General features: G+C 44.3%; 1 protein-coding gene across 1 annotated transcript; it reads left to right on the plus strand.

Moving 5' to 3' along the window:
- The first annotated feature begins 32,815 nt into the window (after positions 1-32,815).
- Positions 32,816-121,637, plus strand: LOC115321884 (parathyroid hormone/parathyroid hormone-related peptide receptor-like). Its single transcript, XM_040209880.1, has 11 exons — positions 32,816-32,858; positions 33,202-33,315; positions 48,046-48,170; positions 71,592-71,686; positions 73,458-73,596; positions 100,092-100,248; positions 100,740-100,800; positions 100,884-100,953; positions 105,216-105,307; positions 116,207-116,348; positions 121,566-121,637. Exons 1-11 carry the CDS (start codon positions 32,816-32,818, stop codon positions 121,635-121,637), a joined length of 1,110 nt encoding a protein of 369 aa, XP_040065814.1.
- The last annotated feature ends 259 nt before the right edge of the window (positions 121,638-121,896 follow it).

Raw genomic sequence — 121,896 nt, forward strand, 5'->3', positions numbered from 1 at the left:
ATTTCGCGCCCATTTTGAGCCATATCAAAATGAAAGCGCATGATGAAATAAAAATGACACTCGTTTTCCGCTCGATGGAAATTTCACGGCAGCTCGCTGTCTTTGCTGGTACCTTGAGCGTTTCCCAGCGATGCGGAGAGTTAAAAAAAAAACACGTACGATGGCATTTTTTGCACACTCATTACTTCTATAACACTGAGCCACCTCGTATCCTTTTGTTTTTCTTTCATGGTACTAATTTCTTTCTGCGCATTACGGCTGTTACGACGCTAAGTCTGTCTGCCCTTCGAATTTGAACTTAGGCTCAGATCAGGGACGAACCAGTTTAAATCAGGAAAATATAATTAACACTGTAGCAAAGTAAATCTATCATATCGATCGGAAATACGTTTTGGCACATTCCATCTGGACACATATTGTGCACAGCGAATGCAATAGCGAGTCAGCGTGCAAAACGCCGCCACACTGAGCTACCATAGCATCTCAGCGATTTTTGCATAGCACCGAGCACGGAAAAGAGAAAACAGTTATTCATTCACATAAACGAAGCAAATTTATTTAAAGCCCGGACACTCCGTACGTCCAATCTAGCTAAGGTTATCAATAGACTCGACCATGTCATTTGTCGAAACAGATAAAAGACGTTGGCGAAAATGATTAGACTGAATAAGTGAATCTAACGCACATATTTTACCAACCGACGGTCGCGCGCCTTCAATACCCTTTCCAATTGTCATTGCGCACCTTGGACACACTTTGGGGAGCAATGCATATTTGCATCGCCGCCAGAGGTCTCCATTGAACGTGTAGTGCTGACCCAAATAAAATGCTAACCTGGCTCTCAATCGCTCACCGCAAAGAACGATTTCGAACAGGCGGTACTGTAGGTCACTTGAGATAAAAAAAAAAAAAAAAAAGAAAGAAAAACAAGCTATAGAAACGAGCGTCGTAAAAAAGGGGACCGGCATTTTTATTCCTACCTCCGAACAGAAACGAGCGCCACCCACTGCATCACACAGCGCAGAGGCCGGACTCGGCCACCGCGCGTACATACCAAGCGCGCGCGAGGGAGAGAGGAACTTCCTCCGCCGGGAGAACACGGCACATTTCGGGATCTATTTCACGCAGCGGATAACGCGGGCCTTTTCACACCTCGATACTGGCGCCATCTAGAAGTTGCGCGTTCAACCACGTTTCGAGCCGCGCGCCATCTGGTGGCTGAAACGGACGAATAAATAGAGGTACCGCGCCCTCTTAAGAAGTCTCTCTAGCTGTGTGAAAATTCCCGTTTTCTTTCTTTGTGTACTTTTGTCGGGGCCCTCCCCTTGTTATCGTGCTAAGGGGATAGCAGAGTCGATTCCCCCTTCTGTTTCACCCTTTCCACCTTTTTTTTTCCTTTGCCGAGATCTCGTCACAAGCTTTTGGCTTCAGTCTAGGTGCCCCGCCCCCCTCTCCCCCTTCCCGAACTCGGTGACGCTACTTAAAAATCATATTTTTATAATTATGCTTGAAATATTGAATAAAAATTGAAATAACAAAAAAAAGTAACGAGTAACTTGTCGTAATCCGTTACTAAAAAAGTAATGAAATTACGTTAGAAATTACATTTCTAGAAAAGTAACGAATTAATTACAAAATTACTCAAAAAGTAATTAATTACAAGTAATCCCGTTACTTGTAACGGATTACTTCTAAGTCTGGTCTAACTTGACCACAATGTTGTCAAGGACACTTGCCAGTGCACGTGGGATGACCAGCGTTTCGCCGACGATGGTATTTTCTGGAGATAAATCATCTTCGCTCTCGGTATCGCAGCCATCTGGTACCGCTTGCGTGGAGGTATCTTCCGATTCAGCCCGGTTTCGCCGAGCGCAAGCACTGCATTTGTATGCGCTGGAAACTGAAGACATGAGCACGTTGTATTCCTCAAGGCCTATGTTGATGCAACCACAGTGATACTTGCGTTTGCAGCCACCGCAACAAGCTATAAATTGCTCCTTGCTGATTAGGGGGCAAAGCACTTTCCGCATGCAACCTTCTTCGGTGCCATTTTGAGATGGCACCGAAGAAGGTGACATTTATATGGTTCTTATATGGAACCATATAAGAACCATATAAGAACTATATAAGAACAATTTAAGAAACTTATGAGAAACTTCCCGAATGTTTCTTATATGGTGCTTGTATGTTCTTATATAGTATCTTATATAGTTCTTATGTAGTTCTTATATGGTTCGTGTATGTTCTTATATATCTTGTATGATTCACGTGTGTTTCTTGGACACAGAAATTTCTCATGGAAATGAGATTTGTCAATAGGGAAGGCTAGCTGCCTTTATCTGTACTGCAATCGTCGAACGGGTTAGAGCGCGGAATGCCGGCTCCCGATGTTTGGTTCCGGCATTCGAACAGGTTCGACGAGTGCAGTGGAGACAACGGCAGCTAAAGCTTCACGTTGACCCACTACCCACGTAGCACAAATTTTGGCCAAGAATCGGCCAATGGCTGGTGATGGTCTTTTGGCCAATGGTCAAATAGTGATCATTCATCGGCCAGTGTTTGTCCGATGGCTGATTGCCAGTGGCCATTGGTCAATGGCTAGAGAAAGGCCAGTCATCGGCCAATGGCTGGCCACCGTCTGGCCACTGGCTAAAAGACCATTGCCAGCCACCGGCCGATGACCGGCAAAATCTGTGCTGCTTGGTTTGGCGTTCTGACGACCCCACCGCGCTCTCGACTTCTCCCCTCCCTCGCTCTGTCGGCGCCTAGACTGGAGCGGGCAGCACTTCACTATACGGCGTAACGTGGACGCAGTCACTGCTGGACGCTGCCACTCATCTGGCAAGGGGGAGTGGGGCTCCCGTTATGGTGTCGCACGCTACCAATACCGCATCACAGGCGGTGAGAATTGAGGCTCTCAGGCAATGGGCCTCCAGTATCAACGAGGTGGATCCAGCATTCTCGGCAGGTTAACACCCCCTTCAACCTTCTGAACGCTCGGAGTAATAAAATTATTATGTCTTTGTGAGTCACCAGCATCATGAATGTAGGTATAAGCTACCCTTCGCTGTATTCCAGTCTTCTCAATACACGTCTTCTTTTTTTTTTTTAGAGCGCAGCTCTAGGGGCCCGTTTCCGGCTTGAGCGGCGTCGGCGTCACCGTCGCCGTCGGCGTCGGCGTCGCCGTCGGCCTAACTGCGCGGTGCGTTATGGGTAAATTTCCCCGCTAAATCTAGCGGAAAAATTTCCCCGCTAGATTTAGCGGAAAAATTTCTCCGCTAAATCTAGCGTAAAAATTTTCCCCGCTAGATTTAGCGGAAAAAATTTACCGCTAAATCTAGCGGAAACATTTCCCCGCTAGATCTAGCGGGAAAAATTCCCCGCTAAATTTAGTGGAAAAATTTCCCCAATAAATCTAGCGGAAAAATGTCTCCGCTAAATCTAGCGGAAAAATCTAGCGGGAAAAATTCCCCGCTAAATCTAGCGAAAAAATTTCCCCGCTATATCTAGCGGAAAACATTCCCCGCTAAATCTAGCGGAAAAATTTCCCCGCTAAATCTAGCGAAAAAATTTCCCCGCTAAATCTAACGAAAAAATTTCCCCGCTAGATTTAGCGGAAAAAGTTCCCCGCTAAATCTAGCGGAAAAATTTTCCCGCTAAATCTAGCGGAAAAAATTCCGCGCTAAATCTAGCGGAAAAATTTCCCCGCTAGATTTAGCGAAAAAAATTCCCCGCTAAGTCTAGCGGAAAATTTTTCCCTTTAAACCTAGCGGAAAAATTTCCCCGCTAAATCTAGCGGAAAAAACTCCCGGCTAAATATGGCGGAAAATTTTTTCTGGGGGGTCACGTGACCCCCCAGGGTCACGTGACCCCCCCCTCCACCTCGAGAACAGGTAACCCTCAGTACCCTTCCCTCCTCCTCCTCAAAAGCTGCGCTCCAATTCGGTGTTACAGGGAGTTGTAAACGGCTTTCACTTTTTTTGAGTGGAGCACTTAGGCGCCCGTTTCCTTCTTGAGCGGCAACGCCGTCGCCGTCGCCATTGGCGTGACCGCGAGTTGCATCACGGGACGTTTCCCATAATGACGTCACACGTGACGCCAAGAGGATCATGAGTGACGTCACGATGGAGGAGGAGGAGAGAGGAGGTGGAGGGAGAAGAGGACGATGGGAGGACAGAGGAAGGAGGGAGGGGGAGGAGGAGAGAAGAGGGAGGAGGGGGGGAGGAGGTACATACCCTCCTCTCCGTACCCCCGCCTCCTCTTCCTCAAGAGCTTCGCTCTAATTCGGCATTACAGGGAGGTAAATGACTTTCATTTTAGAGCGCAGCTCTTAGGGGCCCGTTTCCGGCTTGAGCGGCGTCGCCGTCGCCGTAACCGCGTGGTGCATTATGGGAAATGTCCCATAATGCACCGCGCGAGCCCCCCGGGGTCACGTGACCTCGGGGGGGGGTCACGTGACTCCCCTGCGGTCACGTGACCCCCCTCCCCTTGAGGTCACGTGAACCCACCCTTCCCCGAGGTCACATGACCCCCCAAGGTCACGTAACTCCCCTGAGGTCACGCGAACCCCCGAGGTCACGTGACCCCCCTTCGATGACGTCATCGTCACTGATGACGTCATCAGTGATGTCACTGATGACGTCACCGGCATCCGCATCGTCATCATCACTGATGACGTCATCAGTATCCGATCGTCGTCGTCACCGGCATCCGCATCGTCATCGTCATCATCACTGATGACGTCATCAGTGACGTCACTGATTACGTCATCGGTATCCGCATCGTCATCGTCACTGATGCCGTCATCAGTGACGTCACTGATGACATCATCGTCATCGTCACGTTACCCCCAGGTCACGTGCCCCCGATGTCACGTGACCCCCCAAGGTCACGTGACACCCACTCTCTCCAGGTCACTTGACCCCCCCCCCCCAGTACCCTTCCCTCATCCTCCTCAAGAGCTGCGCTCTGATTCGGCGTCACAGGGCTTTCACGGCTTCCACGTAAACGGCTTTCACTTTTTAGAGCGCAGCTCTTAGGGGCCCGTTCCCGGCTTGAGCGGCGTCGGCGTCGGCGTCGGCGTAACCAAGGTCATCCCAAGGTCACGTTACCCCAAAGGTCACGTGACCTTTGGGGTCACGTGACCTTTGGGTGTCACGTAACCTTGGGGTGACCCCCACGTGACCTTGGGGTGACCCCCACGTGATCTAGGGGTGACACCCACGTGACCTTGGGTGTCACGTGGGGGTCACCCCAAAGGTCACGTGACCCCTCCAGGTCACGTGACCTCTCCCAAGGTCATTTCAAGGTCACAAATACCCCACGTGACCCCCTGAAAGTCACGTGACCCTTAAGGTCACGTGACCTTGGGGGTCACGCGGTCATCTTGGGGTCACGTGACCCCTCCCAAGGTCATCCCAAGGTCACGTGACCCCAAGATGAGCCCACGTGACCATTTGAAGGTCACGTGACCCCTCGGAGGTCACGTGACCCCCGAGGTCACGTGGTCTCCTCCCCAAGGTCACGTGACCCCCGAGGTTACGCGACCCCCAAGGTCACGTGACCCCAAGGTGACCCCCACGTGACCCCCCAGGTCACGTGACCCCTCTGAGGTCACGTGACCCCCGAGGTCACGTGGTCTCTTCCCCAAGGTCACGTGACCCCTCCAGGTCACGTGACCCCCAAGGTCACGTGACCCCTGAGGTCACGTGGGGGTCACCTTGGGGGTCACGTGACCTTGTGGTGACCCCCACGTTACACCCAAGGTCACGTGACCCCCAGGTCACGCCTCCCCGAGGTCACGTGACCCCCCTCCCCGAAGTCACGTGACACCCCCCCCCCCCCCCGAGGTCACGTGATCCCCCCCGGAGCATATTAAAGAATGAGGGGAGGAGGAGGAGAAGGAGGAGGGGTCTACCCTCCCCTCAGTAGCCTTCCCTCCTCCTCCTCAAGAGCTGCGCTCCAATTCGGCGTTACAGGGATTTGTAAACGGCTTTCACTTTTTTGTCAATCTTTAGATGATTGCGGTATTTAGAAAAATGACGCATTCTGTATTCTTCGTGAACAAATCAGCCTAGAAATTATTTCGTTAGAAATTGCGCTTCTCCTTGCCATACCAACAATATACCGACTAATATTGCAACGTTCGTATGATAAACTTTGTAACCATTCATACCAACTATGGTATGAACGGCGCTGGGCTCGTTTTGGTTTATTCTGGTCTGTGAAAGTTATCATAATTTTGTTATTATCTCGCATGCCTTCTCGTAACCCGTCGGCCTGCAAACATAATTATTAATTCTAGATTTATTACTTCATGTTCTAAGGAGTTTCAATATACCTATATATCTAGAAGTTGAAACACCTAGGAGTTTTTTTTATCACCAATTGGCAAAGCGCGACGGCATTACTCAAGCCTCTAGGCGATACCTTCTAGGTAAGGCAAAGTATATACTTACATAAATTACTGCTACAGGGATGCGGTACTCATATGCTGATGGTGGGGGATAGTTCGTACCACAGCAGAGCTGCGTCTGCGCTTCCTCGATCAAGCCTAATTTATACAGATAGCATTTTTGTCTTCGAGTTCTCTTGTCTGTAAAATTTGCATATCACGATATTTTATATGACGCATGTAGGGGATGAAGGCGATGGAAAAAATAAATAGCGAATGGCCGTAAAACGTACGAACAAGAATGACGCCGGTGAAGAAATAGACGCGTTTGGAAGCAAAAAACGCCCCTATCATTTGTTTCAACATAACGCCGAGCGGAGCCAGAAGCTCTTGAAAACAAAAACGCAAACGCACAGGCTGAACAGCAATAGAAACGTTTAGTATAACGTAGCAATTTTAACGCACGTCAGAGCTGCATTTATCGCTTGCGCTTGCATACGAGATGCAAGGTAGTTTTAGAAACGAGTTTCCCCATCCACGTAGCAAAACAAAAGAATCTCACGCTTAAAACGCCACCAAGATGCCATCGTAATTTTAGTTCGGACAGAAAACACACTAGCTAGAGAGAAAACGAAAAAGGTCTTCGTCCCGACCAACATTTTGGACTCGTAATATAGAGTGTCTGAAATGACGAGGCACGATCTAAAATGGGAGTCCCGTTATTATAGACACCTTATATATGAGAATGCGACACGAGCTGTCGCCGGGTCGTGTCCGTTTGTGTCGCCTCGGCAAGAGAAGTCTCGTATACTAAATTCGCCAAAATGCATTCGCGCGTTGCAAGCAGAGCGAGTTGCCGTGATCGTTGCCCATCTTGGCGGGACTTCCAACCGCCTTGTGACGTGCATCTCCCGTAGCACCGCAACGTCGTCCTGAATTGACACTTGCAGTTGGAAGGGTGCCGCCCACGTCTGGCTCACGACGGGCGCCGAGGCAGCTCCTATGCTGGGAGCCGACATTTTCTAACTGCGCTTTTTTGGCATTACAGAACTCCTCGAGCATCTCGAATCCTCTTTGGAGCAACGCAAAGCATTTTGGCGTATGCAAGCAATAAAAAAATGAGAGGCGTGTAGAAAGCATTGCAATGACTAATTACAGCGCAGGTCCTGAGTTGGAGGACGGGGGGTTATGCCCCTTCTTCCAATCCATACCCTCCCCTCCTCTTCTTCCTCTCCCTTCCCATTTAGCGCGAAATTTTGGCTAAATTTCTGGCTAAATTTAGCGAAAATTTCCCAGTTTACCGGGGAAACTTAAACCGCTAAATTTAGCGGAAACTTTCCTCCGCAATGTTTAGCGGGGAAATGTCCCATAATGCAGCGCGCGGTTACGCCGACGCCGACGACGCTCAACGTGAACACGGGCGCCTAAGAGCTGCGTTTTAAAAGAAATAGCACATGCAAAAATAAAAAAAAAGAATAAAACACAAATGTATAGCGTACGTCAAGCGCAGACCTCGGTTAGTGTTCTGAGCATGCGCAGCGGGGATGACGCTACTCTCGGCGTACGCTATTCTAAATATAGACCCTATTGACTTGCAGCGTTGCTAGCGCCCGGACCTAAGGCAAAATGAAGTATTGCGGAGGATCTTAAATCGCTGGTCCACATATGGCAAACTTTGAAGCTACGCTCGTGGGGACAACAACATCAAAGCGTGCAGCGCTAGGATAGGCTGCCGTAGCCGAACACCGCGTCAACGTTTGGCTGGGCGTCGTTTCTCATTCGGCCCGTGTGAACAAAGCAGAATGCGCCGTGTCTTTTGACCAGCACCTGCTCGGCATAAAGGCCGAAGTGAGTCAAGCTCGTATCCCCTGACGACTATTTTTGGGAGGTATCCTGCCTGTCGTAGGGTGTAGACAGTGTCAACACATCCTACTTCACGTAAAGAATTAAGTCCACGGGACTTGCGTCGGGTAAGAGTACCCCATTTAATTTGAATCCCTCGGCCAATAATAAAATTGAGTTGTTCTTTCGATATTTCGTGCAAACCTTCCGTATGCAGAATGCATTAGAGATATATGCGCAATTCTGAGCAGCGTTACAACGTGATGGCATACGGCGTCAAGCTGTGATATGACGTGACGTAACGTAGCTCGGTGGCAACGTTCCTAGATTACCAGAGTTGTGAAACTCTTTCGGAAGGGGGTACCTCTCCCCCCCCCCCCCCCCCCCCTCACTTCAGTCCGCCTCCCGTCCTTCGAAGCGCCATCTGCATTTTCGTCTACGAAATGTGTGCGCCATACAGTACGGAGGGTCGCCATCGAGACGCTGCGCTTTGAAACGTACGTTTTCGATAGAATACGCCGCAGTTGCCATCAGTGTTGCGGAGTCGCCACTCCGGAGTTGGAATGATTCCGAAATCATTCCGCATTTTCGCGACCCCGGAATGGAATGGGAATGGAATGGCGGCAACGTTCAGGGGAATGGAATGGGAATGGAATTAGTTGCCTTTTGCCCGGAATGGAATGGGAATGGAATGGGCCAAGTTCTTTATATTTTATTTATTTATTTATTTATTTATTTATTTTTTACGTTTAGCTATACCGAGCCAGTCAGGTAGTTGGTTGTTCAGAAATAAAATGAGCGGGAAACTGCGAAGCCGAGTGAGGCCCTAGCAGACTTTTGCGCAAAAGAAAAAGATGCAATACAAAAAACAAGCGTCAAAGCAAAGAACAGAGGAGGGAGGGGAGGGGGGGGGGGGGCGGTGGCGGTGGCGCCTTTCACCACTGAAGTTAAACACATATCCGAATGCGTCTGCGCCTGTAATATTGCACGGATGGTACGTCATCAGCCGACGTGAGCGTGACCTGCTGCTCTGGTGATCCGATACCCAGGAAGGAGGCCAGACGTGGCCTCGCTGTGCGGACCCAGACTTCGTACACTTTCGACTCGTCTCGAGCGCGCTGTTTCTCGAAGGGCTCGCACCTGTGCCGGCCATCTCAGGTCGCAATCCACGAGGTCTCTGTTTGAATGATGCTAGGCGAAATTTGAAGACTGCCATTCATGCGTTGGAGGCGGAGAGTCGGCAGGAAGGACCGTCACAACAGGGATGCCACCGTATCGATTTTTCAACCGTAACAAAAGATAATACATTTGCTTCAGGATGCTTCAGGTGGTCCACTTTTCTCGAAAATTCCAAATGCAACTGCCTGCATGGTGTTCAACGAGGTCAGCTACCATGAAAGTATGTATTGTCCTTTCATACAGCAGCGTGGGAAAAGTTTCATGTACAAGGCAACACCTACGGATTCAAGAATACTAGTTCATCCCACCGTGACGTCATGTGATCAGTGCTGACAGGGGCGCCCTTATTGGACAGGGAAGTGGTGATGTTTTGATGGAATTTAATTTAGAGGTCGAAGTCTTTTCGCATCTTTGGTCAGTCAGACAAGATGTTAGGGAATGGACCGCGGTCAATCCTAGATGTAACATTTTTTAAACCCATTTAGGACTCTTCGTCCGGAACCACTACCTTCAATGCGAAGTGCCAAACCTGCGGAAAAGTAATTTCAGGACAAGAAACAAACAAACAAAAAATTTCCACTTCAAACTTAAAGCCTCATCTCAGTTGGCGTCTCAAATAAATTTGAAAAATGCATTGTATTATGAGTATTTATATTTCTGCCCTCCCTAAAATGTATTCTTGTATTTGTATTTCCAAAAACTTTTTGCCCCATTTTAAGATGTATTTCCGATACGTATCACGATACATTTTTATAGATATATTTGGGACTTGAGTATCAGTATCTTAGCAACTATTTTCATCTATCCCAGTATTTGTATTTCCAAATACATTTCTGAATATTTTTTCCCAACCCTGCAACGTAATGCAGCTGTCAAGTGACACTTTTAACGTTTAGGAATTGGAGGAATGGAATGGAGCGACTCAGCCATTCCAGGAGTGCGAATGGGCCCAGTGTCCCCATTCCTAGGAGTTGAAAGGAATGGAATTATTGAAAACTCTAATTCCCCGGAATGGAATTGGAATGGAAGGGGGGTGCTCATTCCGCAATACTGGTTGCCATAGCAGCCGTGTGGCGCGAAGAACGACGGGAGGCGAGCCGTGATCAGAGAGGGGGAGGCACTGCTCGTGCATGTAGCGTCTATGAGCTGCTCCATAACTGAGATAATCTAATAACGTTGTTCGGTGGGGACCCACCCTGACGTCACGCGACGTGGTCACTAAACTGGACATCACGTTGCACCAAAACTAAATACCGAACGTCACTCTAAGTTGTGGAGGTCTGAAAAGGGTACGAGGCGTCCAGATACAAGGCCGACCGCGTAACCATCACCCAGCAACGGAGCAGATTCACCGCTAGGACCGGTTTGATTCCTGGCGGCACACGCTAACCTGAATGCACAAAGAGAGCACATGAATTACGCGGAGTGGAGGGTCACCCGGGGTGTTTATTTGTTCCAGATGCGTGCGGTCAAACAACACAAGTGACGACAAAGGGAAGGAGATTCTCAAAGGGGCCACGAAATGAATTTTCAACATCTTTCTTTCATAGCTTGAATCCTCAACTCAAAAGCGAAATGAGAAATAGCGTGGTCCAGACGTGCTTGGGTACCGCAGGTGATGACTCTAGGCTTCCACTGTGCTTTATGAGCAAACCATGGAGCTTGTCATTCTCAAGTGGCGATAAGTGTCGTCACGGCACTCATTGGCCACGAGCGCGAATTCAAATATTCGTTGACGGATTGATTGTCGACGAGCGCATTCGTCCGAGTCACGCAGTGCTCGTGTCCAATGCGTGAGCTAGGTTCGGCTGGCACGTGCTTGGGCACCGCGGACGTATCACAGTGAAATGGCGGAGAGCTTTCGATGGAAAAGTGGTACGAAATGACTCGCTATATCTTCAAATTTGTACAAGAAAGCAGCCTTTAGGCTTTCTACGCTTTTGCGCTAGCTTTATATTGGCGCACTAGACGATATGCGATTAGTGCGCCAAAGCCGAAAATTCATTTCATGTTCGCACCTTTCCGAGAGTCTGGTCGGATCTTGCTCCGTTCAGCGCTCCGCCGCAGGTCCGAGCAGTTTCCGATTCTACAGAACAGTCCCCGAGAGCGGCCTGTAGATGCGCTCTTTTTCTCTCGCTCCCTCGCTGGCGGCTAAAACCTAGCACTCGGGGAGGCGAGCACAACAGGGTAAAGTTTTTTATGCCATAAGAGGGATGACACAAGGGCCGAAGAGTTGGGGGAGTACTGTCTACTGTCCCAACTCTTCTTTCATGGAGATCAATATATGGTCTCCCTGAAATCGCTCCCATCGGAAGAAAGCTCATGCTGCCCTAATGATGGATCTAGAAGAGGGAGCCGATGTGCGTCCACAATTTCTAATAATGTTATAGACACCGTGTAGTGACGTGTCTAAACTCCACGACTTCGGAACGTGAGTCACGTAACCTAATATGACTTGACACCGCGACGCGGCACCGTGATGTCATCAGACCTGGCGTGGCCTAATTCATGCCTCGTAACCAAGTGGTCAGTTCAACCTTAGTGACTCTGACGACGTGATCGATATAGTGGCGTGTCGCTACATTTAGTTCACTTGCTCGTCGCTTCCGTCGGCACAGCTGCGTCTATGACGACGGTCACACGGCAAAACCCCAACTTCGTCTCCGTTAAAATGATACTTACATTTTAAAACAAATACAACGAATGAACGTAATCCTGTCAGGCGAACTAAAATGTTAATATTGTCACGGGTGGTGACCAAAAGAAAACAGGAAATAAACAAGAAGAAATAAACGTTTAATGTGGCGAACTTGTGCCAAAAATAAAAGAGTACAAAAGATAATAATGGAGCGTCGCGGGCGTCGAAGTCGGCGTGGCAGCAGAGTCGAACGCTGGGGCGAGACTGACTCGACAAGGTCGCGGGCGGCCTCTTATCTAGAGTGCGCCGCTATCTCGAAGATTCGGCGAAAGCGGTTCGAGCGTCGCGTGATCGGGGCGAAAATGAACACGCACTTTCTAGAAAACAAAAGCAGGGATAAATGATAGAAGTTACGTGCGGTACATGAATAAACGGGAACTTTCTGGAGGACCGTGACCGAGCGTTGCTTTCTCAGCCTTGCGCGCGGCAATATAAAGCTAAATTGCTACGCACATGGTTGTTTTTTAATGCAAACTGAGTTGCCAAAACGTGGGTAGAAAATGAGGAAGAGGGAGAGATCAGAACGCGCGAGGGCGCCAGAGCGCTCAGCTCTGACTAAACCGATTAGCGGGTAGACGCAAAGCTCGCTATCGTTGTCTCGACTAACCCTTTGAACGCGTTCGAGGGCGAACACCAAATTGCGGACGTCGGTGTTAGGCGCTCGAACGCCTTTGAAGAGTGAATAGAGACAAAGGTAGCTAGCTTTGTGTCTAACCACAAACCATTCCAACCAGAGATTGGGGTTCTCACGTCAGCGGGTGCTCTCTTCTGCAATTCTCCCTCGGTTTCTACCTGCATAAGACATTTCTTTAATTTTCAATATCTCATGAATCCTTGACTGGAATTAAAAGAAAGCAGGCCTAACATTGTGCCCGCAGCACCTGTGTCAATCGACCCCATAAAACGACTCATTTGGTGAAAGCTATAAAACTTTGAAGCGTGTGGCGGCACTGCGAACTTTAAGGCGTGCTTAATTAACGATAGTCAACAACGGAACCACAGCCGTTTCAAAGAGTGCGTTACGCGGAACGCTCACGATAAGCAGCGCTGAGCTTACAAGACTCAATGCTGGGATAGAAGAATTCATTACTGAAATTATTTTTGCGGTTTAATACCTGACGCAGGCTGAGTAGCGTGGGGTCATCTATACGGTGTTAAGTTTAGATAGCAATTATTTAAGTGACTCTCCTTAACGTAAGCACAGAGCTTATGCACCAGGTATAGTTAACAATAGTTGTTAGAGATCAAAAATAACAAAATCAATGAACTTTTGATACCTTGAGTCTCTAACTTCGGATGAGAGAAGAGGAAGTGATTTCAGTTTCGGGAGCAGATCTGGGTTAAAGTTTATGGTAATTATGAGCTGACGCAAAAGCGAAAAATAATCCACAGTTACGGGACTTTCGGATATTGAGACTTGCTTGATATTGCGATATTCTTCATATTGTCAAAAACCGATTCAACCGCAGGCAAAGAATTAAAATGCAGAACATGGTGAAAGGCTGAAGGATTTGATTTGTGATAGATTACAGTGTCCCGCATTTCCTACGTGAAGTTCTGACATTGAATAGCCGTCCAGTAAGATCGACGACTTCTAAAAAATTATATCAGCTTCAGGAACACTTCTCAGGGCGTTTCTGTCAAACGTGAATGTGAAATGAGTTTTTTTTTTTATGTTCAACTAGATTTCAATGCTTTACGTCTGCGGTAAATGTGGACTACCAGCTTTTTTTTTCAAAATAAGAGGTTCCCTTCACATTTTTCTAGGGAAAAGTAGACACCTTTTTGTTCTATTTTAGCATATGTGCATCGAACAAGAACCACTCTATAAATCGTCTAAAAATATCTAAGCTTGCTTTACACAAAGCATCAGTTATTCAAAATGAAGAAACTCAATAATCTCCTCATGATTGAATAACAAACGGCCATATTTTTTTAAATAACTTTGCTGTTTTTTTTATTATTCCTCCACTTTCTTGGTCAATGGGAGTCATTTACGATTGCTTAACAAAATTTCTCGAATCCTCGGAAATACTGCAGTATTTCTAGAATCATGCCCAAGAAGTTTAGCGTCTCGTGTGACAGATGATGCGTAGAAATTGAACGAATAACAAAACAAAGCAAAAAACAAACGAAACTACATTGCAAAAAACGTTTGGAATATTTTTTTTCTTATGAATGTCACCAAAATGTAAAATGGGCATCGGATGAATGCATATTTTTTTGTTATGGCTGTTTAAAAATTGCGGAATGCGAAAATGAACAAACTCTGGCCCACCCGCAACGACCGAACAATGCATTTGAGTGTAGCGGGACAAACTACGGCCTTTAATTTATTAAGATGAGACAGGGGCGAGGAAAAAGAGCCTTCTTAGCTGTCCCTGAATGAGGAATAACGTTAAGGGCAGTCCACAAAGGGCGCCGACATAACTCTCAACGATGAAACGCTGCAGACCACGTAATACAGCAGCAGCACTCATCGCCCCCCCCCCTTCTCCACCCCCCCCCCCCCCCCCCCCCGATTCTTTCCTTTACATCAAGTGGAATGGCCATTGTGCAACGCAGCAAATTGCGCGTGACTCGACCCACGGCAGCTTCGTGCGGCATACAAATGCCGCAGTTTCCTCGTTGACTAACGACAAGAAAAAGTTTTCTTTTTCGCGAAAGTTTTAAGTTTTCCGAGCAAAACTGTTCTTACGAATGTCTCTGGGAGGCGGTGCCAACGCTGTTTTTGCAACCTTGTGTAACCGATTGTAATCCCAGTTAATAAACGTCTTGTTAATTTTAAATCAACCCCAGTCTACGCCTTAAACTTGCGATCATCTACGAACTCCCAAAAACCCAACGGATAACCTGACATGGCGCAGCCGGATGATATCCACAAAACGGTGTCAGGTTATCCGTTGGGTTTTTGGGAGTTCGTAGTTGATCGTAAGTTTAAGGCGTAGACTGGGGTTGATTTAAAATTAACAAGACGTTTATTAACTGGGATTACAATCGGTTACTCAAGGTTACATTATGTCGGAAGGAAGAGCGGTCGTCCCGTCCGTATCGTACGGCGTCCCGGAGTCGTCTCTGTTGCGAAGGGGCTTCTCCTCGGTGAGACGTAACCCGACGCCTTGCTCCTCTCGCCTCGGAATCCCGCCCGGGTCACGTAAACCGGGGGGCCCGATTCTGGGGCTCCACGGAGGTGCAATGGGAAAGCCCGGGCTGGACGAAATTTTTGGTCGACTGTCTGGGTCTCTGTCTGGCAGGCAAGGTGGCTCTCCGCGCGGAAGGCGCTTGACGCTGACACGCCCTCCTTTAAATATGATCTGTCCTCAGATCACCAGGTCCCTCGGCCGTGGTGAAGAGTTCTGCCGGATTCAGATCCCGTTCGTTGTAGAGACGAATTTGTTCCACGTTGACTGTCTTCACATTTAATTTCCGATGCGCTGGCGAAATTCGGCGAATCGTTACCAGGTTGTCTCCGAGGAGGTCGGTTACCTCATAGGGTCCGTCGAATCGCGCGTCCAGGGTGCCGCTTCTGGCGCCGATCTGGAGGACAACGGTGTCTCCTGTTCTAATAACTGGAGTTCCTCTTTCTCTGCCGTACCGGAGCCGCACTCTTAGAAAAAAGGGTCAGTATAGTCCTCCCTAAAGGGAGGAACGCTCTTGACACATATGTTCCTTCAGAAAGGGAGAAACTTTCGTCCCTTAAGCAGGGGAGGAAAAGTTCCTCCGTCGACTGCATCTCATTATGGCGGCCACGAATCGAGCAAATCGAGCTCGGTAAGGCTTAACGAGAACACTAAGTCTATTGCACGAAGCGAGAGGAGCAGGAAATAAAAACGTAACACGAGCTTTCCGCGAACTGTATTTATTTCCGAAGTTTCTTTACCCCTGCAGGTGAAGAAACTTACGTTTCGAAAGCACGCAGTCACTCAGTCTTCTCATCGTCAGCACTGCGATGTTCAGCGGAGACAACCGGCACTCCAGTTCGCGCACTTTATGTCCTACCTTTGCTATTCCTCGAGCCACAATTCCTTCGTCGACCGTAGCGTCAACCGCACATCACGGAGGAGTGAAAATCATTCGCCCGCAAAACCAAAAGCCGCTCTCAAAGAAAAGCAAATCCGAAGCAACCTCTTGGCTTATCTCAGCACGGTAACACGAAATTATGGCGTAGCCGCGTAGCGTAAAAGGATGTTAAATCGCTTGCCACCAGATGGCAGGGTCAAGCAGAGTAATCACACGTAGCTAGGCTAGGTGGCGCTAGGTACCGCCCAATTCATGTTTTACAAAAAAATATTTTTTTATTTTCTTACGCCACAATTGCGTTTCCTTTTCTTCGGAATCTCTAACACATGTAGACACGTTGCGCACACTACAAACATCAGGTCAGCATATATTGAACGCATACACAGGCATCGCACATACAAACATCAATACAACAGCACACTACCCCGATCACTACTACCGAGCCCTGCGTTTCCGTCTTTTATAGTGGTCGTTTTGAACGTACGGAATTTTTCGGTGACTCCCTCAGCAAAAAAAAATATTCCGAACATGTCCATTTTTTTTCAGCAATGTCATACATCTGAGGCTATTTTTAATGGCTCAGGGGATGAATCTCTTATTAAAAAGAAGACGCTCGATCATGCCATAATTATTTGAAAGCCAATAAATCGAGCCGCTCCAATGTGGTTCCAAGCCATGAGTTTGTTTTCCCGCATGGTCCTTCGTAGCCAGTATTTATATTGTAGTGTTCGTTTTTCTATTTGTGCTGTTCGCGCAAAGCTGCAATTGCCGTCTTGAATTAATCTCTGTAGAGCGGATATTCACTCAGCTGGAAGTGATGCTTCACGGGCACAGAAATCGCTTTTCGATCAACTTGAATGCAGTCAAAGAAGCGACTTCCGACAACTGTTAAGTGTACGGAGCTGCGCCGTTGCGAGCTCGAAAACTTCTAGCGCTCATCCCAGCGCGCCACTTAGAGGGCAGTTTCTACAGGAACCGTAATATATTTAAACAGTAAAATAAAGGATAGCGTTTTTTGTTTTTTTTTTCGATTTGGCCTGTCTTTTTTTTATGCTAAACTTCCATTATAAATATACGTACTTTCCGTCATACTTTCGTAGTGTTGTCTTTTCCCCAGAGCGCAATCGCTCTCGGGGACCGACAGTCACATTGGCCACTGTACGATAGGAGCTTACCGTTCAGACCAGCGTTCCAACATGACTATCCACACGTCGATCGACTGCACCTAATCCCTCAAGTGGTTTTAAACTCTTTAATGTAAAGCGGAATGTCATCCTCCGACACCCCGGCCCCTCCGATAACGGCCCGACCAGCGGCATCAATGCCCGACAGTTTACGTCATCTCATCTTGTTGTTACACCACTGATACGCGAACACACGGTCACATCGGCGATAATTCCAGTCTTCTGTTCACAACCCACAACACTGCCATCACGATGTCGCTGACACGAAAAAATACAGAACCACGTTGACGATGTTGCTGACACGCAGAAGAATCACGTTGAACGCCGGTTGGCACTCGGCACGGGACAACGGAACCGAACTCAGCACGGAAGGCACCCAGGCAGCCGGCAGGAAAACCTGCCTTCCTTGGTCGCAGTTCCCGCGATTTCCATAACGTCGAAAACGTCGACACAGTTCCTCGTGGTTTCGCTGCTGTAGTTCCGCGTGTGTCCCGCAAATTGGAGACGGCAGACGGCCGTCTTACCCAGTGTATGTAGCGCTGCTGGCACTGCTCCGGAACTTCGCTGTTTTTAGCGGCTTCGTTAGCTCGTTTGATAAAATTAGTGGTAAAAACGTCAATGCAACCGAAATGTTCTGCACGTTTGGACTAGAAGACGGAATTACAGGCGGCCTTCGCTGCCGCTGAAGCTCAATCAATTCAACATTAATTTATTAAACGGCGTGCGCGATGTGCTCGAAAAACGAAACCGAAAGAAGATGGGTCGGGAGGGCGAAAGCTTTCTCCGGTCTGCCTGGAGGAGGAAAACGTCTCGGAGAATAATAAGGACTTTAATTTTCCTTTCATCGGTTTGGGTTTGTTTATGTGTGTTTTGGTAAACAAAAATAAAAAAAAAAAACTTTACAAAAAAAAAAAAAAAACCACTTTCCTGGGGATCGAACCGTTGACCATTTGGTCAGTAGCGCGATGTTCTACCCCTGCGCCAACTGAACAAGGAGGAACTCGCCCTCCTCCTTTCATCTGAACTGCCGTTCCTCCCTTCTCTGGGCAACTTGTCCGCAACAAGGAGGAACAGTCGCTTTTGCTACCTTTCTCCTCCCTTTTTTCTTAGAGTGCGGGAGTACTCTTGGCTTGCCCGCAGGCTGGCCCTTGTCTCGTCTCGGCTTTTGGCGAGCTCGTGAAGCCTTTCGCTCTCGGATATATCTTCGTCTACTGAACCGATGTTCAGTTCTCCCGGAAGCTTCTGGTTGTATCCCTGCATAAGCCAGAAGGGGCTCCGGCCGCTGCGCTTGTGCTTGCTGACGTTTATGGCCAGCGTCGCGTCGTTCAGCACTCTGCTCCAATCATGTCGTTGTCCGACGATCTTCCGAAGCATCTGCTTCAGAGATCCAACCATTCTCTCGACGAGACCGTTCGACTGCGGCCAGTAGGGTGGAGTGTTGACATGTTCGATGCCAAGCCGACGATGGAGCGCTGTCGTGCGTTTGTTGACAGAACCTCGTGCTTGATCGGTAATGATGACTTCCGGCTCCCCAAATCGAGGAATCCATCGGTTCATCAGGAAGTCCACGTAGTGCGTTGATGCAGTGCTCGGTACTGCCACTGCGTCCATGTATCTTGTGGCGTGGTCAACACATACGAGAATGTAGCCTTGTCTTCGCACGTGTCGATTGGACCGAGGTGGTCCAGCGAGATCACCACGTTGGGCTCGTTCGGGATGGCTCGAGAACTCAAGCAGCCTTTGCTCCGTGTTGTGCGCGCGTTAATCGTCTGACACGTGTGGCAGGACTGTACGTAACGACGCACATCTTTGAGTAAAGTCGGCCACCAGTACTTTCGTAGCACTGCATCAACGCACTACGTAGACTTCCTGATGAACCGATGGATTCCACGATTTCGGGTGCCGGAAGTCATCATTACCGATCAAGCACGAGGTTTTGTCAACAAACGCACGACAGCGCTCCATCGTCGGCTTGGCATCGAACATGTCAACACTCCACTCTACTGGCCGCAGCCGAACGGTCTCGTCGAGAGAATGGTTGGATCTCTGAAGCAGATGCTTCGGAAGATCGTCGGACAACGACATGATTGGAGCAGAGTGCTGAACGACGCGACGCTGGCCATAAACGTCAGCAAGCACAAGCGCAGCGACCGGAGCCCCTTCTGGCTTATGCACGGATACAACGAGAAGCTTCCGGGAGAACTGAACATCGGTTCAGTAGACGAAGATATATCCGAGAGCGAAAGGCTTCACGAGCTCGCCAAAAGCCGAGACGAGACAAGGGCCAGCCTGCGGGCAAGCCAAGAGTACTCCCGGCTCCGGTACGGCAGAGAAAGAGGAACTCCAGATATTAGAACAGGAGACACCGTTCTCCTCCAGATCGGCGCCAGAAGCGGCACCCTGGACGCGCGATTCGACGGACCCTATGAGGTAACCGACCTCCTCGGAGACAACCTGGTAACGATTCGCCGAATTTCGCCAGCGCATCGGAAATTAAATGTGAAGACAGTCAACGTGGAACAAATTCGTCTCTACAACGAACGGGATCTGAATCCGGCAGAACTCTTCACCACGGCCGAGGGACCTGGTGATCTGAGGACAGATCATATTTAAAGGAGGGCGTGTCAGCGTCAAGCGCCTTCCGCGCGGAGAGCCACCTTGCCTGCCAGACAGAGACCCAGACAGTCGACCAAAAATTTCGTCCAGCCCGGGCTTTCCCATTGCACCTCCGTGGAGCCCCAGAATCGGGCCCCCCGGTTTACGTGACCCGGGCGGGATTCCGAGGCGAGAGGAGCAAGGCGTCGGGTTACGTCTCACCGAGGAGAAGCCCCTTCGCAACAGAGACGACTCCTGGACGCCGTACGATACGGACGGGACGACCGCTCTTCCTTCCGACATAATGTAACCTTGAGTAGGGTGATTTCAGATAAGATCGACCAAAGGGTGGCTGGTCGACATTTTTAAATCAACTGATGTTTTTATATGACATTGTCTGGTGTCTGGTATAAACGAATCCACACTTAGTTTTGACCAGAAAAAAAATTTGGAGACAAGAAAAATCGTAAGGAAGGGAGAGGTGGACAGTTGCAATAACGCGCACTGATGGAGGGGGCAAGTTTGAAAGTGAATAATTAAAACAATAAAATTAGGAGAATTTTAAAACGTTTTACAAACAAACTATGGGTACAACTTGCTTGTAATATAAAGTAATAATATTTATTAAAAATTTATTTAGTTTTCTAAAAATTGCCAAACATGCCTGCTCGAACGACAAATGGCAAACATTGGAAATCTGTATCTCATGAAATAATTTAATCATTATTACATAACTTGCAGACATTATTTTACTAATATATGGCTATTATTGAAAAAATAAATAAGGTATCTGAGTGACACAATAGTTACAATATATTTAGGCAAACATGGGAAAAAAATCAAACAAAGAAAAATTCCAATGCGAATAAAAAAAAAACACCACCCTCGATTTTTTTTTAAAATTTAGGTAACCTGTTATACTCTATTTCGGCATTCATTTCCATTAAAAACATGTTGCATCATTTTATTGAGAAAGAAGATACAACTCCCCAAAGTAGGGTCCTTTTTCAAAGCCTACACTTAGCAGTGTCCTATACAAGAAGTGACTCTGAGTTCCAGTTTCATGAAACTTGCACAAATCTTTTATATACATTTATTCAGATGAGGTCATTGATAAAAAGAGCGATCGGTCACACAGTAAAAGGGAGGAGAAACTATATACAGCATTTTACATAAGCGTACAAAGTGGTATCATATTAGAGACTAATGATTTGAGAAAAGATGATGCAGTGTGAAGTTGTACCTTCCGGTATATTTTACATCTAGAGTAAAATAAATAACTTTACTTCCACACACAAAAACAAAGATATAATAGTAAGATATTTAGGTTGGCTGTGTATTTACGATTACAAACAATTTCAGGTGCCATAGTGCCTAACTGGAGCAGCTTCGATGCTCTCGGTGTATGAATGAATCGTGGCAAGCCGATATATTTTATCCTGCTCGAGGATAACATTTTGGGATTCTTTTTATAGTGATCAGATAAAAATTATTAGTAACCACCAACAAAAACAGTAGGTTAAATACCCCGTGAAGAAAAATGTGATAAATAAGATGTTCCTGCATTCAAAATGAGCAGTCCTTGGGAAATCAAATTCGACACTTTACGCTAAGGGTTTCCTCGCTGTACCCATTTAATAAAGTTGCTTCCAAGCAGATCCGACTGTCCGTGCTACATATACGTCACAGGTCCCTTCTGTTGATGACTTGCTGAGCCGCCATGCGTGCCAAGACTGAATGCCAGGGAAGGCGCGCACCGTCAGCCACTCTTCTTTTTTTTTGTTCACGATACCGAACAACCTCATTTTCGTCCAGATATACAAGATGCACGCCTTTCAGTTTCTTTGATAGAACGCTCACCATTGTCCAGGCCGTCTGAATTGCGCTTACTGAACGTTCTCTCAGGTTGTTCAGCGTGGCCTGGTGCTTCACGAGTCCGCCAACTCCGTCACATGCATTTTTCCCATGTCCAGATGCAGAAAATAACCACTGGGCTTGTGGGCAATCGTCCTTTGCAAATTGGTGAAGCTGGTAGCGATTCTTGAAAGACTGGCGGCGCCGTCACTTACGTACGTCACGTACGAGTATACCGCAACGTTGTCTTCAACCCACTCCTTCACTTTTTCTAGAGCCAAGCAAGCGTGAGCGGCGTCGTGACACAGGTCCTCACTGATGATGGCAAAGCTGTTTGTAGATTTTCTTGTCGTCACTACACATGTAAATATCGAAACTTGTTTTTTTTTTCCAGTGATATGCTTGCACTTCGTCAGGAAGCACGATGGTCCAGTTTTCAGCAAAGTCAAAATGAAAGACAATGCTCCCGCGTTGCATGCACTGTTTTTCATCGTAGATCGCTTTACCTTGCGTTTGCCGGATATGGTTGTGAAGTACCCAACTTCCAACCGTCACTTGGATGACTTTTAGGAAAGTCTCAGGTTCCAAAGTTTTTTTCACAAGGTCGCCGGACTCCCATGTTGCAAGCACAATCTCTTCATCCTCCGGGATATCAAGTTCCTGGAGTGTAAGAAACTGGCCTTTTGGGCAGTGATCACAGTCTCCTTGAAGGCACAGTTCTGTTGCTGGGTCGCACAGAAATGCCGAGTTCATTTCACCAGTGTTGAATGTTGAGCCTGTAACGTTCTCTAGAGCGGCAATACATAGATAATAATCGGCGCAGCGCACACAAACGCACACTTCCTGGTGTGGAATACATTGGACCCATCTTGGGCGCAACGAATAAAATTTCGTTAGCCCAACGCCGGAATCGGGATGCTTGTCTTTGTATATACGGAAGGCCTCTCGTATTGAGCGTGTCATGAAGCGCTTTGGCACGAACGTTTTCTCTCCGTTGAGCATGACAGAGATGACGTCCTTCTGGTTGGGACTTTGGCGCGAACATTGTAGCTCGTCTTTCGTGAAGTACTCTAGGGCAGCAGACAGGTTCTCAGGGCTCACCTTGCACCTCGTGTAAGGATCCGGCTCATACCACACGCCATGCTTTTCCTTGAGTTTTCGGGATTTACTGATGAGGTACATTGAGGCCTGTGGAATCATCTTTTGAACCTCATTCTTCGTCAGTGTTGACGGCAGGAGTGTAAGCAGTTGACAACGTTCCCGGAGAGAGGTGGCGGTTTCAAAGGCCTGCCGAAAGTTGTCCACCCACTCAGTGCATGTGGAGCATGTTGGTTCGGACGACCCCGATGGTGCGTCCCTGTCGTACGCAATAGGTAGCCTTGAGCGTATGTTCTTGACAGCAACCTGCTCCAGTTCTGTCTGCTTTCTCTTGACATAGGCAGGCCTGTCCCGACCTCTTACGACGCTTGGTTGTCTCAGCGGCGACACATCTGTAGGTAGTATGCTGCGATTTAGATCTTCAATTGCTTCTTCAGCTGGCACAAATATGTCAGGGCACTGCTCTGAGCTTCGCATCGAGATCTCCTTAGTGATGTGCATGAAGCAATGGTAGCACAGGTAGTCCGTCGCACTCACTTTGGTGGAACAGTCAGGCGGAAGAATTTGCTTCAACGAGTTTAGGTCCAACTCGCCAACACTTCGAAAATTCCGCTGCTTTGGTATAGTCTTTTTGTGTTTGCAAAAGTAATCTGCACAAAACACTCGTTCGGAGCTCCAGGACGTCTTCATAATGTATACATAAATAATAGAAATTTAACCCCAACTGATGGCATATAATTGCCAAGTGAAAGAACTACTGGGTGCACAAGTGACAAGTCCGAGGCTGAGGAGCTCACTCACTGCAAACGTACATTTGAAAAGAGAGGTCACAACTGAGGCTGTCGGCAAAGCTTGATCCACGTCAAAGGAAGAAAGAGGGAAAGTCTCCAGACAAAAAATTGTGGTCAGCGGCCTTCGAAAAAGACTTTCCGGAATCGCACTGTCGTCCCTCCACGCGCTGATATGAAAGCACCCGAGCTTCTACCACGTGGTTCATGACACAGCCTGAGCCATGTCGGCGACCGGTTCGCGAGGGGTTGGCGGTGGGGTTACGTTGATGGTCACTCGGATTAGCCCTTGCTGTACTGAGCTACAGCCTGCAGTGCCTTATCGCCAGGCTGGTGTCAACAACGAGAACACACACACCCTGTCTACACCAAAACTACAAGCGTTCACCGCACACGCGTCGCCGCCGCTTTTAAGCTTTTGTGAAATTGCTTTCTTTTGCCGCGGAGAACCGCCTTATCTTAACTACGCGCCTGAAATCCTTCCAGGCGGGCGTACACAATATCAAGCGTTTCGAGAAATGCCCGTGGAGTAGAACTATGGGAAAATTCGGAGCCCGCGATGACGATATCGTCGCCGTTGTGTTAGTACGCCGTCGCGTACTGCAGTCCCCCGTTGGGGGAGGGGGGGGGGGGGCGGTCTTACTACGATAACACGGCGACAGCGTTTACACTCTATGTATTTAAGCGAGGCTCGAGTATTTGGGGATAATGCTGCCGGTTGGTGTGCCCCTTTGTGCCTGATATTATCGCCAGTGACGCCAGCGAGTGAGATGGCGACAGGCATGACTGCTCAGTAAACAGGCGTCGGCGGCCATGTTTTGCTGGTTGAAGCGAACCCCCTTGTCCTTGACAGCGAGCGGGGAAATGCGAAAAAAAGATTGTATCGGCCGTTTTGCCAGAACTAGCGACGAGTGTCGTCTGCGGTTGCCGGCAACTATTTTGCCATAATCGTGAGCTTAGCGAGGAAATGATTTTTGCTAGCCACAGAACACTACCACGCAGAAAGGGAATGCTTGAACATGTTTTTGTTCTGGATATATATCAGGGATATATATGAGAGAGAGAGAGAGAGAGAGAGAGAGGTTAAGGTAGAGCGGAAGAGGGAATAGCATAGAGTGTTGCAGGAGAATAAAGTAAACAAAGTTCCTAGTGGCCGATGGCTGCATGATCTTTTCTCGGATCACTAGACCGTAATATGATACCTCTTTGTACACAGTAGTTTCTCCTCAATTTAAGTGTGTGAACGATTTCTTTTGTTATCATTGACCTCATCTGAATAAAAATATATAAAAGTTGTGTGTTGGTTTCATGAAACTGGAACTCAGAGTCAGTTCTTGTATAAAACACTGCTAAGTGTAGGCTTTGAAAAAGGACCCTACTTTGGGGAGTTGTATCTTCTTTCTCAATAAAATGATGCAACATGTTTTTAATGGAAATGAATGCCGAAATAGAGTATAACAGGTTACCTAAATTTAAAAAAAATCGAGGGTGGTGTTTTTTTTTTATTCGCATCGGAATTTTTCTTTGTTTGATTTTTTTTTCCATGTTTCGCTAAATATATCCTAACTATTGTATCACACAGATACCTTAGTTATATATTAAATATTAGCTATATATTAGTAGAATAATATCTGCAAATTATATCATAATGATTAAATTATTTCATGAGATACAGACCTCCAAAGTTTGCCATTTGTCGTTCGAGCAGGCATGTTTGTCAATTTTTAGAAAAATAAATAAATTTTAAATAAATATGATTACTTTATATTACAAGCAAGCTATACCCATAGTTTGCGCCTAAAACGTATTAAAGTTCTCCTAACGTTATCGCTTTAGTTATTCACTCTCAAACCGGCCCCCTCCATCAGTGCGCGTTAATGCAACTGTCCACCACCTCATGCCTTACGATTTTTCCTGTCCCCAAGTATTTTTTCTAGTCAAAACTAAGTTTGGATTCGTTCATACCAGACACTAGACAATAACATATAAACACATCAGTTGATTTGAAAATGTCGACTACCCATCCTTTGGTCGATCTTATCTGAAATCACCCAGTAACCGATTGTAATCCCAGTTAATAAACGTCTTGTTAATTTTAAATCAACCCCAGTCTACGCCTTAAACTTACGATCAACTACGAACTCTCAAAAACCCAACGGATAACCTGACACGTGCATTAAAAGATGTATATTTTCGGCATAAAAGTTTCGGGGTCTCTTTTTTTTTTAAGACAAGGGTTGACAAGGACGTCGATTAGGCATATGGCAAAACTCGCCGATCGATTTGTCTGATAAATATAATAACAATTTCAAAGCGACTGTTTGTTGCAGAATATTGATTCCCAGAAAGGCGTTTCTTATTGGTTGAATTAAAGTGCCTATACGAAGTATGCTTACAAAGAACGGTATTTCTCGAAGTGCTGAATAAGGTATAGCTTTGTTGTTGCAGTAGACAGTTTCGATAACTTTAATAGCTATACTCGATACTTCGTTGCGACTTCGCTCAAGCATACCCTATTGTTATCAGACTGCCCAAAAAATAGAACATGTAATAAAACTTCCTAGTGGCGGGGATTTTAGAAATGATGTGAAGTTTTTCGTGCGCAGGTGAACGGAACGACACCATTCTCTTCCCGAAAGAAAATCGTTCATTTTGACTGTTGGCGCTGCTCGTAAAATATAGTACCATGTATAACGACATAAATATTTATATTCCAGGTCGCTGTAAGTCATTGCGCAGTCGACGCCGCAAGCCCATGACACCAACCAAGTAGCGCCAAAAACGCCACGTCACGGAGCTCGTCTTTTAATGCGTATGTCAGAACCGGCTACACCAATCAATCGGAATGCATGCGCGATAAACTTGTGCATTTGGAGTTCATGTTATCGCTTGCGTTCCTTGTATCTTTTGACCGCAACTTGATTTTTAAGAGAACATCCTATAGCAGCATTTATTTTCAAGAAACAGGTTAAAAATTAGACGTTTTTTACATTATCAGTTTCATGTAGATTGAAATGTGACTGGGTGCCACAGAACACAGCCATTTTTCAATGCGCTGCAGATAAGTTATTAGAGTTCCTAGATAAAAAGTCAGCTTACAATAAAATAAGACATTTCATAGACTGAGTTATGTAAGTGTGCGTAGAGTTTAGGAATAATACGACAACCTAGAGTATAGGATGATTCAGCAAACACTATTTTCTCCTAGCTTCAATGAATCATCCCCCTTTCTTGGACATCAGCGCCTTGCACCCATCCACTAAAATAAGAAATTCCACTAAACAACAAGCATTGCAATGTCCTCAAGAATATTTTGTTGACAGTCATAAAACATCAATAATCCGTAATTAAACTTTTGCACGCGCCTATTTTTTCTTTACTCGGTTCTACCAACGTTTTTTTATTCAATCACATAAAACATATTTCAATTATTTTATTAATTTCTAATTTTCTTGACAAAGTATCGAAATGTTCCTGAGGGCTGTAATTGTCAGGTATCGATGGGCACAAATAAAAATTTGGTGCTTTCTTCTAAACTTTTTTTTATCTTCGGAATGACACAAAATGTTGGCAAATGTCCTAAAGTCACTAGATCGTGGTAAAAAAGCACCAAGGTCTTCATATTGTCGTCATTTTGGTTTATTGAATATCCACTTTCTTCTTGAGGTCTCTATCTCTAGTTCTGGGGAGCCCACCCAAATACGTGGTGAGAGGTTGTTTTATAAAGGCATTTCTTGAACAACGAGGAGATTTTGTTACCATACTGGCAAAATAAGCGCAGAATCACACCGCCAGCATATGCGGTATCGTGGTGCTTGGCAGCTGTAAGAATAATTTTTCTGTAGTGAAATGAGCGCGAACACAAAATAATAGAAAAAGATCTGTGGGCATAAACCAGATTAATTCGTTAATTGCATATACAGTGCAGAGGACGCCTACATTGGCGTAAACGGTTTCGGCACTATGACAAGCCATCAGAATCTTGGCGCCTCTTGTTCAGAATGATCCTTTCGAGGCATCAATAGGACCGAAATTCCGATTTTCATGGCAACGTATACATTAAGCCAATCAGCTTGAGGCGTTTTGGTCGTCTGTATGTTACTGCCTGTTTGCGTCCTGCTGGTAGGTGGGGAAGGCGATTGCGCTTTTTTCACAGGATCCACTGACTAAGCTTCCCAAGCAAAACCTTTCCACCAGACGATTATAATAGGTAACATGTAAAGAATGCTGCATAATCTTGAGTGCTCACAAAAGCGTGGGCGTGAGCGTTCCAAGGTAAGCAACCTGAGTGCATTATGCAATATACTTCGCATACTTCGAACAGCCTACAAATAGGGTACATACGTACTTAGCATCATCCAAGATATGCAGGGTGTAACAAAAGAAAATTTACACGGTCTTTTTTTACCGCAAAAATGAACTAGGCATCGCCAAACGCTCATTCTCCAGCCCAAAGGTAGCGCTAGAGGTCACAACCAGACGCGAAAGTTTCAGCCCGATCCGATACCTTTATCAAAAGTTATACGTGATTTTCTGAAACTTTCAAAGGGAAAGAGGCGGCCGACGGAGTTTTCAAACAGATAGTGCTCTATGGCACCAGAAACCGAAAACGGGCCAAAAATGGGCGCCATTTTCCCAATGAAATTTTCAGAAAATCACTTATAACTTTTGATTAAGTAATCGGATCGGGCTGAAACTTAGGCAACTGGTTGTGACCTCTAGCTCTACCTTTGGGCGGAGAATGAACGTTCGGGGATGCCTAGTTTATTTTTGCGGTAAGAAAGACCGTGTAAATTTTCTTTTGTGACACCCTGTATTTATTTAGGAGCAGCAAGTTTACAAAGAACAATAACCGCATGCACTTGTTACACATGCAGAAAAAGTAATTGAGCAGTAATTAATCACGCATAAGGGCATCATAGCCCTGATCATTTCTCCACCGCCTCTGGTACTTGACAGTTCAAAATATTCATTTGCAGCTGAACCACTTTCATGATTACGAAGAATACACGCTAATTGCTTTGGTGTCCTCAATATTTTGTCTAATGCGTAGTATATCTACGTTCAACGAATGTCTACGTTCAAGGAATACTGTTGCTAAACTGAAAATGTTGCCCCACATCACCATATCATCCTTTTAGAACCTCCATAAATAAAGTGAATTCAGTACAACATCACCTTATTTTACATTGAAGTTTGTATTAGGTCCAAATAAGGGTGCTGAAAGGATAAGCACACGAGTGTACAACTCTATAAAGCAGCATTTTAGCTTCTACTGGGTGTAAAAGCGTTCTGGCGTGAGGCTTTGGAAAGTGTCATATGCACGAGCTCTCCTGCGAACAAAACGGTTCACTGTGCAAGGTTCATCTTCGCCTGCACACTGTCGAAAACTGAGTGGAATAGAACTTAAATGGTCGATTTAAGAAAATGAGAACAACAGGAAGCGCAGCATAATTGGTATGTTGGAAGCAGCGCCACTTTGCATTCCAAGAATAGAATAAATAAAATTAATGCTGAAATTTGCGGAATTGGCATTCTCTTCCGTCTGCAGAGGTATTGTTCAACCGTAAATGGGATCATGAGACGTTATTATTTTTTAAATGTTTTCTGCTCGATTTTTTTTAGAACCCAGTTTCGGAAGAATTACCTGGTGTTTGCCGTTGCGGCGGTGCTGCCAGCACAAAGATGGCACCATGGTAATAGTGACACATGAGGCATAAAGCCTGGGACCGTTCTCGGACACTGAGACACGCAAGCATTCTCCAGACCTCACATTCTTGACTACCATAATAAGCCTAAATTACGAAACCGGATTCGCCGAGTAAACTGAGTTGGTTTTAGGCAAATTTGACGTACACTGCTACTCTCAAGAAGAGATGCCGACGACGCGACACTAACCCTGAGTGCCTTTCGTGCTATCACCGTACACGCTGCTTTGGCAATCTGTTGGTGACGGTGATCGTGATGAAAGCAGGTTGACACCTTTATATTGTTTTAATAGACTCATATATTTTCGTGTGTCACTTTTCAGTGACTATGGTGGCTAATATCAATAAATAATAACACTAATACATTAAATTTATAAAGCAGATGCATTACCTGAGGCACTAGTTTATCAATAAACCCTGCAAGCACTTAGGCTTGTAGAGCTAAAAAACATCGCCAATTATGATGATAGGGGTGTCCGCGCTACGCCCCTATTGAAAATATTTCTAAAGGGCCCGTCAGCCTTGAAGGATTATGGGACCTCACAGGCCTTCAAAACCCTTCAAAAATACCCCACAGAAAAACCCTTCAAGGATACCCCATAGAAAAACCCTTTAGCCCCACAGCCCTTTAACCCGTCAGGCCCTTTAGCCCATCAACCCTTTAGACGCCCAAATGACTGTGAACCATAGACCAAAATGCAGGTCAAAACACTGAAAATTTATTGCCGACATTTAGTTTTACATGCAGATTATAACTCAAAAAGCAACGCTTGTTCAAACCCGGCGCAAGGAGCTGTAGACGAAAGGGATCACATCAAACAGGGACAACTAACATCCTTATCACAAAGAAAAATACCTTTCAAAGTACTCACAATGCCGCTGGGTATATTCCTGATGTACGGTAGTTCAGCTAATAAAACCGAGCAGGTGCACCTCACGGACACATACACAGTCTCAGTAAGCACGTTTAGCGAAAACCACAAACTCGTAAGCAGCACCCGCCGCCGTTGAGAAATCCCGAGCACAGTCACGGTTTCGTCCATGATGACATCGCGCCGGAGTCTTCGGCGTATATTTCGCTCGCTGGTCTGAAGTCGGACGGACGAAGAGGCGCAAGGAACAAGTCCGGACAGCGGCCGTCATCCACTGTCTCAACACCCACAGTGCCATAATCCCGGTGCGCAGGCACAACATGCGGTGGGACGCTGACCCCGACTGCCAGGCTTTGCTGCGAGTAAGCCGACACCGGCCACCATCTCCTTGAATGCGCTGAACACAAAGGCGCTCGAGCGGTGCTGAAGGCGGCCTGCGCCGAACTATGGTTCACCTGCGGTACCAAGAAAGAAACTGCACGGATCAAAACAGACCAAGGGGCGAGCCCTCAAAACCATGCATGCTCACCTTCCTGGAGGAAATTGGTCCGCTCCAAACATCCAGGCTCGTGGGATAACCGGAACCGCACACGAGCAGAGAGAAAATGGCTATGGCCTCCCCCGCTTGCACACACCACCCTCCTCCCCCCGACCGCTGGCCTGGCAACCCTGCACCCTCTCCCCATCGCCGGGCGGAGAGAGGCGATTGCTTTTTGGGGACAGTCCCCCGTGGGGGGACCGGTTCCCAGAACGAGTCGTGCCCGCGTGCGTCCCTGTTCCTGGAAAGCGCGCACTGCTCTCGGCTTGTTTTTTTTTTCCTTTTTTTTTTTCTTTTTTTTTTTTGTTTTTTTTTTATACATGGTTGCACGTATTTCGCCTCGAGCGGACAGGATTGCGTTCGCCTCTTTCTTTCAAACGTATTTTATTTTGAATCCACACGCCTGGCCTGGGGGGCGCCGCTCGGCCAACACCACTCGGCCCGCGGCTCGTCAATTCTCCACATGGGCGGTCGCCCTCAGTAGCCTCTTTCGCGACCGAACACCCGGGCAGTGACAGACGGGTCCAGGAGCCCACTCGTATTTGATAGAAGAGCAGTAATAAAAATCTGACCGTACTCACACACGATCGGCATTCTCCAAATACTTATTTTTCCCCCGTAGCGTACAATAAGCAGCTATGTTCATTAATTCTGCGAAATGTGTTTTTTCCACCTGGGCCGTTGCCCACACAGACATATCAAGAGGCCTGAAGGTTTTCCCGACCCCATTAGAAAAGTTCTTGACAGGCTTTCAGACATTTCAAGGCATCGTAAAGGGGACTTTAGACATTTCAGGAGAGCCTCTGACGGGGCCAGTGAACCCACCAGGAAATATCGGTGCCCCCATCAAACATCTCAGAAATTCCTGAAGTCCCCTTCACACCCTTTAAAAAAATCCTGAAGTCCCATCAGAGCGATTTTCAATAGGGGCTCGACGATTTCCTAAACTTTAGGGACCATCGACTCTTCGGCCTCCCTCCCCCACGTGTCTCTACAAAACTTTAAATGCGTTTTTTATTATTATTTTTAAATTTATAGCTAAATGAGGCAACAGAGAGCCAATCACGATGAAAGGTAGCTAGTAACGTATGTTTATTTATTAAGACCCGCTTCATCAGATGCCAATAATTCTATAATAAGTTCGTAATGCAGATGCGCCAAAAACAGTGAAGTCCGATAGGATGCTAAGTAGTATTTATTCGAAAATGAAGAAAAGCCCTCGTCCGCTTCTTAAAATACCTCCTTAGTTTCAAGCTTTGAACATAAATGTTATTGTAGTTCAATTATCCGCACAGCAAAATAGGAAACGCCATCACTTGAAGCATTAAAACACATGTAGTTTTGAAATTTTTGTGGATATAAAAAAGGGCCAACAACTATATCTGTAACAAATTTAAGAGTCTAGTTTATATTACCAAAAAGATACTCGGCTTAAAATATATCACTTTTTGGCAATATTGGAGGAGGGGAGGTGTGCAGCACGAAGTATATCAAACTTATGAAAAGCCCTCTCCACATCTTCTTTCATTTCTTCTTAACGAAAAATCACAATCAAATTTTGTTTCCTTTGATGATCCCATTCAAGAAATGGAAACTGGCGGAGCAAGGTTCTATTTCCTTTGACACAACGTAAATTATATTACAGGAAAGAGGATTACATTACTTTTAAAATGAAACAAGTCCATCAAAAAAGGCATTCAGAATGATAATGCGAAGTTGCAAAAATCAGTTTGGCCGGGCCCTTAAATCTATTTTGTCATGGTCTCATTATGGTGCAAATTTAACGTCAAGCATCAAACAAAACAAAACAAAAAACCGGAAACCAAAACAAACACCGCGGCACGCCCCCTTTTTCTCGAGAACTCATGTGATATATTGCCACCATGAAGAGTTGTGAATGGCATAATGATACAGAATATTTAACTACACAAATAATTGGATTTATTTGACAGTTTTGAAACATTGCATCCGTTCACTTAAAAAGTGATAATGTATATTTTGAGTTTTAAGAAAAATATTTTGATAAAAGATGTCCTTTATAAAATATGTTACAAATAAAATACCTAAGGAAAAATGAGAAACCCCGAGGTAAATTAAATAAAATATTTGTCTGAAAACCAAATTATGATCTTGTACCCTGACACCAACGTTATGACTCAATGGAGGCTAATATATCTGGGAAGTTTTAATAAAAAAAAATAATAAAGCAAATCCAAAAATTTACTAACCTATCTGAAGATTAGAGGATTCTAAACTGTGATGTTAATTTTTTTGTTTTTTAACGCCCTTTTTTCTGAAATATTTGACACTCGCGTTGTGTTTGAAAAGGTAGAGGCAGGGTGTGCAGTTGGTGCTGCCCCAATTTTTTATTAGCTCAATTTTTGTGACAGAGTCCACCGTGACAAGCACTGTATTGTACTTGGTTCCTCAGGCGGTGACTTCTGTCCTCGGGTCTGGGACGGCATCCTATGCTGGGAGAGTGCACCAGCCAACACGACCGCACGTGCGCCATGTCCGGAATACCTCGACGGCTTCGACACCACCCGTAAGTAGCTGGTACTGGAGGCATCCCTGTGCGTAGGCCCTCGGTTTTGAATTCGGGAGAAGCTGATTTGCTCATCCGATAAAATTCGCATATTATCCTTTCAAACTTCCCCAGCGCTTTCAAAATTTACACTGCCCGAGAATGTTAGCGCCATCAAGATATGAGCACTCTTCTGAATTTCTGGTTTCTGTATGGAACTTTCTGGGTGCAGAAAGTTGCTTCGTATGCCATTCAATCCACCGACCGCCCGCTCCCCTTGGCAAGGAGCAGTGAAAACCTCTGACCTGCTTTTCTCACTCTTCGGCGAAGGAACTAGGATTTTTAAGTTCAAATTTTTCCTCTCCACTAATCCCGCTGAAAACAATGAAACAGCGTGTGCAGCCGTCCCTGTCAATGGTGCGGTGCTGTCTCAACATGTCTGTAAACAGAACACAAAAACTTCTTGTTCTCTTTTCACAGATCCCCCTCCCTCTTTCACCACAGACGCTACCAACCCTCTGCCTTTGTGTTGGGATAGTTGGGAAATAAAATCGGCTCAGAAAAGCGGGATGAATCACGTTCGTCTTTTTAGACTTAGATTAGGTGGCCCAAGCTACCGCCCGCTACAAAGAGTGTAGCCATTAACATCCATCGTCCCTCCGCCCATCCACATGAACAATGTCATTACGATGCAGAGGAGAAAAATATCAGATGGGTTCCAGCGTTCGTTGAAAAACGCTTGTTGCTGGTGAAGTATGTGTGCCCTTGCAAAGAAGAGGAAAATCGACCAGGAGGGTTGGAAGTTCAATCACGAGTGGACATACAGACTTATTAATTGAGAATGCATCGAGAAGGCATCGAAATGCATCTACCTTATGTGTCGCGAGTCCCTCGCCGTTCCTGAAGAATACAACGGCCGTCGCCACTGCTACCGCAGTCCGCAGCCAAAATGTGAAACGCGTCACACTAATATTTTTAGTTATGCACACCAGATTTACAGGCAGAAAAAATAGAAAGCAACGAGATTCAACGATCGCTTCTTCGCGATAACAATGTCCATTGCCGTATTTGGGAATCGTAAGGGTTGGAACATAATTGCATACAATGTTATACTTTTTGCAGAAAAAAAAAGTATGTCGGCAATCCAGTCAAAGTGAACGATAAATTTGTTTTCCCTTCAAACTCCTGTGAACGAAATACAACTTCGCAAAACTCACATGGTGAATCTCGTTGTCATTATAAGGCAGGTCCCGTCGCTCTCACGTGCTTCCCGTACGTAAACGCTTTGTTTATGACGTTCTGCTCGTGACGTTCCAACCGCAATGTCAAAAAAATATATTCAAAAACACCCTCGAGCCAAAAAAAAAAAAAAATGAAAGGAAGACAGAAACTGACTTACCGTGAAAAAATAGTTCGAAGGTTTTTGCAGAACTTAAAATTCAGTCTGAAGTAGGACTCAGCGCTCTTAAGAATACGGCGGTCCGTGGATAGATCATTATTGTTTCTTCTAGTCCCTATCGAGGTGATTTTGGTAAGGTTCAGTTTCTTGGTTTAAGCCAAAAAAGGCCTAAAGATTATTTCTGCATGAATTAACATTTGGTTTTAACCGATAAAAGGTCTGCACTTTAAAGCAGCTTGTCGCAACTGGTAGTTATTCGAAGGTAAGCGGAAAACGTTGTTTTTTTTTTCTTCTGTTTTTCTGTTGTTGTTTTTTTTTGACCCGCGAAAAAAAATTGTTTTTATCTGTCATTTTGTTTTTCGAATCGTCAATTAATGTATTAAGGTTGGTTTCAATGATCATTACCATTTTTAGGAATTGTGATCTGGCTTGTCTTTTGAGAGGAATTTTGTTCTATGGGACTGGATGTTGTGTCTAAAGTTCGCAATTCTCTGAATATGGTGTAGGTGTTGTTTCAGTGCCGGATAATATCCACAAATATTTAAATTATGAGGAGAGTTTCACCTGATCAAATTACTTGTTTGAATACTAATATTGGCAGGTTATTTTCTAAACTTAGCCTAGCTACTATACAAAATAGAGCGCTGCACGTTAATTAATAAAGCTTGTGAAAATACAAGTCTGGTTATTGCAAATCAGAGATAAAAACTACTATTGAGATGACCTGAACAATTCATTAAAACTTGTTATGTGTAAGTTTGGGTGTTGCCCGTCCATATCTGCTTCGTTTGTACTTGTTCCTGTCTATTTTAATACTCGTTTTGTGCGTTGCATAGAAAACACTGACATGCGAATACGCTATTTCTTGTATTTTGCGTGTAATTTGGAAGCCCAATCAGTTTGCCGGATATTTTACGTATTCATGTTCCCTATTACTAATGCCATTTAGTTTTTGGTTTTCATAAATATACCCCGCTTATATCAACATGAAATCGCCAAAAGTGTGTGTGCGTAGGCATTAGAGCGCAGCGCTTAAACGCCCGCGTCCGGGTTCAGCGGCCTGGGTGTGGCCGTCATCGTCGACGTCGGCGTAACCGAGCGTTAGCAATATAGGACGTTTCCCCTCTAAAGCTAGCGGGGAAATTTTCCCGCTACATTTAGCGGAAAAAAATGTTCAGCTAAATTTAGCGGGTAATTTTTTCCGCTACGTTTAGCGGGAAAGTTTTTTTGGCTAAGAGTGGCGGCGAAGTTTTTCCACTAAATTTAGCGGCGAAACTTAACTTGCTAAATTTAGCGGGGAAACCGAACCCGCGAAATTTATCGGGAGAAATGTTCACTCTAATTTTAGCGGAGATATTGACATCGTGCACATGACTTAAACACGAATTCAGTTTCCCCGCTAAATTTCGCGGGATCATTTTCGCTAAATCTTCCGCTAGATTTAGCGGGAAGATTGAGGGGAAATTTCCCCGCTAAATTTAGCGGGAAAATTTTTGCTGCATCTAGCGGGAAATTTGGGTAAAATTTCCTGCTGAATGGGAAGTAGCAGGAGAGGGCGAGGGGAGGGGGAGGAGGGGCATACCCTCACCTCCATACCCTCCCCGCCTCCTCCTCAAGAACTTCGCCCTAATTCGGCATTACAGAGAATCGTAAACGTCTTTCCTGTTTTTCTACACAAAGAAAACAACGGAATTGCTCTCATTCCATTTAATGTTAAAACGAAAAAAGCGCACACCATATTTCAAAACAATAAAATTCGAAAATGCACAACCATAGGTATAGAGTATATGGGCTACGTAAAAAAAAAAATAAAACTTGTTCACCTGGGTGAGTAAAATAAATATTTCCTAAGCGAAACGCGAACGGGAAACATTTTCTCTTTAAACATGAACACCTTACAATGTCCTGTCTCATTCAAGAATTTGCCCCGTGCAGAATGGCCAATGTGGCTTCCAAAAGGAGAGTACTTCATAGACACTGATGGCCGAAGAAGCGCAGGGTGGAGTAATTTACGGGAATATAATTATCGTTCAAATGCCAATCAGAGTGACTCATTGCACAATAAGAACATCAACTAAGAAATTATATAATAACCGTTAACATAATAATCAAAGCTCTGTCTTTCTAAGATGTCGATGGGCATTGTCGGCCATGCTGACAGCGCTATTGAAGACAAGGAGGTTCATAAATGCTAATTTGTTAAAGTCAAAATAAGCATGAGCTAAAATTTCTTCATAATAGACTGAGAACTTTTTTTCATAAACGTAAACGTAACTTGGCGTTATGTGTTTATATACTGTGAAATGTATCGGGGTCATTCCATGTCAAACGTCCCAGACGTTGCGCCCGAGCCCTTCCGATTTCTAAAAAAAATTCATGACATTTAGCCGCAATGTCCGTAGCCCTGCCCTAAAATATTTTTTGCGAAAAATCTTTTTTTTTTATGACATGAGCGCGGTTTGAACTTTTAAAAACACCGTGAAATTTGGCATCACTCAATAATTGATGAAAAATCATCTTTTTAGTGAAAAACCTAAATATTTTTTTCTTAAAGGGGCCCTGCAATCATATTTAAGTGTCTACCTTTTTTGCGGCTTCACGTCTCTTGGGGTTCGGGCAAGCCAGCGGGCACGGAGAGAGTAACTAAATATCAGTGCGTCATATTTTAAACGTACGACGCTGAAACCTCCTCCTCCGATGTGGGCGAACCGCGGTACTGAAAGCGCGCGATATGTGACGTCATTGGTCATGGGCTTACTACTGGTGAGAGCCGTTAAAAGCTTCTTTTTAATCGAAATACAAAATATAAGTGGCGCGAACCGTTTCAATTATTGATTAAAGTCGTTTTTCTTCAGTATTTTAGATCAGAAAAGAAACAAATGCAGTTTATGAAGTACGGAAACAAGAAATGACCCGTCGACATAACCGCCACCAAGCGGTGGAAAAAGCGCCGCATACTAGAAAGGAGTAGTGGGATCAGGCGCCGACACGGAAAGGTCCCGGATGTACGCGGCGGCGCTGCGGTCGTATGGACAGGGGGATCCGACCGGCTCCGAGCGTTCCAAAGGCCTTCGGCGAGAAGCTTTGTCTTGCGGTTTGGCCGTTTCGCGGTATGGCAGCGCGAAGTGGCTCACATTCTGAACTGATCTTTACCCCGTGTTTGCTGTCGCTTGTGGCCAATAAAGTATCATTCTGAATTAGTGTTTAATCGCGCAGCAAATGCAATAAGAGCCGCTCTGGCTGCCCGCTGCATACAGCCTATCCAGAACATGCTTTAATGGCGCCCTCTGGCGCCTTCGACACGGAGTGCGGCAGTCGTGGGCGTTTGATGAGCTCACTACCCCTCCTCTAGTTCACGGCCACTAAAGCAACCATGGACGTCATGAGGGAGGTTATTTTTTGCTTGTTTTTGTAATTTTAATTTGCCTATAACTCTTCAAATAAAGCGAATTTCGAGAAAGAAAAGTTTCGCTAAGTTACTATGTTTAGTGCGCTCAGGTTCGGTGCAAATAAAAAAACAGTAAAAAAGCCCTTGCAGGGCCCCTTTAAATTTGCACGGTTTTTGACTTACAATTGGGTTGGGCTTGTGAAGTTTTGTTTATTTTAAATAATCATTAAAATACTAAAAACTTGGAAACTTTTAGCGTGTTTGTTATTTTATTAAAAAATATCTAACTGCTTCCGGGACTTAATATAACTTTTTACCGGCTGCCCTGCAGGTATATAATCTATAAAAATGTTTAATACGGCTCAATTAAATATCTCTCAGTAAACAAAAATCCTGAAGTTGCAAACATGTGCGTTTTGACGCATAAACAGCCGTTTATTTCACCCTGAGGTGGTCCCAGTAAAAATACAAAATATGGTGGGTTTGCAAGAGCGATCGATAATCTTTTGATTTTGAAAGTTTGATCACAGTAATTTTTGTTTAAAGCGAGAAAACAATTTTTGAAGTTGAACTCTCGTGCCACAACCCATGTCGCTTAAAGCGTACGACGGTGTCACGGTGTGCGCACGCAGGTATACAGCAGGACCTCGAGTTGTCGGGTACATCTTGGTGGGAAGAGGTTTTTTTCTACTCTTGTTGCTTTATAGCTTTTCGTATTATGACCGTTTTGCGCTGCTGTGTCCTCCTGTGGACGTCCACTATCTTGATATCAGCAAATGCTTATCGCTGCCAGGTAAGAGCATCCACTAGTAAGCGAGCTGTTTCTTACGTACACATCGCAATCACTCTCTCTTCTCGACGTCAGGACAGATGTAGACAGCAACACGAAAGCCCCGTGAACGGGCAATCCCATACGACGAGGCGATGTGGTGTTAACGAGTGCGCGCAGTTAGAGACTTACGCCTCGTTTGTGTTTAGATCGGCTTTGAAACGGCAAATTCTTGCGTCGCTGAACAGTTCCGTTTTTCACCGCAGTATGCGCAACAGCTAGATTTCGCGGCGGTATTGTCGCGTTTCTCTTTTAGGAGAAGTCCTCGTCAACTGATGCCGCCCGTATTAGGCATCGAGTTTCAAGCCGCCCCCGGGTACAAAGGAAACAACTGGCCTGCTATTGCTACGCGCTGGCGGCCCCTCCGATTATTACACGATACCCGCCGTTTCTTCCCTTGCAGCCGGAAAGACAGACAAGGGGAAGCGGCAGAAAAATCCGTTCTTTCTTTGGACCTAATCGTGTCAGCTATCGTCACAGGCAGTGTGCTGTACGGCGAAGAGGCGTTAAGAAGCGACGTGGGTTGTGGTGCGACTGTTCAAAGTTCAAAATTTGTGTTCTCGCTTTAAACAAAAATTACTTTGATTAAACTCTCAGAATCAAAAGATTATCGATTGTTCTTCAAAACCCACCATATTTTGTATTTTTACTTGGATCACCCCAGGGATAAATAAACGGCTGTTTATGCGTCAAACCGCTCTTTTTTGCAAATTCAGAATTCTTGTTTACTGCGCGATATTTAACTGAGCGGTATTAAACATTTTTTGCATAGATTGTATACCTGCAGGGCAGCCGATAAAAGGTCCCGGGAGCAGATAGATATTTTTTTGAGAAAATAACAAAAATATAAAAATTTTCGAATGTTTTTTTCTTTAAATATTGAAATTAAACAAAACTTCACAAGCCCAAGCATATTGTAAGTCGAAAGCCGTGCAAATTTAAGAAAGAAATTGTTAGGTGTGTCACTCAAAAGCTGATTTTTCATCAATTATTGAGTGATGCTTAGTTTCACACTGTATTTAAAAGTTCAAACCGCGCTCACGTCATCAAAAACTTTTTTTCTCCGAAAATATTTCGGGGCATGGCTACGGACATTGCGGCAAAAGGCCATGACTTTTTTTTTAGAAATCCAAAGGGGTCGAGCATTTGGGTTTGAAGAAAATACCGATCTTTTTACGTCTTCGTGGTTCTTGATCTGTGCAAAAGTTCGTTACAAGGGGAGACACTGTTTTGAATTTAGAGTTTGTTTTTCTTTTACGTCTCTCCACTCCAAAACCAAAGGGCTGTGAAATGTCAGACTATTTGTGCATATTAACAGTGCTTAAATAATTAAGATTATTATTAATTTGATACGACATTGACGTCGTGTAAAACATAGTTTTCCAGATGCAGTATTGTTATTTATTTACGTGTTATATTATCTGGCGTTTGCTTAGGATCTTTTTATAAAATCAAAAACAACACTTCGCTCATCCCGCGCATTACGTCGATAACAATACTAATCCCCTTCTCCAGGGATTACTCTATTATTCTTGTCCAGTTCATTTGTTTCATACTGCCCCTTTGTTCGATCAAACACAAACACAGTTCGATCATACACAGGAATTTCTATCGGGGTAACTTTGCTACTTAATTATTAAACGCGCTTCTGGACACTATATTTTACATTACCATGTTAAAGAAACTAAAAAAAAACTACAGTGGATTAATTATTATTGCACGTAGCGTGTTATCTCGGTACCGATGCATGCACTCTTAACTTCAAAACACTGGTTGAACATTTTCGTTATATCTTCCACTTTTGCTAGTACTTAAACGTCGTTTATCGGTACAGCTCAGTTTGTTTTTTGCCTCGTCGTCTTTTGTATTTCGCAATTTCTTTTCCTCGCATTTTTATTTACATTTTGTGTTGCTTCTTGTGGTTCTTTCAAAAACCTTTTGGTTGACTTTTACGTTTCCCTATTTACATTCAACTCTAAATCCTCCAATGTATGTAAATAAATAATAGCAGTGGATATATGAATTCGACCGTGCAATCTAAAACAAATGAGGTCGTAAAATCACTCTTTGGCGTGCTTTGGCTTCTCTATATTTTGGACACTGTAAAGTACTTTTAAGCAATGCCTGAAGGGCTCTCGTGAAAGGCATATGAGGGATTCTTTTAATCTTATTTTTTTGATGCAAAAGAGTTTTTCATCGCCCAGTTTCCTTTCTAGTGCGACAGGGGATGATAGTGCTTGAGTTAACCATCCTTCAGGAACTGAAAGAGTTCTTAGGCCGTCGAAGAACCATTAAGGAACAAAGCTTTGTAGAATTTAGCGCATTGGATCAGTACATGATGATTGGGATTGGGTAGGACCGTAAGAATGAGAGGGACTAGGCGCGTGTGATTGGTTCCTTCTCAATTTCGTGCGCTACTGTCGCATCCACTTAAACGTGGCCGATGATAACAGTAACATTCATCAACATTAAAAAACAACGTATACAACATTGTAAAACCCGAGAAGTCTCGGGTTTTACAATGCTAAAATTGCACCAGCTCGCTTTCATTTTCTCTGTAATTTCTAACCTATACAATTTTAACATAAACATGCAAATTATTGTTTTAAAAGTGCGCTCTCCGATAATGTTCATGTTAGTGTTAAAATAATTGCAGTGATAATCAATCTCCCTCCGGGACTCATTCCTAACATTTCTCACTCTCGGTTGGATCCCGTTACTCTATAAACCTTAAAAAAAAGAGCTCTAATTTACGATACCGCTGACTTTTATTTATTTATTTCTAAATACTATCAGTCTCTATTGAGACTATGATAGGGTGGGTATACAAGCGTACAAAGAAACACAAAAAACAACAGCATCAAGAGCAGCACACACTTGAAAAGGTACTATGAAAGATATCGCCAAATAATCACAAACAATGCTTTGACAATGAAAGATAACAATATAGATCCGTCATGGGCTATGATGCGTCGGCGAAAAACAATACAAACGACAAACGATGTTTATTTACATTTCGCAAGATGCTATATAAGAAGAAAAAGGTTCAAGTGATTGGCATACCACAGCTTGCTCCGAAAGAAGATTCCAGTCACTTATGGTTTGTGGAAAAAATGAGTATCTGAAACGGTCTTTGAAGAACCGGGGCTGATGAAGTGCGCGACTGTGTTTGTTCCGAGTTATTCTCGACTCGTCAGGAACTAGGTAAGCTGTTTTATCTATCTGCAATAAGCCATTAATAATCATATATAAAAATTTCAATATTTTTTCTTTACGCCTCACCTTAAGTAAGGAAATGTTGGCTTTTGAATACAGTGCCGTAGGTGAATCCAGTCGACGATATTTGGAAAAAATAAAACGTAAAGCAAGTCGTTGCACCTTTTCTAGCTTTAGCACATCTTTAACAATATGAGGGTCCCAAATTTCGCATGCGTATTCCATCAACGGACGAATGAGTGTTTTATAAGCCAAAAGTTTTGTGTTCATTGAACTCAGTTTCAAAGACCGCCTTAAATACCACAGTTTATAATTCGCTTTTTTTACAATACTATCAATATGAGCACTCCAACGGAGATCGTGAGAAATAATGACACCCAGATATTTGTAACTGCTTACCCTTGCTAGTGGATACCCTTCGATGGCGTACGCGAATTCAATGGGCTTTGTTTTATGAGTAATAGTCATACAAACGGTTTTATCTAAGTTTAGTGACATTTTCCAAGTATTGCACCACTCACCAACGCGTGCTAAACATGTGTTGAGATTAATTTGATCGGTGGGCTCCCTAACCTCTGTATACAAGATACAGTCGTCGGCAAAGAGCCTAGCCTTAACCGCTAAATTGGACAGTATATCATTAATAAATATTAAAAAGAACAAAGGACCGAGCACTGTTCCTTGAGGTACACCTGATTTTACATCAATAAAATCGGAATGTCTATCTTTAATTTCTACAAATTGTCTTCTTCCGTACAAAAACATCTCTATCCATCTGATGAGACCTGGGTTTTTCAGAATATATTTTAATTTGAGTAATAATTTCCTGTAGCTAACCTTATCAAATGCTTTTTTTAAATCTAAAAAAATAACATCAACTTGGCCTTTACGGTTCAGTACTTCAGAAAAATCATGCGTGACTTCAACCAGCTGAGTAATAGTAGATACCCCTTTAGGAAAGCCGTGCTGAGAGCTGTTTAATAATTTGTAATGACTTAAGAAGGAGTGAAAATGGCTCGAAAGTATATGCTCTAAAACTTTCCCACATGTTGATGTTAGTGAGATTGATCTGTAATTGTTAACGGAGGTAGCTTTACCAGACTTCAAAACAGGCACAACTTTACCAATCTTCCAGTCATTGGGTAATGAACCTGAAGACAGGGATCTCTCAAATATGATAATAATATAATGGGACAGAGACTCGGCATATCGTTGAAGAAACGCATTTGGAATTTTATCGTATCCGGTTGCTTTCTTACAGTCTAGGTGAAGTAACAGATCTACAATTCCTTCTCGAGACAGCTGTACATCAGGGATGGCGGGAACATCTTCCAATTGGTTAAACACAGGCGTCGTTCCGTCATCAGAAGAAAACACAGCAGAAAAAAATGTATTAAAGCAATTCGCTATCTCGTAGTTATCTTCGATCGTGTGTCCATCGACATCAAGTTTTTTCACGCCCTCTTTTGTTGGTGAAAGGTGCCGCCAAAATTTGCGGGGAGACGAGATTAAAAACGCCGGCATCGTTTGGTTAAAACACCTGTGTTTCGCGTCTTTAATTGACGATTTAAGATTCTGGCTTAACAACCTGATTTTTTCACGTGCACTGGGAGTGGCTGTTCTGCGAATTTGTGCCCGACATCGTGATATCTTTCTTTTTAAATGAATAATATTTCTATTGATCCAGGGATTGTGCGTTGCTTTCTTCTTTGTCCTATTTGGTACATACTTAGTCACACACTTAGTTATAACTTCTTTTAAGTAAAGCCACAAGTCATTGACCGAAAGTGCTGGAGTACCAGCCATTTCCTGGAAAGTTCCTTGTGCCAAAAGTAGTTCGTCCAGGATAGCCTCATCGTCGGCCTGGTTGAAATCCTGGTATACGCTATATGTAAACTTTCTACAAGGGGTTGTTAAGTTTGGAAGAGATAAAAGGACTATGCAATGATCTGAAATACCGGGCAACACGCTACACTCATAAGGGGATGATAGAAAGCCTTCAGAAACCAGAAACAAATCCAGAAGCGAACTGGACGAACCTTGAATTCTTGTGGGTTCTCTGACAACTTGAGTCAGATTGTGCGAAAAAAACATTTCGAGAAGAGCGGAAGAAACCACAGTTTCACGAGAGGTCGAAACCATGCCATCCCAATCGATATCAGCAAGATTAAAATCGCCGGCAATGATAACTTTACGAGAGTGCGCGCGGAGTTCATCTAGAAAGTCACTCAGTTTATTCACAAATTCTAATCCCATTCCGGGCGGGCGATAAACAGCGCCTAAAATATATTCAACATGGCCAAACTTAATCTTGCACCATTTATTTTCTATGTCAGGGGCGCGTTCTAATTCCGTACAATCTAAACAATCCTTGATAACTATAGCGACGCCGCCCCCTTTACGTTCCCGATCCTTTCTGTGAATTTTATATCCGGGTGGGATGATTTCACAATTTAAAACTGATGAATTCAACCAGGTTTCCGTGATAATGACAGCATGCGAATTATGTTCAATCAAGATATGTTCAAGTTCAACGACTTTATTTACCACACTTCTGGCATTCACATTGAGAACTACGAAGTCTTTATTGCCATTCGACATGACTGGTCATTTCCTAGCGTAATTATGCTGCTCGTTTGGAGCACGCGGGGGCAATTGTACTCTCTCATCCTTCTCTTCATCCCAGGCGTACATTACGTCCCCGATCTTTAATTTGTCGTACAATAATGTCGCCCTCTCCCCCTTATCTCTGTTATCCTTAGCACTGTCCCACAACTTTTTCCGTACGTTCCTGACGAGTAGGGAAAAGTCCTCGTTAATGAAAATGGCTGTTCCTTTTAACTTCCGGGCATTTCTAAGTACTTCTTTTTTTTCCATGAAGTCACCAAATTTGAGGATAACGGGACGCATTCGGTTAGAAGACCATTTACCAAGTCTATGAATTCTTTCAATACTTTTCACGTTAACTGCTAACCTATCGGAGAACACTTCATTGACTACACTGTTCATTAAATTGTCTTCAGTCTCGTTGTCCATCTCCCGGATTCCATAATATATAAGGTTATTACGTCTACTTCTATTTTCCAGGTCATCTATTTTTTTTTCCAGTTTTTGCACGCACAATTCTAGGTTGGATACTTTGTGCTGCGAGCTATTGAACTTTTCAACTAGCTCATTCAAACGGGAAGTCGACGCCTCAATCGCTCCCAAGCGTGCTTCCAGGGTGCCAAAATGGCTTTTCAGTTGAGCAATATCTTCCGCTATTTTGTTTTGACCTTCCAAAATGTTCTGCAGCGGTCCGGGATTTAGTTCAACATCACCACAGAGTTGAAGCAGCAGAAGAACGACATCCCAGCACTCAGTCATCATAACAAGAAAGTAGCCAGGGCTCGGCAGCACAATAAGTGACACAGTGTAATCTCTTAAGCATTTGCACCAACGATACTTATTACTGACCTGCATATACAGCAAGAAGGGATTAGTCATCCTGGCTGACGCGGTGCCACCGAGCCCACTGAAGTAGGTGTCGTGAAGCTTCCGGTTTTTGCAGGCGGCCGACGATGTTGCTCTCGTCACCAGCGGTCCGGAAGGAAACCTCGACAGCAGATGTTGTGCTGACGGTGCGCGTTCACTGTTGTAATCTTGTCTTCCATGATGAACTGGTGGATCGTGAGTCGCCGAGAAGATTACTTGCTCGAATCTTTGAACGCGTGTAGAGCCAGCCAAGTCCTGGTGCTTCTCTCCAAGTGGTGTTGCGAGGGTAGGCAGCCACAGTAGAATCTGCATATACAGCAAGAAGGGATTAGCCATCCTGCCTGACGCGGTGCCACCGAGCCCACTGAGCTACTTATTTTATATAGTAGCTCCGGCTTGAAATATAGAAAGATTTTATTAAATTTACGCCTTCTACGTGTCGCGTCCATTTTGTTTTTGGCTCAATCAGTTCGCCTTGCATAATAACCTCAGGAATCGGTGAAAGAGATAAAGCATCAGATGGTGGAAAGGGCGTCACATTTAGCTCGAAAACGTGGTCTGTGGTAGCTTCCATGTTTATAACAAAGCTCTGTGGTTATCAAAGAATATTTGGCATGGCGTGTGTGTTCACAATAGGCACCACTTAGGTAACATAATTTATATGTTAACATCGAACTTTAAGAGTATGAAAACATGTTCTCGCTGAATACATTGCAAGTTCACTCGTATTCGCTTAGCTGTTTTGTGAATCACGGGGGACGTAAGCTTGAACAATCAGATCACTGTTGGCCAGAATGGCCTTTGTTAAGACACCTTCTGTGGAAACGTAAGTCAGGGGAGTCTGTGCTGTTCAAGGACATTTTCGATAGAACTCAGTGAGTTTTGACGTGTCAACAGTGCTTGTCCCAATCAAATACGACCCTAAATAAGGGCATGAACATGGGCTAGTTGATGATTTATTCTATAGAATAAAAGCGCAAAACGACGAACACGCGCTTTTATTCTATAAAACGCTAACATTCGTATTCAGATGCAAAGAAAAATAGGCAAAATGCTGCCAAGGTTAACCTCATAGCGACTTTCTTTTCTCTACGGGAAATGCAGTTGCATTAACTGAAAGCGCGATTGCAAGCGGGTATGGAAACAAAACACTAAGACAAAAATAGTAATATTTTATTTTTCCAGGGTTTTGGGAAACACCCAATAAAGCACAACGCCTGAGATCTTGGAGCATTTTTTTTAGAAAGTTCCATGTACTTAACTAGCATTCTTTTTTCTTGTTTGTTTATCCAAAATGGTTAATTTACTCAAATTAAGAAAATACGTCTTGTAAAAAAGTAATTGATCTTCTTCGCGATTGCGTAGTCGGCTACTGTACACATCACCGCGCGAGTTTAAGGTCGTAATAAGAAGATTACTGCCCCATGTGGTGTAATTCATATTTTCATATCTTTTTGGCAGGTGCGACATAAAAAACATATAGTGCTTCATCAATATAATAATAGCAGTCTTTAAAGCGTGAAAATACTTTCATTGGTGCTATTTGGTCGCTTAACAACTTAGGCTAAAATAGCCTTTCCATAACTAGAAAAAGAAAATAACTTCTAAAAGCTTTGTATGTAACGAGACATCAGAGTTTGGAGTGTGTTCGCTTTATTACCTTCATTTGGAGATATTCCTGACATCTGAGATCGCCGCGATCAACACAAACCTGTGGCCTCTATCGCAACTTTTTGTATGTATTCTTTGAGCAATACCTGCTTCCGCGAAGCATTTCACAGCCTGAATCCGCACTTCAACAGAACGTAGAAGTCTCTGTTTAAAAAAAAAGGAAAGAAAAAGCATTATTTAACTAAAATATTATATCTTGATTAAAGGCAACTTACCACTTTTTGCAATATCTCAACTAAAAAAAATACTCAATACACAGAAAGACAGACAGACAAAGAACTTTATTGAGGTCTTGAGAAGCGCTGCCTTTAGGGCAGCACCGCGGGCCGCTCCCACGTGGGGACGGGGAGGCCTAGCCTCACCGCCGCATCGTGGGCTCTCTGGACAGCCCGGTCTCAATACACAACTCATTAGAATTAAAGGAAATACTTTCATCTATTTCTCGTAAGGCTGCTCTTTTAAACTTCGCTGTGAATAAAAAGGCTATGACACAAAAATTATTTATTTATTGGAGAAAAACATATTCTGCATGTTTCTGAAGTTAGTGCTTGGAATTATAAGGTAAAGCATCTCTTAACGGCCATTCCTACTTGCCACAGGAACGTGGTCGCTTCTATTTGTTGTATCCACCAAAAGGTCCCAGTTTGATTAAAATACCACAAAGCTATCCATCTTCGACCGCCACATTACTTGCGGTCTTCGACAGTGAACTCGCGATTATTTGCTTGCAAGGAATTACGGCGACGGCCTTCCTACAACGGGTGGTGGGTACAGGGACTGCGAGCAAGCTGTGCACGGAGAACGGCACCTGGTACCTGAACCCGCTGCATGGCCAGACATGGACCAACTACTCGCAGTGTTTCCTGGCAAAGACATCGGACAGCCTCTCCATGTTCGAGGCAAGTAGGCGTCTTCACACTAAGATATGCTACTCTTAACTTTATGACGGTCGTCACAATAAAGGTACGTTTACGATTACACATCGCTCGCTTAAAGGCAAAAATGTGCGCACAACGCGAGATATCGCTATCTCTATGTTTTTAGCGAACATTAAACGTTATGTTCATGTAGTGTTTCGCTCTACTATGGCTATTTTCAGTTTTGATATTAGACGCTTGGCGCACGTGACACGCGTCATAGGATTGTTTAGCGTGTCTGCTGCTCTGACTGTTGCGATAATGGACATTTTTGAAACGCCAGTGCCACCGTTGAGCACGACGGGGAATTATGGGGACTCCGAGGGTGTCGCACCCTTTAGCCAAGTTAACTCTAGCCTATTCGAACTTTTGCATGATAGGTGACGCAAGTTACTGCCCAAGAAGCAGCACCATTCTTAATACATTGACACGATTAAAAGAGAAAACTATACTCAAGCGTTGTTAAAACAAGATGCATTTTTCTTCATTGGCGAAGGAAAATAGAATGTACCAACTCAATAAACTAATTCCCATAGCAAAAATAAAATAACTCATTGGATGCGGCAGTGATATCTCGCTCTTTTGGCGTGTGGCCCAAGCGCGATGGCCCAATAAAAACGCGATAGTGTTATCGGGTCCCGTTCCCAACACCTTCTCCTTCGCCGTGCAAGAGTGCCTTGAGTAGCTTATACCGCCGCGCGCGCAGCTGGCCAAGTAGGCAGCACGCGCGGCCTAACGGTTATCGCGATTGCCTTCCACGCAGAAGGCCAGGGTTCGATTCCTGGCCGCGCGGCTACACATTTTTGTTGACAGTGTAATTTGATGTTCTGTTGAATTCGAGAACCGTCTTGCTGAATCGAGGTTAGAATGTTCTACCCGCCGAACCTTCTACACCGAACGATCCAGAAACCCACCAGGGTACATAAGGGATTCCGCAAGGCGAGCGGAGTCAGTCTCGCCCCAGCGCTCGATCCTGCGGTTTCGCCGACTTCGACGCCCGCGACGCTCTGTTATTATTCTTTGTAGCCCTTTTATTTTCAGCAAAAGTTCGCCACATTAAACGTTTATTTCTTTCTGTTTATTTATTGTTTTTTGGACACCACCCGTGACATTTTGGTGGAGGTGCTGGGTAACAGGCAGGTAGATGACGGCGGCGGCGGTCGGGGACTGCGATTGCTGGCCGTCCATCGTCGGCTTCGTTGGCTGCTTGGTCCTGGGTGGTAGAAGTCCGTATTGCAGGTGTAGACCTTGGGTGCGGCGACTGGTCCGAGCTTCAGGTTCCGCGTCGAGTGGTCTTCCGCGCAGCAGAAGAGCAGACGCCGCCGCCGCTCGACATCGACCCCGAGCTCCCAGCTTCGAAGCGCCGGCAACTGGTTGATCTCCTCGCCGAATACAGTGACTGTTTTGGCACGACATCGAAAGTTCGCCAAACACCAATGGCGAAACATCGCATTATTACCGACGACGACACACTCCCCGTCCACCAGTCGCTGTATCGAGTCTCCTTAAAGGAAAGGAAAGTGATTCAAGATCAAGTTCAGAAGACGCTCGACGACGACATAATTCAACCCTCAAGAAGTCCATGGGCGTCCCCAGTCGTGCTTGTAAAGAGGAAGGACGGAACCCTGCGATTCTGCGTGGACTATCGTCGACTGAACGCTGTGACGAAGAAGGACGTCTATCCGCTCCCCCGCATCGACGATACGTTAGACCGAGTGCGCCACTCCCGATATTTTTCGTCGATGGACCTGAAGAGTGGTTACTGGCAGATTGAAATTGACGAACGTGACCGGGAGAAAACTGCCTTCGTCACTCCCGACGGACTGTACGAATTCAAAGTGATGCCGTTCGGACTTTGTACAGCACCAGCCACCTTCCAGCGCGTCATGGACACCGTGCTGGCAGGTCTGAAATGGCAGAGCTGCCTCGTCTACCTGGACGATGTCGTGGTATTCTCATGAGATTTCGATGAACACCTCAGACGACTTCGAGCCGTGCTTCAAGCCATCAAGACCGCCGGCCTGTCACTCAAGCCAACAAAGTGTCGGTTCGCCTATAGGGAACTAAAGTTCCTCGGCCACGTCGTGAACAACAAAGGTGTTCTACCTGACCCCGAGAAGACCCGCGCCGTAGCTGCATTTGTGCCGCCGTCCGACAAGAAGGCAGTGAGAAGATTCCTCGGACTCTGTGCCTACTACAGGCGCTTTGTTCGAGACTTTGCCAAACTATCCGCACCGCTGGCACATCTCACGAAGGACGCCATAAAGTTCGAGTGGACAGAAAAGCACCAGAGGTCATTCGACGAGCTCAAACGAAGACTCCAGACGCCCCCGATTCTTGGCCACTTCGACCAGTTTGCTGAAACCGAAATCCACACCGACGCCAGTAACACCGGACTGGGTGCGGTACTAGTCCAAAGGCAAGACGGCGCAGAGCGAGTCATCGCATACGCAAGTCGGACGCTGTCTAACGCGGAGAGGAACTATTCAACTACTGAAAAGGAGTGCCTCGCTGTCGTCTGGGCAATAAGGAAGTCCTTTTCACGTGGTCACAGACCACCACTCACCCTGCTGGCTGGCAAATCCGAAGGACCCCTCCGGACGCCTCGCCCGGTGGAGCCTACGACTGCAGGAGTTCGACATGACCGTGGTGTACAAGTCCGGCCGGAAGCACAATAACGCCGACTGCCTGTCGAGGGCCCCAGTCGAGGCCGGTCCTTCCTGCACCAAAGAGGACGACGATGAGTGTTTCCTCGGCGCTCTGGATGTCAGCGATATGGCAGCACTCCAACGAGACGACCCTGAGCTGCGAGCTCTCATTGAGCACCTAGAGGGACAAGGAAGCGCCGTTCCCCGCGGTTTTGTACGAACACTGCCAACCTTCTCCATCCGACAGGGTGTGCTCTACAAGGAGAACTTCAGCGACAACAGCACGGCGTGGCGGTTGGTGGGCCCTTCCAGTCTTCAAGAAGAAATTTTTCAAGCCTGCCACGATGACCCGACGGCGGGACACCTTGGTTACAGCAGGACTCTTGCCAGGATACGCGAAAAGTACTACTGGCCCAAGCTTGCGAAGACAGTGCACCACTACACCCGATCTTGCCACGAGTGTCAACGACGGAAGAAGACACCGACGAGACCGGCAGGACTTCTTCAGCCTATTGCGCCGCCATCTACCCCAGTCCAGCAAATCGGTATGGATTTACTCGGACCTTTCCCACCATCGACGCAAGGAAACCGATGGATCGTCGTCGCAACCGATTATCTCACGCGGTACGCCGAGACAAAAGCCCTTCCATCAGGAACGGCTGTTGAAGTCGCGAAGTTTTTCATCGAGTCCATCGTCCTCCGGCACGGCGCTCCCGAAATCCTGATCTCAGACCGTGGATCATCATTCATGGCCCAGCTGACGCAAGAAGTCCTTCCTCTCAGCCACACCAGCCATCGCCGCACCACGGCGTACCACCCGCAGACCAACGGGCTAACGGAGAGACTCAACAAGACCATCGCCGACATGATCTCCATGTACGTCGACGTGGAGCACAAGACATGGGGCGAGGTGCTGCCGTACGTCACATTTGCCTACAACACGGCCGTACAAGAGACCACCGGAGTGACACCCTTTCAACTGGTGCATGGGCACAAGGTAAAGACAATGCTGGACGCTATGTTACCCCACGAACCGGCTGTCGACGCAAGCGACGACGCCCAGGTGGTTGCCCAAAGGGCAGAAGAAGTCCGTCAGCTCGCCAGACTCCGGATTAAGGCTCAACAACGTGTCTACACCGGCCGCTACAACCTTCGTCGTCGGGACGTCCACTTCCAGCCCGGAAACAGGGTGTGGGTGTGGACACTGATTCGCCGCCGCGGTCTCAGCGAGAAACTTTTGAAACGTTACTTTGGACCTTACAAAGTGCTTCGTCGACTCGGGGATCTGAACTACGAAGTGATGCCCGACGGAACACGGACTTCGTCACGCCGCCCTCCACGACCGGAAGTCGTCCACGTCGTGCGACTGAAGCCATACTACGGTCGATAGGACTGTGGACCTTATGTGTTCCAAATGACTCTTTAGTTTACCGTTCTGTTTTATTTGCTTCGTTTTGTTTTTGGGTTGCATCAGTACGATGCACTTTTTAAAGGAGGGAGTAATGCCGCGCGCGCAGCTGGCCAAGTAGGCAGCGCGCGCGTGGCCTAACGGTTAACGAGATTGCCTTCCACGCAGAAGGCCAGGGCTCGATTCCTGGCCGCGCGGCTACACAGTTTTGTTGACAGTGTAATTTGATGTTCTGGTGAATTCGAGAACCGTCTTGCTGAATCGAGGTTAGAATGTTCTACGCGCCGAACCTTCTACGCCGAACGATCCAGAAACCCACGAGGGTACAGCCTCAACGGAAAAAGAGTGGCAGAAGTGACCGACGACCGGAGCGGCGAAATCGCGACACGCGGCGCTATTGTTCCCGAACGCGCCGATAGCGAGAGTGCCAGTCACGTTCCATGTCTCAACGCGGGGGGTGGCCGGCAGAAAGCAGCCCATCCTAAAGCCCGCATTTTTAAAGCTATCTTATCCCTCATTTGTCGGCCGAGCAATGCGCCAAAGTAATTGCGCACGAAAAGTCCTTTTCTTTTTCTTTTTTCTTTTTTGCACGGGCGTGGTGGTCGACTGATCGGCGGTATTTTTTTTTATTGACCCCTTTCGAAAGTCACGTTCCGATTATTAAAATGTAAGAGCCACCGCACATTGGCGAAACAACTGACAACGCAGAACGTGCAAGTCATTCCATAAGATAGTGAACGTCGGAGGTCGGCCGACGCTTGGAGCCGACAAGTCAATCACATAGCGTCGAAAGTCCGACGTCACTGTGCTCATCTCCTTTTTGTTTGTTTGTTTGTGCGTGCGTGTGCGTGTGTGTGTTTTGCCTTAGAATCCAACCGGCGCGTTAAGGGTGCCGCGACATTGCGATTTTAGTCCACCATTGTGCAGGGGTTCCACAGCTGCCAACACGGGGCAGCCTTTCGAAAGGGATCAATAGTTTTCCCCTAAACCGACCCTTTGCTGGGTGACAGACTGTCAAAGATTATGTGCGGCAATGCAAATGCAAGCCACCGTAAAATAACTTTCAGAATACCAAGATGTGTTCTGAAGTGTGCTGCATTTATTTTTTGCAGTGAAAATAAGCTCTATAATTTTCCTTTAATTACAAAAAAAAAATCAGAACCGAATATTAGCACTGCACGTGCACTAGAGAAAACAAAAATATACAGTGGATTTGCAACAGTCAATGAAATAGAAGCCGTGGCAGGTAGCTGCACTAGTGTCTTGCGAACGCTCCACCAGCCTCCACGACATTGCGTGCGCGCGCAGGCAGAGAGGTATAGAGGCTGCTCGCGAAATCAGGGAGGCCTTAAAGTCTCGTCCATTCTTCTCGCACAGCCTCCCAAAGCAGGTCTTGTGACGCTCCATGCAGGTTCTTCTTTGCCAGTCGTTGTTTTATCACGCCCCACACGTTTTCTATGATGTTAAAATCTGCTTCCTTTGGAGGCCATGGAAGCTCCTGGATGCACAGTTCCTCAAGCTTCTCTCGCACCAGCCTTGAAGAGAGAAAACAAAATAACTATACATATATATATATATATATTAATCAAAGCTGATAATTTGTCTTAGAAAGATTTGTGCACGACTCACTATGAACATGAGTTATGGGGTTACATTTAATGAAAGTTATCGCCATTTTTTCGTAAGCCTCTCGTGGTATGACCTTCCTAAAAGAACGCAAGAAAGCAATCGTTTAGCAAAGAAAAAAAATTCATGACAGCTTCTTTAAGGATCTCTTGGAAAACATTGAAAAAGAGTGACGGCCAAGAATACAATTTAGTAACAACAGTCATAAGCCCCAGAAAGGCATCCGTAAGCGCAAACCACAACCGCAGTTCATCTTTTTTTTTTAGGCAATTGAATTTTCCATTTTAACGCGCCCCCTCCACTGCATGGCGTCCGGGGAGCGATTTTGAGCGCAGATTTTATATACGGGGTGTTTCATTTTAATTCGATCAGAAGTTTAAAAAAAGGCGGCGAGAGTTACGTAGATGCCGTTGGCACCGTGTGTTTGTGGGGATCGGCGGACATTATATAAGGGGATAAGCGTCACATAATGTTCACTAATTTACCGAAATTTGTGTCTTAACTTTTTAATTGTTGATTTTATGGGGCATGTTGCACCTGCAATTTTGCGTTTTTTCGCCTGATTTCCAACCCACGGGCTTGAAAGAGCGCAAGAAGTAGCACTGATAATGTCGCGTAGATGATTGACGTAGTCGTTTCGGCCACGTCGCCATTAGCGAGTTTTAGTATTGCGTATACGAGCAAACGCAAGCACTATGCGTTTGCGTTAGCGTTGTGTGTTCCACGGTGCGCATGCGCGAAGTCGCCTTGCGCCAATCCAAGGCCGAGGTTTGGGCTCCGCGCACGCGCAGTGTGGAACACGCAACGTTAACGCAAACGCACAGGGCTTGCGTTCGCTCGTATACGCATTACTAAAACTTACTATCTCGGAGGCGCATTTACCAAGGACATGCTGTAGAGGTAGTGACAAGGTGCCCAAAACGACTGCGGCAATCATCTACGCGATATTATCGGCGCTAGCTCTTGCCCTTTTCTAAGCGCGCGCTTATTTTTAAATCAGGGATAGTGACAAGGCGCCCAAAACGACTGCGGCAATCATCTACGCGATATTATCGGCGCTAGCTCTTGCCCTTTTCTAAGCGCGCGTTTATTTTTAAATCAGGTGAAAAAACGCAAAGTTACAACGATGAATATCTTAAAGCCTATTGCCTTTTCGCGAATCGTGTCAATTGGAATAGCCTTCAATAATGACTCGCTTTATATTGCAATTGTGACATGCCGCATAAAATTATTAATAAAAAGTTAACACATTTCGGTTAATTAGTCAACACATATTCTGACGGTTATCCTCTTATCTAGTGTCCGCCGGGCCATACAAAACACGCGGAGAACACGGCATCCACGTAACTCTCGCCCACTCTTTTATTATGTTACATTTGAAATGGAAAATCTTCTATAATTCGTTCAGTGTGGACTGCATAGGTCACAAGACGTTATACCTGGATGTGTGGATGGGGCTCCTGTCATGCTGGTAAATAAAGCACCCATCCGGAAATGGGCCATCCAAAATGAAGGGAATGAAGACCCTTTCTAGTAGGTCTGCGTATACGGAAGCTGTCAGGGCTCCGTCTATCCGGATCAGCGGACCCAAGCCTTGGTGTGTTATTACACCCCACACATTAACAGAACGGCGGCCGCTACCGGCAACCTGCTGCGCGTTCTCTGGATCATACCTGCAACAAATAAAAAATTAAGGCCTTGTTTTTTAGCCAGCAGGTTAACATTTATTTTCGAGAATCTCGCATAGTATGATTGAACTGAAAAGTAAACTTCTCAGCTACAGGTTTGTAAAATGACCAAGAATGTAAGAATAGAATACATTGAAATGACCAATGGTGTAGCTGCCATAATCATGGCTATCACTCTGTTCTTGGTGCCTGATGTGCAATGAAAGATATATCAAAAATTAGAAGTGTCACTTTTCTATCCTCCTAGAAAGGAAACCACGTGACCTACCGTGTGAAAACGAGCCGCCAAACACGGCGCTGTTGGTCCCACTTGCTAGAAATCGTCGATTCGTCCGTGAACACGACATTCATCCAATCGTCGACAGTCCACGAAAGGTGCCTAGTGGCAAACTCCAGCCTAAGGCGCTTGTGATTTTGGGTCAAGAGAGGCCTTTGGCAAGCCATCCTACTGCGGAGCCCGACTGAACGCAGGCGTTCTCTTATGACAGTCAGGGACACCTGCACGCCAAGTTGTTCTCGTATCTCCTGAGCAGTAATAAAAGGATCACAGCAGGCTGCGGCCAGAATCCATCTGTCTTCCTCTTCTGTGGTCCTTCTTGGGCGCCCACTTCGAGCCGCGTCCCTAATCCTCGCCTCTTCGCGAAAAGCACGCACAATACGCGTTACGGCTCCTAGTGAGCACCCCATCTCTGCAGCAATACTCCTCCTCGTCCGACCTTCTTGCACAAGGGTCAATATCTGAACCCTTGTCGCGTCATCAATCCTCGGCATCCTATGTCGTTCTGAAAAAATTTACGGGGACTTCACCTTTGCCTTTGCTGTCCTGTAACACAGGCTGTGACGCCCACAACTTTTGACAGTCTATCGCCCAGCAAAGTGTCGCTTTAGGGGAAAACTGCAATAAAGAGAATAGCGCCGTTCACAACGCCCGCGCAAAAAAAAAAAAAAAAAAAAAGAAGGTAATCGGGTTTGCGTGGGCGCTAGGTTTATGCAGGGAGCAAGGCACCCTAGGTTTATCCGGCCGACAAATGAGGGATAAGACAGCTTTCCAAATGCGGGCTTTAGGATGGGCTGCTTTCTGCCGGCCACCCCCCGCGTTCAGACATGAAACGTGACTGGCACTCTCGCTATCGGCGCGTTCGGGAACAATAGCGCCGCGTGTCGCGATTTCGCTGCTCCGGTCGTCGGTCACTTGTGCCACTCTTTTTCCGTTGAGGCTGTACATAAGGGATTCCGCAAGGCGAGCGGAGTCAGTCTCGCCCCAGCGCTCGATCCTGCGGTTTCGCCGACTTCGACACCCGCGACGCTCTGTTGTTATTCTTTGTAGCCCTTTCATTTTTTGGCACAAGTTCGCCACATTAAACGTTTATTTCTTTCTGTTTATTTATTGTTTTTGGTCAGCACCCGTGACAATACTTAGTTGACCCTTAAGCTTAGTCTAGAAACTCCGGCTTCAGGTCGAGCTCACTGGCTTCAGCAGTACTTTGGTTGCGCGTGCCTGCGCTTTCACACTTGTGTTAGCAAGGGTAGTATGCTCGCACTGAGTGCGGAGATTCGAGTCTCAGCTTAAAAGTGAACAGAGTATACAGACTGTAGCGTGTCTGGCTCACCACCGAAGGGTCGCGGGCTCCAATCCCGCCTAAAATTCTTAAAATGTTTCTTTAAGGCGAAGTAATTACTTTAAAAATTGAAATTATTTCAGACATGCGGCGACCTTTAATTCGCATTACATGTCTTGTTTTATTCACTTTCATTTTACGTTTGACGTCACGTTTCACGTGAGCGTTGGGGATTGTTTGAAATTCCCGCGCGAGGTCATGTGGCAGTTATTTCATCACCCCCTCGACCAATTAGAATTTGCGCGTGACGCCGCTGACGCCGTTTTTTCTGCGAAACGACCACCTTAACGCTTTCATGTTAAAAAGAGCACTGGCCCATCCAGAACGATGGTCCATGAAAAAAAGGGCAGCGGACAGACGTGCTGTGATTGAGGGCTCCCACCGTATGTGGGCTAATGACCGCAGCACAGGACGCTGCAAAGATTGCCGTCTGCCGTACAGAGAGACCCAACGCGAATATAGGCAACGTGGTTCTCGCAGGCGGTACGGCGGTAGCAGCTACGACGGAGCAGCAACCCTTGCTGTTCCTCATAATGACTCACGCTCCCCGCTTGAGGCAGCGCGCTACTATCCGGCAATTGCGATTCAGACTCTTTAGTGCTCTTTAGAATGAAATTCAGATACTCATAGGATACTATCCGATGAGGAAATTCCGTAAAATACTGCAGGATTGAAATCTGAATCTGCTGAATTATCGCGGAAGCGGGCGCGCCAAAATGAATCCGAACGCAAGAATGATGTCGACTTTTCGTGTTCAGTACTTCTATTTGATGCTTCGAAAACTGTATAGTTTGTAAATACTTTATGTACTCACGTAAGGTAATTGGGAATAAATATGTGGATCGACCCATTCTTTATGCTATGACGCTATTACTTTGAAGACAGAACTCGACCACTTGGAAACATCTTTTGGGTAAACAACTCGACATACAAAGGGTAAACGGGTACACCCACCACTATACCCCTTCAGCACCCTTATTATGACCTAATACGCCCTTCTCAATTGTAAAATAGGGTATTGTTGCATTGAACACCCCTCATATTCGAAATGTTTGAAAAGGTTGTCACAAGAACTGAGGTGAGGCGAACACCTTTTTTAATTATGTTCGTCGCACTGACAGGCGCCTTAGCGAGGTTGTTTTAGCGGCGATAAGAATAATTCTTGCCTATTCGCTACTCCAACTGTCTATAAGTGGCACCACTCATTTTTCAAAGTGACGGTCATAGTTAGGGCTGGGGCTGCGTGTTGCTATGCCTGTTACTGAGCTTGTCAGTGTGCTAGCTTCACTGAGTGACACAAATTATTTCCGCTTATACAAGAAACCTAGGGTGTCATACGCGCAAATCACCTCTTCATAGCGAAAAAAAATCGGCGTTTAGCGCTATATTTGCGGCAGGAGTCACGTGCCAATTTAGTAACGAAACTGAAACTTTTCTATTTAGGAATTTAATTTCTCGATATGTGTGCTTATTTCCGTATCTCTCCTAAACCAACATCTGTCTTACGGCGTAAGTATTGAGCTGAACAAATTGTTCGCGGAAACTTTATTTTGTCACATACGTGTCCGATATGATAAAATAGCATACAGAACACGGAGGAAGAGAAAACGACGGGTAGAACGAAAGAGCGCTGACTCAAAACTGAATTATTTTGAAAGAGGAGAAAAAAGAAGCCATACAAATGGAGCTTACGTTATATCTAATAAAGGAAAAAAAGAAAAAAAGAAAATATAAACCGACTGATTTAATTTGAGGCAAGAAACAAAAGGAAGAAGTAACCGTAAAGCACTGTCGTAAAGCAAAAAGAAGAAAGGAAAAAAATATGACGAGTACAAAATACGGAATACGGCACTTTTCTACTTCTGGCCGGCCAAATTCACTCGCCGTTGGTGTTGGCTAAAAATGACACCTCCTTGGCACTCAACGCATAACTATTCGTTTTTTTTTTGTTTTTTTTTTTTTAATTTGATAGGCCTTGAGTATCTCTCGGGTAGTCCGATTTTTAAATCTCCCGAGTATAGTTGTGTCACGAAAAGTCGGTGTGCACTGGCAGGTGACACAGTGTGTAGGCAGGTGCCCTCCCACCGTGGCGTGAAGGGAATAGAAATGTTCCCTAAGCCGGTCGTTGAGCCATCTTTCAGTATAGCCTAAGAGCAACCACCAAATGTTAGGGGATCTTTTGAACTAACCTTCTACGCGGGAAACAAACTGGTTCTTGTGTTCCTTGAGGAATGTGGTTCTTGAGCGATTGTCAATTACGGAGTCCACCTTTGCACAGATCCTAGCTAAACTTTGGGTTGCAAAAAACACCACTGCAACATCATACCCGTTGGCTATAGGCTTTACATTGTGGCACAATCTTTTTACACAATTGTTTCTAGTACTATTTTGCCTGCGGCTGCTAACCCCTTTTACCCCTTTCAACAAGGACTCCATGACCTCTATTTTCATATGCTGAAAAGAAAACAGCATGGCACCTTTCTGAAATGTATATTATAGTTAATGGCGTATTTTTGAGATTGTGGCATTTATTGGGTACCTAGTACGTAATGAAATTCTGTATTAATAATAATACAACTAAAATGTGTAATTTTTCAAGCTCTGGTGTAATTCGTTGCTTGTGATCTAATTTCAAACGTCCAAACAACTATGGCAATCTAAAGATGGCAAAGTATCATCACTGCTTCCAATTGCATCATTTTTATAAACAAGCTAAAATATAAAACAAATCGTTTAAAACCAATGAAATCATCTGAGAAATAAATACATGTAAGATGACATTGATTGTGAGTAAAGCTTGTTGTCACAAATGACACTTGATGAGGCGATTGTAACTGAAGGAACTAAACGTTTAATGGGCCGAACTTGTGCCCGAAACAAAAAGGAAAAAGAAGATAACAGTAGCGCGTCGCAGGCGTCAATGACGGCGCAATAACAGCAGGATTGTACGTCGGGGCGAGACTGATTCCGTTTCGGCACGCGGAGTCCCTTATGTAAGCGCGTGGGAGTCTGGAACAGTAGGCGTAGAAAGTTCGGCGCGGAGAAGATTCGAACCTCGAACAAGCAACAGGATTCTCGAATTTACCAGAACACAAAAATGAAGGAATAAATAAAAGACACGTCGCTCCCAGGAATCGAACCCTGACTCTTCGCGTGGGAGCCAAAAACGATAACCGTTAGGCCACAGCTTTTTTTTTTTTTTTTGTTCCTTATTGAACCGTTAGGGCCACGGCCGCGCTGCCTATTCGGCCAGCTGCGCGCGCGGCATCAAACCCTCCTTTAAAAAGTGCATCGCCCCGATGCAACGCAAAACAAAACATAGCAAATAAAGGGAACGGCAAACTTAATAGTCCTTTGGAACACATAAGGTCCACAGTCCTATCGAGCGTAGTACGGCTTCAGGCGCACGACATGGACGACTTCAGGTCGTGGTGGGCGGCGTGATGATGTTCTTGTCCCGTCGGGCATCACCTCGTAGTTGAAATCCCTAAGTCGACGAAGCACTTTGTAGGGTCCGAAGTAGCACTTGAGGAGTTTCTCGCTGAGACCACGGCGGCGAATTGGGGTCCGCACCCACATACGGTCTCCGGGATTAAAGCGAACGTCGATCCGGCGAGTGTTGTTCCTGGTAGTGTCCACACGTTGCTGAACTTCAATTCGGAGTCGGGCGAGCTGGCGAACTTCTTCGGCTCGTTCAGCAACCACCTGGGCGTCGGTGATCCCATCGTCAGCTGGTTCGTGGGGTAGCGTCGCGTCGAGCATGGTCGTTACTTTTCTGCCATGCGCCAGCTAAAACGGGGTTACTCCTGTGGTCTCTTGCACCACCGTGTTGCAAGCATACGTAACGTAGGGTAACACCTCGTCCCACGTCTTGTGCTTTACGTCGACATACATGGAAATCATGTCGGCGATGGTTTTGTTTGGTCGTTCTGTTAGTCGTTTTGTCTGTGGATGGTACGCAGTGGTTCGACGGTGGCTTGTGCTACTGAGACGAAGAATTTCTTCTCTCAGCTGAGCCATGAACGATGATCCACTGTCTGTAATGAGTACTTGGGGGGCGCCGTGCGGGAGGACAATAGACTCGATGAAAAACTTGGCAACTTCAACAGCCGTTTCTGACGGAAGGGCTTTCGTTTCGGTGTATCGCGTGAGAAAATCTGTGGCGACGATTATCCAGCGGTTTCCCGATGTTGACGGCGGAAAAGGGCCAAGTAAATCCATTCCGATCTGCTGGAACGGCGTGTACGGAGGAGCTATCGGATGCAAAAGCCCTGACGGCTTCGTCGGTGGTTTCTTGCGTCGCTGACACTCGTGGCATGACCGAGTTTAGAAATAAACGGTTTTCGGTAGCCTTGGCCAGTAGTATTTTTCCTGAATCCTGGCGAGCGTCCTGCTGTAGCCAAGGTGCGCAACCGTTGGGTCGTCGTCGCTGGCTTGGAAGATCTCCTCTTTAAGGTCGGCAGAGATTACCAGCAGCCATGGCGAGCTGTTGTCTCCGAAGGTGTCCTTGTAAAGTACACCTTGTTGGAGGACGAAGGTCGGCAGGGCTCTCAAGAAGACACGGGGGATAGTACCCTTTCGTCCTTCGAGGTGCTGGATTAGCACGCGCAACTCAGGATGGTCTCTTTGACGTCGCGCCATGTCGTCGGTGTTCACCGCGCATAGGAAGCACTCATCGTCATCGTCGTCGCTGCTACCAGGAGATGTCTCGACAGGGGCTCTGGACACACAATCGGTGTCGCTGTTCTTCAGGCCTAACTTGTATACACCACAGTCATGTTGAACTCCTGCACTCGGAGGCTCCATCGAGCGAGAAGTACTGAAGGGTCCTTTCGGTTCGCAAGCCAGCAGAGCGAGTGGTGGTCCGTTACAACGCTGAAACGGCTCCCGTATAAGGACGGGCGAAACTTCGTGATTGACCAGACGACCGCAACACATTCCTTTTCAGTCGTAAAGTAATTTCTCTCCGCTTTGGACAGTGCCCGACTTGCGTAGGCGATGACTCGCTTGGTGCCTCTTGCACTTGAACCTGTACCACGCCAAGTCCTTCGTTACTTGCACCGGTATAAATCTCGGTTTCCGCATTTTCATCGAAGTGTCCAAGAACAGGAGGAGCCTGGAGCCGTTGCTTCAGCTCCTCGAGTGCGTGCTGCTCCTCGGCCCATTCGAACTTCTCGGCGTTCTTCGTGAGTTCTTAACAAGCACGACTGGAGAGATCCAGCACCTCCACCAAAATGTCACGAATGATAATTGGTGAGGCAATGGTAACTAAAGGAACTAAGCGTTTATTGGGGCAAACTTGTGCCCGAAACAAAAGGAAACAGAAGATAACAGCAGAGCGTCGCGGATGTCGATGACTGCGAAATAGCAGGATTGTACGCTGGGGCGAGACGGACTCCGTCTCGACACGCGGAGCCCTTATGTACGCTCGTGGGATCCTGGAACAGTCGGCGTAGAAGGTTCGGCGCGGAGAAGATTCGGACCTCGAACAAGCAACAGGATTCTCGAATTTACCACAACACGAAATTGCAAGAACAAATAAAAGACGTGTTGCTCCCAGGAGTCGAACCCTGACTCTTCGCGTTTGAGGCAAGCACGATAACCGTTAGGCCACGGCCGCGCTGCCTACTTGGCCAGTTGTGCGCGCGGCAATATGCTACTATCGAAGCCGCGACTTTTCACGAGCCAAAATTCCAAGTTCGCCGCCAATCCTTTTGAACGTTCTTCTCCGAAATGACAGGAGAATAAAGAAAGAGGAAAAAAGAACACAACATGTTACGTATCTTTTTTTTTTTTTATTCAAAACTTCACAGAACATTTATTTTCTTTAATATTTGAGCCTTCGTTTTGACGGCCTTAGGCTTTCCAGTTGAAAGGAACGCCAACTCGCTTGAACATCCGCTCACTGCAGCACGTTTTGTTGGCATTGGAAAACCGGTGAAACATTAGTGAGTTTTAGTATCGCGTATCCGAGCGAACGCAAGCACTGAGTGTTCGAGATAGAATGGCGTGTTCCACACTGCGCGTGTGCGAAACCCAAAATTGTGATCCTAAATCGGCGCATGGCGGCGACGCGCACGCGAAGCCTGGAGCACACAACTCGAACGCCAACGCACAGTGCTTGGGTTAGCTTTTAAAGACAATACAAAAGCTCTCTAGTAATGTGCAATGCCGTACCGGCTTTGCAGCACTACATTGGGGCAGTGAAGAGTGTTAATGTTTGCATTCAGGAGTGATTGTTCGCGAGTCAGGATTGCCAGCAGTTCCGACATGGCCACTGAACATATATAGAACGGGGGTACCCTCACCAGAGCGCTTCCCGTTTCCGCCCTGAGAGGGCGAACACGAGGTAGAGATGCGAATATTTTTTTTCGTTGAAGATGCGTTTTTTTTTTTTTTAAATTTAGATATCCTATGCATAAAACATGATATTGACAACAACAAACAAAACAGGTGTAGTTTTTTTTAACTGTGGAGTGGAGCACTTTTGAGTGACTTTGAGTTGTTGACTGGAGTAAGGTGGGGCAAAATAATGCTAAAAATGTTAATTTCGTTTTTTTAAGTTTTTGCTTAACATTAAAAAAAATTAGCATGGGGATACTCTTAGATGTTTTGACACTATTTTCAGTAAATATTATATAACTGGAGCAAGCGAAACATTAAACAAAACAACAGTACAGTCACGTCTCGTTTATATGAACCCGTTTAATATGAACGCCCCGCTATATGGACACAATTTTCAAGGACAAATTGGGACAAAGTGTTGTTTGCAGTAGTGCGCTGTAGTGTGTGTAAAAACAATTCAAACACCTCACGTATTTTGCTTACAACATCATTTCCACAAAACCAAACGTTTCCGGTGACCATCTTGGTCTATGCATGCCAGCGCTGATTGTGGTAAGCCGCTTGCCTTTCCCGGAGACACAGACTTTTTATTTTCACTTCTATATTTTGCTTGAAAGTAAACATATTCGGCAGAAATCTGCTTGGTTGGGTGAGAGTCAAAGTCCGAAAATGTATCGCCAACCAAAATCTGAAAGGCAACCCGACGTTTCAAAACCAGCTTGGTTTCATCTTCAGGGGTGACCGAAAGCACGCGGACACAGCAGCAGCTCGTAACCTCTTCGTCTTATGAAAAGAAAAGAAAGAAAGATAAAAGGAAAACAAATTAAAAAAGGAGAAACTAGGAAATTGAAAAATTGTAAAATAACTTTTTAGTTATTAAGATGGTCGCCTCTTCAGCTTTTCCGTCGGGTCACGGAGGCCATGCGCGTACAGAGAGGGCAGAGCGCCCAGCGACCTGTTTAGGTTTCCTGGCGTGTGCTGAATTTGCCACGATTTCAAAAAAAGCCTTCTTTAAAAATTGGGCTCTGTGTCCATGACGTGCGCGTTCGCGAAGTCAATGCGATGGCCTAGGTCTTATCACACTGTTCGGTGATGGCGACGCGCTCACTGTCAAACGTCCACACGTCTTTCTTGTGTTGGCGGATACGCTCGGGAAAGTTCTTAGTCTCGCCGATGTAGGTTGCGGGGCACTCTGCGCAAAAAATGGTATAAACTACGCCCTGAGCTCTTTCTTTTGGTAGACTATCTTTTGGTCTTGGCATAATCCTTCGCAGTGTGGACCGTGGGTTTGTGGGACACCAAAATGCATTCCTTTCCCAGAACTCGTGCGTGTGCTTCGCTGGTTCCCTTTACGTAGGGAACGCTGATGCGCGCGACTCGATGGGGCTGTCTTTCTTCTACTGGCATCTGCTTTTGGCGTCGAGCGATGGGCTCAATGAAGCTACTAGAGTAGCCATTTTTCTGTAGGCCTTCAATTATGGTCTTTTTCTCCTTCTTTTTATCGGTTTCCGACGAGCAGATAGTCGTTGCCCTACGCAGGAGGGTCGGAACAACTCAGGCCTTATGACTCGTTGGATGATTGGAGTCAAAGTCGAGGTAGCGTCCGGTGTGTGTTGGTTTTCGGTACACCGTAAACATCAGATCTTGTCCTCGTCGGTTCACCAGCACATCAAGGAACGGCAAGGTGTCATCTGTCTCGTATTTTTCAATTTCCTAATTTCTCCTTTTTTAATTTCTTTTCCTTTTCTCTTTCATTCTTTTCTTTTTTGAAGACGAAGAGGTAAGGAGCTGCTGCTGTCCCGCGTGCTTCGGTCACCCCTGAAGAGGAAACCAAGTTGGTTTTGAAACGTCGGGTTGCCTTTCAAATTTTGGTTGGAGATACATTTTCGCACTTTATATTTTACTTGATTCCTGAAGCCTGCGGGTTAAGTGCCGATGTGTCTGCTTGATTACGTGCCCGTATTTTTGAATGTATAAAAAAAATACATAAGGCGTACTTACTGTACACTGGAAACGGGAGAGCGACTTCTTCGTATTCGACAGTAGAACGTTTTATTAAACTTGCTGCTCGACGCTCCCCTAACCTGCTTTGACAGTTCTCCATCATCTCCAATCACACTTAACTTCTTTGCACTCTTATCGGTATAAATGGCTTGTTCCATTGGAAACACCCTGATTCGCCTTTCGAAACACTCTAGAAAAATGGTGTCATTCCGAACACCGTGAAAAAAGGCGTATAGTTCAAACACTCAACAACTAGTGCGTTATGACCGAACACCCTATATATAAGGCGTTTTTTATAACACTTGAAATTATGGTGTAATTTTCTAACACAATAGAAAGAGGATTGTGATAAATTTCTTACACATTTAGTAATAGTGTGCGATGCTGCGGAACACACGTCAGGAATGGTGCCATTAATCGAGTCAAAAGCATAAGGGGCAATGCCTATTGAATAAGGTATGATGAATCTAAGGACCGCTTCAACTGACCCATAAAGAACGTCTGAAAGTATACTTAAAAATTTTTAACCACTTTACTTTTATAATGCAGAAACACTTCATTACATGTAGATAGAATAATTTATAACCCAGCGTCTTGCACTTTTGAACGAATATTGAGCAAATAAAAGACAGACGCAATAACTCAAATTATGACAGGTAATGAACTATTGCTTACCGAAGCTCTCGTTTAATGTATGCGCAAATATCCGCACGCGCGTTGTCTTCTGAAAAGGAAACACACACAAGCACGCACATGCACGGACACGCACACATCACTATTTTTCGTTCATTGTATGTAATCCTTCCTTAGCTGCGTCTCCAGTTTCAGGCCACGTCCGTTTACGATGTTCAAAACTTTGCACACGATAAGCCGTGTCTGTATAGTATCGAGACGTTCTATCTTGGCTCACAATAAAGTGGAAGATTTTTGAAACCCTAAACAATTAATTGTAAAGTCACCGATGACTGGCCCAGTTCTTTATGAACCCTCTAGCTGCATGTATCGCGCACAAGCGTATGAGCAAACCTAATGAAACCGCATAATGCAGGGCGGGTTCACTTTTCTAGCAGAAACATATCCACAGCATTCCCTTCGCTAACCAGCATACGCCTCGTGCACCTCTCTGCTTGTTCAGTCGCGAGAGGTGCACGTGGCGTATGCAATTAGGGATAACGGCGTTGAGTGTATAAGGGAAGCTTCACTCGCCCTGTCAAAGTGTGAGTTTGAATATTTGAGAGAAATATTGCGAGGGACACACTGATGACTATTAGGGTTCTGAGGCCTATAAATGCATGCACTTTCAAAATAAAACAACAGTTGTGAGTGCGCCTTGTTTCGTTCCACTTCTTCGTCCTTGTCTTTTTTCGGCGCTTTGAATTATTTAAAGACTGCTGGTTGTCCATCGTCAGCCTCATTGGTTGCTTGGTCCTGGGTGGCAGAGCTCCATGTTCCGGGTGTAGACCTTGGATGCGGCGACTTGATCGGGTCTCGATCTGGTCCTCGTCGGGTCCTCGGGAGCCTGGGTTCGGACTTGTACTGCGGGAACTTGGAGGGCTGCGCTGCACGGACATGCGGTACCCCGCACCTCCACCGAAATGTCACGAATGACAAGGCGAAACAAAGAATAACTGGGGAAACTGAAGCGTTTAATGGGGTGAACTTGTGCCCAAAAATAAAAAAAAAAGGAGCTAAGCAGATCGTCGCGGGCGTCGAAGTCGGCGTGACAGCAGAGTCGAACGCTAGGGCGAAACTGACTGCGGCTTGCCACGCGGAGACCTTTATGTACACACGTGGGCTTCTGGAATAATCGGCGTAGAAGGTTCACCGTGTAGAACGTTCTGACCTCAAACAAACAACGCGTATCTCGAATTTACCAGAACATTACCTTAGAGTCAACAAAAATGCGTCCCCACGGGAAGGAATCGAACCCTGGCTTTCTGCGTGGAAGACACGCGCAATAACTATTTGGCCACGAGCGCACTGCCTGGTTGGTGAACTGCGCTCGCGGCATTATATCACGTGACTATAATGTTAGGCCCCGAGACGCGTAGAGCCCAAGCTGATACACCAAGTTATCCCGCAACAAGCATTGTGGTTCATTCTTCCTTGAAGGAGAGTAGCCGTGAAGAAGGGAAACGTTATGATGACGCACGTTTGTAAAAAAAAAACACAAGAAAAAAAAGCAGACGGAGATAAAACACTTTTCGCAGGTGGTTTTGGTGTCAAACGCTCGTAAGATTGGCATTTTGAGACATGAATATGATGATGTAACCCTTCAGTGAGTGCTACATTTGTGGTAATTTTTCCGTTCATTCCGGTTGCTCTCTGTACGACTCACCTGTCCCTGTAACGTGCAATTTTCTGAACTTGTGTCTTTTATGGAGCTCATTATAGCGAAACAAATATTCAAGTGGTGCGGCCTACGAGGCAGCATTGGTTTCACTCTCTGTAAGTTTGCTGCGTTTTATTGGAGATTTTATCGATACGTGTAATTGCCACGCCAACCTCATTATGCCGTCGATAACTGGCGGAACCGGAATGCTCTTGATTGTAAACAAATGCCAATACATAGCGAAAAACCGTTAACGACGGACAGTTCAATTCACTTTCAAGGTAAAAAAGGCAAGCACCATCGCCCCCCCCCCCCCCCCCCCCCCAGCGCGAGGGTCATACTTTGGTCATACCTACGACAACGCTATGGCATCTCGTGCGCGAGTTCCGAAAGCACGGCGGAGGCATGGCGTTCGAATAACACGCCTCGCGGTTCTCAATCTGTCACTGCCTTAGTGCCTTTTCACCCCTCAAATAAGAGGAAAAAAATTTTAATCGAATCTAGCAGCCAGGTGGAAAAGGGTCATTGGGAGCTCTTTCGAAAAAAATCGCCGATGTTGTATTTGCGCCAACAGTGCCGCACTGTGACTCTTCTACATTGTTAGCGCGAGGACGACATCGGCGCTGTTTTCGCATTTTACTTAAAAAAAAAAAAAAAAACAACGGCGGGCATCATATTTTAGCACATCTGTTCATGTTCCAGATGAGAATTCCGCACCCCACTACTAGTTTAAACAACAAAGTTTTAACTATGCTGGGGTCTTGGTTTTTTTTTTAGTTGCTTAGGGGTAAAGAGGTGTGCCCAAAGTTGGTGAACATAGGCGAGTGACGCACGGGCAGACAGAAAGATTTTTACGAAACAATAACAAGAATACTCAGCGCAATGAGTTTAGTTCTTTTGAAAACATGTAATTTATACGTTGCAACTGATTGTGGAACAATACAAATTTAATTACAGCCAACGTTACCGCAGAAAAAAATAAAAATTGACGGGTTGAAAAGTTAAAAGAGATGTAATTGACTACACGTAATCAGTTACTTATTAATTTTAGTTCATTACGATTAATCAGTTACTGACTACGTGTAATCAATTAAATTATATTGTAAATGTTTATGCTTCAATTAATGTTTTTCTGCGGTTACGTTCGCTGTAATCGTAACTTTTTACGTAGAAGCCTCATTAAATAGTATCACCATCACACGCTTTTTACACGGTCAAAGTGCAGGGTGCATGGAGCCCGACACCCTCTGAACAAAATTCCAATTACTGGAAGGTATATGAAGGGGTGTACGAAGGCGTTATTTTCATCTACACCCAAGTTACGCGCTTCCTAGTCCCCCCAGAAACATACATCGTGTTAAAAGTGTGTACGAAGGGTGTTCGTTCGAACACAAACACACTTTCTACATTAATATGGGCGTGAAACATGTTTGGTTTGTAGCCCAGTGTCACTTTCGAAACACCAAATTATAAAGTACAACTCCCTAACATAGCATGCAATGCGTAACACGCGTGGTTTGTGCGAATGGTACTTTCATATAAAATGCATTACTATTGTGATAGTTTCAATTTCAAGAAAACCTTTTGATTTCCTTTTGAGGTTTTGTTTCAGCCTCGCAAACGCAAAGAGAAAGGCGACCCCTTCCTGAAGCAGACTTGAGGGCCTGTCCCAAAGCCAAATGTCCACTGACGCGCACTACTGACATCAATAAGAAGTAACACACACAAGGTCACCTAAACAATACGGACATAAATTCCATCTGTGGAAGTCAGGTTGAAAGCAGACAGGTGCTATCGCGGACAATATGAGCTAAAACAGCGCTCCGGCCAGCGCACGGTACTACCTGCGCCGCCTGTCGTCTTGCTTCGCACAGACGGCGCACCCTGAGGCCGAGGTAAATTCTCACTTACGCTCGCTGCTCCACTGCGCTCTTCCGGCCGTCTGAAAGAGAGACGGCGGGTGCGACAGCGGTCGTGTGTGTGGTAGGGCGGCAGGGAGATAGGGGGGGGGGGGGGGAGGAAAGAAGATTACACTTGTTCCTTTTTGCAATGGATTTACTTCATTCCATCGCGTAGAATCACGTAGGAAAACCTCTGACTGGTGAAGAAAAAATGTAGAAGTATCATAAATTGAAGCTGCGATTATCGTCTTTGGAAGGCACATCAAAAGACGTTGTACGTTGTTTCGTTTTTCCTTTTCTGAAGTGCAGGCGCAAAGTAGGACATTGTAAAATATTGGCCAACATTTGTATACGGGATTTAGGCCGGCTCCAAGGTATTTACTTTGTTTTTTATTGAGCGCAGCTGTGTAAAAAAGAAATAACGGTAACCATACATGTTACTGCGGAGGTTTTGTAACCTTGATTGGTGTGAAAAGGTTTTAAAACATTATATCTTTGTTACTGGGCCCACGTGTTTGTTTCAAACAAAACAAGTGCCGACAAGGCACCAGTGTTTTCTTTACAAATTCCTGTTTTTATTAAAGTTGAAGAAACAGTCATACATTTGCCAGGAGCAGGAGCTTGAAAGTTCATCGAAAGAATATCCATAGAGGACAATGTAAGACACAAAAGATAAATTGTCGGCGTGGAAGTTCAACTGCACTTAACAAGAAAATCGGGATCAAGGATGCACCGCTCAAAAGTATACGCTGGTTAACGTTGTCAAACAGTATGTCGCCATCGTAGCATCAAGGTTTGTTACAATCGGCAGAGGTCGAGTTCAGGGGGTCCTGAGGCGCAGTAAAACTTTGAAAAGAAGTTAATACCGCTTCCACGGCTCTCATCCTGTCTGGTAAGGAATCATAGAGTGCGGCTACCAAGTCTGACTCGACCCGAAGCGTGTCCCAATTCAGCTCTCACCGCTTCCCACAAATCGTCGGCAGTGGCGCGGTAGAGGGGACGCCGTGATATGGCTGCCTTGATCCACCTCCAAACGTCGTCGATGATTTTTAGATCGGCTCGTTTTAGGGGCCAGCGTTCATCGAGGAGATACTAACGTGACAACGCATTTTTCACTTCGGCGACTTCTTGAAATGCACTGAAATGCATGATAGTTGAAAATGTGAATATTGAACTGCACGGCACAGGCATCGTGATTGTCGTTCCGTCGGTTAATATTTTCGCTAGCAGACGGCCGGAAGGGTGCAGTGGCGCAGTGAGCACAAGTGATAATTTATCTCGCCCTCAGGATGCGCCGTGTTCGCGAAGCGATGCGACAGGCGGCGCAGGTAGTACCGTGCCTCTGCCGGAGCGCTGTTTCAGCTCATATTGTCCGCGATAGTACCTGTCAGCTCACACCCGCCTCGGGAGTCGTGTTGTGCGCAGCAGAGTACTCACGTAGGAAAAAAATTGAGGGCAGTCGAAGTCGCCACAACGATTGATTATCCGTAATCTTTGTTGTAACTGAAATCGTAAGAACAGGAAGGACAGAGGCATCTCAGAGAGAAGCGCAGTCACATATGGCAGTGCAGGTTATACCCTGCGCGCCTTTAAAAAACACAAAAAAACAACAACAAACAAGCATTACTTGTAAAAGCAGGCAGCAGAGCAATGTGAAAACCCTGGTTGCGCAAGTATTTTTGCAATGCTTTCGATCTTTATATGTCAGTGACGCGGCCTCACTCATGTTGACAATATGTGATCGAAAATAGCATTTTTCGTTCAATAATAAGTGGGAATGATAAACTGATTTTCGACTTCCTGAGAATTATAATCATAGTGTCTTTCTGCAGCCTCACCTCCCGACCATCAAGCTTATTTCGAAGATTGGCTACACAGTGTCCTTCATCAGTCTCATCATCGCCTTCATCATCCTGGCTTCTGTCAAGTGAGTCAAACCTACATTTCTTCGCCTTAAAAATATAATTCGCCCAGCTTGTTTTTTTTTTCATAAATCAATCTTGCGGGTAATTTTTGCTTTCATTAACCGTTACATGCTTAGATCTTAATACTTGAATATATAAAAATATGGAATTTCATTTTCAAGCCACGCTGAAGTAAAATATCATCCAAAATAGAATTGGAATAGTCAGATGTCCATGCATGCTTTTCAATTCGTTTTTCGTGGAAATGAAGTAACGGACTTCGGAGCATGAAACTACAGTCATGCGGACTCCTCCACTCAGATCTCTTGCAAATCAAAATAGTTTGGCCAACATAATGTTTAGAAAACCCAGTCACTTCTCGTGTGTTACACGATGCGACAGTGTACATTGCCCGATACGGTAAACTCGATCGGCGACAAGCAGAGTGTAAATTTACGCTCAAAGATGTCGTCTCATCTGCGCGTGAGGTTGGTATGAGCGGGGTAAACACGCGACCGTCCTGATGTCCCTGATGTAAACTGCAAAGTCCCTGCGCCTTCAAGGGGTTGTTCAATCAGTATCGTCTGGGCTGCCGCCATCCCTCATTGGTATGTTGGTTTCCGATTGAATGACATTTGTCATTTAGGTTTTAAAAGCTACGCGCAAGATGTCAAACGTCGTACTCAGTATTGCGATTAGACGTAGTGTAGACTGCCGTGATAGTGTGCAAGCGTTATCTCTGGTTAGCAATACCTTAGGTTTCTTTCATATATTTCTGTGATTGGCGCTCCAGATGTCCTGTCGATGTACGGGCTAACTTCTTCGTGCATTATGAGAAAACTATACAACTGAATATGGCACTGGCAAGCGCTTTTCGAGAACGATACCACTGTATCAGTTTGCACACGTGTGAATATTTCCTTTGCAGAGTGAAATAATAATATTATTAATAATCAAGAATCAAAAATCAAGAATAAATTTTATTAGGTGTCCAGGAACGTCCATGTGGTCTCGGTACTGTCACACCAAAGCTTACTACAGTAAAAGTGAGAAAAAAATAAGAATAACAATAATAATAATAATAATAATCATAATAATAATAATAGTTTATTAATCATGTAAGTATGGTTGATATGAAGATAAAAATCTGCTCGAGCAGCTTGACTGGTCTTCAAGTACAAAGGAAGGGTAAGAAGAAGTAAAACAAAATAACACAATAAATTATACCAGTATGCAAGGTACTTACATCATAAAAGTAACCAAAATCACAAGCAAATTGTCAACAGCAAGCTTCACCTACACTAAGACGTAAAGAAACTAGAGTGAGGACGCAGGCAAGCGGGTGACGAATCATAGAAAATCCCAGAGACAAGCAGCTAAAAAGGACAAGAATCTGAGACGGTGTTGTGCTTGTCTCTTTTTTGGCTCCTAGTCTCTGGGTGTTTCTACAATGACTCAGACTTAGACATTAAAAAGCTGAACACAAAATAATAAAAACGTCATTAAAATTATTTTAGCATATCTTAGTACCGAACATAAAGGAAAAAAAGCTTTCCATGCTTTCCTATACGGCACGAAGTTCAGTTTACCTGCAAGTGTATGTAACAAAAATAAAGAAGGTTATAGCTATTTAATAGCGATAGCCATAAATGCCAGAGGCAATCGTCTCCAGAGTTGTGTGGAGGTGTAGGTATTGTTAAGTTATCATTATATCTTGCAGAAGTACTAAAGCTTTTTATCTGCTATTGGGCCAAATTCGCATTCCACGACTTTTACCTTGTTCCTGTGCTTCAGGAAACTGCGGTGCCCTCGGAATAGCCTGCACATGCACCTGTTCCTGTCTTTCATCTTGCGCGCCCTTGCAGTCTTGGTCAAGGACGCCATCTTTGTGGACGGCATTGGTCTCAGCCCCAACATGGACTTCAGCCAGGACGTAAGTACGAGCAGGACTCCCGCTGTGAACTTCAAACTCCGTCCCTTAACCTCATTTTGCGTTGTGTTCTCCTCGGGAATGGCTAACCTCATTTGGCGGGCTGTGGTCCACATTTATTTGCGAAAAAGGGAAGATAATACCCCAAACAGAGGAAACACAAACGCTCTTACACACGCTCATAATATTCTGATATATCTAACGCAGAAAATGTGGCAGCTAAGACTTATCCGTAACTCCGACAGGTCAAAAGAGTTGAGCACACAGAAAGTAAACCAATTTGAACGCGGCACTTTTTTTCCTCACTATAACGTGTCTTGAGTTTGGCACTAGTAAAGTTGTACATTGGTTTTTCCCAAGCTTGAATAGACACATTCTTCGGCCGCCATGTATGATACTATCGAATCGTGCGCCGCACACCAAATCGCGCTTGGTGTCAACAAACTTACCGCATAACTAAATAAAAAAAAAGGTTTCGCTCTTTTTTGCAGTCACAGTGTTGGGGCCACTGTACTTTGCATAAACTTAGTTCGATGGATCCAAGATAAAAACAAGAATTTCTTTGCCTATCATACCAGTCACATGCAAACTTCTCGTAAAAGCATGACCAGCCTTCAAGAAGAGCCGACGGTATCAAAAGCTGGAGGAACTTAGTTCCTTGTCCTAAAAACGACGTGACCGTTGTTGACAAGAGAGTATCTGGACTCTGAATGCCCGGTATATTCCTCTGTCTGGAAGACGACTGCTCTCAAGTCGGATGAGAGCTACGCAGACTTGCTAGAGTAAGGATTCACCGTGTACAAGAATGGTTCCGACTCGAGATGGGAAAAATATTACTGTATCTTAATCCTACGAATAACGTCGGGAGGCATGTTGCGTTCCGCGTGTTTTGAATTGCGCTGACTTGGGCGCTGCCAGGAGTGAGGCGCTACCCTCGCATTTGGCGTCTCACCTTTTTGCCGGTTTTCACGATCACGTGACACATTAAGCCTACCCATTGAATCAGATCAGGTGTCTAAGTCACTTGAAGTCGCCCAGTAAATAGTTGCGTCAAAACGCACCGAGAAGGCTGGGAGTGTGGCACAATTTCTTGAATATCTGCAGGTTATAGTTTATTCGCGTATAATCCATCATGTTACTTCACAATTATGTATATTCATCGCGTTTCTCTAGCTTGTATTATAACGCAACTATTTAGGTGCGGATGATGTCAATGTTATATTATAGTTGAGCTAACTCTTCAGCTGATAGCGGAATTGCTGACCTCGGCTTAATGTGAATCAGCATCACGTGATCGAGCACCAGTCTGGGACACAACCTCAAGCAGTCGTAGAACTCACGTTGATCGCAATCTTTAAAAAAAAGTGCTGTTCCTTTCCTTTGTACTCAATTACGTTATAACCCGGGCTGAGAACCGATTCGGAGCGCGAAGCGTGTTCAGTGCACGGGGCCCAAATTGCTATGGCTACAAATTTGTGCCGGTTATACAAGCGCGCTCGAGTTTGTCGAAGGATCGCCGCCAGCGCTGAGGCAGAGTGCTCGGTAAACAGAGCTGAGTGCTTTCCACTTCGGCCAATTCCTTCGCTCGCCCCGTCCACGATGTATTTCGAATTAACGTGCGAGGGACTTTAAGGTGAGAAGCTGTCTAGGCCCGAGAAAGGCGGCGAAGGAGCTGTCATAACGCTATCGAGAAGTGTCCTTTCACCTGTCATATTCGCCTGCCAACCTCTGTATTTTCCGCGCCGCCTGCTGGAACTATCGCGGAATAAATGCCGTAGAAGACACCGATAAGAGGAAATTAACTTTCAGTAAGAGCTAGTCAAGTTCACTATCATACTGTTAAAAGTACAATTATATTTATTTTGTAAAAATAATATCCCTGCCACGTGGCAAAGGTAATGCCATTTCTATCGAATGAGAGCATGTGATCAACGAATAAAGTACACGTAGCAGAGCGCTTTGAAAACTACAGAAAACACAGAAAGAATAAAACACGTCAGGGACGAATACAGACACGCACAGTTCTTTCAATGAGCAAGGAACATTTATGAGGTGCCCATGAGGCTACTACGACCGTGAACTTCAAAAAATTGAACGAAAGAAAACGGAAAGAAAACGAAAATTAAACGAAAATAAAGAAAACTAAAATCCTCGAAATTTAAAATAGAACCAAATTGCTCACAAATTTTGAAATACCAAAGTAAAATGATAGGACAATAATGAAAATTAGCCCCTGAAAAAGGGGGAAAGGAAGAAGAAGAAAAGGAAGGAAATTAACCCTTGAAAAAAGGGAAAATGAAGAAGAAAACAAAGAAAAAGAAGGCAAAATGAATAATTAATCAAAAAAAGCTTTTACGATACTTCTGGCGTCGAGGAACTCCAGCTCTCTTCACGATAACGCCAGAGGAGGCTCAGAAACATTGTTCGCGGCGTATCTGATCTTAAACACCTCAAATATTTCGGGCACACACTTTGAACACACCAATGTGCTTGATTCACACAGAGATAAGTGTGGGCGCGAAATAATCGCTGCACAATCTTCACGGGTGCCTCACGCGAGACCGCCGCCAGAGCTTTTATCCGTTCTTGAGTTCAAAAAAACGTAACCATGCAGATATCCGGAGCGTGACTTGCGTGGGTCACTGTATTCGAGATTATTTTGTGAACACCTTCTAAAGGAAGGTCCGTGATCAGTCAAGTGTAGCATTCGCCTTACTTTTTGCACGTTCAATCACTGAACCCCTCTTTTTTTTTGTCAAGCACGTAAACAGAACTGTCTTCACAACTAAGTTCCGCTTTTCTCTTCTCGGAACACACAATTACGTCTTCGTCCATGTCCCTCCGAATCAGTGAAATAATAACTACCGCACATTGCTGCTTCTCTTGTACTATAAACACCTGGGCAGGGCTGCTTTTTTCCGCTCACCAATAAGATCTGTCCCGTCCGGCTCGTATGCCTAGCTTTACGACAGACAGCGAAATGCGAAATTTTACATCAGTTTAATCTACATTGATAGGGGTGTGTTTGAAGAACGAGCTAGAAATGCTCGTGTCGATGAAACGTGCTTTGGCGTAAAACAAACAAAGTGGAAATGACAAAGCGCGTCAATTGTTTTTCGCCGTTTGGAGCTTTCGGCGTTTGTCGTTTCGGCCTCTTGATTTCTCGGTATTGGGTCACTCCGTGTCAAACGTCCCGGACGTTGCGCTCGACCCCTTCCGATTTCTAAAAAAAAAATGCATGGCCTTCTGCCGCAATGCCCGTAATCACGCTCTGAAATTTTTTGTCGAAAAACCTTTTTCGATGACGTGAGCGCGGTTTTAACTTTTAAAAACAGCGTGAAACAAGGCATCACTCAATAATTGATGAAAAATCAGCTTTTTAGTGAAACATCTAGCAATATCTTTTTTTCTTAAATTTGCACGGCTTTGGACTTAAAATGTGGTTGCGCTTGTGAAGTTTTCTTTAATTTTTTTTTAACTGAACATTTTTTGAAAATGTTAACATTTTGTTATGTTAATAAAAAATATCTAATTGCTCCCGAGACTTAATAGAACTTTGTACCAGCTTCTCTGCAGGTATATAATCTAAAAAAAAAAGGTTAAAACCGTCAAATAAATATCTCGCACTAAAAACAAAATCCTAAATTTGCAAAAACGCGCGTTTTGACGCATAAACAGCCGTTTAATTCACCCTGAGGTGATCCAAGTAAAAACACAAAATATGGTGGGTTTGGAAGAACAATCTATATTCTCTTGATTCTAAACGTTTATTCAAAGTAATTTTTGTTTAGAGCGAGAAAATAATTTTTGAAGTTGAACTCTCGCACCACAACCCGGCGTCGCTTCTTAACGCCTCTTCGCCGCACACCCCAGCCTTTCGCTGGGGTCTGCCAGATGCACTTTGTTCGTTCGGCAACAAACACTCCCAATTGTATTTGATTTGATTGGCGTTGAGTCAATGGGAAGCCTGTTCTACGCATCTTGCACTTTTTAGCGTGAGGGTAGGTGCGGCCATAATGGGCCTTACCCGAGCATTATCTGGACGATTCTTTAAATAGAGTGCCATCACCAGAATATAATGTTTTTCTCGCTTCTACGTACGAGTTTTGTTTATTTTTGCAGAGCTTTTCTTAGAACGCAGACCTTAGGCGCCCGTTTCCACGTTTCGCGGCGTCGCTGTTGGCATTGGAGTCAAATTCAGCGTCGCCGTCGCCGTCGCAGTCTGGCTAATTTTAGCGGGAAATTTAACTGCAGTTGAGGTCACGTGACGTCAATTTGCCCCCTAAATCTAGCGGAGAAACTGAATTCGTTCATGGGTGGTGTAAAACAAAGTTATGTGATTTCATTTTCCCCACTAAATTTAACGGAGAAACTGAATTGGTATTAATGTCACATGACGCCAAATTCCCAGCTAAATTTAGTTAGGACACTTAACCCGCTGAATTTAGAGGGGAAATTTTCGCTAAATTTAGAGGAAAATTTGGCGTGGAAATTTAAAGGGAGAAGCAGAGGAGGAGGAGGAGGGGAGGAGGAGAAAAGGGGGGCACGGAGGAGGAGGAGGGCATACCCTTCCCTCCTCCTCCTCAAGAGCGTTGCTCTGATTTCGCATTACAGAGATTTGTAAACGTCTTTCACTTTAGAGCGCAGCTCTTAGGCGCCTGTTTTCGGGTTGAGCGGCGTCGGCGTAACCGCGCGCTTTGCATTATAGGAACGTTTCCCCGCTTAAGTTAGCGAGGATATTTTCCAGCTAAATTTGGCGGGGAAATTGACGTCGCGTGATCTTAACACCAGTTCAGTTTCCGTGTTAAATCTGGCGGCGAAAATGACGTCACGACTTCTTTTCACGTCACCCATGAAGAAATTCAGCGGCAGGAGAAGAAGAGGAGGAAAGGAGGAGAAAGAAGAGAGGAGGATAAACAGGGAAAGAGGTGGAGAAGAGGAAGAGGGGACGGTACCGAGGAGAAGGAGGGGAATACCCTTCCCTCCGTACCCTCCCCTCCTCCTCCTCAAGAGCTGCGCTCTAGTTTCGCGTTACAAAGATTTGTGAACGTCTCATTTTTTATCTCTGCTTTTTTCTTCATGCTCTTTTTGTCGTCTCCGATGCGTTGGCACTTATTGGCGTGAGGCGGGCCATGCGGAACCGCACTTCCGAATGTCCCACAGCCGTGCTTTCCCCGCTGGGACATCAATGCCGTGGAACGTCCGCGGCTTCCCGCGATCGTGGCAATCATCTTACCCGCACACTTCAGTGGGTAAGATGATTGCCCACTGAGGATGCTTTGCGGTGTTTACGCCAGTCCAGCTTCCCAACATACATATATCGCTGACGGAGTGTCAAGTCTTCGGGATTCTAGCGTGTTACACGTCCTTGCTGGTTGCCCCTGCAAGCTCACTAGCCATGGAAATCTCACTGCGACACTTCAGCTCAAGTGTCGTTGTCTATGGCTAGGCGGAAAAGTATTCGCCAAAGTCGTTATTCGCAACATCTCTTACCTCAAGACGGAAAAATGTCTGTGACGTCATTGTACAACGGTGACGATCGCAGAACGTTTGGAACATACCGGTTCTAAAATGTGAACTGAAGATGGGCGTATCACAGCGTGAGACGCCGAGAAGTTTCAGTGAAAACAAGGCTTGCGTTTAAAATTATACGGGGCTTCATGTATAGTTTTAAACGATTAGTTTCCGCACGAACACGAAATGCACCCAGCGGCGGAGGTACGAACCCATACTCGTTGTCACCTGAAGAAAAAAACAGGTTTTTTGCAGTGAAGTAGTTCATCTAATATTTTGTTGTCGCAGAAATAAGCGATTTTGCTGATATTTGAGACGGGTACGTATTGATAAGATAACATACACTTAATCTAAAGTGCATCGACATCTATCTTAATTTTATACATTAAGAACTACAATAGTAATGCCGAGTTTTGTTCCTATCTCAAATGCTCTACGCAAGACACTGTATTTCAATTACTTTTGGTAGATATAATTGCAGCGGAAGATAAAGGAAGAATTAGAAATATAAAAAAGGCATACACCCCCCACGCTCATGTGTATCTCTTCTCTCTCACTAATCCTTCTTTTATGCTCAACTGACACTATATATACCAATGAACCAACTTGAACAAATTCAAGCCGTGACTACTTTTGGTAGTAATTTGGTATTTGATACTTTATTTTATCACATTTCTCAATGTCTTGTAGTAAATATATAACTTACTTTTTTTTTTCGTTTAAAAAATAATTGTTGCAGGAATAATTTACCGGAATAGGAATCGGCACATCTCAGCTCAAACGTAAACCGACTGCAAACTTAAAGTTGAAACGATGAACACAAAAGAGGAACTAAGCGAGAACCAAAACTGCAGAATTAAAATTCAAACATAGAACCAAACAGAAGAAAAAAAAGAATCAAACACCGAAAAAAAATATTTTGTAGACTTTTTTTGTGTGTGTGTTTTACGCATTACTGCAACAATGCCCTTTTCTTTCAACAGTCTGACACTCACGGGAACAATCTGTGGAGAACGGTGATAATTCCACTATGACTCATGAGAACCAAGTTTACAACAAAGCAGAAAACAAGCTACGAGCAGGATCGGCTCTTCAATACAAACAATGAGTTCTTCCAAAGCTCTCTACCCTTCGGAAGGTACTTTTACAGCTTTGTATCGGGGAAAAATACAAAAGAAGGACAACTGCTTTTATGTGTCCGTTTGTGCCTCTTTTTTTTTCGGTTTTCTGTCATGCCATGCAGCGCATCGGTAAACATCACGAGGGAGACGCGGCCAGGGCTTTGTTATTAACTCGTTTTATGTGGGTATACAAGATTTATTTAACGTGAACTCCGGATATAATGACTAGGGTGCTATGTAAAACGATCCGTTCAAAATGCGCATTATAAAACCAGTACAAAATGGAATTTTCCGCGTCTTAAAAAATACTGATGGAACGTCCATTAATTATCTTGTAAGCTGGACCAGAGATACTACTCTTTGTACTGGAACTTCATAGAATAACACTGCGTTTTTCGTTTCCTACTGTTGATTGCAAATAAATAAATCTGGTGTCACTGAAGTCGATACAGATTGCGCAGCGCGGAAATATCTTTCAAAGCAGTGGAACTACATGTCTAAGGTTTTGTGCTCTACTGTAGGTACTCTGCAGTAATTGTAACTTGAGGAGTACTTAAAATACATTATAAATCAGGTAATTAGTAACTCACCTTAAATATTTTCCTCCAGCATCATGTCCAACACTGGTACTATTGCTCCGGAGCCGGACATTTTGACTACGGTTCGGTGAAAGCGAGTATAGTATTTTGACACTTTCCGTGTCCTTCATAGCAGTTTTGAGGAATGGGCACCCTCATTTCATTCAAACTACATTCGGGGTAATTTTAGTCCTTCATAATAGCAATCACGTCAACTCCTACAAAATTACACTGGGCCCATTGCCACTTCTGGAATGGCTGAACCGTTAAATTCCATTCCTCTAATCCCTAAGCGTAGTAAATGATATTTGACCACTAAATTTTGTGGCGGGAAAAAAGAAACAGCACACATTTGACGTTATCAAACGTATAGACATCTGAAAAGATATGAAAATCTCGTCCCAAAGCGTTGATTCTGCGAAGCCAAGCGGCGGTCGCAAAACGGCCTCGGTGACACTTCGTGCTGCAGACGCCGATAGGGCAATGAAGCGTAAAAGGGGATTGTAGAGGTGGTCGCAATTTTGCGCGTCGCCAAGGCGTTTTCTTGTTCTTTGTTTTAAGACTTTGTTTACATATTCATGTACGTGCTGAAGTAATGAAGTGGAGATTCGGGCCAGTTGGTTCATTGCAAACGAAAAACAGCGCCCTCCGTCTGTGTCCTTGTGTTCTCTTCGGCGATGTTTTTCGTTTACTTGCTGAAGCTATAGTTTTTCCAACACGGGCGGGGTTGTGTCGTTCTCACGGCAGGTCAATGCACGCAAGTCTTCCCTAAACCTAAGGGCCGTTGCAACATGACACAAAAACCAGCACAGCCAGCAGAGCCCCTAAGTGCACTTATCAAGGGGCAGGCCGTTTCGTAAACTAGACGAAGTGCCGTGGTGATGGATCTCGGGCGCCGGACATGTCAGCGGAGACCGCGGATCATGTTCCATTGGTTGTGGAGGCTGGCTGTGGGGGGTCCCGAGCACGACAGAGGTTTTTGTGCAGACGTAGACGCAGCACTGGGTGAAATCCCCGGGGCGGTCTCCGTATTCTCGAAATACGGTGTGATCTTTCGTTGCGCGTGTGTTCGAAAGACGCAGATCTGTTGTGTCTGGTATGTCTTTGTCTATCTATATGTTTTGACGTACCTAATGCTCACACTCCGTGGTGGAGGGACAGTTTTCCCCGTGATGCACGTCCTGACGATTGTTGCTGGAATAATCGGAGTCTTAATTTTATCCAACCATAAACAAACCAGGGCTCGTGTCTCAATGTTTAGGCTCGACATAGTTTGAGTCAGCGAACAATGTTAGGAAGCTTTTGAAAAAAAAAACAGAAGACAGGAAAGACGCTCAAGTTCACAAATCAAAATATCTCCCAAAGAGAAGAAAGAAAATGACACAGAATATTCCGCGACTTGCCAATGGCTAGTGAACTTCGGAGCGCGAGGCGATAGCTTTAGACCCTCAACGCTTTAAGAAGGATCTTCCCTTTTCGTGATAAAGCCAGTGATGGCTGACTCACACAGCGCTCTCCCAAACCCTGTAAAACAAACGCCTCATAAATTTATCTGGTAAGTTGTTTCTTATATCTACTTATGGAGGCGTTTCTTATACAGGGTTTGCGGGAGCGCTGCGTGAGTCAGTTACTTTATCACAAAACGAATTATCCTTTTTAAAGCGTTAAAGGTCTAAAGCTATCGCCTCGCGCTCCGGAGTTCGCTAGCCATTAGCACGTGCCTGTATATTTTGTTTGATTTTCTTTCTTCTTATTGGAAGACATATTGAGTTGTGAGTTTCGGTGTCTTTCCTCTCTTCTGTTTTCTTCAACAGTTTCCTAATGTTTTTCGCTGATTTTAATCATATGTTGAACCCGTACCAACTAGCTCAGCTCACCACCCTTCTAAACTCAATGTTTAGGCTCTAGCCGTTGGACCTGTCCTTGGTCGATGACCTTTTGGCCTCCCGGCGAAGGTGGTTTTGCTCTCCGAGCGGTCGAAAGTACGTCGGAGCATGCACCCACAGGGGTTCAACCTAGACCCTGATTGGATGGGAAAGGTTTCGGCGCACTCTCATAACCCCCGACGTAACGGAAAGAGGTGAGAGGCACATTTAATTGACATCATCCCACCCTTACAAAAAATTTTAACCAATTTCTACAGAATTTCTAGACATAATTGTGGCTAGAGAGCATAGATTTCCCAGAGAGAATGTATCCACTTTTTAACCATTGTCTACAGATGCTGCTTCCTACAGTTTTTGTGCAGACTTTAGTGTACAAATAATGTGGCGACTCTGTACAGCAAACATACAGACATTCTAGGAACACTCCTGTTCCATTTCTAGCGCCAATTGGAGAGTTTCTAACGAATTGCTGTAGACAAGTGGCCACAGTTTCTATCATCTCACTGTGGAGAATATAGCAGTTTCTATCCATTTTCTGCCCACTTTCTACAGAGAAATCCCCTCAACTCCATCCGTTATCTACAGAAAATAGGCCAGTTTCTATTTTTGTGTAATGCTAGTTATCAGTTCTGAAGTGTACCGATGCATATGCTGCATGCAGAGAACTTGCTTCATTATACACTCAAAGACCAGACAAAACGTTCTTATTTTTCGTTTTATGTTTTATTCTCAGTTGTTGAGCAGTGTTTTGTTGTACTTCTACAGCTTGCTCAGCGTGCTTGATAGGCTGTGCTTGATCTTTGCTGCACCGACCTTGAAAAGTGCACAGATGTGGCCTGGAAAAATAGAGAGAGAGAGAGAGAGAGAGATGACAAGTTAGCATCTATTAAGATCTCTATTAAAATTATTATTAAGTTATTAAATGCATCTATTAAAAGTTGTGCAGCTCCCCACTACTCAACTGGGGAGCACATGCCCCATTCACAGGCTCACTTGCTCGATAATTAGGAAAAACGGGCATGATACGTTGGAAGCAAAAAGGGTGGGAGATCACGGATGGATAAATGATAAAGGCTGTAACCTTTGTAAGCTTGCGCCACAAATACAGCTAGCTGGCCCGGCCAAACTCTCCAATAAACGCCAAGCTACCAGCTTTTTCCTGCAGCTTTCATAGAAGCCTAGACTTTGCATGGTAATGAAAAAGTTAAGTGTCTTCAAATTGCTGCTCCATTAGCAAGTCTATTTTACACTAGGGACGTATACAGGGTGTTTTTTTTTTGTTTTTGTTTTTTAGTTACACCAAATATTCAAAAAGGGAACTTGAGATAGAGTAATTTGAGCCCTGGGGAAGTGTTAATGGCCATGGCGGCCTCTAGAAAATACGTGAAATTAGGTAATTAGCAAACTAACTAAAATGTTTTAATTAACTTTTGAATTTTTGACTTGAGGGCGCAAAAAGCACTTACAAATAGCGCTGTACAGTGCCTTTCGGGCCGATCGCTGTGGATTACACGTTGAACTCGTCGGAGATTCTTGGCACAGAGCTCGACACGGTTCAAACTCATCGGATAGTGACAAAACGTACATTGCGTAGCAAGAATACCTATCCCAAATGGTCAGGACTCAGAGGGGCCTCTCCTTGTCACTCACATGAAAGAGAAGGCGGTCCGTCGTGTCTTCGGTCCGTCGAACCGTCGAAGCTAGTGGGCAAATGCATGCCCACAACAAAGGAAGCTCACCGGCGTGTAGGCGCTGCCGAAAGAATATCCATGGTCTTGGCAATCCGCATGTTGAAGATAGCACTTGGCACTAAGACGAAATGCGCTGCTGGTGATTGGAACTCTAGAACTAGATTTACCACATTTACAACAGAAGCGAAATCCACAGCAGGCCCGCAGGCCGCATCACCCGCGAAGCTAGGTCCGGTCTTCGCAGGCGTTCCGGGTTTGTCAACGGCTAATGCGTCATCCGTCAAACCATGTGATCACGCTTCTGCCGTTATCCGCGCACAGAGAGAGGATTCAAGCGATAAAAGTATACGGTTCATTGGTCCGGCGAATACGCACCGTCTACTACGCCTTCAGCTTAGAGAGAGAGAAAAAAAGAAAGAAGTAGAAAGGAAGCAGCAAAGAACGGGGGTGCGCTTACAAAGGCTAATCTCCAGGGCCATCCCAACAATGAACACAACGGGAGGATTTGTCACTTGTACCCAAGGTTGATAATGCAGTGGATGTTATGCGTGGCCTTGGGCTTTTAGACAGGTTCCGTGCTCTGCCTTATCACCAGCTTCGAGACTGCAGTCACGTGACCCTAACCGGAGACACGATTGGCCTAAAACAAGCATAGCGTCTACCCTGCTGTCAATGCCGATTGAACAGGACAGCTCTTTGAAAGCCAGCTTTTGAATTTCTAAAGAAGCTGTCTAACCCAAGAGTGATTCTAAACGGGGCAAGTTTGAAGACACTATGTTTTACGTCGTATAACTCACATTATAATTTAGAATGAAGAACTAAGCGCGACTATTTTTTGCGCACGATGTCCACAAATAAATCAATAAATAAATATATATTATCAATGAATTTAAATATATTGGTACACTTTTAGGTTCGCGTTTTTAAACTTCAATTTTTTTTTTTTTACGAAAGAGTTACACATAAAAGACGCCACAGACAGCACATGGTCCGACTTTCAGCACACGATGAATAGCCGAAGCTCGCTGGCAGAAGGTTGCGATGCTGCGCTAACAATTTCGGAAGGATGCTGCGTAAGGTATACGCCGGGCGCAACTGCTTCGCGACCGTTCGAAGGGCAAAGGATTCGCGACCGACAAAGTAGCGTCTTCCAACTTCAGTGAGCTAACGGGGCTCGAGAGTCCCACGCTCACATTTCCGCAGAGTGAGCGCGGCCGGCCCCATGGTGGCGCAGTATGCCCTCGCGTCGTGATTGCTACGTCGTTGCTCTGCCTACACTGACGACATGTGCACTGGCAGTCGAAGCAGCCCTCTCGAGACCGAGACATCATTCGAGTCCAATAGACGACTTTATAGCGCGATAGACTCTCGTAAAACTGAGAGTAGAAGTCACTTCGGTTGGCGGCGTAAGCGGCGGCTTTGTTTGTTGACACCTGCGTCGACAATGACAAATAAGCAATGAAACCTTAAATATTAAAAATAAGGCACGCAGTGGTCGAGGCTGCAACATACAACATGCTCATTTACACAAATACCTGCTTCGCCGTTAGGCATTATGCAGGGGGGAACAAAAGAAAAACGCATTCAAAAACATTTTCAGTAACGCAATCGACAATCATCGAGTACTACATTTTCACTCGACCACGCTTCTCCGTAGTCTGTCATAAAAGACGTCATTACTGATAATAGCTATCAGTTCTTCCGGAAGGGCATTCTACTCCCGGGCGGTTTGAACAAAAAATGAATAGCAAAAACAGTCAGTACGATAACGATACTCTGCCGCAGTCTTAGAATGATTCCGCCTTGAAGATACATGGTGTGGTTCGAGAATGTAAAGACCCTTTTCAATGCCCGTTTCCCCGTGATATAGACTGTGAAAGAATTTTAACCGCAAACACTTTCTCCGAAGTCTAAGAAGGTGCCAACCCAGTCTATTCTTCATTTCTGTACAGCTCGAGTACGGACTATAATCGCCTGTGACAAACCTTAATGCCTGATTTTGAATTCGCTCTAACTTATTCGCGAGGTAACACTGAGGCGGGTCCCAGATAACACAGGCATACTCCGAAATTGGTCTGATAAAAGAAAAATATAATGTTTGTCTTACGCTACGAGATGTATTCTTAAATTCCTCCGAATAAAAAATAACATCTTACTTGCCTTTGCTACAATACTATCTATGTGGTCATTCCATTTTAGATTATTCGACAAATTAACTCCCAAATACCTGTGTTTATCTACTCTCTCAAGTTCATAGTTTTTTATCTTATATGTAGCCATGCTAACAATAGATCGAGTAAAACACATGTATTTGCACTTTTTTATATTCAAGCCCATTTCCCAATGATCGCACCAGCGTTCTAAAATACCTAAATCTTTTTGCATCATACAGACGTCTGCGTCATTTTCTATAACTCTGTATAACACAATCATTCGCAAATAGCTTGATGTTTGACTGTATCCCCTCGCAAATGTCGTTAGTAAATATAAGCAATAACAAAGGTCCCAGTACACTTCCCTGAGGCACCCCCGAGGTTACAAGTACAGGTGACGATTTTTCACCATTTAATACAACACATTGTTCTCGCTGAGATAAGTAAACAGCAACCCAATTTAGAATATTTTCATTAATTCCTATTAATGTAAGCTTATTGAATAACAAATGATGTGGCACCGTATCAAACGCCTTACAGAAACCCAAGAATATACAATCTACTCGTTTTTTGTTGTCAATGGCGTTTGAAAGTTAATGTGTAAACTCAGCTAGCTGAGTTACACACGAATAACCACGACGGAAACCATGTTGGGAAGGAGAGAACAATTTCTGGAACTTAAGAAGTTATATATTGAGCTATATAATATATGTACCAAGAGTTTGCACGCAACACATGTCAGAGACACGGGGCGGTAGTTTTCAACAAGATTTCTTGATCCTGACTAAAAAATTGGAGTTACGTTTGCTTTTTTCCAATCGTCGGGAATTATGCCAGTTGTTAGTGATTTGGTAAAAATTATATGTAGGTATCTTGCAATTTCCTCTTTACGATTGTGAAAAATTACCGGCGAGAGCTCATCTGGTCCATATGCCTTTGAAGTGTCTAGGTCTCCTAGAAGTGCTATATAATCCCGTCCATTCCTATTATCACTTCTGGCATAACAGATCTTGCTATTTTATCAGGCACAGAAGGAATATCTCCAAAAGCGCGGGGTGAAAAAACTGATTTAAAGTATGTGTTAAAAGATTCCGCTTTTTCAATATCACTGTTCACTAAGTTGCCATCCTTTAATAAACCAGGAATTGAAGTATCCTCTTTTTTATTTGCCTTAACGAATTTCCAGAATTCAGTAGGGTCCTTTCTTAATTTGTTTTCAAAAGACTCGTAGAAAATTAGTTTGCTTTCTTGGATATCTTTTTTTAAAATGTGCGGTTATCTCCTCAAGTTTTTGTTCTAAGATATCGGACGGATTTTTTCTATATTTTTTGTAAACCCGACTTTTATGTTTTATTTGTTTTCGAATTGTAGCATTTATCCATGGTTTATGTTTATTAGTTTCCCTAATAGTCCTGGATGGTATGTGAGAATCAGCGAGCACCTTAATTTTATGCTTAAAAGTTTCCCATAATTCTTTAACGTCGCACTTTTTACTGAGATTGGAAAAGTAAGGGAAATATTCCGAGAGCTCTAACGAAATACTTTCATAATTACCCTGTCCATACATCATTGCTTTGCGTGGAGGCTTTGACACCCTATTTATTTTATGCAATGGTAATTCACATATAACTGCACTGTGATCACTTATACCAGGAATTATGGAGGCATTTGAAATAATAGTAGGGTTATTCGTCAGTAACAAATCCAGAATAGAGCTTTTTTCTTGTCGGTGAGAGTACGAATTGGTTTAGAGCAAATGAAATAAAGAGATCATTAAAATATTTATACAAGGTGAAACTGTCATCACAAGTATATGCAGTGCCTGCCCAATTGATATTGGGAAGATTGAAGTCCCCTCCTACAATAATAGAACTATCAGAGGTAGTGGACAGTATTTGACCAAGTTCATCGTTATTATTTATTGTTGGAGGACGATAGTAAGTGCCTAATACAAGGGTGCCTCCTTTGGGGAAAGTGTACTCGGCACCAAACAGATTCAGTATCATTTGGCGGCACTTGAAGCTCACTGCTTGCCCACCGTGAGTCTATCAATAAAAACACCCCACCGCCATGCGCGTTGCGGCCATTACGATAGACTGCAAAGCCCTTAGGAAACACTTCGCTATTAAGCACTGAGTCATCGAGCCACGACTCAGTGCCCATGACTACGCATGGCCGTATTGCCTCTACTAAACAGAAAAACTCGCCTACTTTATTTTTAAGACTGCGGCAGTTTATCAAAAGAACCGTCGGGCGAGCATTTGAAGATATGGATACATTATCAGAAGTTGTATGAGCGAAAGGTCTATGTCATTCTTGTGTTCTTACATGTCTATTACCATGCACGAGGACCGCCTTCTTTTGTTCAGTATCCCAGATATACGCTTCTCCATTCACGATCAGCTTATCGTACGACAAAAAGACTTTGTTAACCTTGTTTAACCTTATTTCTTTTGAAAAATCCCATAACATGCGTCTTTTATCGCGAAGTGTTTTGCTAAAATCCTCTGAGACACTGTAGTTGGTATTTTAAAATTTGAACCCCGAGTGTGATATGCTTTCTTTTTCATTCCACGACACAAAGTTTACAATAATTGGCCTTTTTCCATTCGCTCTATATTAACCAATCCGATGTGCCCTTTGAATCGAAATGGGGTTGATGCCCATTTTATCATTACAGAGTTGTAGCACATGGTTCTTCGATTCTTCCCATGTATCATTGCTCTTCGTATCATCTATGCCGTAATACACCAGATTGCACCTTCGACTGCGGTTTTCAAGAGCATCAATCTGTGCTTGTAGATTTTCGGTCAATCCCTCAAAACCATCAACACGTTTTTCTAAGTGGTCATTGCTCTTAATCAAGGTGTCCAGTTTCTTTTCAAATTCTTCTTGCTTACTTTGAACACTGGAAAGTTGTGTCGTAACCCTGTTCATGCTAGCAGTTAGGCTCATAAGCATGGATTCCATATTTGCCATCTGTTCAGCCTTCGTAGGGGGGCCTGGATCCAATTCGACATCACCCACAGGTTTCCAATGTTTGATTGGAAACCTGTGTTATTGATGTATATATACTCTATGTGATTCTTTTTAAATGTTTATCAGGGCCGGATCTTGTGACAATAAAGTCCTGTTACTATGTAGTTCACTTCAAGCCTGTTGTAAAAGCGTTTCTTACTACACACGAAACCTACTTATGACTTATATCAACGATTTTGTCATGTTTTCAGTGTGTATGGTCTATCAAGTCAGGTCAGTAGAGAATCTATAGGAATATGGCGACGCAAAGTCTAACGACCGTTGGCGACAGACAGTTGGTAGGATTTCTGTTGACTGTGCTCTGTAGACTCCTGTTGACAGGAAATCTGTAGAAGCCTTGTAGAAAAATGGCGATAAGATAGGAAGTGGACAGGTATGTCAAAAAATCGTTAAGATGTCTACAGACTGGCTCACATTTTTTGGTAAGGGCACCTCACTCACTTTTTCACCCACCCTCATTTCACCATCGTCACTGCACCCCACCCCACCCCACTGTCCCATTTCCCTCACCGCTATGTAACCATCGTCACCCCAACTCACTCTCCTCTTCCCGAGCCTCCACACCAAGTGAGGTTACCAAGCCAGACGTAAAACTCAAATAAAATACGTTTGAAAAAAAAAAGAGAAGTTTACAAATCCTTGTAACGCGAAATTGGAGCGCAGCTCTTGAGGAGGAGCAGGGGAGGGTATGCACCTCCTCCTCCTACCACATTCTTCCTCATCCTCTCCCCTCCTCCTTAACTCACATACGTTCCTGTCATAGACAAGGGCGGCGCTGCATATCAGAACAACCTGAGCCAGTATGGCACTTTTGGCGCTGCGCGTGCCCGTGGAGTGAATGGTCGCGCATCTGGAAGAGACGGGCGGCGTGACTCTGTCCCTGCCGGGTAGCGTATGTCCGATGCTTTACTTACGTTTGCTCACGACAGCCGCTTTGTAGAAGGTCGCGGAGTCATGTATGTCATCTTATCCGTCTACAATGTTTCAGTTTTGGCTGCTTTACTAAAGGCACCACTTTCATTCTTGAAAGAGCACGAGCCTTTCAGACAATCAAACCGCCAGTCACTTTGAGTGTAATGAAGCTGTTTTAAGAGCAACTTTGACCGTGCTCTGGCGATGCTCCAGCAAGTCATAAGCATTAGCTGAAGATAGGCCCAGCTGACCTAATAACCGCGACAATTCCATTCCCAGATCATTTCGGGCAGGATGCATCCAATTTCATTCCCATTCCACTCACCCCAACCCTGCGGCTATTTCATTACGACCTTCTTCGGGGCACCGGCAGTGCGGCATGATTACGGAGTGACTCCAACTCAGGAAAGAGAACCACGAAGCGCTGCTGAGTAGCACGCGCTATCCTCCGAAATGCGATTAACATGACACGCCCAAGTGTATTAGGGGGCGCTCGCATACCTGTTCCACTTTATTCGCGACTCCAGCAAAACGGACGCCACCAAACGGGAAAACCGGGAACCAGCCGGTCCAGGTCGCTCCGCGCCCCTCCGCGTCTCTGGTGGCTTTCGCGGACACGTGTCGTCGGCGCGGTGGCGAAAAATGTAATTTGACGAAGGTCCGACAATTTCTTAACTTTGCCTGAGTGTTCATTAGTGTGGTGAAGCCTCAATAAATTATTTCCCTCCATCGCGTGTTTGAAAGCCCGTTTACTCCACAACACACGGTCGCGTGCTTTCGATTTCTTGGATGGGGAGGAATCACGGAAAAACGTTTTGATTTCTTGTCTGTCTCGAATAACATTCAAAGTGACGACTAGTTGGTAACTGATGAGTGGTTTCTTTATAAGAATGTAGAACAGTGGACTGAGGACGACAGACGAGGTGTTTCATTGGAGGGAACACCAATGTTGATGTCAAGTGAATGGGAATGTCCGATAGCTGCTTTTCTTGAGTTTGGTTGTGTTCGGTTAGCTTCAAGTTTGAGCCACCCACGTCGGTCGGTGTGTTGGCTATTCATCTTGGCTGCTTTTCGCCGAAAAAGCCTCTGGACCACACCGAAGGAGTTGGGCTGATTTCTTAAAGATTTGATTCGGGAAAACCTGCTCGCTGCAAATGATGAATGAGGAAAATTATCTGTTTTCTAAAGGTGGGGACGAGTCTCGCAACGTTAGAAGCTGTCACGGCATTTTGATTCATCGCGCCTCCATTATTTATATTATACCCTCGTTGAAGCCAGCAGCAATATACGTCTACATTGCTCAGGTTGACAGGCCACAAAAGAGTACTAATTTTTTCCGTTCAGGATTCGAAGCGAAGTTCAATGCAGAGAGGTTCTGCGTAAATCTCCGGTGAAGACTCTCTTCAGTTTGTCTCCGTACTGCCGGCTAGAACCACTTAGCTAAGTTTAAGTAGTATCTCTCTGTCTGTCAAATATACTTTTATTCAGCAGTTGACCTAATAGCTAGTCAACTAAGCTCATATTTCAACCCGAAGAATATACTAATATCGCTTTAGTGGGACATAGCACGTAATATAATACATAATCCGCTCGTCAAGATGACTTCTCGATTGCTACTAAAACCTGAATTGAAATACGAGTACCAGCTGCTTAGTGGGGCGCCGGCGGGTTAACATAGTCCTTGGCTCAAGAAGCGCTTGCTTAATTTTCGTAATTTTCCTGCAGCCTGCGTTGGTGACCGAGCAGACGACTGGAGCTGTTTCTTAAACGCGGGTACGCACAAAAGCTCGATTTCGCGGACAGACAAGTCGCATGGTCGAGGCATGCGACTTAGCTGAAAATTACTCTCGGTGGAACAATTCTGTAATCATCGCCGCTTTCCTTAGATGATCAAAACGGATTAGCATATTACCGTCTTTCCGGAGCCCATAGTTTCGGTTTTGAACGAAATCTTTGAAACGAAAGTTTGACATGAAAAGAACAAAAAACACCGAGAAAACAAAACTATCCTTTGCAAGTTTATGTGCACCAGCTACACTTAACCGTTTCAGTTGAAATACCTATAAAATTGGGCATTAAACAAAAGAAAATCCGTTAAATTGAACGCGCCACCTGTTCAGGCGGCCTGGCCGAGCCGACGCGACCTGGACTCAACCGCCATGTTTGTTTGGAGGCGGCGCCCCCTATAGGTCGCTGGAGTCGCGAATAGTTGCTTTCTGGTTCGCCATACTGCGTTGTCTATTTTATGTTTACGTGTAAAGCAAGTTTCTTTGTGATTTTTCTTTTTTTAGCAAATAACAAGCCTTGACGGCATGAGAAATGTTTCTTTAAGGAACTTATATATCGGTTTACACACTGTGGTAAACACGGAGGTATATATATAAGTAATAGACTAATTGAGTAATAAACTATATAAAAAGTTCCCGTTCCGAATAAAACAAATTATTTTAAGGTCACTTGAAGTTAGTAAGGCCAGGTGTCGTGCCGGAGGTGCCGCTTGTCCTCGTACCCTGACCTCAAAAATTGTAAATTAAAAAGAAATATGTATATCTTGGATGCGAGGCATGCCAATATCAATTATTGTTAAACACATCAATTAGTGTGCCTTCGTTCAATAAATATACTTCATAATGCATGTTTTAGAGAAACGGTGGTCCTCCGACATTACTGGACCTCCGATTTCAAAACTCCCTACATTCAACAGCGTCCAATGAGGCCATCACTTAGATTTGATATACCCCGTATCAGGACCAAATATGGTGAACGAACACAGATGTATTATGTACCACAAGTTTTTAACGACCTGCCTGATGATATAATGAATTTAACGTCAAAACAAAAGCTAAAAATATCGCTTAAAAACCTCGAACACTGAAATGAATGTTCCTGTTGTCTTTTTTGCCCTTAATTTTTTTTGTTTGTTGTTGTTTTGTCTTACGCGACATGTATGCATTTCTGAGATCTCAGTGTTATTATTGTTAATATACCTATGGTCCAGTTATGTTGGTACTTTAAGAATTATATTGTTCGGTTAGAGTGCAAATTTTTTTTTTCTCTCTCTCTTTTTGTTGTTCACTTCGTCAACTGCCGAGCCAGGCACACAAGCCCCTGAGGCTTCACCCGGCTCGTTACTGTGTTTTTGTAAACTTACGTGACAAATAAAAACAATGTTCAATGTTCAATGCTACAGTTTGCTACACGGGACGAAATTGCGTGATCGATATGCGGGGAAACAACCAGGCACTTAAAAGGTTAATGAGTGCAGGAGCGTCTGGGGAAAACTCTTCAAAAAGATTACTTGTTCCAAGATATTTAGATAATTCATCAAGAGCGCGTCTATTTCTGGCGCCTATCCGGTCCGACAATGAGACCATAGAGTTTAATTTAATGATGGATGAAGAAAGAATAAACATTTAACACTGGGACAACACAGCCAAATCTTTCAACTGGCAACAGAAGATTAAATATTCCCGCAGTGAGCAGCCGAAAAAACCCAGGAGGGAAAGGTTGTGTTTTCGCGTTGTTAAATCTTTATTCTCTCTTCATCTATCACCTGAACCAACACGCTCTTCTCCCAAGAAGTTAAATTTAATTCCATTTATTTCATGCACGTTTCCCTCAATACTCAAAGACATTACAGAGGTTTAAAGCATAAAATGATTGACACATATACAACAAATCTTACAGGTTATGTACAATAATGATGAAGCATATTAGTAATGACAGTTCCAAAACGGTCGGTGTCCGTAAGGATAGCAATTCTGGTTCCAGTCCCGGGATGCACGGTGAGAAGTGATAAATGAAGCGTTTTCATCGTCAAAATTTGGGACACCCCCCTCGTGCTGATGATTGAGGTGCGAAGACCCACACACAGGAAAGAGGAGGGGGGGGGGAGTGATTCATTGCTCGCATAGGATGAAATTAAAGTAACTTTTATAAAATGAACTATGCGTGAGGAATTTTTGGCGGTAGAGAAATGATGGGAATGACAGGGTGGTTTTCATGTTGGTGGCGCTTGCACGCATGGGTAGTTAATAAGAATAAAACGAGCAGATCTGGTTTTGAGAAATTCCAATGCCAGAATGACAGTTTCTTGTCGGGGATCCCAGAGAGATTCTATACACTAAAGGTTTGGACGAATTCGGGTTGTATAAAAAAATAAGCTGTAATGAAACGTGTGCCAAGCAAAAATTATGTTGAGGAAACTTAACCTGAGATTAGCATTAGCGTTTATATACAAAATATGGGTTTTCCATGAAGGGATAGAAGATATGTGAACTTCGAAAATACTTCTTCGAAGCTACTAACTCTATAGGGGATTGATTGAGGAGGTAATAACTCCTCTCATGATACTGGTGAGACACACGCATGTACAGTCGTGTGCGATATGAAGGTTAACGCCGGGCCGTCAACCGCTCCGTGCTATCAGCGCCATGACGCGGCTGCCGTGGCAGCCACGTCATGGCGCTGATAGCACGGAGCGGTGGACGGTCCGGCGTTCACCTTCATATTGCCGGCGGGTGTACTTGCATTTGCTAGTGCTAAGATTCATAGAACATAGGTGACATTAACGGGAGGCGGTGTTGACGTCGGACTAGAGTATATCTATATCTTATTGATCTTGCGTTTGTCGGTAAATAACAATATCGCCAGCGAACATACAGATATATTACGAAATATTGGTTGGAAGGTCGCTACTATAAATGATGAAATCAACGGCTCCAAAACAGATTCTTCGGCAGCACGGGAAGCAACAAAGACACATGAAGAGTTACAATTATTGGCAGTGACGAATTGTTTGCCGATTAGATAGGAAATGTTACATTGATTCAAGAACGTTAGTGTGTATGTAAGACACTTAAGACTGCTAACGTGTATGAATGCGAAGGCATTCGTATACGTAGCGTATTCCTACAAGCTGCGCACCGCGCTGATCCCTGCCGGGCGACCTCTGCGGAGGCTGCTCGGGTGGGCTCTGCGGCCGGGTGCTCTGTAGAGCCAGGCTGCTGCCTTTCCCTCTTACCGGCGGCCGTGCCGCTGCGCCGTGCAGAGGGCTTTTCTGGGGGGTGGCGTTCCTTAAAACTATGCCGGGCGTCAGCCAATGGGGGTTTATCCATCAATTTGATGCTACAGACTACGGACCTCTTTTTATGGGCCAGGGGAATTTATGTGCCGTTTGGCGCAGCTTCAAAGGCTGATGATGCCGGTTCGCTTCATGGGACAATTCTTGCTTGCACATTAATAATCTCTGGAGAAGGGATGTTTACGAAATAGGTTCTTTATTTATTTGAGAGGCGTTTGAAGTTTATGTTAAACATTGGGAAATACCAGGAGCCCTTTTATGGTAGTGTGTTGGTTATCAAGCATATTAATTTAAAAAAAAATAGTCCTGTTTTTTTACTCGACGATTTAAGAAGTATTCTATTAAAAATGTTTAAATAAAGGAAGTGCGAGGGCATGGTTAGTTTTCATATCGTCAGCAATGGCATAACCTTGTATTTTCTTTACGCGGGCTCATCGTTTTAGCAGCTGTTCTTTTCGCATAGAAGTAAAACATATTATTACCATACAAGTCGGAAGATACAATATTGGTGCTGCAACCTATGAGTGGGTTGAGAACAAGATGCAACACATTTACTGTTAATGATGTAACCTTGTGTTTGTTAACTAGTTAATTAAGATTAAATTATATACAAAGGCTAACAAAGTAACTGATTTACGATGAAGAATGAATCGCACCTGGAGTATCGTCTGTGTAAATATTAGAAGGATAAGTGTGCTCCAAAAAGTAAAATTGGCGAACTGGGAAAGCCCATTACAACGATACTTCAGGAGAGGCGTAGAGCTCGAGCAAAGAATAACGAGGATAAGGATATCCTACAACAAGCGCTCAGAATCCACCGTTTATTGTCACTGCCCATGAACATCAAACAATTTCGAAATCACTGATTGTGCTCAAGCAAAATCACTCAGTGTCGCTTGCTACGCAATTAAAACACAACCACCGCACCAATCTTGTCTCTCGTTTCCGTAAATCCTGTATTTGTTGGGTTCTTCAAACACTTCACAGCGACACACTTTCCAAGAAAGCCAAGTGTTCGTTATAACAATGACATAATTAATTACACATAGGAAACACAAATGAGCAGAATTTGTTTCATTTTTTTTTTATTTACACTTTTATTACTTGAAAAACGCACACAGACATCTGTGACATGTGAAAGAAAGACACTTTCCCTCTCGGCGTGCCATTCTACGTTTGGTGGCCGAGATGGTCCAGTTGCATAAGGCGAATTAACATTAACTAACAAAAAAACTTTGAGTCGCGTCCACTACTGGTGATGCCACGGAACCAATTCCGTTAGCACTGTTATTCTGCGAATCAAAAGCATGGCGGCTATTGTAAATATGGATTCATTGCGGCTAAGTTTGAAAGTCGTGTTTCTTTTGTCGCCAGAGTTCTGATTCCTTTTTTTTTTATGCATGACCTGTTGCTACTGAATAGACCTCGCTCACTGCAACGTGATTTGTATTTAACGATAATCTGGAAAGCGTAATGTGGTATATTACTTTGTAGGAAGCGAATTTTAAGATTTTTGGGCGATACTTTTGCTGACACAATTTACCACTTCTTAGGGCCTTAGTAATGGCTTCATCCACTACCTGAAAACGCAGCGACCGCCTAATCATGTTTAAAATTATTTCCTGTGTTTGTACCCAACTTGGAAATACAGTCAAAAACTCATAAAAGTAGATATCCCAACTTGAGTAATCCTTTGCATCATCTAGACGCAACCTCAGAACCCAGTTTTCTTTCTGCACATCTTCAGTAAAGCTTATGTCATGACAGTTTCTTGTTAAAGTTGAGTCATGGTAGTAGTTGAAGCTTTAACCTCGATCAGTCGCGTGTTTTATATTCAGTTATAGACGCGTTGATAGATTCCTGGTTTTGCGTAGCTTTATTTAGTGACGCGTGTATTGATGCCTGTGCTCGGTCCATTCTAAGCATGAGTTCACTGACGTATTTCAGCATTGCATGCATTTCGGTAAATTGCTCGAGCTTTTCTGCACTCGTAAGCCCTTGATTATATTTGACGTACCCATAAGTCTCAAAGAGAAGGCCTTCGGCATCAACACAATACAACACAAAATGGTGTCAGAGAAGGGCATGCACTTGGGCTAGTTGGTGATCCCTATTTCCGAGGGTAAAAGTGCTAAAAACAACGGACAAGTAAGAGAAACGAACAAAACAGAGTGCTTGTTGTTTGTTTCTTTTACTTGTCTGTTGTTTTTAGCGCTTTTACGCTCGGTAATATTGGTGCCAGAGAACACTAGTGAGCACGCAAAGAGCGGTAAAAAGTCATCGCCCGTCTGCTTAGCGGTTTTAGAAAGAATCGTGAAAGTTCAACGTGAAACGAGGTGAATGCAAGAGGTCTGGCCTGTCGACGTTCTAGAGTGCTTGGGGATACTTTTACTCACTAGGAGGTTTATTATGTACATAATTTATGAAGATTTAATGGTGAATACCTCGTGGCCCTTTTCCCAAGAAAGGACCAAAGAGAATTTGCTTGGAGGAACCAATCGTCAGGCCAAGCATCTGCAGGTGCGCTCAAGCAAGGATATGTCCTGCTGTTATGATAGCGATATTCTAAAATAATAGCACTCTAGCAAACACAAAAATTTATTATGCCTGAATAAGAACATGTTTATTTTAAGTAAATACAAAAATGTTTTGTATACTATAGTAACCGACAGTTTAGGGAACGCAGTGCGATGATTAATATGTTCGCGTCTTTTGCTGTGTCATTTTTTATTGCCTGTTCTTATGAGCTAAAGCCGCAATCGCAGAGGTGGCGCAACAATATTAACATGCCCCGAATCCAGCAGGCCCTGCTTTTCCTAGAGGGAAGCTGAAGAGGGGCTTGAACAAATTTGCAGTGACGTTTCCCTTCAAAGTTCTAATGAATGAAATGCATTATAGGGAATCGGCGAGGGAATCGGTGTTTCACGTGACGTATATTTCTCCGCTAAATTTAAGAAGGAAAGTGAATGGGATTATGGATCGCGTGACGGCGGGTCACGTGAGGTTTATTTTTCTCTCTAAATTTCGCTACGAAACTGCATACGTGTCTAGGTCGCAAAGCGTGGAATTTCCCGCTAAATTTAACACTCAAACTGAATTTACGTTTTGGCCACAAGGCGTGAATTGTCCCGCTGAATTTAGCGGGGAAACTCAGTTGATGTATAAGTCCCGTGCCGTCACTTTTCTCAAGGTCTGTAGGTCAAGTGACGTCACGTAACGCCACGTGAAGCCACTTCCCCCGCTAAATCTAGCGGAAAATGCGCGGACGGAAGGGCGGACAGACGAACGCACGGAAAGACGGACAAAATATTAAGATTAGGAAGTAGCGTTAAAACCATTTCTTGTATTAAAATCGAGTTAGAAGTGAATTTTAACATATCCGGTTTTGTGAATTGGAATATCACGAGCATTTAAACCAAGCGTATACATAAACTCGAAAAAAAAATACGAAAAAGAAATTGCTGGCTTTGACGTGACACTGAGAGGTCTCAACGGCCTTGCGCGTGCCCCTTGTGAGGGAGAGCACCCAGCGCTTTTTGACTGCACGGGTAAGGCTTGCGGAAGGCGCGGAAACGTAGAGGCATCTGTATACTACGTTATGATTCCCTCATCACACCAAGCGCGTCTGGAAGGATGGGCTTTAGCGCTTTTCTGAATGCCCCGCTGTGGCTACTTGGCGCGTCAATCTGAAATATGTCTGATATTCCTAAGAGTCTGTGACAAATTTGTCCCGAGCGAGTATACACGATTGACTAACCTCCACTTTCTTACCTTCTCTCATAGCAAACATCGACACGTATTCGTACTGGTGAATGCCATATAAAGACGATTTAAGCGTTCTTTTTTCTCAAATGCGGAAGTGTTTTAATTTCCCTCTAAGCTGTCCGTGACTCTAACCACACTATACGGCCAACAAGTGTTAAAATTCGTGTCTTTGGCGTATCGGCCCGCAAGTAGGAACATGCCAATCAAAAGGCAACATGGATAACGCCCAAGCAAGACTGTCAAGCGCACGCTTTCATTGGTTGAGGTCGGGGCAAGCAAGAGCACGTGGTCGCCTTTAAGGGTAAACAAGCGCACTAGGTGCTCAATCAAATTAAACAGCGCAAATAGTGTCCCATCACCCATGGCATTCATGTGTTTGCTATAGCCGACCAAATGCATCGCAAACAGTAAATGATCCGTGATGCTACGCTTCTTCTTTAGGTGATGATAGGCTTAGCCGGGGATAGGCGACACGCCAAAAACAACTAGCGCCGGGACGATGAACTGTTGGCGTTGCTTGAAGGGCTCCGTTGGATTGTAGCGTCGGCTGCGGATACATTTAAAATGAAATAGAGCATAGAGCATTGCAATTCGCCTGATTGCTAAAATCGCTAAAACCCTGGTCATTCAGACACAGATGCCACATGGTGTTCGTGTCTGCAAATGTTCATTAGTTTTTCTCTGCGAAATGCTCACTTTATAGTAGAAAGCATGTCGTGAAAAAAACTGACATATCGCTTTTTTTCTGCCTTTCAGAACGTAGACTGCAAGGTGTTCACGAGTTTCTGGCACTACGTGCTGATGGCCAACTACTGCTGGATCCTCATGGAGGGACTGTACCTGCACAGCCTCGTCTTCCTCGCCTTCTTCACGGACAGTTCGGGGATTATAAGATACGTCGCTCTTGGTTGGGGTAAGTCATATTTTTCTTATGCTTACTACTCCAATGAATATATCTCTCACTTATTGTCGTTGACAGATTAGCCAGTGGTTCTCATATCTCGAACAGATCGTATAAAGTGACGTATTTAGTGCGCTAGCAATTTCTCAAAACAATCGCGTGCCTCAGAAGGATTCAGAGTATTGCACTTCGTTTTGAAGGACCTGTCGAGGCGGTTGCTTTTAATTTAGTAGTATTCAGATACGCCAACTTTTAGGGACACCCCGCATTCAAGATATCGGTACTCTGGCGTCATCAAAAGTTGAACACCTCTATTGAGAAACGTTTTAGAGTACATTGTGCTTCATATTTATTCAAAGATTAGTGTAAAATATAGAAGGCAGAGTGTGGTGCTTAGTCTTATCACAGTAAGTAATTATGGAATTTTCTCTTGATTCCATTCGCCAATTTTTTGTCCTCATCACCACATCGTAACTCTGAAAAGTTTTGTATAAATTTTGCAGGGCTTCCGATACTGTTCCTTGTTCCTTGGGTAGCAGTAAGAGCAATGCTTGAAGACACGTAGTAAGTATATGAACCCACACTGTTTTCGTCCAGTCGCTGTTTTCGGAAAATAATGCTGGTTCGTTTTCCCTCTGCCACTTTAGTTGCTGGACAACAAATGACACAAAATCTTACTTCTGGATTATCCGAGGACCTATCACGGCGTCCATAGTGGTAAGACTGTTTTGGACCTTAGAATGTATTGGAGAAATTTTCTTGATCGCGCTGTGGAGTGCTTTCAGCTCTCTTCCAAGATGAAGCACTCTCTTTTTTTAAAGTCTTGCACTCTCCTGTGCAATGATGCGGAGAATGGAACATATTTGAATCGTAATTAAGGAAAATATTTAGGCAGCGAATGGGTGGCCGAGTGTGTTTGCACATCACAACTCGAAGCACTAAGAACAAAATTCTTACCGTTGCGGATCTATGCCATTGCACTGCCCCTTTATATCGGAATATGTTTCGCACCTGCGTAACGTCACTTAATTACTGTTGCATCATGCGCTTTAAAAACTATATTTTTCGCGTCCGCCAAAGTCACCGTACTCTCGCAGACCGAGATCGGATCGCCTTAACATCTAACATAAAATGTGATCTTGCTTTGCAAAAGTTGTTTTAAATAAATATGCCTGATAGCAGTTGGCACTTTGGAACGCACATGAAAAGAAAAACGCGAGAAGCTTCATAGCGCAGCGGACGTTTTGCTAAGAAGTTTAGTTTTTTCAGAGTCAATCAAAAAGGACATACGAGGAACTATTATGAACATGTAACGACAAATAAAAATCTTCACGCCGGAATAATATTTGTGGCTCTTGCATTTTACTCCTTATATTGTCTGCGTCACCGCGCATAATTTCTATATCTTCCAATATAGGGCTAAATTTAAAAAAAAAACGTGTATCCCTACACAAATTATGTTTTAATTATTTTAGTTTCGTTTCACAAACGTGGCTTTTATAAAGTTCCTTTATTCCAAACATTTATTTTCTAGTTCCGTCTATGCTTTTAATTAAAGAAATAATAAGATTATACTTTTTCACAGGCCTCAGTAAGGCAGGTGATCGCAAAGGTGCACTGGTGCAATTCTTCATCTATATGTAGTTGGCTGGTGTTCGCTAAAAAGAAAGACACACATAGTTTGACCAATTCATAACACACATTCTGAAAGGAAGCAGGTGACGCTCACAGGGATTTGTGTAGCCCTCCAACTTGAAATATTCATTGTACAGCATGATGGGGGGCATATAATAGAGTGACAATCAGGTGAAGCCGGACTATCATTTTTGAACTGGGTGATTTGCTTGTGTGGAGATGTGTTTGCAGTCTTCAGGTTTTTTTTTGCAGATAGAAAAAAAAGGAAGTGTTCCAAAACGTCGATCTATTTATATATTGACAGTCTAAACACTATTCCTTTTACAAGACTTTATAAACAATGAACCACCATAAAAGCAATGCATATAAGAAATAAAGAGTCAAATTGAAAGTTTGGTTAATATTTACATGAAGGTGTACTATGAACGAAAAAAAAGCGTTCATTGCCACCTCCCGAGTATTTCACGCAGTAAAACAAAAATTGGTTTCCATAAACAAAGTGAGGCAACAGGTGGGCGGAAGAATTGTGCCATATTAAAGGCTACCAAAAAACTTCAGATATATTTGTTTTGTTTTTTTGCAATCAGGTACTATTCGCGTTTTCGCGCAGTGTGTAATTTTTCATTGATCTGAAGGTAAGTGCGCAAAGAAGATGGTGTAAATTAAACATAATTACACTAGAAAAAATCTGGAGCGCCTGCTCTCCAGCAAAGCGCTTGGCAGAGCCAATTGCTGCAATCTAAGGCATGCACTCGACGAATAACGAGGCTGATAATGTGTCTGATCCTCGACAAACGGTCTCCGTTGTGACACTTTGCACGGTGAACCGCCGTACTAAGTAGCATTATCGCAGAAGGTTTTCTTGTTTTCTTTAAAGAGGCCTTGAAACGTTCTTTTCGAACATTCTGCGCTAAGTGCTAATTTGGATTACAGGTCCTCTATTACGTAGCCCACGCGCATTCGTTTTTATGTGAAAGCATGAACTGTCCCATGGAGCGAGCCGACGTCATCTGTTTTGAAACCGCGCCAAATGGCACCACCTTAAACCCTTTCTCCAAGTGAAGCCAGCTTCCAGCTATGAAACCACGCGAAAAGCCTAGACAACGGTACCATTTTCCCCGATCCCAAAGAAGCGGAGTAAAGCTGATGGATTTCGGCTTCGGTCCCATTGGCTGGCGCGCGTCGACGAGGCTCCCATCGACCGCTGCGCGTCGGTTTCAACGACGGCCACCCCATGGCGCTGCGTGTCCGCGAGGCAGCGGCTACACCGCTCCTCACCCAAAGTCAGCGCGCGGGCTCGACCGTCGACGAGAGAAGGGAGCGGAAGGAGCGGCGTGGCATGCTTTCGCATTCACACCTCATCAGAAGTGCTTGGGTGTACCTCGAGCCTTTTATTTCCTGGATTCCTTTATTAGCGTAAAACGGCATTTTCAATTTTCCGGAGAGCTTGCATCTCGATTCTACGATTACGTCACAACAAGACAGCCAATCGGAAAGTTTTGATTTCTGCCGTAACGCGTAAAAGTCAAAGGCGACCAGATACTTTCCTCAGATACAAAATATGCGATCGGCTGGGCCTCGCCGAGCTTCAGCGTCGCTTAATCGAAGGCAGCCGAGTTTTCGGCTTTGTGCATTATGCGGACACTCCCTCTGATGACTACGAGACCGGCCATCAGCCGACTTCGGCAGCGACAGCGAAGGCGGCGCGAGCTCTCTGCGGCGAGGTGCGTGCGGTTCGACGGGACGTATCCGTTCTTTCTCCGGGTCAAGGCTTGGCCGTCCTTCGATGTTCATATCATTGTCCCGTTTAGGAATAGATCGGAACAGACGTAACCCTGTCTCCTGCCAGTGTCGTTTGGGCCATCGCAGTCAATGGCTGGAAACCAGGCCGCTCTTCACTGTGGGTCGTCTGGCAACTTACGAAACCGAATGTCGTTCACTCTATCGTACCTTGTGCCTACTGTCTCACAACGCACGCGGTCCGCATGGCGAGTGCTGAAGCGCGCACACAACACACGCCAACGACGCAGAGCACACATCATAACCTAAGCCTTCCACACACAGAAAAGGCGCAGTGATCTTCAGACGACAAGAGCCGACGTAGCGATATGTTGCTGGACAAAATCAATCTCGGATGTGTTTCAAAACAAAACGTAGTTTTAGAACGCCAGTAAATGCGTTTCTATTTCTATAACTTTCTTTAATATTGGAGCAGAAAATAAAGTACAGTAGATCCACACCCTTACACACGTATTCTTGTGACGTTTGTTCCTCGAGCTGGCCAACAATGTCGCATGGTCATTCCAAACAACCCAAGAAACACGATTTTCAAACATGTTCTATAATATGTGAACGCAATACTTCGCCGCGATATTTGGGATTTAGGATGTCTGAGGTCTCAATTTTACAAAATTAAGCCTGAGAATATCTATTTTATTGCACGACCCCTTTAGAAATATTATCTGCCCCGTTATTCGCCGAGCAATCCCTCCGTAGGTTTCTGCGATTGGCTCTCTAAGTGCTATGTGAGAGAACAGAAGTTCCATATGTCTTAGAGTGTACGAGACACTCCAAGTCTAGGGTTGGAACTTTGTGCTGTCCTGTTTTTTTGTTTTTTTTTTACCCTTTACCTGCTTTCAGTATTATAAAAGCGGGGACAAGCTCCTCCGCATTGCACTCCACTTTATCGACTTCAGTGAGCGAACGTTGGATTGACGATGAGAGAGGAGGAGAGTACACTCGCCTCATCTCCGGCGTCCCCTTGCTTTGCGGGAGGAGCACGTCGCGCTTTTTTAAACTGCCACTGAGTATAACCTCAGGGCATTTCGTAATTACGTAGTTTTAGACGCTTTATTTATGCAATGAGCGAAGCGAAAGTGTGTGCTCCGGCTATTGGAAGATGCAAGAGCACATTGCAAAGAGCGATTGCAAATATCGGTGTCCGAGTTTTATTATAAATCAATTAAAACAAAGTTTGCTCTATATAAAGTGATAAGATATAAATATTTTATAAATGTAATCATTTATTTGATCAATTCATCGAAGAAAGATATAATAACGCTCGAATAATTATTTTACTTTCAGTGCAATCACAAACAATAGTCGGTTTTACGAGAAGTAGGTGGCATTGTAACTCGGATGTTCATTACCTTAGAGTGCACATATAATACAATTTGCTTACCCAGTTTGTTATAGCATAAAAAAAACATAACGTAAAAATAAAAAAAAAAATTCAAAACAGATGCTCTTACAAACTCCTTTCCGAGATGTATGAACAGCATCAGCCACAGGCAATAATTTTGTTTTGGTGTAATACTGTTGCCCGTATTTCTGATTCATCGCAGGTGAACTTCGTCCTATTTATCAACATTACAAGGGTACTCTTTGTAAAGCTGTTCACCACCCAAACCCACCAAGCAAGGAAGTACAGATACAGGTGAGACAAAGGGCTCCTTCTAGAAAATATTATGGACAACCTCAACATACTTTCATTATTCAGGAAGCCTTTGCTTTGCCAGCTGGCTTTTAAAAGTGGAACACAGCACAACAAAAGCGGTACTGAAAAGATTGTGTCGTAACCTGTTGAAAAAAGCGGTCATTTGGAAGTTTTTGACTGAATGAAGTTTTAAACTCTCCCACTCATGGAAAAAATTTCCGACGTGCGTTTCTACTTCATTTATCTGTACCCACGGGCCGTATTTACCTTTAACTTTTATGCTCAGTGCAAATTTCCGCCACACCGGTGTGTGAGCCGAGTGAAAAATAAGTAACTTCAAATATAAACAAAAGAAAAAAATAACCTGCGTCTTGCGGTTACCGCATACTGATAACTGGTCCTGGTCCTGGAGCTTTGTCAGGGCGACCAATTATCAATCGACTTTTGAAATTCCGATAACGTGTTGGGTTGTTCTAACTTTTCTTTTAAATCTGCTAAAATCTCGGCAATAAATTCAACTAAAACCCCTGAAAACCATTTTTTTTGAGTGCGTGGTAATTGAAATGTTTTTTTTTATATATAATATTGTACGAAAACGCGTTTGATCATTCCTTTATCGTGCCATACTACTTTTTGGTACTCTACAATCTCACTGACTTTATTCTGACCCACTTACTTGTTTCGACCCCTATCGCTCTTTTTATGGGCATTTCTCCGAGCGATAACTGCTTCCATCATCAAGAACCGCAAGGACATTTTTATAATGACTATTTCTTCAGAAAACAAACTGGGAGAAGTATACACTCCCCTCATCAGTTTCTGAAGTAGTGCGTTTACACCGCTCCCTTGTTTATTTATTTATTTTTCGTGCTTTAATAAACCGAAGAGTTCAAGAGCTATCATCTTAGTTACCTTCTTAAACAATTCCCATTTAATTCCGAACTCTTCCCTAGTAGCTTGCTGCTGTCGTCTTTTTATCGTTCCCCGGTCGCTATGTCATGCCCTGTACAAAAACAGCTAAAATCCCGCACAATAAAAAAGAAATTGATCAGTTTGAACGTACTTTTCAATGCGCTCAAAAATGATTAAACACTCATCCGCCTCAGGAGAGGCGTATATACACATCTCCTCGCTACGCACGCGGCAAAGTCACCTACACCTCGTTTCACTTTTAAGTCCAAACGCAACCGACACCTCGGGCTGATGGCACCTAGTCGCCAACGTCAAATAGCACTATCATTATGTTCGTCAAATTTCTGTTCACATTCTATCCGCGCTGAAAAAATAGTCAAAAGAAAAGGCCCAGCGACTTCCAGTTTTTACGCTGCCTGATTAGTACGATTAGCTCGCAGCGTCGGCTGCATCTGGACCAGGGTGTAAGATAGGCAGGTGGGGAAACGGCCCATAGAAACCTACCGCAGCACCGTGACCGGATTGTGTACTCGTCTGCTTGCGGGTATCCCCGATTAGCGACAGATGGCGCTGCGGCGAGAAGAAAAATATTGGAATCGAATTCGCATGAAACTGTATGAGAGAGTGCGCCAAATAAACCGAGAGCACGACAGTCATCCATTGAAAATCCACGAGAAACCATCTCCGTCAGTTTGGCCGGTCGCCACCGGTCGCCCACCCGGAGTGAGAGTTCGCGGTGCTCCACATAGATGGCGCCACAGAAAAAGAGAAAACCGAGGGGGGCATAATCCGGTCGCTCATTTGGCTCTCGTTTCTCCACCTCTCTATCTTACACCCTCATCTGCACTTAAGCTGAAACAAAGTATCGACCGTTTACCAAGACGAGCGTGTTTGCACACACCGGTGTGGGCACTGCGCGTGCGCGAAAACCAGATTCGCGCGAGTCGAAGCATCTTCACATGCCCAGTACCGACAGCAACGCCACCGCAGTGGCTTGACGTCATAGAGTTGAGTTGGTCTATAGAAACTATCGCTTGTGCGGCATTCGCACCACGCACGAATGTAGTGAAATATCAAAAACCATTTATTACGTTTATGGCGTGTGTATAGTTTTATTAGTCTATGCTTTTCGCATCGTTTTTTTTTTCTTAGTCCGTTAAGGCTACATTATTGCAGTATATTCACGTAAGTTATAGGACCAGGTAGATATGCTATAGGGGGTCCATCGTCAAAACTAGAAATGTTTCATTAATCTTAGTAAAAATAAGCACATTGTTCAAATTCGTGTCAACGAAAAGTACTGAATCAGCAAATTTTAGAAATAATGGCAGCACATGGCAAACGCAGTGGTGCGCTAAAGTTACCAGTCGTGCAAAAGACGCAAGACTGGGGAAACGAAAGCGAGGTTGATAATATTATCATCCGCATCCATCATGTTAAAGAATCTAAAGTCAACGCATACCGACTAGCATCGTCTCAAAGAGGGGGGTGAATCGGCCATTTTTACAGATTCGTTCATCTTTGGAAATTTGGGCACTCGCGCCTCGCCAGGGAACTTTTTGAGGACAACCCAGTTCCGACCTAAAGACAGAAGATAAAATTGTGAGTCCTTTAGTCTATACAGGTGGAAAGGGGAGTACTCTAAAACAAATCCTTATTTTAGAAAACCGGTCTCAAAGTGTGGATTATTGGGTGGTTTTTCGGGCATTCGTTCACTATTTTAATATTGGCACACGCGCCTCCCCAGGGAACCTTTTGGATACAAACCACTTCCGAGCTAAAGGCAGAATATAAAATTTAGAGTCTCGAGCCCATCCTGGTGCTATGGCGAGTAGTTGAAAATAAATCCTTTTTGAGAAAACTGGTTTCAAAGTGGGGATGGTCCGGCTGTTTATACGTATTCGTTTATCCTTTGAAATTTGGGCACACGCGCCTCGTCTACTAACTTTTAGATGTCTGCCAAAAACTTAACTGGTGAAAAAATCCACAATTTAGGGCCCTATAGAATAAGCTGCTACCATTGCAACTCTTCTAAAACGAGCCATTGTTGTGTAAACTTGTCTTGAAGTGGACATGGGTCGACTACTTTTAGGCATTCGTTCATCATTTCCTATTGCGGCCCTCGCGCCTCCTCCAGGAACTTCTTGAGATCGGCCGAGTTTTAAACTGTTGATGAAATACATAATTTAGGGCTTTTGACTACGAGCTGCTGCTATGGCAAATCCTCTAAAACCAGTTATATTTAGAAAAAAAGCCTGTCTCGAAGTGGACATAGTACGACTGTTTTTTTGAGGCACTAGTTCATCATTTCAAATTCGGACCTCCGGGCCTCATCCAGGAACTTTTTGAGATAGGCCGAATTTTTAACTACTGATAAAATACGAACTTTGAGGCAACTGAACACAAATGTATGCAATTGCAAAATCTTCAGCTTTGGCCCTCTCCGAAGAATGTGATACCAAGTCGGATATTTCTATATACTCTTTTCCTGATTTTCTTTTGTGCTGTTTTTATTCTGAGCGATTGGGTACATGAATCCTATATTAGTAATCAGTATGTGCTTAAATAATACTTTTGACATCGAAATGATTAGTTCACAAGAAGGATCATCCTCTCATAAATCATTTATTCACCGCACTGGCTTTCATTCCTTACAATAGAAAAGCCAATTTTATAATCACAGAACTGTAATAAGTGGGAAAATAAGCGCCAAAAAAACACGGACAAAGAGTAGATTGACAACGACACAGGCCATGAGCCAGGGCTACGCCCTGTGGAAAAGCTATCACTGGTGAGATGGATAGGTGAAAAGGCCAAACCCGAAGACAAAGATCGATGCGTGGCGGACGGCGTAGACGTACTACAGCGCACTTCCGGAATCTCCCCAAGGGGCTTCAAGTTCGGCCATATCATCGACCACTTCCTGAGTCACGATTTGAAGCTGCTTGCAGCTGACAAGGAGGGAGGCTTTGTGGTTGCCCCCCTTGCCCTGTATAGTACCAGGACGAGACAGGCCATCGACAGGAACTTCTAGCTGGTGAATCCTGGTGCCCTAACGAAGGTGAGGGACCGCGCGCTGGACTTCTGCCGTTCCTTGGAGCTGCCCACGGTTCTGAAAAATGTGAAAGCCAGCAAGAAATTGATTTTGGACATATTTTTCACCGCTAAGACTCATAAACCTGAGTGCCCTTTCCGGGCGATAGTGACAGAGAGAGGCACGTGGCAGTCGCAGATAGGGGACTATTTGCGCAATCATTTGTCTGGGTTAAAACTGGACGACCCGTTTGCCGCAAGGAACTCTGAGTGCGTCATTGAATTTTTGAGCAACGCTCACCATGGCATGCGCAGTGGCTTTTCCGTAGATGTCCAGGATTTGTTTTATTCCATCCCTTATGAGCCCCTCTTCCTTGCGGTAAGAGACTGCATCGACCTGAGTGGGGTTGCGGCTTTTCAGAGCTCTTGTGGTGTCAATGTTGAGGCTTTCCTTGAGCTCCTGTCTTTTTATTTAAAGAACACGTTTGTGACGTTTGAGGGAGGTGTTTATTTACAAAAGAAGGGAATTTGCATCGGTGCCAGTGTCGCGCCGGTTTTGTGCAATATCTTTTTAAGTAAGTGCGGAAAGGCGATAGCGGATAGCTCTGATATGAGTGATGGCAAATACAAGATATTTAGGTATGTGGATGATTTTCTCATCCTGGGACGCAATCCCGATCTCTCTAGCTGTGAAGTTTCAGAGACGCTAAAGGTGTTCAAGTCTTGCTGCCGCGGATTGTCATTTACGCACGAGACTCCTAAAGACGGAATTATACAATTTCTTGACCTCAAGCTAAGTTTTCTAGGTGAGCACATTTGTTGGGAGTACTCCCCTAGATCTAAGAAGGGGGTCCTTCCCTTCAATTCCTGCCACTCCAAGCTAGTGAAGAGAGGCATCGCGAGCTCGTGTATGGAGGCGTCTCTCAGAAAGTCTTGCCTGCATAGCGCCCACGATAGCTTTGTCAGACAAGTAGATCGTCTGCGAAAAGGGGGTTTCCCAATGAGCTCATTGGTCGAAGTGGCTGGGAGCCTGATAAAGAAGTTCAAGGGGACGCAGAAACCACCGCGCGAAAAGAGCAACGTACGGCCTGTGGTGATACCATATATGCACGGTGTCTCCCATAACCTTAAGAAGGTGGCTGGGCGCTATGATGTCCCGGTCGTATTTTCAGCGCCCAACAAAATGTCGCGATTATGCAGGAGAATTAATGATCCACAACCGATAACTGACCCGTGCCATGCCAAGCACAGGAATAAGTACACTGATTGCGCAACCGCCGTCGTTTATGAAATACCAATGACGTGTGGTTTAAGCTATGTAGGGCAGACTGGAAGGTGTATTAATGATCGGGTCCGCGAGCACGCCGCTTCAACTAGAACTACACCGTCAGGGCATTTGGCTGTACATTGCAAAAGATGCACTTGCGACCCATCATGTGACAGCACTAAAATATTGGCGAGGTACAGAAACAAAGTGTCACGCGAGCTTCACGAGGCATTTGAGATTAGGAGAAGGGGTAAAAAATGCATTAGCGATACATCATTGGCTCTGTCTACGAATGAGTTTGAATATTTGAAACGTGGTCTGGGCGGAGACTAACGTGACGTGTGGTGTCTGATAGTGTGCTCCCATTGGTATATAAGTTTGTGTTTTTTTCCTAATAAATTCAGTTGAGAGGCGCCCTGTGTCGTTGTCAATCTACTCTTTGTCCGTGTTTTTTTGGCGCTTATTTTCCCACGATGTACCAACTGGCCCATCTAAGCATTTTATTGTAATAAGTGATAATATTTTCAAACCATTTTTTATAATTTTATAATATCGTAACACAAACAGTTGTTTTTGGTTTTCTAGCTTATTTATGTGAGCATCAGAATATTGGAAATGATCGTTAACTTTAAAACGAGCATGAATCCGCCTTATTCGGCAAACTGGTCTCAGGAACCTAAGAAAATAACTGAGAAAACACAAAATGTGCCCAGCACATTTTAGAATCTTGTGGTCTACTTTTGTCGAACGGCATTTTTTTTTTAATTTTTTATTTATTTTTAAATTATGCTTGTGTGAACTTTCTTGTTTCTAAAAAAATATTCTGAGCTGCCTCCGAAATACATTTTTCTACGGGTGTAGTACTTACACATTTTGAACACTACAGGTTTTTCCGTAATATTAAGGAGGGTTCTTAGTTAATTTAAAAATCATAGCGATATGTTTATATCCAAGAAAAAATTATAGACTTCAAATAACCAGGACACTATTCGTGGTGGCAATACATCAAAACGTTTATTTCACGGAGGAATTTGCCGTTTGCATGTCGTCATCTTGCAATTTTGGCACAAGAAAAGCGGTATATAAAAGAATAGAGGAGTAGCATGGCAAACTGTTAAAAGCATAACGTTTTGGCGTTGTGGCCATATTTATGTATGAAATATACGGGCTTCTATGGGAGCGCTGCCGTAACCCGCCAAGAGATGGCGTAAGCATACGATGGCACAAATTCTTGGGGATGAAACGCGGTGGTGCGCTAAAGTTAGCACTCGTGCAATAGCTGCGCAAGGCGGCCGGAGCGTAAACGCGGATGATAATTTTAACATCCCCGTCCATCATGCCAAATCATAAAAAAAATAATAATAACGCATACCGAGTAAAGTAGGGGTGGTTCGGCCGTTGCGACGTATTTCTTTCATCTTTCGAAATCTGGGTACCCGCGCTGTGCCAGAGAGTGTTTTGAATCTGCCGCTATGAAATATCCTATAAAATGAAACATTTTTGAGAAAGCTTGTCTGGAGGTGGACAGGGTTCTACTGTTCTCAGGCATTTCTTTTATCATTCCAAATTCGGGCACACGCTCGTCATTCAGGAACCTTTTGAGATCAAACGAATTCTTACCTATTGACCAATCACCAACTTTATGGCCCTCAACAACATGCTCCTGCTATGGCAACTTCTCTAAAATGAGTCTTCTTTGAGAAAACGCGTCTTGGCTTGGACATGGTTTGACTGTTTTTAGGCATTTGTCTATCATTTCAAATTTGGGCACCCACGCCTTGTCCAGGGGAGTTTTGAGATTGACCCAATTCTTATCTGGCGAATAAATATCAAACTTAATCCCACCAACTACAAGCCGGTGCTATTCCTGAATATTGGGCTTCAGCCCTCTTCGAGGAATGTGATATCAAGTCGGATATTCCAATGCGCTCGTCTCTTGACTTTCTTCTCTGTTTGTGTAAAAGACGAAAGGGATAATTAATTTAATGAAAACATTTTGATCGCGCCTAAATATTTTTTGTTTACGTAGGCATGTTAAGTTTAAAAGAACAATCATACTCTCATAAATCGCTTGTTCACGGCAGTTATCCCAATCCTTACAATAAAATGCAGTTTGTTGTAATCAAATTATATTCATAACTCGCGAGAATGGTTTTTAATGCGTTTAAATTGTTGTATGTCGTAATATAAAACCGCTGGTTTTGTTTGCTAGTTTAGCGATGTCAGTAGCAGAATGCTGGAAATGATCTTAAAAGTCTAAACGAAAGCTCATGAGTCTTATTTTACGAATTGGTATCAGGATCACAAGAAAAACAAATTTTTACGAAAAAAGTAAATTGTACACATTATATTATAAATTGTTCTGTTTTGTTGCAGTTAAATGGCAAATATTTTACTTTTTAGTATTTTTAAATTGTGCGGGTTCAACCTTCGCTGTTTCTTCAAAATTTGTGTGAGGTGCTTCGGAAATGTATCTTTCTGGACACACAAAGCACGTCTTAGACACTAAACAAATTTCCGTATTAATGCGGAGGTATACTCTATAATTTATGCAATCATAATGAGCTCTTTTAGGACAAAGAACAAACTTTGCACTTTAATTAACTTCGAGACTATTCGTAGTGGCTATATGTCAAAAAGTTTATTCGATGGAAGAACATGCACTTTATACGTCATCATCTTGAAATGTTGGCACAGGAATAGTGGTACACGATAGAATGAAGTAGTATCATGGCAAATTGTTCAAAGTGTAACGTTTTGACGTAATGGCCATATTTTATCTTAAGTAAATGGTCTCCCATGAGAGCGGTGCGGGAACCCACTAAGAGATGTCGCTAGCACAAGATCGCACATATTTTTGGGGATGTAAGTTCTACAGAAGAAAGAAATGTTGCGGAATGTCACCTTAATAACTATATTTAAGACCTTTTCCGCTTGATAATTTCTACTCTAAATCTTAAAAAAATGGTTTTCATGCATTGAATACAAGGGCGCAAACAGGCGGGTGAATATTTGGCATGACAAAGAAAACCTGAGACCGCGGGAGACCCCGAAACTATCCAGTGTATGAACCATTTTTAGCCGGAGTCCCGGTTTTTTTTATGCTTAATATTCAAAAGTTTGCTTGCGCCCTTACATGAAGTTTATTAATCCTACAAAATGTAAACCTCGCCCTCGTTCACCATTCGTCATTCACCTATATTAGTGTGTGCGCATCGTTCCTACCCACAGACTCGGGATTTTGTCAGTGTCTTAATGTAGATTTTTCTGCACCATCATTTATGTAATAAATATTGAAAAAATCGTTGGAAGATTTTTGATCAAATCAAATCAATATTGCTATTTCTCTAAATGTTTACACTCCTTTATTTTTGACTAACAATCTTTGGTGACCAAAGCAAACATAACAGTCAAATATCGAACGCTTTGGGTGTCCCGACGAAAAATGCAACCTGCAGATTCGAGGTAAAACAAGTTGTTTTAAAAAGAGTACAAACATCGAAAGAAAAAAAAAAGTTTTTTTAGGTATGTGTGGTGCAAATCCTAAAATTACCACTCAAAGACACATATTCGTGCGAATTTAGAAAACTAGCCATCATCGTAGATTACATGATCTTTTATTGTGGCAAAAGGCCCCCAAAATATTGGAAGGAAATGACTCGGTTTCAAAGATTGATAGAATTAAAGAGAACCGGGAAGAACAATAGTATCTAGCCTAACTACAAAAATGAATCACATACTAAATCATGTTTTTTTTTTCAGACTTTCTGGACTCTATATTCTTTAAACAGAAAGCGCTCAAACACAGATCTTTCAAACATGAGAATTGCCAGAAAACGAGTAGAACGCGTGAACTGAGAAAACAGACTCCAATTTTGTTTAATTTCGTTTCAAGCGCACTGCCCCTGTCCTTTTAGAATATGGTACACCTGGAAGCAGTATGGCGTGACTCTAGGTATTTGGTGGAGTGATGCGAATTCTCATGCATGCATTTTAGGTGTGTAGCGACTGGGTTTTACAAAATTCAAGCTCACACATCCAAGCTGGACATATTCCAAATTTGTCTTGTAATACCACCCATCTAATTAATCATGTATCTACCCCATCTCGGTAATCTAACCTACATCACTTCAACGTTTTACCTCTGAGATAACATCAATATTTTACACGGCTGGTACACCGGGGGTCTAACCTGAACGTAGCGCATCGATTTGCCTCTTTCTCGGCATAGGCATTTAATCGGAGACTGCTAACCACTCAGTGCATCAAAATTAAAAACAAAACAAATGGATGGGTGAAGGCATTGGGAATGCGCCAGCGAGCTGGGCATTCCGAGACATAAATAAAACTTGGGTCTAAAGAAGGAGATAGAAGGCGCATAGAAATAAGAGGATAAACAAACACCCTCGATGTTTGTGTGCGTAGCTATTTCTTTCTTTTAGGCGTCTTCTTTCTTTTTTCTGTTGAGTGTCAGGTCTTAATTTCTATTTAAAATGAAACAGTTTGTTCAGGAGTTCCGTGACTAAAATGATGTGCACTCTACGTGTGTTATCTAGATGACGCTGGCGGTTGCTCAGACCATACTACTGTGCACATTCCATAGTCGATGCCCCCGAAGAAAAACAAAAAGCCTCCCCTAAGGGAGTGATGACGTGAACAGTTTAAAGTAACTTTATGTTTCTTCTTAAGTATGCATCGGATACTTATTATACACTAGAAGCTAAACAAAAACTAGTGTAAATTGTTTAGTGAAAAAATGTTTTTGCAATTGCCTGTGAGACACAAGTGAGAGAAGATTGTCCCATTAATAAAAATGTTCCATTGACATTTTTTATTTATTTCCATATAATGCCGCTTACTTGTCTACATCCGATGCACGTGTTGGTGCTGCGATATTTTGTAAAGAAAACGAAAGAAGAATATAAATTTGTGTTTACGTCTCAGACGTCCTTGAAAATTGGGTGGCTATGCTGAGACGAAATTTAATCCATTTTTTAGTATATGTATATGCCTGAAACTGCCGCATTGTTAGCAATAAATATATAGGAGATGCATGTTCAAGTAGCACGCCAGAGGCTCTTAACCTGGCACAAGCTTGACAATGAGGCCTACCTTGGCCCTAATACGGTTTTTCTCTAATACGTTATCTTGTGGCACAGAACTTTTCCTTGGCATTTCGAGACATTCTCTATAGCTCACGAATGAATTGCCAGTCAGACCCAAGCCAAACATACCACGCAAGAACCGAAGATGTAGCAGTGAATACTAAACCTGACACATATCCTACAATTTCGACCAAAAATTACCCCACAGAAAGCGAACAGCCAGAAGTGAATCCGATCTCTGGCACTTTTCAGCGATTTAGGCCCGAAGATGCCGGATAACAGCCGATCTAGCGTCAGTGAAACCTAACTTCGTTACTTATTTCACGAATTAGGGTCAAAAACCCAGACTCTGGTAAAAAGATGTCAAGTCTGCTTTTTGTTTGACTTTCTTTGGATCTGTTTAAGCTCCAGATGCCCCGACAAAACAAAATTGCGCCTAAACAACTATGGTACCTGGGTAGTAACATATACCGGCTCTAGCGCCAATGTGACGTTAGATTTTGCACTCTGGGTGCTATGACAACATTGATCTGCCACATACTAATTCTTCTCCAACTAATCTGATTTTCTGCGCCACTACAGGAAGTGGTTCAAGTCGACGCTTGTGCTGGTCCCTTTGTTCGGCGCCCACTACGCCTTCCTTTTGGGAATGTCCTTGGCGGCAGCAGGCGACCTGCTTGAGCTGGTGTGGCTCTACATCGATCAGCTGTTCTCTTCATTCCAGGTGACCTGTTTCTAACGGTGCAGTAGTTTTCCTAACGCATGCAAAGTGTCACCGCCGGTAACATGTTACCTTTAAAAATAACGAAGACAAAATTGCGCGCATATTTTTTTTTTTAAACTAGTGCGTTGTTTTCTAGTTTTTTGAACCAATGGCACAACGCGTTCCATGTTTGTGTTTCACTTCCGTCCCCGTTATTATTACCTCTTCGCTATTTTCTCAAGTGGCTACAGCTTAGGGAGGTCAACTACGGTCAAAAATTGAACCAAAATAAATTACAGATATCGCTTTAGTAGCACAAAATATAATCCCAGCCGCAATATTACGTTAAAGGGAAGCCATGCTCTTCAGTAAAACCAGTATTAAGACGCGACCAGTTGCTTTTTTTGCGGGAGGTGAGCTGTTTAGCTGGTAGTCGATCAACACTGGGATTTACATGCAGTTGGTGCTTTGACTCTTTCTCATATGTTTTTACCTCGTTTTGTAAAGTAGTGATTAAAGCTGTTTCCCGCGTTTTCTTATTTTTTGTAAGCTACGCCCAGTGTTTAAGAAAACACAGGGCTGATCATATTCAACTGTGTGTTTTTTTGTTCTAGTTTGTTCTCTAGCATTCCTATAAATGGGTGCCGCTATCTCCCTTGCGGCTCCGCGAAAATAAGATTCTCCGGACACACTAATCTTTGCGTTTTCTAGCTCTCAGTGTTTATATAAGGTGCCTGGAATGCCGAGGCTCGATCTAAAACGGGCAGCAAAAATTGCCGCCTGTACTTAAAAATCCTAACCTTTTGTCACAGGTGTATTTCGCAGGTGAGATTTAGCTTGCAAAGTTACGAGGTGTAGCTCCCTTTCTGTAAAGAATAGTGTAAAATAACTTGCCAAGGTCAACGGCGGAGGGCGATGCGAAAGACCGAGTCCAGGGGTGGGGTTCGATTGACGCACCTATTGATCGATGGGGTCAGGAGCAGCGTCGGAAGGTAAAATCGACTAGCGAAAGAAAGCAGAACAAGCAGAAGAAATACAGCGGCAGCAAGATCAAAGTCGTTATTTAAAGACGTTTTATTTTATTTTTGCTAATTCAAGTTTTGCTATCATTGTCCGCATTTATATTTAAACCAAAGGTACATTAATAAACGATTATTTTCACTTTAATAGACAACGATCGATGGTCGTGGGCTGTCTCGATATTATTTTTTTCAAAGCAAGTCGGAACTAGGTTTTTCATAGGGATCCGAAGATCCGCATCTGGTTTTCACGGGCCACCACGCCACTATGCGCCGAGATCAATCACGTGAAGAGCAAAGGATCCCGCGCCGTGCAGGAAAGTCGCTCCGCCGACATTGCACACGTCCCGGGGCATGTTCCCCTGCTTTCGCCTCCTGCTCCTTTCTTGTTTTCCGTGCGCGGCGCCGCGCGCACCGCCGCTATTCGCCAAATTCAGACGCGTGACCGGTTGCAATCGACTGAGCACGGCTCCTACGTGCGCGAGGAGTGGCTTTCCCGCATAATTTAAGATTTCTAGGTGGCTGAACGCGGAACTCTGGCTCCTGTAGAGAGCCTATAAAGAAACTCTAGTCGGAACAAGAAAGTACCGCCATCTATCGATACCTGCGTGAAACACGCCCTGCCAGTCGGCCCGGTCGTTTGCTGCTCAGTCTTCCGTTCACCCTGGCAAGTTTTTTGGCCCTATCCTTTACAGAAAGGAAGTTACGCCTTCTAATTTACCCAGTAAAACCCATCTGTTATATACAGTTTTGAGGAGAAGTTTAGAATACTACGTGCAGGCGCCGATTTTTACGGCCAATTCTAGATTGAGCCTCGGCATTTCATACACCCTATATAATCATGAACACTTCAAGGAACGTGGACCACTGACTATTATCTTCAGGTTCCTTGTTCCGTGTTACGTCTTCTGGCGTTCTTACCAGCTAATGCCTGAATTTCCCTCTTGAAAATTAAGCAGTCTAATCTCTACGTTTTATATCGCCTGGCTTTCTCATTATTAACGCATCTGTCTGTGTTTGTGCAAACTCGATTCAACGAGAATATATCTCTGCGGCACTTAGCTTTCAAAAGGTGAAGTCGTGCGACGAAATTCAAACGCTATTTGGGTCATTTTTCATGCTTCTTCTTTAAAAGGAAGCTTAGCCGCTTTTCAATTTGCCTGAGTTTAAAGCTGACTGCAGTTCCTACAGTTTTGTATCGTCAATTTCATTAGGGTACTTAAATGGGACTGAACTAAGCGTAAACTGCTTTTATATATAAAAAAAAAAAACAAGTAGGGATTGTTACAAAGCATGCGGTGAACCTCACTGTTACATATTATCTGTCAATGGTCATCTAAGCACGTCGATGACGGCACTTTCGCTGGTTTCAGCTTCCGATCTGCCGCTGTTCTGCTTTTGACCTGCCGCATGTGCCGAGACTACTGCCAAATATCTATTTGCACTACTACGTCGCTTCTACTAACAAAATAGAAATAAAGCTTTAGACACTTAATTTTTACGGTGACCACATTCAAACTTTTACAATATTTCCAAATTCAAAAACTTTCACACCTTCCCTTTAAAGCAATACTCCACAAAAACGAGGATGAAGCAAACTACCAGAATAAGACGTCGATATTGTTTGCGTCTGGTCTGTCTCACCCTCGTTTTCTGGTGGGCTTGTTTGCTTCTTCCTCGTTTTTTGGCGCAAACTTTACAGAGGAGGAAGTATTCAGCCAAAAAAGCATGGTTAGATTACCAATTATTTTGAAAACTGAACATAGGTAACATAATTAAATTCAAAATAACTTCAGATCATAGGTAATCCTATTTGAATAAAGGTTAATGTATAAAGAAATTAGATTAGCCTTATTTACTTTTGAATATGTCAGGCCGACATTGATCCACCCTCAATTTTTTTTAAGTTGACGTCCAGGACAGTAACCTTCCATGAAAGCACGTTGGCTGTGATGTCTCCTGCTAAACTCAATTACTAAGTATTTGGGTCTTCAAATGACGTAGCCTGTTATAAACGGGATCTCCTTTTCTCAACACAATATTGCAAAACAAAAATTGAGAAACACCCCAAAAGCATTCGGTCAGATCCGACTGAAATCTTGATCTATTTCTCCCAAAAGCACAAGGTAAATCCACACTCCCTTTCGAGAAGGATTCTTCGGAAACACCAATATAGCGTAAGCTATCACCTTTTATTTGTGAGGTGCCCTGATGTTGTTGAGGCAGAAACGCCCCGTCATGAGAAAGGAAATGGTATCTGTCGAAGTGAAAGTAATCCTAGCGTATCAAGACCCAAAGTAAATATAATCCTTAATTTTTTTTTCGGCTTAAAGTTTTTAGAGGAGAGACCTATCTCAAGTGAGAAAAAGCATAGGAAAGAACAATAAAGTGTCCTGTGTGCTCCAGCGCTGCAGTGTAGAGGGAAACGTTCTTAGACTGTTGACGACAACATGAAGACATGGTGTCAGCAACTGAATCGTCGCCATTTTTGTTTTGTTTGTTAACGTGTTTTTTTTTAGATGTCTGCGCACGAAAGCTAACGGGTTATCTTCACATTTTCGTTAGTATTTTACCTCTGTTTGTACACTTTTGTTACAACCATACATCAGGCTTTCCTCCTGTGGGACCTCGTTGGTGAGCTATTTCATTTTAACTCAAACTCTTACTTTAGGCAACATTTTGCAATAAAAATAATTTTCAACTGGTTTTCTTTAAACTTTTAAGAGGAGATACGGCTATATTAAATATTGAGTGAAAGTTACTATAGAAGCTTTCAATAATGTGCTTAGATGGTCCAGTTGGTACATTGCAAAGGGTATAAAGCGCCGAGAAAACACGGACCGAGGCACGAAGAAAGCAACGATACAGGGAGCACTCTTAACTGAAGTTTATTTGTAAAAGTACTTAATATTATTGCTAACGGGAAAGCACAGTCATCAATCAATCCCTGCCCAGCTCACGTTTTAAATACTAACACTCCTCCGTAAACAGGGCCTAGAGGTTTCGCTAATGCACTTGTTTCCCCTAGCCCTAATCTCAAGATCCTCTTGTACCGGGTGATTCAAGGATACGGCAGGCTCTTTACATCGACCGAAAATTCGGTTTCCTAACCTATCGCGCTGGGACTTTGTGCAGCGTTGCCCACAGATGGTGCATTTTTTTTTTTTTTGTAAAATTTGCGAAGAGCGAACTTACCTGAGGAAAAAGTAAAGAAAGAAAAAGGCTTCGCTCCTATGGAAACGCAGCGACGCCACGGGTCTTCAAACAACACGGCGCCGTTTCGCACGGGACTCAAGAGATGGCGCAACGAACGCCGCCAACGAACGAGCATACGGCGCCGAGAGCCATCTTTAGCAGACAATCTTTTCGACACAAAACCGGAGCGCGTTCCGCGGGCGGCGACAGTCGAAGAAAGAAAAACAGGCGCGGTAACAACAAGGAACTGCAGTTCCTCGTCTGCTAAATACGCCGGCTCTCGGCGTCGTCTGCTCATTCGTTGGCGGCAGTTGGCGTCGCGACCGCTTGCGCCATCTCTTGTCTCCCATGCGAAACGGCGCCGTGTTGTTTGAAGACCGGAGGCGTCGCTGCGTTTTCATAGGAGCTAAGCCTTTTTCTTTCTTTACTTTTTCCTCAGGTAAGTTCGCTCTTTGCAAATTTTACGAAAAAAAAATGCACCATCTCTGGGCAACGCTGCACAAAGTCGTAGCGCGATAGGTTAAGAAACCGAATTTTCCGGTAGATTTAAAGAGCCTGCCGTCTCCTTGAATCCCCCGGTAGTTCGCATGACGCCTTGTTTTTGTATTTCGCCAATACTTGCATTTTGTTGAATGAAGGGGCGCAAGAGCATTAACTGCATTGAACGGCGAGATGCCCTGACGGTGTGGTCCTAAAGGGAGCTGCGTGTTCGCGGGCCTGATCAACACATTTGCATTTGCCTGTCTGCCCTTCGTAGCTTAACCCACACGTCATCGGAATCTCATACGCGACGCCAGTCGTGCAATTTATGTACTTCTTCCTACGCGTAGTGTCGCACGGGTCTGTGATCGGCTGGGGATTATTGATTCAGTCCCGACATCCTTCTTTACCTAATTTGAAATAGTTTATTACATTACTTATTTTTTAAAAAAAGGTATGGTCGTCTTAATTGTACTCAAGTAATATTGGGATCTCTGTTTTGAGACCCAAAAGTGACATTTGTTTTGTCTTTCTGCATTCGCAGGGGTTTCTGGTGGCGACGCTCTACTGCTTCCTGAACGCCGAAGTGAGCTACTTCACAACCCTCTGTTTTTAAGCTTTCAAAAGCAGACTATGCAACTATATTAATTTCGTGTGCGGCTTTATCTTCGAGTTATAAAATAAGTTTCGTTAATTGTCTGCTCAAGGTTAACCCGGTATCACTTCATTGTTGTTTGGAAGAACTGTTAGCACGAGAAACGTCTTCTCAATAACTAAGCTATCTTCTGGAATAATGATCAGGATTCGCCACGGTCATGGTCATGTAGATCTACTGATAGGAGCAGCACACTCTGAAACAAAAGCCAGTAGTATTT

This window comes from Ixodes scapularis, unplaced genomic scaffold (assembly GCF_016920785.2).
Source record: "Ixodes scapularis isolate PalLabHiFi unplaced genomic scaffold, ASM1692078v2 PGA_scaffold5__190_contigs__length_132052651, whole genome shotgun sequence".
Taxonomy (NCBI): Eukaryota; Metazoa; Arthropoda; class Arachnida; order Ixodida; family Ixodidae; genus Ixodes; species Ixodes scapularis.

Coding starts and splice junctions, on each gene's coding strand:
- LOC115321884 (XM_040209880.1), top strand. CDS start 32,816: ATGTTACAAATAAAATACCTAAGGAAAAATGAGAAACCCCGAG. Junction 33,316..48,045: donor CGACGGCTTCGACACCACCC/GTAAGTAGCTGG, acceptor TGGTGGGTACAG/GGACTGCGAGCAAGCTGTGC. Junction 100,249..100,739: donor ATACGTCGCTCTTGGTTGGG/GTAAGTCATATT, acceptor TAAATTTTGCAG/GGCTTCCGATACTGTTCCTT.